The sequence below is a fragment of the Antechinus flavipes genome, chromosome 2 (assembly GCF_016432865.1).
Source record: "Antechinus flavipes isolate AdamAnt ecotype Samford, QLD, Australia chromosome 2, AdamAnt_v2, whole genome shotgun sequence".
NCBI lineage: Eukaryota > Metazoa > Chordata > Mammalia > Dasyuromorphia > Dasyuridae > Antechinus > Antechinus flavipes.
Window position 1 is genome coordinate 353,439,458 of NC_067399.1, and position 138,082 is coordinate 353,577,539.

Here is a 138,082-nt window from a genome sequence, read left to right on the forward strand (position 1 = left end):
AATTTAATTTATTCCTACACTATATTCTCTCTGTGTGTGATGAGGTGTGTGAATGAGTGCGATTCCTTTTGCTCAGAGATGCAGGTTCAGAGGAGAAAGAATTCGCTAACCCCAGAGGCTGTGACAAAAATAGGAGGTTTTATGATATACTAAGAGGCTTCCCCTTAGGGGGCCTGTTTTCTCAATGGAGAAAATCTGCAAAGAATCGTTAAGAAAAGACCTATTTTATGGGTAAGTCCAGGGGAAGTTTGATAATCAGACCAGGATTTCTCAATTGAATGTGAAGTTTTTCTGAGAATGTGACTTCCTAAAAAATCAATAGGAGTTTGATTTGCCCTTGAATGCTTTTCTTTCTCTTGAGAGGATGTGAAACCATTTGGAGTTGGGGATTTTGCACATTAAAGGGGACATGGTTTTTGTGATTTTACATGATTTTTTACAGAGTTCACTCATGTCACTTTCTTTGCTGGTTCAGATAGGCTGTTTGCCCATTAACCCCATTCCTTTTATGTTTGTATTCACTCATCTTATGCATCCTACTATATGAGATAGTAAGCTACTTACTCTTTCCTTCCCAGTAAAGTCCCCATTCTCTATCATTTTCTTCTTCTCTCAAGACTAAAACAGATCAGACTGAGCAGACTGATCAAAACAGAACAAAACTACCCCTAAATCCTCTTGACAGTCGTCTTTAACTTTTTCTATAAAGACAATGGATTCTAAGAGGACTATTTGATTCATCTCCCTTGCATATAAGTAATTCATTATCACTTAGTTTCTTCCAATTAATAAAATGTATTTACCTTTCCATATTTTTCTTGATTTCTGAATTTATATTGCACAATTATAGATGTCTATTCAGTTCTAATCTCTTTTCACTGGGAATGGTTGAAAATCCTCTATTTCATTAAAATCTATTTTTCCTCATCAGATTTTCCAATAGGTTTTTCTTGGTTGTTAAGCTTTTATCTTTTGCATTTTGAAATATCAAATGATTACTCCTTCAAAATATTAAGTTCTAAGTTTTGAATTTTCTTTTTGGCTGTTTGCTTGATTTTTACTTTAAGTTGGTGATATATTATGAAGGTCATACACCATAACTAGGCTGTAATTATATCATGAATGCAGAGCTGGTTCAACAGTAGGAAAATTACAAATATAATTGATCATGACAATTTCATGGATATAGAAAAAACCCATATCTGTTTTTTTTTTTTAAATTAGAAAGCAAAGGAATAAATGAAGCTTTCCTTAAATGATTAAATAATATTCATTTTAAAATCAACAGCAAGAATTATCAATAATAGAAATAAGGCAAAAGCCCTTCCAATAATAAATGAAGCAAAAATATTCACTATTATCTTTCCTATTCAATATTGGAGTAGAAAGGCTGGTTATAGCAATAAGAAAAGAAAAATAAAATGAAAAACATAAGCATAGGCAAAAAGAAAACAAAACTATCACCTTCTGCAAATAATATGATATTTTATTAGGAAACCCCAGTAAGCCAACTAAAAAAATTAATTAAAACAACATCAACATTGAACTAAAAAAATAAAAGCAAAAAAACAGGAATTCTAAAAAAAAAAAAAAAAAAAAACAGCAAACAATAAAATTGAAAGCAAAAAAAAAAAAAAAAAGAATTACTGTTAAACCTAAAACCTGCTTTATTTTTGTTTTTTGCTTTTTGTTTTTTTAAAGAAATTAATACCGGGTTCCAGGAGAGAAACCTAGATGAAAGAGTCAGGAAGCTACTTGAGCTCTCCCAATTTCCCACAAAAAACACATGAAATCAAGCCTCTGAATAGAGTCTGACAGAATGAAACCATTCTCCAACTCAAGATGGATTGGAAGATGGATGGATCTTTAAGAAAGGTCAGCCTCACTGGGGTGAAAGGAATGTTCAGCCTAGCTCAGATGGTGTCTGGGAAAGCCATGTGAGAGTCTTAATCACAGCAGATCAGCAACTAAGACTTAGTCCTGGCTCAGTAGCAGAGCAGACTAGTAGGGAAGTCTCCAGTCCCTGCTCAGAAGGCAAATTGCTAGCCTGAGAAACCAGGATGTTTCCTGGAAAGAGCAAATATGGCTACCCCTTGTAAGCAAGACAACAAACACAAAGAGCCCTTGTGCTCCAAGCCAAGGTTCAGAGCTTCACAGGAAACTTGGGATAGCATCCCTTTTACCCCAGAAGCAGAACTTGACCAAAAAAGGCACAAAAAAGGAAATAAAAAACAGAGAAGGAAAGAAAGTGAGGAAAAAAAAAAAAAAAAAACAGAAAAGAACATTAACCATAGAACGCTACTATGGTGATAGGAAAGACAAAACAAGGACAAAATGTCCACAAAGGAAATCTCAAAAAGTAATATGAATTGATCTCAAGCCCAAAAGGGCTTTTTGGAAATGCTCATAAAATATTTTAAAAGGCAAAGAAGAGAGGTAGAAGAAAAAATTAAAAAAAAAAAATAAGAAAACAAACAAGAGTTATGCAAGAGTCAACAGCTTGGAAAAAGAAGGGAAAAAAATGAAGAAAATAATCCCTTAAAAAATACAGTTGACCAAATATAAAAACAAAACAAAACAAAAACACTGAAGAAATCAATTCCTTAAAAACACAATAGGCCAAATGCAAAAAAAAAAAAAAAAAAAAAAAAAAAAAAATCCACTAAAGAAAACAATATTTTGAAAAATCAAATTAAAAAGCTAACAGAAGAAAATCACACATTAAAAACTATAATGGGACAAATGAAAGCTAATGTCTCTATAAGACATCAAAGATCAGTCAAATAAACTAAAAAGAATGAAAACTGAAAGAACTATAAAATACCTCATTGGAAAAATAGCCAATCTACAAATTAGATCACATGAAGAGGCACAAAAGACCTATTGCAATAGAGGGAAAGAAGGGAGGGGGGGTGAGCACTCTCTGAAGCTTAATTTCATCGGTTTTGGCTTAAAGAGGGAATAATATCATCACTCATTTGGGTATATAAATTTATCTTACCCTATAAAGAAGTAGAAGGAGATAAGGGTAAAGAAAAGAGAGGGGCTGGATAGAAGGGAGAGCAGAAACACCAGAGGAAAGGAGGGAAAACCTGAAGAGTTAAAAATGGAACCAGAAGAGAAGTATATGGGGCAAGAAGGGAACAATCATTTATTAAATACCTGCTATATGCCATACATTGCATTAAGGGCATTATAAATATAAATTCACTTGAACTTCACCATAGTCCTATGAGATAGCTTCTATTATATTTCCCAAGTTAACAGTTGAGTACTGTCCAAGGCCAAAGTCTTGCTGACTTCAGACCTTGTATGACCTAGCTGTCTAAACAATTCATCATGGCTGGCTGGGGATCCATCCTCAAATGAATGTTCTATGGAGGAACTCACCAATCTAGGGACTGGGAAATGTGTAGCTGCAGAGGCATCTCCAGTCAACTAATAAAGCTAAGATCATCAGCTAAGATAGAAAATTTTGGAGTCAGGAGCTGAGCCAGGAGAGAAATGAGTTTGGCTGGCTTAAGCACATTGATAAAAAAAAGTCACATAAACAAAATTTCTTGCAGCATAAATTTAAAAAAAAAAAAAAGAAACCAATAAAAACTGATTTTATTGATTTTACTAATCTGACTTTTTTATAAAGAGGAAAATAAAATAATTTATATCAAAAATAAATTGGGAAAATTAAAATATTTGAAAATAAAATTATTAGAAAATAAATCAGAAAAATAGTTTATATGCTAATGAAACTAATCATTTACAGAAAACTATATGAATAGTTACAGAAATGTGAAATATCTTGATTAACAAAAGAAGGAATAAATATGTAAATATCAAAAAAGGAAACTAAACTAGCTAGAAAGGAATCCCTCACCAAAAAAATCAGTCCAAGACCAGATAAATTTACAAATAAATTCTAAAGAACAATTTATTCTAATATTACAGAACCTGTCTGCAAAAACAGCTAAAGGAAACATTTTTCCAATATTTTTTCTTATTTATTCATATTTATAAAGAGAAAATCCATACCCCAATTGATAAAACATCAAAGGATTTGGACAAGCAGCTCCCAATTGAAGAAGTCTAAACTTAATCTATTTTCATGTGAAAATGCTTCAAGTCATTAGTAAAAAGAAAAAAAAAAAAAAAAAAGAAAAGAAAAGAAAATTAAACAACTTTGAGATTTCACATCATGCACTAATCAATTTGGAAAAGTTGATAGAAAAAGAAAATGACAAATGTTGGAGCAGCTGTTGTGAAAGTACATTAATGCAGAAATGGCGGAGCGCAAATTTACTCTAAATGGGTGTTGGATTTTATCAAATGCTTTTTCTGCATCTATTGAAATGATCATATGGTTTTTGTTAATTTAGTGATTGATATAGTTAATTATGCTGATATTTTTCCTAATATTGAACCAGCCCTGCATTTCTGGTATAAATCTACTTGCTCATGGTGTATTATCCGGGAGATAATTTTCTGTAATCTTTTTGCTAAGATTTTATTTAAGATTTTTGCATCAATGTTCATTAGGGAGATTGGTCTATAATTTTCTTTCTCTTTTTTTCCTACTTCAATACCATGTCTGTGTCATAAAAGGAATTTGGTTGGATTCCTTCATTCCCTATTTTTTCAAATAGTTTATATAGCATTGGAATTAATTGTTTTTTAAATGTTTTCTGGAATTCACATGTAAATCCATCTGGTTCTGGGGATTTTTTTTTTTTTTTAGGGAGTTGATTAATAGCTTGTTCTATTTCTTTTTCTAAAATGGGACTATTTAAGCAATTTACTTCTTCCTGTTAATCTGGAGAACCTATGTTTTTGAAGGTATTCATCCATTTCACTTAAGTTATCAAATTTATTGGCATAAAGTTGGGCAAAGTAACTCCTAATTATTGCTCTTATTTCCTCTTCATTAGTGGAAAGTTCCCCCTTTTCATTTTGAAGACTAACAATTTGATTTTTCTAGTTCCTTTTTTTAATCAAATTTACCAAGGGTTTATCTATTTTGTTGGTTTTTTCATAGAACCAATTCAATAGTTTTTTTTTTTTTTATTTTCAATTTTATTGACCTCTCCTTTTATTTTTTAGAATTTCAAGTTTAGTATTTGATTGGGGGGGTTTTAATTTGTTTTTTCTAGCTTTTTTAGTTGTAAGCCTAATTAATTGATTTTCTCTTTCTCTATTTTATGCAAATAAGCTTCTAGAGATATAAAATTTCCCCTTATTATTGCCTTGGCTGCATCCTACACATTTTGGTATGATATCTCATTATTGTCATTCTCTTGGGTGAAATTATTGTCTCTATGATTTGATGTTTCATTCAATCATTCTTTAGGATGAGATAATTTAGTTTCCAATTTCTTCTTGGTCTATTTTCCCCTGGCTTTTTATTGAATGTAATTTTTATTGCATCGTGATGGTGAGAAGGATGCATTTTCTATTTTTTGCCTTTCTGCATTTGAATTTGCGGTCTTTATGTCCTAATATATGGTCAATTTTTGTATAGGTTCCATGAATTGCCAAATAGAAAGTGTACTCCTTTCTGACTCCATCTAGTTTTCTCCAAAGATTTATCATATCTAACTTTTCTAGTGTTCTATTTATCTCTTTAACTTATTTTTTTTGTAGTTTGATTTATCTAGTTCTGAGAGGGCAAGGTTGAGATCTCCTACTATTATAGATTTGCTGTCTATTTCTTCTTGCAGCTCTCAACTTCTCCTTTAGGAATTTAGATGCTATACCACTTGGTGCACATGTTTAATATTGATATTGCTTCATTATCTATGCTATCCTTTAGCAAGATATAGTGCCCTTCCTTATCACTTTTAATTAGATCAGTTTTTGCTTTTGCTTAAACTGAGATCAAAATGTCTAGCCTTGCTTTTTTGACTTCACCTGAAGCATAGTAGATTCTGCTCCAACCTTTTACCTTTATTCTGTACCCTGCTTTAAGTGTGTTTCCTCTAAACAACATATTGTAGGATTCTGGCTTTTAATCCAGTCTACTCTCCACTTCTGCTTTATGGGGGAGTTTACCCCATTTATATTTATGGTTAAAACTATTAATTCTATATTTTTTGCCATCTTATTATCCCCAAATTATGCTTTTCTCTTTCCTTTCCCCTTTCCCCTCCTCCCCAGTATTAGATTTATGAACACCACTTGGCTCACACAACCCTCCCTCTTTAGAATCCCTCCCTCCCCCTTGAAGTCTCTCTCCTTTTCATAAACCTTTTCCTTACTATTTCTGTATTCCCTTCTACTTACCCTAATACTTCCCTTTTCACTTTTCCCCTCCCACTTTTCAAAGTTTCTGTGTAAATCAAATATGTCTAATATTTTCTTTGAGCCAAATCTGAGAGTTAAGATTCACACTACGTTCATCCCCCTCCCTTCATTTCCTCAGATATAGCAAGTTTCCTTTGCCTCTTTGTGAAATGTACTTTCCCTCTTTTTACCTCCACTTTTTTCTTTTTCTGCTTCAATTTCCTTTCCACCTCTAGTTCCTTTTTTATAACAGTAAAATCAAATTATACATGTACTCTTTATGTATACCCATAAGAGAAATACAATTCTCAAGAGTTTTTACCTTTTTATGCTTCTCTTGAGTTCTATATTTGGAGGTTAAACTTTTTGTTTAGCTCTGGTTTTTTCATCAGGAATAAATGGAATTCACCTATTTCATTGCATGTCCATCTTCTTCCCTGGGAAAAAAACGCTCAGTTTGGCTAGGTAAATTATTCTTGGCTGCATACCAAGTTCTTCTGCCTTTCAGAATATCAGATTCCAGGCCCTTTGATCCTTTAATGTGGATGCTGCTAGATCCTGTGTAATTCTTATTGTAGCTCCTTGGCATTTGAATTGGTTTTTTTTTTCTGGTTACTTGTAATTTTACCTTGGTCTGATAGTTCTGGAATTTAGCCACAATATTTCTTGGAATTTTGATTTTGGGATCTCTTTCAGTAGGTGATCGATGAATTCTTTCAATGTCTATTTTACCCTCTGTTTCTATAACATCTGGGCAGTTCACTTTGATTTTCTGAAAAATAATGTCTAGGCTTTTTTTTTTTTTAATCATGATTTTCAAAGTCCAATAATCCTTAGATTATTTCTCCTACATCTATTTTCCAGGTCTATTGTTTTCCCAAGTAGGCATTTAACATTTTTTTCCTATTTTTTCGGTTTTGCTTGATTGATTCTTGGTGTCTCCTTGAGTCATTCATTTCCATTTGTTCAAGTCTGATTTTTAATGAATTATTTTCTTCATTTATTTTTTTTTAATTTCTTTTTGTATTTGTCCAATTGAGTTTTTAAATGAGTTGTTTTGTTCCATGGAATTTTTTTCTATTTTGCCAAATTTTTTTTTTTTAAAGAATTATTTTCTTTTTCCAATTCACAAATTCTGCTTTCCTGGGAGTTGTTTATCTTTTCCAATTCACAAATTCTTTTTTTCAGGGAGTTTTCTTTATCTGCTCTTTTAATGACTTATCCTGATTCTCTTGTAAAGCTTTCCTTTCCTTTTCCCATTTTTCATCTAGCTCCCTTTTAAGATCCTTTTTAATTTCTTCAATGAAAACCTTGTGTGAGGGGGACCAGATCATAATCATCTTTGGATCTAGAGACAAACTGTTTTTAGTCTCCTCAGGGTTTGAAGTCTGCTCTCTTACCATACAGAAGCTATCAATAGAGCACACTTTGCTTTTTTGCTCATTTTGAAATAAAAAACAAAAACCGTCGGCTTATCAGGGACAGTGGGTTATTCCCAAGCTGCCTGTATAGACAACAGGAAGTGGCAGTGAAAGGGCAGTGGGACATCTCATGGCTGCACCGGGACCTGAAATCAGCAGCAGTGGAAAGGCAGCTACTAGGGCTGCCCTGGGACTAATTATTGCAGCTGTGCCTGATCACATTGAGTCACTTTGGGAGCTAGGTAGGTGTGGCCAGGTCCTGAGAGATTCTAGTTTTGGGGGTTATAGTCTTTACCCCTTGTGTTTATAGCTTCTCTGATGATTTACTGGCTTGTTGTCAGGGAAAAGTAGCTCACACTGTGGTAATGTTTTTCCCAGATTTTCCACCAGAGGAGACCACACCCTGTCCCGCCTTGGGTCTGCTCAGCGTTAACTGTTTCCCAAGCTCTCACTGCCTTCCTGAGGTCTGTGCCTGGCCTACCTCTATTCTGTCCCTGCTTGTGAGCAAAAACAAGACCTTTTCTGGAGAATTTTGAAATTATCTTCTGTTGGTAATGTGTTGTACTCCCAATATTCATGAGTTTTGACAATCAAGCACTAATTCTGAGGCTGAATATCGCTAAATTAAAGGAAAAGGAGAGTTTATGAAGATGCTTGTGTCCTCTCTGCCATCTTGGCTCCACCCCAAGTCCGTTTATTGTGTATGTATATGTACGTGTGTTTAACAGAAATGGCTAGTGTTTATTGCAAATGCTTTTGCACTTAATAACATGATCATGAGATTATCATTAAATTTATAGGCATTTCTAGTATAAATGTAGCCTGATCATAGGGTATAATCTTTGTAATATGTTACTATAGCCTCTTTCCTATTATTTCATTTAAAATATTTTCAGAAATTCTAATTAGCAATATTGCTTATAGATATCTTTATTTAAACTCTTATTGGTTTAGGTTTAAAGATCAAATTTGTATCATAGAAGGAATTTGATAGCATCCTTTCTTTTACTATTTTTTGCAGTGTTGGAGTAAATGGTTCTTAAAATGTTTGCTTAAAATTCACTTATCTGATCCTGAGGTTTTTTCTTTGGGAATTCATTTATGGTTTATTCATTTTTTCCCCCGAGATCAGGTTGTTTAAATCCTCTATTTTTTCTTCTGTTTTCATATAGATATGTTAAATTTTTGCAAATATTCATTCATTTCATTTCAAGTGCCAGTTTTATTGGCATGTGGTTGGGCAAAAGTTTCCACAAATATTCCCTTCTTTTTTTTGAATTTCCTTTTTCAATTTTGACATGGGCAATTTAGTTTTCTGTAATATTCTCTCTAAAATGTAATGTTTTCTCTTTCTTTTTCTTTGGGGGTCTCTGAGAGCAGCCTTCCTTTCAGTTCAGTAATCACCACACGAGTACAGCCAGAGGTTAAAGTTCAAATCCTTTAATGTCTCTTTCACTTGGGGCTTGGCTAGTTTTTCTGGAGGCCTTCCCATCTGGCCTTGGTTCCAAGAGCCTGCCTTCTCTGGCTTCTTAATCTCCCCGACTGAATCCTGGCTGAGGCTCCAAGAGCTTCTAGTGTGCTTGTCTTTCTGGTCCTGAGAGCTTCTTGCTTATATGCCACACATTGAGTATACACCTGTTGGAATCCTTACTAACTGCTAACTAATTAGAGTTGATCTAATCTTACAAGAAGATTTTGGCCAGAACCTGAAATAAGGTACTAAGTAGAACTAATTAATACAAGGCTTGTGTTCACACCTTTACTCATTGGAGTTCACAAGTATGCCAGCTTCACAAAGTAAACTTTCTAACTTCAAGGGAGTTCACACCTCCCTTAAAGCTCTTTGGGCCAGAGAGCACTATGGGAGAAAACCCATAATCCCATTCTCTCGGAAGATTCGCATATAAGGAGAGAGAGCTATTCGAGAATACATTTTTTCCACTTGGCTGGCTGGTCGCGGAGGAGAGTTCAGCTGGACTGGAGAGGAGCGACTCTGGGGGCAGAAGAAAGAGTTTTCAGAGGAAGAAGCTACGAGTGAGAGTTCAGTGGACAACCAGATTCATCTTCATCTCACACCACTGTGGTAGGTGGATGGGCTCCTGCACGCCCTCCCACTGAGACCAAGCTGGTCTGAAAGACTCACCAGAAAGCTAGCCGAGCTCCAAGAGAAGGAAACAAGAGATTCATTCCATCTCTGTGCTGGTTGGAGGCTGAAGAAAGCAGAGGCAGAGGCTAACGGACAGAACCTTTGGATTTGGAGATATTCGGAGGGCTCTAAGCTAAACCGGCTGTGTTTTGAGAAGAACAAGAACTCCAACATTTGAACTCATAACATACACCAATCATTATATGACTAGGAAACCATTATTTGTTGTAGGATTAAACCAATGCTAACCTAGATTTAACCATTGTCTCCTCAATTCCATTTAGTATCTTGTTTCAAGTTCTGGCCTATAACATCTCCTTGTAGGATTAAATCAATCATACTGAACCATGCTAAATTAGATAACTATTGTGTCTATCAATTCCATGGACTTAGTACCTTGTAGAATCCTTTGTTTCAAGTTCAGAGTTCTGGCCCATAACAGTTTTCTTTTTTTTCCTTTAAATAAAATGTTAACAGTTTTACACACACACCCCCCCCACACACACACACAAAACAAACAAATAAATAAATAATGTGTAGCTTCTACTTTTTATTCATTAATGGGAAAAAAAAATTAAATAAAAAATAATGAAAAATGGGAGTTTTTGTTTCATTTTATTATTTGATTTTGGTACTTCTATTTTATTTTGTAAAATCTTTTGTTATTTTTTTAGGTTTCTGCTAGTTGCATGCCCAATTTGTTCTTTTTTTGTTACTGTCAATGAATATATTTAGAGATACAAATTTCTAATGACTGCTTTGACTGCATCTCAAAAATTTGGACATCTGCTCATCATTCATTATCGTTCATGAAATTAACATTTCTCTGAGTCATCAGTATTTTCAAATTATGTCATCAGTTGATTTATTATCCTTTCTTCAAGAGCCCTTTATTAACTAATTTTTGTTGAATGTTTGATAAAGAACTGTGTTTTACAGTATTACTTTTTTGCTTTTGTAAGGTTTTTATGCCTTTAATACATGATAGATTTTTCTAAAGTTTATAAAGTCTCCAAGCACAATTGAAATTGTGTATATTTATGCATAAAATATGTATATATAGTATATATACTTTTCTACTCTCACATAAATCAAAGACTTATCATATTCAATTTGCAATTCAGAGCAATTAAGTCTATTTTTGCTGTTGCCTTATCTGAGCAATAATCTGTTTCAATTAAGGCTGAATTCAAAATACAAAAATTGAATTTTGCTCCAGACTTTTAACTGTGTACCTTTTTATGTTTGAACTGTTTCCTACAAATAATATACTGATATAGCCTGTTTTTGAATCCATTTTTATCCTTTTCTATTTTATAGTTGAATTCATATTTATTTATGATCATTGATTTCCTTCCATCCTATCCTCCTCTTTTTCCTCTTTGCTTTGTGCCCCTTGTATCACAAACTCTAACCCTCTTTTAAACCTTTCTTTCTAACCCTCTTTTGATCTCAGGGGTTGTTTTACTCATGACCACTCCCCTCCCTGAATTTGCTCTCTTATTTTCTCCTTTTTCTTCTTCCCGTTCACATTTCCCCTGTTGAGTTAAATGCATTTTCAACACCAAGCACTTCACAAGTGTATGAACTATTCTCTTCTGATCGATTCAGATGAAAATGATTTTCAAAAGAATCTTTCTACCAACGCCTTTCACATTTGAATAGACTTCTGCTTGCATACTCCTATTATGTGAGATAACAAGTTCCTTCTCCCTCTTTATTTCCATAGTGTATCTTCTGCCCTCTTTTTCCTTTTATTTGACTCATTCCAGGATCCCTGACATTAGGATTCTCAAAGGGTACTTCTCTCAACTATCTCCCCCCTTAGAATAAAGTTTATCTTCCTCTCTCCTTTGTCTTTTGGCAGATTATTTTGTGTAATCACCTCTAAATTCTGAGGTATAGGGAATGGTGCCTCTGGCCTTAGGTACTCTTTCAGGTCTTCCCTCTAACCTGGAACCCCAAACCAAGAATTCAAGAAGTTACCTCCCAACTAGCTAACCCCAGGCCTCCACCACTAGCAGTTTCAGCAGAACTAGCCTGGAGATGTTTACATTCAAAGGAGCCAAAATTCTACCTTACTATCTTTCTTCAGATCTTCTCCAATTGCCTCAGGAGGTCCAGTGTTCCACCCCAACTTTTGTTTTCAACCCTCTATGTTCATCCTGAAAAGCAATTTTTTTTGTTGCTGTTTGTGGGAGAAATCTAGAAAGCCTGGGATTTTCTGACTTACTCTACCTACTCCTCTAAACAGTTATTTGTTTCAGTATATCTTATTCTGTCATGGAATCATGTAATTTTCCAGGAGTCTATTACTTGGATAAAATTGCGTACCCTTTGTGCTAAGTTATTAATTCTCTTGTCAAGTCTCCTTCACATAGTTCTCACTTATTTTTCAATTCTTTTCTCTAGTACCCATTTCATTTATATCATTAATTTTTTTAATCTCTTGAATAATAATTTCTAGTAATTCTAATTCATATTGGGGTTATTTATTTTTTTTTTTGAAGCTTTGTGATTGGGAAATATTCTCCTTTTGGAGGCCCCCAAAGCATCATAATAGTTCTTTTGTTGTTATTTCTTACTCATTCTCCAAATCTTATTTCTTGAATTGGGACTTTTGTGTTAAGGCTAGGCTACTTTTGGGAGGTCTGCTTTGACTTTGTATGGTTCTAGCCTGTCTTTAACTATTATACCGCTGCTAGATTAGTAGCAGACCTCTTGATAATAGTAACCTAAGGTAAAACAAGGATACCCATTATTATCATTATTATTCAACATTGTACTAGAAATGTTGGCTTTAGCAATAAGAAAAGAAAAAGAAATTAAAAGAATTAGAATAGGCAATGAGGAAATAAAACTATCATTCTTTGCAGATGACCTAATGATATACTTGGAAAATCCTAGAAAATCCATCCAAAAATCAACTGGAAACAATTCACAGCTTTAGCAAAGTTACAGGATATAAAATAAACCCACACAAATCATGAGCATTTCTATCAATTACTGGCAAAGCCCATCAGCAAGAGATAAAAGGAGAAATTCCATTTAAAATTACTGTCGACCAAAAAATATACTTGGGGGTCTATCTGCCAAGAAAAATACAAGAATTATATGAACACAATTATAAAATGCTTCTCTTACAAATAAAATCATATCTAAACAATTGGAAAAATAGGAATTGTTCATGGCTAGGTTGAGCTAATACAATAAAAATGACAATTTTGCCTAAATTAATCTACTTGTTCAGTGCCAAACCAAACTGCCAAAACATCATTTTGTAGAATGAGAAAAAATAATAACAAAATTCGTCTGAAAAACAAAAGGTAAAGAATATTAAGGGAATTAATGAAAAAAAAAATACAAAGGATAATGGCTCTGCATTACCAAACCTAAAACTATATTATATAAAAGCAGTAGTCATCAAAACCATTTAGTACTGACTAAGAAAGAGTGGTGGATCACTGGAATAAATTAGATACATACAACGCAATAATCAAGGTACCTAGTATTTGATTAAGTCCCCAAACTCCAGCTTTTGCAAAGAACTCACTATTTGACATAAATTGTTGGGAAAATGGAAAAATAATGTCAGAAACTCAGTAACCTACATCTCATACCCCATACCAAAATAAGGTCAAAATGGATACATGATTTGGATATAAAGAATAAAACCATAAACAAATTAGGAGAACAAGGGATAATTTACCTATCAGATCTTTGAAGAAGGAAGGAATTTATAACCAAAGAAGAACTAGAGAACATTATGAAAGGCAAAATGGATAACTTTGATTATATTAAATTTAAAAAGTTTTACACAAACAAAACCAACAGAAACAAGATTAAAAGGGAAGTACAAAGATGAGAAAAAATGTTTACAGCCAATATTTCTGATAAAGGATTCACTTTTAAAATATATAAAGAACCGTGTCAAATTTATAAGAATACAAGTCATTCCTCAATTGATAAATGGTGAAAGGATATGAACAGACAATTTTCAGCTTATGAAATTAAAGACATTTATAGTTATATGAAAAAACATTCTATATCACTATTGATTAGAGAAATGCAAATTAAAACAACTCTGAGGTACCATCTCTCAGATTAGCTAAAATGACTGGAAAAGATGATAAATGTGGGAGGGAATGTGGGAAAACTGGGACACTAATGCATTGTTTGTTGATAGAGTTGTGAAATGATCCAACCATTTTGGAGAGCAATCTGGAACTATGCCCAAATGGCTATGAAACTGCATACTTTTTGACACAGCAGTGCCATTACTGGGTCTATATCCCAAGGAAATCATAAAGGAGAGAAAAGGACCCACATGTGCAAAAATGTTTGAAGCAGCTCTTTTTGTGGTAGGCAAAGAACTAGAAAAGGAGTGGATACCCATCAATTGGGGAATAAGTTGTACATGAATGTAATGGAATATTATTGCTGTATAAAAAATGATGAACAAGCTGATTATAGAAAGGCCTGGAAAGATTTACATGAATTGATACTGAGGGAAACAAGCAAAAACAGGAATATAACAGCAAGATCAATTACGAAAGGCTTGATTCTTCTCAGTAGTCCAGTGATCTAAAGCAATTCTAATAGATTTTGGAGAAAAAAATACCATCTACATCCAGAAAAAGAACTAAGAAGCCAGAAGGGTTTTTCTGTGTTTTTTTTTTTTTTAATCTCTCACAAGTTTTTTTTTTTTTCCTTTTGCTCTGATTTTTTTCGACCAACACAATTCATAAAACAATGTGTATTTAACATATTTAACATGTATATTGATCATCCTGCCATCTAGGGGAGGGAGTAAGGGGGTGAGGGGAAGGAGGGGGAAAATTGGAAAAAGGTTTTCCCAAATTTCAAAAGGTTTGGCAATTGTCAATGCTATAAAATTACCCATGAATATAACTTGTAAATAAAAAGCTATTAAAATTAAAAAAAAAAACCAATGTGTATTAAAAATACATAAACTTTAAAGAAAAAAAAAAAAAAAAGGTTGGCTGAAATTATTTACCAGAGAGAGGTACAAAGCCTCTGAACACAAGAACAGTCTTAGATTCTTCCCCCTAACTCATATAGGATAGTACTAAGACACTTTTTTTTCAAGTGATAAATCCAAGTAATTGCTGCCTCCACAAAACAAAATCCAATTCTTAGATCTTTTCTCCAAGAAGCTGAGAGCACTGTGTCTGTTCTTTATAGAAGGTTGAGTTTGAGATCTCTGCTGCCCAGTTTATGATCCCAGTGCTATAATTCCAGTATTCTAGGGCTTACTCAGAAATCGTAATCCTTCTTTTGGTTATCTAGTTCTGAAATACCAGCTTTCCTCTTTTCCATACTTTCTAAACTGGGCGCTTGCATGTGGATCTAACTTGTAATTACAATTGTGCTAGAAAGAGGATCCACTGTGGTTTCTTCCTGGGTTTTTGATCATTACTCAGTCTGGCATTCATCTGAGATCTTTGTTAGTGTATTCATTGGAGAAACTGGGCTGCTTTGCTTCCTCCTACACCATCTTGGTTAATTTCCTTCACATGCTTTTTATAAATACTAAACTTAACAGTGTTTTTAAAGTCAAGCTATTTACAAGGGTAAATATGCATTTTTCTCATTCTTATCCTTTAAATACAAAGGAAAAGCAGGACCCTTTCCAATAAATAATGGAGTAAGAAGTCAAGAGAAACTTCAGTCAGCCAAAGTTTAAATTGCACTAATCAATTCAAGGCACACTAAGGAAGGGATAAGATTAAGTTTGTGCCAATTCTGCTTCTAGCCTAGTTCTGGACAGCCATCATTCAGGAAAGCAATTCCTACAGAAAAGGGGATAGCCACACATAGGCCAAACGGCTATCTGACACCAGGTAAGCCAGCCGAGCTGATGTAGTGGGACACCTCAGGGGAGAAACAAAATAGTGTATGCCAGACAAATCAAGCAACCACTATCCTGACCCTCTTTTCTCTTCAAATAACAATGGAGATAGTGTAGGAGCCCAACCCCAAACCTTGAGAGTAGTACCCTACTCTCTTTAGATCACTGATTCTACTTCTAGATCCAAGGGAACTACTTTTTATAACACTTACCAAAGTCAAGTGCCAATCCAATAGGAAGTACAAGAACCCTAAGAATAGCAGTACTATCCAGAATACACATCAACTTCCAACCTAGCTCTAAAAGTCATCATCCTAGAAAGCAATTACCATGGAGATGATGCCACAGCTAGTGAAAACCAATAGAGGAAAGAATTTGTTGCTAAAAAAGTTTTGGGCAATACTAGATGATTCAACATCAGAAATGCATATGATTATCAGTGGAAATGAGATTTAAAATGATGCATTACCACTGCTTTGTCACTGTGCCCTAAGAACCATAAGGATCCTTGCAAAATGACATGTAGCTGAAAACTTATATGTGTTAGAATGTAAAATTTTTGAGGACAGGGATTGTCTTATTTTTCTATTTGTATCCCCAGCATAGCAGATTGTGAATTGACTCCCCAGCACTTTGCACAGGGCCTGATCCTTAGCAGGTGCTTAATAAACTAATAAAATGATTTGTGACTGACTTTAAGTGTTTAATACATGCTTTTTCATTCCTTCATTAAGGAAAAAAGTATTTAAAGTAGTCTACTGAAAGGTCTCAGACAAATTAAAGATACATAATTTCTAAGTAATAGTAGTCAACTGGATCAAATAACTAAGCATTAATTGCTTTAAAATGAAGATGAATGCCACAACACTGTTTCTTAATCTGAACTAGGCATCTTTTAGCTTTTACTTAATGTCAACCTAATTGATTCCCAGTAAGAGGAAATGAAGAAAGAGGAAGAGAGAGAAATTTCCTGATTTTCAAATTCAAAGGAGTTCAGTATCTTTAAAACAAATTGGAAGAGAGCAATTGTTTTATCAGGGTTTACAGAATATATAAATAGAAAAAAAAAAAACCTATCTTAATAACAATATAACCAGGTTCACGTAAGAGCAGCCCTCAAAATTGCCTTTCTAAACATATGACAATTCTTTTATTTGACACAGTAAATTCAAATTCATTGCAAAATTCATCTGGATTTAGCGATTCAAACTTATTTACTATAAGTAAAATTTAATTGGCAAGACAAATATTAACATATATATTGGGATAGACCCCAGCTTAGCTAGACATTATAATTAAGTAAAATGTCATATATTATTGTTTCAAAAAAAAAACCACAGCTTCAATCATTTTATCACATGAAGTGGAAACCAAGAATATGTGTAAACTTGCATAATACAATTAAAATAATAGAGACTATAATAAAAATGAAATTTTATATTTGAAAACCAGAAAACCATGGACTATATGGGATCAAAACTAAATTTGCTTAATCTAGCTATAACAAAGATTATATTTGCCTATGTCAGGTTTAAAAGTGGCTTATTTCTTAACCTCTTACTTTTTCAAATGTCTGTTTAGTGTTTTATCCCAAGAAAGAATGCTCTGCAGGAGTACTATGCACTGGGTAGCTACTGCAAAAGTTATTTTTTGCTAATAATTTTTGTCCTTACTTTAAAGAGCAAAAAAACAGTTATCAAAAAATTATACAACACACACAATATTAAATAATTCCCAAACAGGCTATTTTAAAAGTAGACCTATTGGTTTAGCAGAAAGTAAACTAGATACAAAATGATTATCACTGAAAATCTATGTTCAATGAATTGACAGAAAATTTCAAGATCTTATTTTTGTTCATCTTTTGCAATAATTTAAGAAACACAATACTTTTCATGAGGTCATCAATAACTCAGTTATACTTTGGATTTGTTTCCTATATATCATAGTTTGTAGCTCTATAATTTAAAGCAAAATTATATTTTCAACCTTAAAAAAAATCAAGTTACAAAGATTTTAGACCAGTTATAACACTGGCTAGCAAAGTAAAATTTGTTCTTATTGCTCTAATTAAACTCTAATGTAATATATAACGGTGAACTTTCTCCCCAGTAGCTGTCTCATAAATCATAATGATCCAATCTAAGGACCCAAAAATTTTCTGTTGGTTCAAAGAAATAAACTGAAAAGAGGAAGAAATTATGTTGAACTGTCACTTCACATTTTGCATCCTCAAATATGTTCAACAGCTTCAAGCAGCACTTGATACAGCCAATTTCTTTAGATGATCCATAAAAACTTGTAAACTAACATCATCTGTGAGAATAGGTGCTCCCGACTCCTACCAAAAAAGAAAAATGTAATCACTTATGGTTCCAGAAAAAAAGTCGTATTTAAAAAAGCCCAGCATAGAAAAGACCACTATATTCAGTGGAAATTTTTAAGCATGCTTTTTCTACACCCATTCCAGTCTTTAAAGAAGTGGAAAAATCTAATTCTTAATATACCAAAAAATCTTTCTCAAAGAATACCTAATTATTTAAAATAGAAAGTGGAACTCTCCCATCCAATACCATGTTCTTTTCTGTGGACTTATTTAAAATTCACATTTGCTTTAAAAATCAACTGTTGGAAATAATTGTGAATTCAATACACTAAGAAAATATTTGTCAGTTTTCTTTTTCTTTAATGTTGTTTTTCCATAAAAGCTATGCAATAAATACTTTTCAGATATTTTTGTTGAAATCCAGCATAACGTAAGTTACTTGGAGGCAAAGCTTACTTTTTTATATTTGTATCTTCTGCGACTACCAGGAGTGCCAATCACAAGTACTTTAAAAATGCCAGCTGACTTTAACCGAATTAGTTTCCTTCTTATAAACAACTTGAATATTATAATTGCTATTATCATCACAGTTAAGTATCAAGTTTTTGTTACTTATTGTTACAATAAAATTTTATTTAAATGATTTTTAAAAATAAAATTTACTGAAATGAAACTAATTTCTAATCAATTGTTTTTTTAATAAATAGTGCCTATGGAATCTATAGTATGGCTTGAAAGTTACTGAACATTGAAAACTAAAAATGAGAATCACCCAAAGGGATACTGTAAATCATACAGAGTATCTGAGCAGGCTACAACAAAATACAAACAAGTAATTTTGGAATAAAGCATGACATCAAAGAAATTTTTGAATGAGGGAAAAAAAATGGACTGGTCATATTTCAAAAGGAAGAAGTAAGCAATGGTGTTTACAATATCAGGAGAAAGTCATACTGGGTGAACACCCTGTGAAGGACTTATGGGAAGAGGCAGGCAAGAATTTCATATGAAGGGCAGGCAAGATTGATAATCTATTCACTTGGATCACTGAAGGACATCAAGAAGGCCACAAAAGTACTTAGCTTATGAGAATGAAAACATTTAATGATTTAGAAATTATTAAGGACCATTATTATGTTTGATTTCAAACATTTTTTTTCAAAAATATCCATTTCAACACTACTTAAATTCCCAATTTCTATTTTAAAGCCATTTTAATAGAAAAACATACAACACATTTCATAAAAAAAGTACTTTTAATATATGAAGGACAATCATTTTAAAATAATTTCATACCACCTAATTTATTTAAATTACCATTGTCTACATAAACTTTTTTGACATGAGTAATTTTATCTTGGAAACTAGCCTCCATTCTATATAAAGCAAGAAGTCACAAAATCACTTTCCCTATCTCCATCCTTGCTACTAGGCTGATAAATGTGGACAGTGCTATTGTAAGCTAAATGATAGTTATGCAGCAAGGCCAAAAAGAAGAAAAACCCAACTGCAAGGTATCAAAAATAGAAACTACCTTCTTCTTAAAATAGTATATAAAAATATCTCTTCATGGAAGAAAAATGGGGAGAAAATAAAAGGGGAGCAGAAAGAATTATTTTCTTTAAGCATTCCTCCAACATCTATATTGAATGGTGTGAGCTATGGTTTTTTTGTCATGACATTCTAAAGTAATAGAGAATTATAGATTTAGAACTGGAAAGGATCTTATTGGCCTATTATCATTCCCTCAAAGTAATAATTAAGGAGTAACAGCAAGTTCATGGCTAGAATCTAGAATTAAAATTTGTTCCTCTTATGGTTTCAGTCTAACACTAAGACATTGCTATGCTGCCATATAAATGAATGAAAGATCAATATTATGACTTTCATTGCATAGGACTTGAAACTATAATAAGAATTTGAATAATTTCATGTTGCTGAAGTTTTAAAAAATATATTTTATAATGGTAATATTAATCTTGTTTATTCTGTACAAATACACAGAAGTCACCTAATTCAATACAAAATAACACATCAAATAGTTAAAATAATATTCTCCAAAATGTAGTTTGAGAGTCATTAATGAATTGGAAATAAGAAACAGTAGTCCTTCTCTTTTTCTCTTGCTTTTACTATTATACATTTTATAAATACATATGATATATACATATATATGTATGCATATTATGCATTACATTACATAGTATACTATATCAATTATGTATTATACAGCATACATTATATCATACATTATACTATTATATAAATTTTTCTTCCTTTCTCCAAATATCTCACCATGCTCCCAGATTTAGTCATGCTTCAGGCTGAGCGAAATAAATGTAAACATGGGTTTTCCCAATTATTTTAAATATCCCATTCTAAGAATATCACGTCAATGTGAGACTTTTATTTCATAAATAAAAGAAAAACCTATTTTTCCCTTCTAGTTAAATAGGCTTATGAATAAAGGTCAATTTAAAAAAATAATTCAGCAAGATTATTTGTAAAGCCATGTAGTTTTTACAATAATGTGGTATCACCAAAATAACACATTACCATAGGAACCTGTCACATAGATACCCTCTAAAGGTCAAATGTAGATAATAATTGGAATTTTAAAATTACTGAGTAATAATTGTTCATATTTAAAATAATGCTTTAAGGTTTGTAAAACTCTTTACATAAATTACTTCATCTGATCTTCTCAAACAAATGTAGATGGCAATTGCCAAGTTAGTTATTCTTTATCTTGGATTTATGACATCTCATTTTCTCCCAATGAATGCTACCCCATCCTTGTCTGACTAAAGTTCCATCCCTTTATCCCACATACTTCTTGATTTTTTTATGGTTACTAAAATCCTTCTCATTTTACTTATAAGGATTTTATAGATAAGATTACAAATGTATGTATTTCCAAAGTTGACACAGAATTTTTACTTTATCCCTTTAGCAACAAATTAATGTTTTAACTATGTTATCTGATTCAATGATTTAACTTGGCACTATTATATCATCAAGTTGACTACCAAAATTGGATTACTCTATCATAAAAAGTGACACTTTCAATATGTAGAGTTTTTAAAAAGCTGTATGAAACATTCTCCTGCCTACAATAGTGCTGAGAGCATAATTATCACACTATCATAAGTCAGAGAGAACCTTAAAGACTATCTAAATGCCTTTTGCAGTTCCAGGAAATGGCATATAAATAGTCAAAGGCAATCAATTATTCTTATTTTAAAAGACCTTCAGGATAACATGCTCTATTAAGAACTCATTATCATGTTTAATAACTAAAAAGTGTTCTCCCCAGCAGCTAAACTTACTTTTGTACCTATTTAAACCCCTTTCTTTCTAATTTAGCACTTATGAAAAATGAATACCTACCTGCTAATCTTCTCCATGAAATAATGACAGAAGATTATTACTAAACGCATTCTTATTAGTGTACTGTCCTTTTTGATATAACATTATATTTTTCATAGGTAGACTTCAATACTCTGGATTCAACTTAGCTACTGAGATCTAGTCTCTACCATTTTCTCTCTCCCATTGGCCCCTGCTTCTCTTGAAGCTTGATGAGTGCATCAATAAAAAACATTTCTAAGAAATTCTTTTTTTTCTTTTTTTTTTCTTTTTTGCAAAAGGGAGATTTATTTACAGGAATAGGTTACACACATAATGAAGGAATACAATAGACACCAGAAAAAAAGTTGGGAGAGCATATGGAAGATAAGTTCCTCAATGGAACTCACAATTACCCAATACAAAGAGAGCACCCCATGAGATTGGGATATGTCCTTAGCTGGCAAGCTAAATCCTAAAAAGGACTTAGCACCCTAAAAGAGCAAGTTATCTTGAAGGAGGAAAATGGAGTTGGGAAATATAATGGAGTTAGAGGAGATACAACATGACATGAAAAAAGGGGAAGGGGAAAGACACTACAAGGCAGAGTGCCAAGATGGCAGACTCAAAGTAAAATAGTAAGAAACCATTGTTAAGTGCTTGGAATGCAAATGCAAAAAAATTTATGACTAAAGTTCCTACATGTCTTTATAGGGACTGACGTTCTCCTTAGAGAAACAAAATATACATATATATTAAAAATAATGTCAAGTGTTAGAAAATAAACTATGACAGTCAAGTAAGAAGAGTGATCACTGACATGATCAGAGTGACTTCAGCAGACTACTAGAAGTGATGGTATTCAATACGTGTAGCCTTTGTATACCTACATAGTGAGTATCTACTCCATCAAGCCAGATAACTATACACCTTTGACGCTTATTTTTGCTCAAGCCCTAGAAGCAAGTTAGCTATTTTTTATCTTGGATTTATGATATCTCATTTTCTCCCAATGAATGTTACCCCATACTTGTCTGACTGAAGTTCCATCTATTTATCCCACATACTTCTTGAATTTTTATAGATACTAAAAACAAATCCTATTTTCTATTTTTTTCATATTTCTTCTAATGTATTTCTTCCATTCAAATTCACATATTTCAAAAGAAGAGACATGAGGAAAGAAGGGGAGAAGAAAGAATACACTCAACATAAAAAAGAAATTGTAAAAATATCCAAAAAATCATTTTCAAGATATGCTATTTAGTATTTAGTATATATAGTATAACAAATTATGGGTATAGTTGTGAACTGCTTTAATCAATCTAGAAAACAACTTGGAATTATAACCAAAGGGCTATAAAACTGTGCATAATTATTTAATCCAACAATACTGTGCCTAAATCTGTATCCAAAACAAATTTTTTAAAAGAAGGAGGCAATAGACTTGTCTATTTATTTATAGCAACTCTTTTTGGTGGCAAAGAATTAGAAATTGAGGGGATAACTGTCAGTAGGGAAACAGCTAAACAAGTTATGGTATATGACTGTGATGGGACACTACTATGCTCTAAGAAATAATGATTAAGATACTTTCAGAAAAATCTGGGAAGATCTATATGAACTGAACTGACACACAGTGAAATGAACAGAATGAGGAGAAGCTTGTACTCATTAACAGCAATAATGTAAGGATGATCAAATGTGAAAGATTAGCTACTTTGATAAATACAATGATCCAAGAAAATTCCAAAGGATCTATGATGAAAAGTGTTCTGCACCTCTAGAGAAAAAACTGATGAGCTCTGAATGTAGACTGAAGCATACTTTTTCCCCCTTTATGTTTCTTGTTTTTATTTTCTTTCTTTGCAACATGGCTACTATGGCAATATGTTTTGCATGACTTCACATATATAACCAATAACACATTTCTTGAGGGAGATATGAGAGGCAGAGAGAATATAGGCTCAAAATTTTTTAAAACTAAAAATGATTTAAAAATAAAAAATAATGTACATACAAGATTTTTTAAACTTTTTTTTTTTTTTGAGGCAATTGGGGTTAAGTGACTTGCCCAGGGTCACACAGCTAGGAAGTGTTAAGTATCTGTGACCAGATTTGAACTCCAGTCCTCCTGACTTCAGGGCTGGTGCTCTAGATCCACTGCCCCATCATACAAGATTTTTTTTTTTTAAATATGCTATTTATTCTTACCTGTCCCCAGGCATACATATTGTTATGCGTCTGTGAAGGATTGACTTTTGAAAGCAGGAACCGTGCCTTTCAAACAAAGATGGAAAAAAAAGTCATCAAACAAAAAATTATTAGGTTTACAGTGCCTAAGATATTTTTTCTTACAAGTTTTTGAGATATTATTTTTAGTTGATTTAATGATGACCAAAAATAAGATAATATCTAGATCACTTTAATATTTATAATCATTTTCCATTCCCCAAATATTTCCTTCCCCAAAATTCAAATATAGTAGAGTGACAAAGAATATTTCTTATATCAAAAAATATATTGTCCAATTAATTATTACTAGTCTAAAATATTATTAAAAACTTAAAATTGTTAAGAGCATGATGTCATCCTTGATAATGTCATTTTAAAATTATCACCTAATACCTGATTATCTCTTACCTGTTTGGAAGGGAGCTCTCACCAGAAAAGAAATCTCAAAAAGGGATCAATAATGGTCATGTGATTGGATTAAAATAACCAATATAGTTAACAAGACTGAACTGTCTTGAATTTGCCTTTCCTTTAAAAGAACTAACATGCTACAATGATCACAAAATTTGACATTCAACTTGAAAAATGAAACTTGATTTTGTACTTTAATAGACAAACAGCAGCTAGGAGGTGCAGTAAATAGAGAATTTGGTTTGGACTCAGGAAGATCCATACTTATGAGTTCAAATCCTGCCTTAGATACTTACTAGCTGTAACCCTGGGTGAGTCATCTAAGTTCTATCTGCCTCAATTCTCACCTGTAAAATGAGCTGCAGAAAGAAATGGTAAACAACTCCACTATTGGAGCATACCAAGAAACTCCAATAGTATTTGGAAACTACTATTTCCAAAAAGTGACTGGATGAGTGAACACAATTAAATGGACAAATAAGGACATGCACTCATGTGCATTTATATGCACATACACACACAGAGTCTTATAATTTTATATAGTTATTTAAGGTTTGTAAAGCACTTTATATAAATTATCTAATTTGATTCACATAACACTCTTATCAAAACAGATTAAAAAATTTAGATTGAGAAAAATTAAGATTTGACCGTAGTCACACAGCTATTAGATATCCAAATTAGGATATGAACTCAGGTCTTTCTATTACCAAATTCAACATTATCAAATGTACCAACTAGCTGCCTGATATTTACAGATTTTTTTTTTTTTGTACAAGCAAAGAATGGGAAATAAAGTGGCTGCCTATGAACTGGAAAATGACTGAACAACTAAGTTAAAAGAACATAAGGGAGTATTGCTACTATATAAGAAATTTTTCAAAGAAACCTGAGAAAGCAAGTATGAATTGAAGAAAGAAGTGACAAGAATATCACCACCACTGTAAAGAAAACATTGGAAGATTTCAGAACTTTGTTAAATGCCATAAAGAATCTTTTATTTTTTTTACAGGATGAATGATGAACCCCTTCAAAAAAGACAATCATTGTATTCCAGATGCAGTTTGTATTCAAACATTTTTGAACATCTGGTATTTTGAACATTTGCTTGACTATTCTTTTGTTAGAAGGGTTTTCTTTTTCCTTTCCACTCCCAATGAAAATAGGAAGATGAAAAGAAAATAAATTTTTAATTGACATGTACTTAAATCACATGTCACAGGAAACAGAGCCAAGATAGCAAAGAACACACATTTCTTTCTGATCTTCAGGATCCTCAACTTATTAGCAAATTCAGCCTCCGAATTACTTTTGGACTGGCTGAATCGATGAATATTGGGAGTGCAGAAAATTACCAGCAGAAGATAAATTTAAAGATTGCCAGAAAAGGTCTGCTTCAGTCAGGCACGGAAGGAGGTGACCAGACACACAGGCAGGCAGAGCACAAGGACACCAGCACAAGCTGTGCAGACCCAAGGTCAGTGCGTTCTCCACAAGCCGATCCACTCTCTGCAGGGCAGTGAAGATTCTGTGCTGCAGAGACTCTACGAGTGGGAATCTACACTATTGTTGGCTTCTCTGCTCTGGCTGCAAGCCAATAGATCAGCAGAGAAGTTAGAAAACATCTTAACACAAACACGGTAAATAGTGAATCCCAAAATGCCACAGTCTCATGGGACCTGGTCATGCCCACCAAGCACCTGGAGAGAATCAGCACTATCTCAGCACAGCTGGGCCACTTGTAGAGGAAGCTTGGAAAAATCTCCCCTACCCTAAAAGCCCTAAAATGAGTAAAAAGGCAAAGAAAACTCTGACCATAGATAGTTTTTATGGTGAAAGAAAAGAACACATTTTAAACTTTGAGGAAACTAAAAGCAGATTGTCTCCAGATGAAGCCCCAAAAGGTGGTATAATCTGGTTCTTATCACATAAGGCTCTCCTAGAAGAAATGAAAAAGGATTAAATTAAATTAAAAGAGAGCTAAAAGAAAAATGGGAAAATGAAAACTTTGCAAGAGGGTTTGGAAAGATTCTCCAATTGATAAATGGTCAAAGGATATGAACAGACAATTCTCAGATGAAGAAATTGAAACTATATATGAAAATATGTTCCAAATCATTATTAATCAGAGAAATGCAAATTAAGACAATTCTGAGATACCACTACACACCTGTCAGATTGGCTAGAATGACAGGGAAAGATAATGTGGAATGTTGGAGGGGATGTGGAAAAACAGGGACACTGATACATTGTTGGTGGAATTGTGAACACATCCAGCCATTCTGGAGAGCAATTTGGAACTATGCTCAAAAAGTTACCAAACTGTGCATACCCTTTGATCCAGCAGTGTTTCTACTGGGCTTATACCCCAAAGAGATACTAAAGAAGGGAAAGGGACCTGTATGTGCCAAAATGTTTGTGGCAGCCCTGTTTGTAGTGGCTAGAAGCTGGAAAATGAAAAGATGCCCATCAATTGGAGAATGGTTTTGTAAATTGTGGTATATGAATGTTATGGAATATTATTGTTCTGTAAAGAATGACCAGCAGGATGAATACAGAGAGGACTGGCGAGACTTACATTAACTGATGCTAAGTGAAATGAGCAGAACCAGGAGATCATTACATACCTCAACAATGATACTGTTTGAGGATGTATTCTGATGGAAGTAGTTCTCTTCGATAAAGAGAGCTTTAATTGATCAAAGATGGACAGAAGCAGCTACACCCAAAGAAAGAACACTGGGAAATGAATATAAACTGCTTGCATTTTTGTTTTTCTTCCAGGGTTATTTATACCTTCTGAATCCAATTCTCCCTGTGCAACAAGAAAACTGTTCAGTTCTGCACACATATATTATATCTAGGATATACTGTAACCTATTCAACATGTAAAGGACTGCTTGCCGTCTGGGGGAGGAGATGGAGGGAGGAAGGGGAAAAATCGGAACAGAAGTGAATGCAAGGGATAATGCTGTAAAAAATTACCCTGGCATGGGTTCTATCAATAAAAAGTTATTAAAAAAAAAAAAAGAGGATTTGGAAAGGGCATAAAACTCATTAAAAAGAGATATAACAAAATAGAAAAAGAAAACAACTCCCTGAAAAACAGAATTTGTGATATGGAAAAGGAAAAATAACTCCTTAAAAAACAGGATTTGTGAAATGGAAAAAAACCCCATAAACAAAACAATTCATTTAAAAACTCAATTAGACAAATGCAAATAGTTTAAAAAAAAAGTAAATGAAGAAAATAATTCACTAAAAATCAGAACTGAACAAATGGAAATGAATGACTCAATGAGACATCAAGAATCAGTTAAGCAGAACCAAAAAAATGAAAAAAAAGAAAAAAAATGTAAAATATCTACTTGGGAAAAGATTTAGGAGACAATCTAAGGATTACTGGCCTCCCTGAAAACCATGATGAAAAAAGGAGCCCAGGCACTATTTTGTATACAATTTTACAGTTATAATATAAAAAAGAAACCAGAGGTGGAAAGGGGATTGTACCAGAAAAAGGGAAAAGTGGAAATAAAATGAGGGAAATTACATCTCACAAAGAGGCAAAGGAAACCTATTGTATCTGAGGGAAAGAAGGGAGGAGGATGAATGTTATATGAATCCTACTCTCATCAGATTTGGCCCAAAGCAAAAATATTAGACATATCTGGTTTACAGAGAAACTTCTCTCAACTTATTGAAAAGGGGGAGGGGAAAGACAAAAAAGGAAAGGATAGGCTAAACAGACGTGAAAACAGAAATTGGAGGGGAAAGGTATAAGAAAGAGGGAGGGACTCTAAAGGGGGAGGGCTGCTTCAGGCAAGTGTTGTTCATCACTTAAATATTGGAGAGGAGGGAAAGGGAAGAGAAAAGTATAATTTGGAGATAATAAGATGGCAGGAAATACAGAATTAGTAGTTCTAACTATTAAATGTGAATGGGATGAACTTTCCCATAGAGCGAAAGCAGATAGGAAAATGGATTAAAAGCCAAAATCTTACAATATGTTGTTTATAAAAAATACATTTAAAGCAGAATGATACATACAGAGTAAAAGTAAAAGGCTGGAGCAGAATTTATTATGCTTTAGGTGAAGTAAAAAAAGCAGGGGTAGCCCATCCTGATCTCAGATCAAGTAAAAGCAAAAATTGATCTAATTAAAAGAGATAAGGAAACAATATCTTGCTAAAGGGTACCATAGATAATGAAGCAATATCAATACTAAATACATATGCACCAAGAGGTATAGCATGGAAATTCCTAAAGGAGAAGTTAAGAGAACTGTAAGAAGAAATAGAAAGCTAAATTATAATAATGGGAGATCTCAACCTTGCTCTATCAGAACTGTAGTGTTCTGGTTGGTTTTCTGGAGGTCTTGGAAGCAGCCGTTGTTTCATCAGAGTAATCACGAGAATAACCAGGTGTTAAAATCCAAAGCCTTTATTGTCTCCTTAGCTTTTCAGATCGGTCTTGCTCTCAGTGGGGGAAGTACAGGAGGCCAGCCACCATGGTGGTGTGAGATGAAGTGAAATCTCTGAGTCTGAGGGCTTATGCTTCAGCCTCCAGCCACCACAAAGGTGGGATGATGGAATGAATATGTCTCTCAGTCCCATTTTATATGCTCTATTTTAATTACATCATCATAGGTGTGAATCTTGTAGAACTATATTAAATATTAAGTACATGTACTGAACTAAAGCTAAATTAGATAAACCACTGCCTTGTCAATTCCACTTAGCACCTTGTAAGAATCCTTGTTTCAAATTCAGAGTTCTGGCCCATAACACAAAACTAGATAAATCAAACTACAAAAATTAATAATTAAGAAGTTAAAGAGATAAATAGCATACTAAAAAGTTAGGTATGATAGATTTTTGGACAAAATTGAATGGGGACAGAAAAGAGTACACTTTCTTCTTGGCAGTTCATGAAATCTATACAAAAACTGACCACATATTAGGGACATAAAGACCTCAAAATCAAATGCAGAAAGGAAGAAATAGTAAATGCATTTTTTTTTCACATCACAATGCAATAAAAATTACATTCAACAAAAAGCCAGGGGGAAATAGATCAAAAAGTAATTAGAAACTGCATAATCTCATCCTATGAAACAGCAAATCATAGACACAATAATTTCATCCAAGAGAATGACAATAATGAAACATAATATAAATATAATATAATAATATAATATAATATAATAATATAAAATAATATAATAATATATAAATAATATAATAATATAAAATAATATAATATAATAATATAAAATAATGAATGCAGACAAAGCGGTAATAAAGGGAAACTTTATATCTCTAGATGCTTACTTGCATAAAATAAAGAGAAGATCAATGCAACTAAAAAAGCTAGAAAAAGCAAGTTGGGCTTGCAACTAAAAAGCTAGAAAAGGAACAAATCGAAAACCCCAATCAAATACCAAACTTGAAATTCTAAAACTTAAAGGAGAGATTAATAAAATTGAAACTAAAAAAACTATTGAATTAATAAATAAAACTAAGAGCTGGATTTATGAAAAAACCAACAAAATTGATAAACTTTTAGTGAATTTGATTAGAAAAAGCGGAAAATCAAATTAGTAGTCTTAAAAATGAAAAGAGAGAATTTTTCATCAATGAAGAGGAAATCAGAGCAATAATTAGGAGTTACTTTGCCCAACTTTATTCTAATCTGATAACCTAAGTGAAATGGAAGAATCTCCTCAAAAATATATATTATCCAGATTAACAGAGGAGGAAGCAAATTGCTTAAATATTCCCATTTTAGAAAAAAGAAATATAGCAAGATATTAAGCAATTCTCTAAGAAAAAATCCCCAGGACCAGATGCATTTACATGTGAATTGTACCAAACACTTAAGGAACAATTAACTCCAATATTATATAAACTATTTGAAAAAATAGGGAATGAAGGACTCCTATCAAATTCCTTTTTTGACACAGACGTGGTACTGGCACCTAAACCAAGTAGGATGAAAACAAAAAGAAAATTATAGACCAATCTCCCTAATGAATATTGATGCAAAAATCTTAAAATAAAATATTAGCAAAGAGATTACCGAAAATCATCCCCCAAATAATACACCATGACCAAGTAGGATTTATACCAGAAATGCAGGGCTGGTTCATTATTAGGAAAACTAGTAGCATAATTGACTATATCAATAACCAAATTAACAAAAATCATATAATTATCTAAAAGATGCAGAAAAAACATTTGATAAAAACCTAATACTCATTACTATTAAAAACACTAGAGTGTATAGGAATAAACAGATCTTTCCTTAAAAATTGAAGCATCTATTTAAAACCATCAGTAAGCATCATATGTAATGGTGATAAACTAGAACCATTTCCAGTAAGATCAGGGGTGAAACAAGGTTGCCCACTATCATCAATACTATTCAATATTGTATTAGAAATGCTAGCTTTGGCAACAGAGATGAAAAAGAGATTAAAGGAATTAGAGTAGGTAATGAGGAAACCAAATGGGGAGGGGGGGAAGGAGAGGAAAATTTGAAACAGAAGGTTTTGCAAGAGTCAATGTTGAAAAAATTACCCATGCATATGTTTTGTAAATAAAAAGCTATTAAAAAATAAAATAAATCACATATCACAACGGTATACTTTCAAAAAATCATGTTAATCATTCTATAATAATTATATAATTTGGAATTTGGAATGTTCAAAAAGTGTTTATCCTATCATGATGTGGTTAAAAAGGTTCAATGAAACAAATGCATATATATATATATATGTATGTATGTATGTATATACATACATCTATAAATAAAAAAGAATCTATCCTACAAAGAGGTATGTTTATAAATGAAAACTATTTACCTGGCTGCCTCCATGTTCTGTATCGATGTACCGTGGCATTGGAAATCTGGAATGCAGAATTTCTTGAGCATCATCTACTGGGGCTTGCAAGAGATGGCGAAAATTTTCATATTCTGGCATGTCCTGGTAGCCTGATTTACGCCACTGTGCTATGGTCTAAATTTAAAAAAAAAACCCAAAAAACAAGAATTTCAATTTTCCTTTCTGGTGTATCAAGTATTCTAAAGATGATAATATTCATGGGAAACAACCTTAGAAAAGATAACAGGAAAAATTTAACTACTGTTTATGAAACCATTTAACTAGTATAAAAATTTTTAAGGTCCAGTTCCAACAGGGGTTCTTAACCTGGGTCTGTAAACTTGTATTTTTATTTTTGTTTTTTTCAGTATTCTGACAATTCCATTTCAATATAATTGATTTCCTTTATATTTCTATGCATTTTATTTTATACATTCAAAAATATTCTAAGAAATGGTCCCTAGGCCTCACCAGACTATCAGAAATGTCCATGACATTAAATAAAGGTGCATGGAATAAATGAAAATAGAAAGTTCTTAAGTTTCTTCTCTTAAAAAAATATACAAAATAAGCAATTAATCAGAATAGACTTTTCAAAAATACTCCTTTGATTAAAATGATATGTGATACAAATCCAATGATTTTTGCAGAATCTTTTATGACAGATTTCCCAGGTACTTCAAGTTAATGTATTATTAAAAAACTTTCTCATAATTATCATTTTATAGACTATGTAAATTTAAGAAAAACAATAAAAGAAATGCTCAAGTGGCTTATACTCCTCTTGAAGGCTGTCATTTTCACTATCACTTTGGCAAGGAGCTAACTCTTCAAATCCCTGACTATAACCAGGATTTTAAATGGTGTTCAAAAGGCCAAATCAGGTTGGGATCATCTATAGCACTGATAGCAAATTCAAATGGAAATTAAGACCACTAAATCATACATAAAGATCTCTACAGGCACATGATGACTTAGAAAAAGCTGTCTAGGGCAGAATCTGTTGAAGCAAAAATTATTTAACACAAAAAGACAGAAATGGAACTGTCTTAATTAGCTGTATTACTTCAAGAAATCATTGTAATATTGCTTCCTTACAAGCATTCAAAATACCCTGCAAACCTAATAAATGAACCAGAGTTAAATACAGCTTGATAGTTTAAAGATAAAGATAGTTTAAAGAATTATTATCAGATATTTTATTTTTGTAGATAAATCTCCCTCAATCCAAGTTTACTCAATACATTTAGACATTTTTTTAAAAAGTACAAAATAATATCAACAACATATTTAATGACTTCTTTAAGCCTACTGCCAAGCTGCCTTAAGAAGAAAAAGCTGAAACTAAAATGGCAAAAGCCCTTCTTGGCTCAATCAGTATTACAAAAATTTTTACTTATCAGAGTACAATTAGAAGCTATTATTAAGTAACAATGAAAAGTTAACAAATCCTGATTGGTATACTATGCTCTAAATGTATGTCTTAAGCAAGACCTTTAGTATCAAGTAGAATTAGGGAGTGCTATACTACTGGAAATATCTGAAAAAGCAATGTTCTATAGGAATATTCACCTTTCATAATTAGAATTCCCAGAGCAGTAAAAATTAGCCATATGTCTGCTTTCTTGCAATGGTAAAAGCACTATAGTTTGAAAATTAAATGTGAATACTATCCTTTTAAAAAGGCAAACTGATTCCCTCACAAACAGCAAGTACAACTGGTGATTTACTTCTTGCACATATATACTATACATGTGGTCACAGGTATGGTTAAAGTAAAGTATGAGTTAGAGTAATGTGTCACTTTGTAAACTGAATCGAAAAAAACTGGTAGGGATTCGTTATACATATTTTAAATTATTATTATTATTATAATAAGAAAGTCAAAGTTTAATCTAAAGAAGGTAAAAACTTTTTTTTTTAAGTAAATAAAATATTCTGCTCTAAGGAGATTTAAAATTAATGAAATCTGTTTGCCATCTGGGGAGGGAGTGAAGAGAAGGAGGGGAAAAGTCAGAACAGAAGTGAGTGCAAGGGATAATGTTGTAAAAAAATTACCCAGGCATGGGTTCTGTCAATAAAAAGTTATAATAAATAAATAAATAAATAAATGATATTAAAACAACAACAACAACAACAACAACAACAACAACAACAACAACAACAACAATAAAAATTAATGAAATCTTACCTCCCCATGATAAATCAAAATCTGAAAAAAGGTGTCCATCAGAAGAATACGATCTGCAAGAATACTGCTGCTATCAAGAAGAACAGGCTGAAATAAAGTAAAAAAGGAAAGGAAGAGGAAAGAGAAGAAATGAAAAAAACAAATTATGTAGAGAGATCTTTCCAAGACTGTGTACAAATTTCTTATTTTCTAATTTGGTTTGAATCAAATTTCTGAACTCATGAAAAAACTATTACAAACTACACAGTCAATGCAACATTGTCAAAATCATACAACATCAACTTAAGTGCTCAAATATACTCAGCTATGGCATTATGTAAGAAGTAATATGTTAGGGGCAGCTAGGTGGCACAGTGGATAGAGTACCAGCTCTGAAGTCAGAAGGACCTGAGTTCAAATCTGGTCTCAGACTCTGGGCAAGTCACTTAACTCCAATTGCCTCAGCAAAAAAAAAAAAAAAAAAAAAAAAATAACATGTTATCTAAACATAAGGCAACCACAGAATTAGACTATGAGTTAGGGTCTAATTTAAAATCCTCATTTTACAACTGTAGAAACTAAGACCCAGTATAGAGAATTTCTGTAACATAAATAGAACTTTTTCCACAAGGTAAATCTTGATCAGTGGTTCCCAATGTTTTTCCCAAGGGTTTCACAGGAATCACCATCTTATCTGGAAATTCTTAAGGAGGAAACCAAATTTCTAAGAGAGAAAATCAAACTTTGCAAGATAAACCGTTGCCCTGTTAACTTGCCTGAAGGAACAGGATTCAATCACATTTTCTCTCAAACTCTCTTGCAATTAAATTATTTTATGATTTCATGATGTTAACTATATACGCTTCTGATTACTTCTATTTTAAAAAAAATGTTTTATATAGAAAAGACAGTATTATTTTTAATAGATTGATTCAATTATTCTTTTTTTTTTGCTTTTCAAAAGACAACTACTAAAATAACAAACAAAAATGATGCAAGAAAATTTTCTAGAATTCTTTCTAATTCCAAATCTTATTATCATAGTATGAGCATGAACATCATCATTGCTATTTTTTACCTCTGGAGGTCCACTAAAAGAGTAGGCATAGAGAATAGGCTGAATCATGATTAATGACTGGGTCAGATCTTGACGCATAAAATGATGCCGGTAATATGAACTCTCATCAGGACTGTTGTTAAAAACTTGCAAGAAAGGAGATCTTCGTAAATGGAACATAAACTGCAAAATAAAACATCTGGATAATTTGGAATAATGTTGCTTATTTTTTCTCAAAATAATACAAGTACGTTAAACTATGATTCTTAACAAAATTATTAAATTCACTATAAACTAATATGAATTAACAAAAAATACTTATCAACTTTCCTCCCTCAAATATAAAATATTCTAAGGCTAATTATCAGGCAGTGGATCATCCATATCCTTTGTTTTTCCTTTCTTCTTCTCTTGGGTTTTCTGTCTTTTGGCCTATTTACTACTCATTAATACTTCTACCAAATTTTTTTTTTTTAAATTCAATGATTTCCAATCAATTTTTCTACTCAGAAGTATAGTTTCTCCTAAAGTGTGAACCTATTAAATATAATGAGCCAAGCTAATGTTTCAGGCTAGAGGGTAAAATGCAATATGGCATGTGGGTGGACCACAAAATGCAATCATAGCAACCTTACTAAAGAGTAATGATAAATAAAGATATAATTTCTATGATTTAAAAAAAATCATTCATATAAAATAGTCAATTCATTATCTCACTAAAGATGATCTTTCCTTTAAGAGAGACTAATTAAGAGAAAATACTTTCTATTTAAGTAATATGATTACTAAATCATAGAGAGAATTTCTGTAATATAAATAGAATTCTTTCCACAAAAAAAAACATTTAGATCAGTGGTTCCCAATGTTTTTCCCAATTCAAACATATTTCATCAAACAAAAAAAAAAAGAAAAAAGCCTTAGGAACCCCTAGTGGAAAGATTTTATACATACAAAATATATCTATAACAATTAAACAATTATTTACTACTTAAAGTGTCATTAAAGAACTTAAAGCACAAACCCCATGAGTCATAATCTCAAATCCCCTGGGAGTTCTTCAACCCCTAAATGGGAACCACAGATCCAGATTAATTGAACAAACATATGAGAATAATGGAATTAAAATTCTGTAATAACTATAGTATGTATGTCTATTATATTCTCACCTGTGGGTAAAGGGAGAAGGTTTCCGAAAATCTAAATGAATTTGGATCATCTTTGTGATACTCTCCAAATTTCTGACACTAAATAAAATAAAATCTACATTAGTAAAGTACTTCCTGGCATTGCTAAAAAATGTTATTGCTGAACTCCTTTACAAAGGACTGTGACTCTTTAACCTAGAATAAATATCAAGTTTAAAAACTGAAATATCACTTAATTTAGGATTTTTAACTTTCTCCCAAAATATTCTTTTACTATGGAGCAAAATCAACCCAAATACTCACTATGGTTCTAAGTACTACCCATCTGACAAAGTTGGAAAGCAATTTGTCAGAAACTAAGTTTACATTAATTTCTTACAGAATACATGATAGACAATAAGCTCCAAATTGACAAATGTCCTAAGAAGTAAAAACTACGTCATAAAAAATGGGAAAACAGAATAAAGAATTCTATACAACTACAATTACGAAGAAAAATTTTTAACTAAGCAAGTGGTAGAAATGATCATAAAAGATGAAGTACTTAATCCTGGTTACAGGATATAGTATATATAGTATATACAGTATATGTAACTAAAATAAAATCTAGAACATTGGATCATACTGAATTTAAAGTCACACAAGATTTTTGAATTCATATAAATTCAATTCCATTTTTATAGAGGTGGAAAATGAAGCCTAGGAAGTTCAAAGACCCTGCTAATGATTACAAAAGTATCAGAGACTGGATTTGAACCAGTCATCTGATTCCAAATTCAACTATCTCACTCTCCACACCCTTAAACCTATGCACCCTCTACTTTAGCTATTATTCTCCCCAACTCCCAACCAGAACCTTGAACTCTATGTATATAACCATCTAAGTTCTTATCTTAAACTAAAATCCTCTTCAAAAACTCTTCCATCTCTAAATTTCTTTATCACTTCTGAGAGTACCATAATCTTCCCAGTCACTAACACTTTACAACCTAGATGATATCTTTGATCTTTCATCCAATCAGTTAACAAGTCCTGTCTGTTCTACCTTCACTAAATATGAATATATGTGTATGTACACAGATGTTAATACATATATACTTACACTACATAGACATATACCTATATACCGTATAGATATAACATGTAAACATAAATTATATATGCCTCTTTATTTCCTGACACAGCCATGATACTCATCATTTTTCATCCTGTCTCCCTGCCTGCTCATGCAGATCCTCCACTTAATCATCAACATAATCTTCCTGAAATGCAGGTCAGATTATGTCATTATTCTATTCAATAAAATCCAATGACTATCTATAAACTTAAAAATCAAATATAAAATCCTCTGCTTGGTTTTTAAAGTCCTTCACAATGTTACCCTTCCAAACTTTTCAATCTTTTTTATACAGTACTCTAACTTTAACAAAATGTATAATTCCATTACATTAGTTATCTTGATTTTCCCTACACTGAACCTTCTTTGTCTGTCCCCATAGCTGGAATGCTCTCTCTGATCATCTCCATCTTCTGGCATTTATGGCTTCCTTCAAGTCCAAACTCAAATCCAACCTTCTTTCAAAGTCCCCAATCCCCCATCTCTATTCTCCAAATCTACTCCACTTGTTTTCTCACCACCTATTCTCATGCCCTCCCTATGAGATTATCCCCAATTTTTTTGTAAATATTTGTGCATAATTGTTTTTCATGTTGTAAAACCCAATAGCATGTGACCTTCCTGAAAGCAGTAAATGTTTTACCCAATTTTTTTTTTTTTTTTTTTTTTTTGCATCTCCAGCATTTAGTATGATGCCAGGCACATAACACTTAATAAGTCTATACTGTCTTCACTTCGCCTTGCCTGTAAATGGGATTTGTAAATATGCTTTTAATTTCCTTGAGGGGAGACAATGTCTTGCTGACTTATATTTTATATTCTTAGTACTTGGTGCCCAGCACAAGTAGAAATGTTTTTTTTCTATTTCTCTCTATCTCACTCTCTTCTCTTTCTCTCTCCTTTCTCTCTCTCTCCATTCTCTCTCTCTCACTCTCCTTTCTCTTGCTCTCTCTCTCCTTTCTACTTCTTTCTGTCTCTTTTTCTCTATCTCTCTCTCTCTATTTCTCTGAATCTCTTTGTCTCTGTCTTTCTAACTCTATTTCTCTCATTTTCTCTCTCTCACTCTCTGGGCCTCTCTTTCTCTGTCTTTGTCTCCTCTTTCTTTTCTGTCTCTCTCTTTCTCTCTCTCTCTATCTCTTTTTCTATTTCTTTTTCTTTCCCTTTTCTCTCTGTTTCTCTTTCTTTCCCACTCTCTTTCTTTTTCTTTCTTTCTCTATTTCTCTTTTGTTTCTCCCTCTTCTCTCTCTCCATTTTCTCTTTCTTTCTGACTCTCTTTTTCTGTTTCTCTGTGTCTCTCTTTCATTTCTGTCACTATCTTTCTCTGTCTCTCTTGCTCGCTCCCTTTCTTTCTCTCTCCTTTCTCTCACTCTAGTTCTCTCTTTCCATTTCTATTTCTCTCTCTTTCTCTCTTTCTCTTTCTTTTTCTTTCTCTCTCATTTCTTTTTCTCTCTCCATTTTCTCTCTGTCTCTCTCTTTATGTGTCTTTCTTTCATTCTCTGTCGCTATCTTTCTCTTTCTGTCTCTCTTGCTCTTTCTTTTCTGTCTCTCTCGCTCTCTCCCTTTCTTTCTCTATTTGTTTCTCCTCTCTCTCGCTCTTTTCTTGCAATCTACTTCTCTCTTTCTCTCTCTCTTACTTTCTATTTCTCTCTCTTACTCCCTATTTCTTTCTCTCTTTCTCTTTGTCTATCTCTCTCTGTCTCTTTCTTTCTCAGTCTCTCTCGTTCTGTCTCTTTTTTCTTTCTCTGTCTCTATGTAACTCTCTCTCTTTCTTTTTCTCTTTCCTCTTTCTTTCTCTTCTCTTGCTTTTTCTCTCTGTGTGTGGGTGTGTCTCTGTCTCTTTTTATCTTTCTGTCTCTCTCTTTCTTTGGCTCCTCTTTCATTCCCTATTTCTTTCTCTTTCTGTCTCTTTCTTTTTCTATCTTTTTTCTCTCTTTCTCTGTCTCTCTCTCTCTCTGTGTCTCTGTCTCGTTATCTTTCTGTCTCTCTCTTTTTTTTCTCTATCTTTTTTTCTAGCTCTTCTTTCTTTCTCTATCCTTCTTTCTCTCTCTCTTTCTTTCTTTGTCTCTCTCTTTCTCTCTGTGTCTCTGTCTTTCTCACTCACTCTATCTCTATTTCTTTCTTTGCTTTCTCCATTTTCTCTTTCGTTCCCTATTTCTTTCTCTTTCTTTCTTTTTCTATCTTTTTTTTATCTCTCTCCCTCTTTCTATCTGTCTCTCTATCTCTCTCTTTCTCTCTATCCATCTCTCTTTCTTTCACTTTCTTTCTTTTTTTCTGTTTTTCTCTCTATATATATATCTCTCTCCCTCTCTCTATCTTTCTTTCTATCTCTCTCTTTCTTTTTCTCTCTCTCCATCTTTCTATCTTTTCTGTTTCTTTATCTCTCTTTTTGCCTCTGTCTCTCTCTTTCTTTCTTTCTATCTGTTTCTTTGTCTCTCTATCTATATCTTTCTATCTCTCTTTCTCTATCTCTCAATTCTCTCTTTCTTTTTCTCTTCTATCTTTTTCTCTCCCTATCACTATCGCTCTTTCTTTTTCCTCTCTCCATCTCTCTCTCTCTCTCACTTTCTCTTTCTCATTCTCCCTCAATCTCTTTTTCTCTCTTCCTCTCTCTCTCAAACTCTCTTTCCTTCTCTCTTTGCAATGACAAACTATCTTTCTTTCTCTATCTCTTTCTTTTTCTCTCTATCTCTGTCTCTAAATATTTGCAATGACAAACTTAAAACTGACTCTAAATGATCAAAAGTTTACTGTGTTGTTAATTGCTCTACTAATTATAGTTAGTGAAGAAGTAAAATTTAAGAGTTATTAATAATATTTTTTCCTGAATTTTTCTATTTTCTTTTTCAATGCTACTGGGGTTAAATGATTTCCCCAGGTCACACAGCTCTTAAGTGTTAAATGCCTGACACTACATTTGAACTCAGGTCCTCCTTACTCCAGGACTGATGCTGTATCCTCTGCACTATATAGTTGCCCCTCCTGAATCTGAAGTGCTTCAGTGTCTATGAAGCCATTTCAAGATGATTTTTAACAATAAGTATCACTAGAAATGTAAATTAATTGGTCAGTTCTTTAAAAACACAAAATAGTTCATAATATTTAAGAATACACTTGATTTTTGTTCTTACCAAGCGAATGAGCTGTCTGTCTAGCCATCTGAGCACATCTGGACCTTCCTCTGTCTCTGCCCTATACACTGCCAATCTGGCCATAAGAATGGCAGCTGCCTCCTGATCAAAAGAAGCAGCAATGTTTTGTATTTGGGTTTGAGCATCTGCCCAGCTAAAAACAAAAAGAAACATAGTAATGTTGCTCTATTTTATATTAATAATTTAGTCAATAGTTATTAGTTCAGAGAAATTTTTAAAATGTCATTTCAGTAACATCATGAACAGCTTTATCTTACAATTTTAAGATTAACAAATAATTAACTTATTAAAAACAATATATGTGATTTCACTACAATATTGTTATATTTCTAAAATAATGGGAAAAAAAAATTAAGTTTTCAGGTAAAATATCTCCAGTAACATATGGTACATTTGGCCATGTATTCTCAGTATAGTGGGATAGTATAGAGGGCTGAAACTTTTGAGTCAATACACTGAGGTCAGGACTGCCGAGCACTTGAGGCTAACTTACAATTGGACAATACTCTATGGCTATATGCTTGGAAAATGGCCCTTCCCACTATGATATGCTGGCTCAATGATTGGTGTATACAGAGGATTGTAGGAGGGAGTGGGGGTGGAGTAAGACTAGCCAGAGTTACTTTAGTGGTAAAGGAGGAAAAAGATGGTTGCAGAGATTCTGCTTCCATCCTGTTCACTTCTATCCCTAAAGACCAAGAATAAAGACTAAGGACTTTTGCTTATCCTGACTCCGGCTGATTCTGGGGTATCCTGGGTGCTAGCGCGGTCATCACATTTGGTGCCCAAGCATGGGGCCTGAGAACCCTAACTTCACTGAAGAAGTCCCTGGTAACCAGGAAATTGGGTGAGTATTTAAATAGACAAACAGGGAACTTACTTTGTTAAGGGCTAAACTAGTAACCTTTTCTAGTTGAAATGGGGCAGATATTGGGAAAAGATTCTCCCCCAGCCACAGCCACAGCCATAGCCCCATACCTACCCCTGCCCCAAGGGGGCGCTATAGAAAGCATACTTAAGTTGATCAACGGACAAGGCTTAATTGTAACTTGGTTGCAGATTGCTAGATTCTTGGGTACATTAGAACGCACATCCCCTTGGTTCTTAAAAGAAGAAGAGATAGGGCTAGATAATTGGAAGCTAGTAGGACAACAATTATGCAAATACGACAATGATAAAGGTGCTTGTTCAATTTCCAAGGAAACATTCTATACATACAACATAATACAATTAGCCTTAAAGAATCCTGCAAGTTATAGAAAAAAGAAAAATTCTAAGAATGGCAAGATGAGGAAGGGTGAGGAAAATGAAAAGGACAAAGGAGGGATTAAAAGTGATATCACCGGAGGCCATGAAGAGTTGTGAGAATGAAGGGCAAGGTGAAGGGTGTGGTGATTCTCACTCTCACAAGGCAGCTTCAACCCCGCCTAACCCAGAACTAGTTCTTGACTCGCCCCCATCAACTTCACCTTCCAGGATAGAGGGGGAAGTAGGAGGGGCAGTGACACCACCAGCACCTCCTCACCATAAATCACCCCCTCCTATGACTAGATTGCAAAAGGCAATTAAAGCCAAGGAAGAAGGGCAGAATTTAGGTGATTTGCAACTGGAAAAGTATCCAGTGATTCAACAATTTGACTCTTCAGGTCAAGAAAGTAGAAGATGTGCTCCTTTTGATCTAGAAATCCTCAAAGACCTGAAAAAGGCTTGCACTCTTTATGGGGCTACATCAGCTGATGTTAGGATGTTATTACAGAATTTGGCTTATGAAGTCTTAACCCCTAAGGACTGGAAATCTATAGCAAGGACATGCTTAGAACCTGGACAAAACTTGTTGTGGCTTTCTGAATATAGTGAGCTCTGTAGGATACAAGCCCAACAAAATAATCATAGTGGAGTTAATCCTCCAATCACTGTGACCAACTAACAGGTGTAAGTTCTTATGCAGAAATTTCAGTACAGATTAATTATCTCTTAGCAGCTTATGGGCAAATTGCTGCTGCTGCTATCAAAGCATGGATTTCTCTTCCCAATAAAAATGATAAGGGTGAGGCCTTCACAAAAACTAACACAAGGGGCCAAATGAACCCTTTGCTAATTTTGTGGGATATCTGCAGACAGCTGTTGTACAAACTAATGGTGAAAATGGAATAACAGACATTATGATAAGGGAACTTGCTAAAGAAAATGCTAATGAGATTTGTAGAAGAATTATATTAGGACTACGCAAGGATGCTCCTTTAGAGGAAATCATAAGATGCTATGCCACATTGGGCACAAATGCCTTTTATAGCCAGGCTATGATGCAGGTTTTCCAAGATCCAAACATGTGAAGACAGGTCCCTTTTAACAAGAGATTTCCAGAGAGATTTGTCAATGCTTTCAATGTGATAAAGTAGACCACATCTGAAAGTTCAATGTTGGCACAGAGATAGAGCAGAAAAGAGGGTGGGAGAATAAAACCGAATACCCCATGTCCAAAATGCAACAGAGGCTTCCATTGGGCATCAAAATGTAGACTGATTCAGGGAAATGGGATGAGGAGCCCAGCCCTAGAGCCCAAGACAAAAAATACGTGGGGCATGATGACAGCAGATGCTACACCCAGGGATTGCCTAGAAGTTCAGTACTCAGACATGACCAATCAGCCAGGAAGCAATGTGATGGGAGAAAGGGATTACAATTGAGGAGAATGGAATTGTATGCAGCTGGGACAACCGAGATACCACCTGGAGAGGTGAAATCTGTTCCTCTCCAGGCTATGGATCCCTTGCCTCCAGGCACAGTAGGCTTGACCATTCACCTCCTGAAGAGCACTTACAAAACAGTGTCCATCCATACACTGATGTGGAAAACTGGAGAATGTGTAGATAATATCCCAGTCACTAATACAGGTAGGCAATGTGTTACTTATCAACCAGGAGAAGTATTAGCATCAGGTTTACTGATACAGACTCCTAATAAGCAATCTGGTGATATTCACCCAGATTCTAACTCCAAGCAACAAAATCCAGGAATATACTGGACAGCATATGTGACAGCTGACCAACCTATGCTCACCATCTGTATAAATGGCATACCATTAGAAGGAATGGTAGACACTGGTGCAGATCATTACAGGTGCTAACTGGCCTAGTCACTGCCCAAAGATTAAGGCAAACACCTATATGTCTGGTGTAGGGGAAGCAATAGTAGCTGAAGTTAATGTTTTTGAAGGTAAAACAGGATTTTTTACTCCTTTTATAGTTGTAAAATGTCTCTTCCCCACAGATTGATGGGGATTTTTTCAACAATTAGGATTAAAAACGAGTACTTTGGTTTTTTAGGCAGGGCTGCTGTTGAAGGCCTGGCAACTCTTTCATCTGTTCCTATCCAATGGAAAACTGATACTGTGTTTTTCTTCTTTAAAATATAATAATAATGGTTCTCTCTGGGAGCAGGTTTCTTGGAGAAGTTTTCTGGAGGCAGCCTTAGTTTCAGTTAAAAGTAATAATCACCCAAATGCAGCCAGGTGTTAAAAGTTCAGATCTTTTATTGTCTACAATACAGCCCGGTTAGTTTTCTTAGAGGCCTCTCTCCCTCCTTGGTTCTAAGAGCTCCCTCTGTCCTTCAGCCTTTAGCCAGCACCAAGGTGGAAGATGCAATGAATCTCTCGCCTTGGAGAGAGAGAGCTTCTGTGTCTGTCCCAGAGTGCTCCTCTTCGACTCTTGTTGATGTTTCGAAGTAACTCTCTCTAACCCGAAGTAACTAACTAACCTGAAGCTAAGAGCCTCTTTATATATGATCTCCCAAAGGGTGACTCCTCCTTCTAGAGGCACACCTAAGGGAGGTGTGAATTCACAAAGTTACAAAGTTTACTTTGTGAATCTCCCATACTTGTGAACTTCAATGAGTACTTAAATACTTCGTGCTTATATGAGCTCTCTAAAGGTATGAACACAAGCATTGTATCAATTAGTTCTACTTAGTACCTTGTTTCAGGTTCTGGCCCAAAACATCTCCTTGTAATATCAGATCAATGATGCTGAACCATGCTAAATTAGATAATTATTGGATCTATCAACTCTAATGACTTAACAGTTTGTAAAGATTCTAACAGATACACCAGTGTGGATAGACAGTGGCCTTTAGGTAGCAATAAAATTCAGGCCTTATTAGATATAGTACAGGAACAACTTCACCAAAGATACTTACAATCTTCTCTAAGTCCTTGGAATTCCCCACTATTTGTTGTAGAAAGAAATCTGGAAAATGGAAGATGTTGACTGATTTAAGAAAGATAAATGAACAGATGGAAACTATGGGAACTCTTCAGCTTGGGCTTCCATCTCCTACTCAATTGCCTAGAGAATGGTCTCTTTGGGTTATAGACATTAAGGACTATTTCTATTCTATCCCTCTAAATAAGAAGTTTATGAAAAGATTTGCCTTTTCAGTGACCAGCATTAACTTAGCTGAGCCTTATAAAAGATATGAATGGACAGTTTTGCCACAGGGAATGAAAAACAGCCCTACTATGTGTCAAATGTATGTTGACGCTGCTCTTATTCCAGGAAGAAAAGCATTTCCAAAAGCTATGTTATTACATTACATGGATGATATAGTGGGATATGCACCTGAGAAACAAATGTTAAAAGCATGTTTACAAAAGACCATAGAAACATTAAGGAACTACAAATTGCACATAGCTCCAGAAAAAAAAATCAAAGACATGCTTCTTTTCAATATTTAGGATATGAGGTATACCCTGAGGTGCTTACAGTACAAAAACTTTCATTAAGAACAGAGAAACAAAACGCCTTAAATGACTTTCAGAAATTGATATCCAATGGATGCGTCCAGTGTTAGGCTTGACTATCAATTAAAACCATTATACGACATTTTAAGAGGAGACAGTGCTTTAAACTCACCACGCCAGCTTACAAAAGAAGCTCAAGAGGCTTTGAGAGAAGATGAACTGGCTTTATCCAATGTGGTTGAAAGAGTCACTCAAAAACCCTTGGAAATATCAGTTTTTGCTACACAAGAGGCACCTACAGCAGTCCTTCATCAAGGAGACAGTATGATAGAGTGGGTCGACCTCCCAGAACAACCAGAACAAAGCCTTACTCCTTACTCAGTGCTTGTGGGTAGAATTTTATTAAAGGCAATTAAGTGAGCAGTACAATTATCTGGGATAAGACCTGACAAGATATACACCTTTTATACTAATGCAGAAATTAATGTGTGCTGTGAGACCATCCCAGAATGGCAAATTTTATTAGCCATGGCTCCAAATTTTACACACAGGTCTCCATTAAAGATAACCTGACTATTACATAATTGGCAATGGATTCTTGAAGAAAAAGTTTCTAAAGTTCCTCTTAGAGGACCAACTATCTTTACAGATGCATCCAAACATAATATTTGTGCTGTATACTCTCGTGACTTAATTATAAAGAGAGTAGTCAGAACTTCTTTTCAGTCCACTCAGTAGAATGAGTTGTATGCAATCATTCTTAGCTCTTACTTATTGTCCAGGAGATAGGTGTGGTAGAAAGAATTGCCACAGCCCAAATAAAATTTGTAGCCTCTAATATATATATATCAGCTTTTTAAGAAACTTCAAGAGCAAGTGAGAAAGCATACAAGTAAGATTTATATCTTGCATGTCCACTCTCATAGTGGACTTCCAGGTCCTATTTTTTTAATGGCAATTCAAAGGCAGATAGCCTTCTAACTATGTTGGCCAATACTCTTTTATTTCAAGAAGCCCAAGAATCTCATTTTAAATATCATCAGGCTGCTAGAGCTTTACATTTACAATTTGGAATAACAAGAGAGGAAGCTAGGAGTATAGTAAAAGCTTGTACAGCTTGCCTTCCTTTCCATGCTCCTACACTGCCTCCAGGGAAGAACCCTTGTGGTTTGAGACCCAGTAAAATTTGGCAAATGGGTGTGACCCATTATAAATCTTTTGGCCATCTGTCTTTTATCCATGTTGTGGTAGACACCTTTTCATCATTTACTTTTGCAATACCAGCAGCAAAAGAGACAACCTGAGTGGTTACTTAATTTCTTATACAAGCATTTGCAATTATGGGTGTGCCACAAGCAATAAAAACAGATAATAGACGTGCATATACTTCTAAACATTTTGAACACTTCTGTGCACAATATAAGATTTTACACACCACTGGCATACCCTTTAATCCTCAAGGACAGGCAATAGTAGATAGGAGAAAGACATTAAGATGCTCCTCCAAAAACAAAAGAACGGGGGAGCCACAGGTAACCATAAAGAACTTCTAAATCTAGCTCTTTATACTATTAACTTCTTGATTTTTGACAAAGATGCACTGGCTCTGGCAGACAGGTTTTATAACCCACCAGAAGGGCAGTGTCCAGTGCGAGCAGCTCCACTATCTTTAGATAATCACCAAGTGATGTGGAGAAACCCAGAAAGTGTTGAATGAAAGGGACCAGATAGGTTAACTGCTTGGGGGAGAGAGTTTGCTTGTATCTCTACAGGTGGAGAAGGAATCAGATGGGTGCCAACGAGCTATATTCACCCTGTACATCGGAGAGAGACAGAGCAGACCCTTGAAATGAAGAAGACCCAAGAAACATTGGGTGATTCCGTTGCCGACTGTGCCCACCACTGAATGAGCATGGTGATTATGGCGATTGACTCATGGACATCAAAAATTGTTGGACTTCAAAATCATCAGGAATCTTTGGATTCTCTGAGACATGATAAGATTGTTGTAGGACTTCAAAACCCTCAGGAATCAGTGGATTCTCTGAGATATGAAAAGACTGTTGTAGGACCTGAAAACCCTCAGGAATCATTGGATTCCCCAAGACATAAAAAGACTGTTGCAGAACTTCAAAAACTTGCGGGGATCATTGGATTCCCTAACACATAAAAAGACTGTTGTAGGACTTCAAAAACTTGTGGGGATCATTGGATTCCCTGACACATGAAGCAATGGACAATAGATTGGTTTTGGACTATTTCTTGGCTGCTGAAGAAGGCGTATGCTTGACTATTGTTTACATACCCTCCTTCTAGGATTTCTGGAAATCTTTTACAACATCATGTTGATTTATATTGTTTGTTATATCACTACTTGCATGTACAATTCATGTTTGTTGCACCACATTGAGCCTGCACTGGTTATAGGGAGTCATCACTAATACCCTGTGCGTTATTGTTATGTGCTTGTGTAATACCTCCCATGCTGATGAGTTTGTGCATATCTGTTTCTAATAAGACCCTTCAGCCCAGAAACCCACTAGCAATCCCCACTTCCCTTCGGTGCTTTTCATCTCCCTTCCTGAGAAGGGAGGGCATGATCACCTCCTTTTGGGGGCTCTCATCTCCCTGAGAAGTCAGGGATGGTGTGTGTATTCCAAAATAAAAGAAAGTGGGAGATGTAGAGGGCTGAAACTCTTGAGTTGATGCACTGAAGTCAGGACAGCCGAGCACTTGAGGCTAACTAACGATTGGACAATACTCTATGGGCAAATGCTTGGAAAATGGCCCTTCCCACTATCCTGTTCTGGCTCAATGATTGGTGTATACAGAGGATTGTAGGAGGAACTAGGGGGTGGAGTAAGACTAGTCAAAGTCACTTTAGTGGTAGAGGAGGAAGAAAATGGTTGCAGAGATTCTGCTTCCATCCTGTTCACTTCTATCCCTAAAGACCAAGAATAAAGACTAAGGACTTTTGCTTATCCTGACTCCGACTGATTCTGGGGTATCCTGGGTGCTAGCACGGTCATCACAGGATAGCCCTAGAAAAGAAATAAGCAAAGCTAGAAAGAAGAGAAAATGGTACTGACAAACTGGCAATGGAGAAATATTTTACAGGTTAACATTTTGGGAAAATATTTTCAGTGATCTCCTATTGTCTACCAGATAAAGAAGAAACTCTGGCCTGTTATTCAATCTGGCCAATCTTTCTACCTCCATATATGTCCTCCATATACAATTTCATATACACTCCAGTAAAAATGAACATGTCCCAACTGATCAAGCTTTTCTACATCAGCACCTCTGACCATCATTTGCACCATAATGTTTTTCCTTTAAATCACTACCAGTTATTATCCTATTAATCCTTTAAGACAAACCTTTGTTTCACTTATAAAGTCCATATACTTTGCAATCCAGTGATACTCGCTTCCTTGCTGCAGCTAAAACCAAACACTGTATCGCTTGACTGAGCTACTTTCACTAGTTACTCCTCAGGACAGCCCTCAAATTCTCTTTCTTCTCATCTCTTTCTTAGCTTTTCTGGCTTCTTTCAACCTAATTAAATTCTCATTTTTTGCACAAAGCTTTCTAGTCATCTTTTAATCTTCATGCCTTCCCTCTGACACTACGCACAATTTGAAGTCAAAGTGACCAAGAAGAAAAAGGGGCTAGAAGAGATGAAAGTGTCAGGAGATTGGAGGACAATAGAATGTTGTTATGTCCGGGCTATTTTTCTGGAGGTCTTCCAGACAGGCCTTGGTCTCAGCAGCATAGTCACTACCAGGATAATCAACAATATAGTCTAAAGTCTTTATTGTTTCCTTCACACTCTGTTCAACACTGACTCCCTGCTTCTTGACTTCCTGTGTTCCCAGTTCTCTCAGCCCTTAAATACCCTATTGCAATTACATCATTACAGCACACTATGTGTGAATCAGAGAACCATTACATCACTATACTAAGTACCAAGTACATATAAACTAGAGAACCACACCGAGTTAACACCTTGTTGTAAAAGTATTCTTGTTTCAAGTATACTTCTCCAGAGTTCCAGCCCTCTACATCTCCCACTTTCTTTTGTTTTAGAACGCAGGTGGTCATGCCTTCCCTGACTTCTCGGCGAGGTGAAAACACCAAACCAGATATTGTTAGCAGGTTTCCTATGGAATGAAGGATCTTGCTTGAAACAGGTATTTATAAATCCATCACCATGGGAGGTATTACACAAGCACATAGTACTATAACACAGGCTAGAAGTGACATAACAAACAACATGAATCAACATGAGGAATTATACATGTTCATGAGTCCTAGAAGGAGGATATATAAATAACAATCACATATATACCTCCTTCAGCAGCCAAGAGATAGTCCAAAACCACTCTGTTGTCCATTATTTCATGTGTCAGGGAATTCAATGATTCCTGCAGGATGAAGTCCTGCAGTATGCTCATCAATAATTTTTGATGTCCGCTGTCATGCTTTTTCAGTGGCACACATAGTCAGAGATGGAATCATCTGATGTTCCTTGGGGTTTCGAGGGGCTTCTGTCTTTCTGTCTCTCTCTGACGGACAAGGCAAATATGGCTCGTTGGCACCCATCTGATTCCTTCTCCATCTGTGGATATATAACCAAACCCTCTCTCCCAAGTAGTTAACCAATCTGGTCCCTTCCATTCACCACTTTCTGGATCTTTCCACATCACTTGGTGATTATCTAAAGATAGTGGAGCTGCTCGCACTGGACACTGCCCTTCTGGTGGGTTATAAAACCTGTCTTCCAGAGCCAGTGCATCTTTATCAAAAATCAAAAAATTAATAAAGAGCTAAATTTAAAAGTTCTCTAAAGTTATCTGTGGCTCCCCCCGTTCTTTTGTTTTTAGAGAAGCATATTGATGTCTCTGTTATCTCTTTTCTAGTATTGCCTGTCCTCGAGGATTAAAAGGTATTCTAGAAATCTGTAAAATCTGAGACTGTGCACAAAAGTGTTCAAAATGTTTAGAAGTATATGCAGGTCCATTACTTGTTCTTATTGCTTGTGGCACACCCATAATTGCAAAAGCTTGTATAAGGAATTCAGTGACTACTCGGGCCATCTCTTTTGCTGCTGGTATTACAAAAGTAAATCCTGGAAAAATGTCTACTACAACATGGATAAAAGATAGGCGACCAAAAGATTTATAATGGGTCACATCCATTTGCCAAATTTCATTGGGTCTCAAAACCATGAACGTTTTTCTCTGGAGGGAGCATAGGAGTATGGAAAAAAAGGCAAGCTGTACAGGCTTTTACTATGCTCTTAGTCTCCTCTTTTGTTATCCCAAATTGCAAATGTAAAGCTCGAGCAGCCTGATGATATTTAGAATGAGATTCTTGGGCTGCCTGAAATAAAAAGAGTATTGGCTAACATGGTTAGAAGGCAATCTGCCTTTGAATTTCCATTAAAAATAGGACCTGGAAGTCCACTATGAGAGTGGACATGCAAGATATAAATCTTACCGGGATGCTTTCTTATTTGCTCTTTAAGTTCCTTTAAAGAGCTGATATATATTAGAAGCTACAAATTTTATTTGGGCTGTGGCAATTCTTTGTACCACACCTACTAAATAGACTGAATCAGATATTATATTTAAATTTCCTGGATAATAAGTAAGAGATAAGTAAGATTGCATACAATTCATTCTACTGAGTGGACTAAAAAGGAGTTCTGATTACTTTCTTTATAGTTAAGTCATGAGAGTATACAGCACAAATGTTATGTTTGGATACATCTGTAAAGATAGTTGGTCCTTTAAGAGTAACCTTAGAAACCTCATCCTCAAGAATCCATTACCAATTATGTAATAGCCAGCTTATCTTCAATGGAGCCATGTGTAAAATTTGGAGCTATGGCCAATAAAATTTGCCACTCCCAGGATGGAAATGTTTCACATCATACATTAATTTGTACACTGGGATAAAAGGTGTATATCTTGTCAGGTCTTATCCCAGATAATTGTACAATTTGATTAATGGCCTTTAATAAAATTCTAGCCACTAGTACTGGGTAAGGAGTAAGGCTTTGTTCTGGTTGTGCTGGAAGTTCACCCACTCTATCACACTGTCTCCTTGATGAAGGACTGCTGTGCATGACCCTTTTGTAGCAAAAACTGATATTTCCAAAGGTTTTTGAATAACTCTTTCAACCCCATTGGATAGAGCCAGTTCAACTTCCCTCAAAGCCTCTTGAGCTACTTTTGTAAGGTAGCATGATGAGTTTAAAGTAATGTCTCCTCTTAAAATGTTGTAGATGATATGTAGTTAAGCCTAACACTGGACGCATACATTGGATATCTCCTATCAATTTCTGAAAGTCATTTAAGGTGTTCAACTTCTCTAAAAGAAAGTTTTTGTACTGTAAGCAGCTTAGGATATACTTCATATCTTAAATATTGAAAAGGAGCGTGCCATCTTCCAGCAAAGATGGTGGAGAGGACACACACATCAATCTAAACTCTTTCTTGCCCTCAGAATACATTTTTTCATGATATGGCCTTGGAGTCAATGCTTGACTGAAAAAACCCACAAATACATTACCAACAGAAGATATCCTTGAAATTGACCAGAAAAACTTTCTTTTTGCTCATGGGCTGTTGGAATCTTTACAAACTGTTAAGTCATTAAAGTTGATAGAGACAATAATTACCTATTTAGCATGATTCAGTATCCCTGATCTAATCTTACAAGGAGATGTTTTGGGCCAGACCTGAAACAAGGTACTAAGTAGAACTAACTGATACAATGCTTGTGTTCACACATTTACTTATTGGAGTTCACACGTTTGGGAGATTTCAGAGTTTAGTATGAGATATCCGAACTCATATCTCCCTTGATTTATCACTTTGTTTCAAGTTGAGTTAATACTAGGATTCCAACATCTCCCCCTTTCTTTTGATTTCCGAACTCACATCTCGCTTGAGTTATCACCTTGTTTCAAATTGAGTTAACACTAGGATTCCAACAATGGGCAGGCTGGTTAGACCAGCTGCAGAATGCAGGCAGGCAGCGAGAGCATGGAAGGCAGCTCACACTGAACAGACTGGAGGGAGAGGGGCGTAGTCACAGCTTTCAGAAAACTTACAAGAACAATTTTACTCAGTGTGAACTTCTTTGCCCTGGCAGCAGGCCAGTAGATCAGCAGAGAAGCTATAAACACAGGGATTAAAGTCATCAATCCCGAAAAACTGGGGTCTTGCAGGACCTGACCACACCAACCCCACACCCAGAGTGACTCAGCACATTCTTAAAGTCTCAAAGAGTGGCCGCTGTACAGGCAGTGCAACTATTACTGTTCCACTGCTGTCTCGCTGTTACTTCCTGTAGTCTGCAGAGGAAGCTTGGTAACACCACACTGCCCAAAAAGTAGACCGTATTTGCTATTTTTTCTTTGTTTTCTTTGATTCCTTTTTGTCAAAATGAGAAAAAAAATTAAAGGGCACTCTAACAACAGATAGTTTCTATATGGATAAAGAGCAGACTTCAAACTGTGAGGAGACTAAAACCAGAATGTCTCCAGATGCATCCTGAAAGGGGGATATCTGTTCCCCACCACACAAGGCTCTCATAGAAGAAATTTAAAACACTCTTACAAGACAGCTAGAAGAAAAATGGGGAAAGGAAAGGAAAGGTTGGCAAGAGGGTCTGGATAAGTCATCCCACTCATTTAAAGATAGAATGGTTAAAGAAATCAAATCTCTGAAAAAGAGAATTAGTGAATTGGAAAAGGTAAACAATTACAAGGAAAACAGAATTAGTGAATTGGAAAAAGAAAATAAATTTCTAAAAAATAAAATTGGCAAAATGGAAAAAAATTCCATAGAATAAAACAACTCACTTAAAAATTCAATTGGACAATTACAAAAAGAAATTTTAAAAAACTAAGTGAAGAAAATAAATCACTGAAAATCAGAATTGAACAAATGGAAATGAATGACTCGAGGAGACACCAAGAATCAGTCAAGCAAAAGCAAAAAAATGAAACAATGGAGAAAAATATTAAATACCTATTTGGGAAAACAACAAACCTGGAAAATAGAGATAAAATAAAAAAAGAGAGATAATCTGAGAATTATTGGACTTCCTGAAAATTTTGATGAAAAAAAGAGCCCACACATTATTTTTCAGGAAACCATCCAAGAGAACTGCCCAGATATTATAGAAAAAGAGGGTAAAATAGACAATGAAAGAATTCATCGATCACCTACTGAAAGAGACCCCAAAATCAAAACTCCAAGAAATATTGTGGCTAAATTCGAGAACTATCAGACCAAGGAAAAAAATACTACAGGCAGCTAGAAAAAAACAATTCAAATAAAGAGGAGCCACAATAAAGATTACTCAGGATCTAGCAGCATCCACGTTAAAGAATCGAAGGGCCTGGAATTTGACATTCCGAAAGGCTAAGGAACTTGGTATGCAGCCAAGAATAATTTACTCAACCAATATGAACATTTTTTTCCAGGGAAGAAAATGGATATTCAATGAAATAGGTGAATTTCATCTATTCCTGATAAAAAAACTAAACAAAAAGTTTGATCTCCAAATATAGGACTCAAGAGAAACATAAAAAGGTAAACTATATTTCTGTTATGAATATACATAAAGAACACATGTATAATTTGATTTTACAATTATAATATAAAACAGAAACTAGAGGTGGAAAGGAAATTGTACCAGAAAAAGGATAAAGTGGGGGTACTACACCTCATAAGGAGGCAAAGGAAACCTATTATATCTAAGGGAAAAAAGGGAGGGAGATGAATACAGTGTGTATCTGACTCTCATCAGAATTGGCTTAAAGAGTAAAATATTACAGAAAAACTTCTCCCACCTCATTGAAAAGTGGGAGAGGAAAAGTGAAAAGGGAAAGAATAAGCTAAGCAGAAGGGAACACAGAAATTGTGAGGAAAAGGGGAGGAACTCTAAGGTGGGTGGAGGCATCCTAAAAAGGGAGGGCTATGAAAGGCAAGTGGTGCTCACAAGTTTAATACTGGGAAGGAAGGTAAGGAGAAAAGCATAAGCAGGGATTAACAAGATGGCAAGAAATAAAGAATTAGTAATTTTAACCATAAATGTGAATGGGATAAACTCCCCCATAAAGAGGAAGTGGTTAGCAGACTGGATTAAAAGCCAGAATCCTACAATATGTTGTTTACAGGAAACACACCTGAAGCAGGGAGATACACACAGAGTAAAGGTAAAAGGCTGGAGCAGAATCTACTATGCTTTAGGTGAAGTCAAAAAAACAGGGGTAGCCATCCTGATCTCAGATCAAGCAAAAGTAAAAATTGATCTAATTAAAAGAGATAAGGAAGGGCACTATATCTTGCTAAGGGTAGCATAGATAATGAAGCAATGTCAATATTAAACATATATGCATCAAGTGGTGTAGCATCTAAATTCTTAAAAGAGGAATTAAGAGAGCTGCAAGAAGAAATAGACAGCAAAACTGTAATAGTGGGAGATCTCAACCTTGCACTCTCAGAATTAGATATATCAAATCATAAAATAAATAAGACAGAAGTCAAAAAGGTAAATAGAATACTAAAAAAGTTAGATAGGATAGATCTTTGGAGACCTATCATATCTATGGAGATCTAAATAGAGATAGAAAGGAGTACACTTTCTTCTCAGTAATTCATGGAACCTATATAAAAACTGACTATATATTAGTATATAAAAACCTCAAATTCAAATGCAAAAAGGCAGAAATAGTAAATGCATCCTTTTCAGATCACGTTGCAATGAAAATTACATTCAATAAAAAGCCAGGGGAAAACAGATCAAAAAATAATTGGAAACTAAATAATCTCATCCTAAAGAATGACTGGGTGAAGCAGCAAATCATAGACATAATTAATAATTTCATCCAAGAAAATGACAGTAATGAGACATCACACCAAAATGTGTGGGATGCAGCAAAGCGGTAATAAGGGGAAATTTTATATCTCTAGAGGCCTATTTGCATAAAATAGAGAAAGAGAAGGGCAATGAATTGGGTTTGTAACTAAAAAAACTAGAAAAGGAACAAATTAAAAATCCCCAGTCAAACACTAAACTTGAAATCCTAAAAATAAAAGGAGAGATTAATAAAATTCAAAGCAAAAAAAAAAAAACTATTGAATTAATAAATAAAACTGAGAGTTGGTTTTATGAAAAAAACAACAAAATAGATAAACCTTTAGTAAATTTGATTAAAAAAAGGAAGGTGGGAAATCAAATTATTAGTCTTAAAAATGAAAAAGGAGAACTCACGCTTAATGAAGAAGAAATGAGAGCAATAATTAGAAGTTAGTTTGCCCAACTTTATGCCAATAAATTTGATAACTTAAATGAAATGTAAGAATACCTCCAAAAACACAGCTTGCCCAGATTAGCAGAGGAAGAAGTAAATTGGTTAAACAGTCTCATTTTAGAAAAAGAAATAGAATAAGCTATTAATCAACTCCCTAAGAAAAAATTCCTAGGATTAGATGGATTTACATGTGAATTCTACCAAACATTTAAAGAACAATTAACTCCAATGCTATATAAACTATTTGAAAAAAATAGGGATTGAAGGAGTCCTAACAAATTCTACTTATGACCCCATCATGGTACTGATACCTAAACCACATAGGTTGAAAACAGAGAAAGAAAATTATAGACCAATCTCCCTAATGAATATTGATGCAAAAATCTTAAATAAAATATTAGCAAAAAGATTACAGAAAATCATCCCCAGGATAATATGCCATGACCAATTAGGATTTATATACCATGAATGCAGGGCTGTTTCAATATTAGGAAACTATTAGCATAACTGACTATATCAATAAGCAAATTAACAAAAATCATAGGATCATCTCAATAGATGCAGAAAAAGCATTTGATAAAATCCCACATTCATTCTTACTAAAAACATTTGAGAGTACAGGAATAAATGGACTTTTCCTTAAAATAGTCAAGAGCATCTATTTAAAACTGTCAGTAAGCATCATATATAATGGGGATAAAATGGAACCATTCCCAATAAGATCAGGAGTGAAATAAGGCTGCCCACTATCACCATTACTATTCAATATTGTATTATAAACACTGGCTTCAACAAAAAGAGTTGGAGAAGAGATTAAAGGAATTAGAATAGTAATGAGGAAACCAAATTATCACTCTTTGCAGATAATATGATGGTATACTTAGAGAACCTCAGAGATTCTACTAAAAAGCTATTAGAAATAATTTATAACTTTATCAAAGTTGCAGGATACAAAATAAATCCACATAAATCCTCAGCATTTTTATACATCACCAACAAAATCCAACATCAAGAGATACAAAAGAAATTCCATTGAAAATAACTGTCAATAGCATAAAATATTTGGGAATCTATCTGCCAAAGGAAAGTCAGGAATTATATGAGCAAAACTACAAAACATTTTCCACACAAATAAAGTTAGATGTAAACTCTGAGATACCAGTACACAACTGTCAGATTGGCTAAGATGACAGGAAAAGATAATGACAAATGTTGAAAGGGATGCAGGAAAACTGGGACACTGATACATTGTTGGTGGAGTTGTGAACGAATCCAACCATTCTGGAGAGCAATCTGGAATTATGCCCAAAAAATTATCAAATTGTGCATACCCTTTGATCCAGCAGTGTTTCTATTGGGCTTATATCCCAAAGAAATACTAAAGAAGGGAAAGGGACCTGTATGTGCCAAAATGTTTGTAGCAGCCCTGTTTGTAGTGGCTAGAAACTGGAAAATGAATGGATGCCCATCAATTGGAGAATGGCTGGGTAAATTGTGGTATATGAATGTTATGGAATATTATTGTTCTGTAAGAAATGACCAGCAGGATGAATACAGAGAGGACTGGAGAGACTTACATGAACTGATGCTAAGTGAAATGAGCAGAACCAGGAGATCATTATACACTTCGACAACGATATTGTATGAGGACATATTTTGATGGAAGTGGATTTCTTTGACAAAGAGACCTGAGTTTCAATTGATAAATGACGGACAAAAGCAGCTACACCCAAAGAAAGAACACTGGGAAACGAATGTGAACTATTTGCATTTTTGTTTTTCTTCCCGAGTTATTTATACCTTCTGAATCCAATTCTCCCTATGCAACAAGAGAACTGTTCGGTTCTGCAAACATATATTGTATCTAGGATATACTGCAACATATCCAACATATAAAGGACTGCTTGCCATCTAGGGGAGGGGGTGGAGGGAGGGAGGGAAAAAAAAATCGGAACAGAAACGAGTGTCAATATAAAGTAATTATTAAATAAAAATTAAATTAAAAAAAAAAAGAAAGGGATGCAGGAAAACTGGGACACTGATGCATTGTTGGTGGAGTTGTGAATGAATGTAACCATTCTGGAGAGCAATCTGGAATTATGCCCAAAAAGTTATCAAACTTTTGATCCAGCAGTGTTATTACTAGGCTTATATCCCAAAGAGATATTAAATAAGGGAAAGGGACATGTTTGTGCCAATGTTTTTGGCAGCCCTTTTTGTAGTGGCTAGAAACTGGAAATTGAATGGATGCCCATGAATTGGAGAATGGTTGGGTAAATTGTGGTATATGAACGTTATGGAATATTATTTTTCTGTAAGAAATGACCAGCAAGATGAATACAAAGAGGCTTGGAGAAACTTACATGAACTGATGCTAAGTGAAATGAGTAGATCCAGGAGATTATTATACACTTCAACAACAATACTGTATGAGGATGTATTCTGATGGAAGTGGATATCTTCGACAAAGAGAAGATCCAATTCAATTCCAACTGATCAATGATGCACAGAATCAGCTACACCCAGAGAAGGAGTACTGGGAAATGAATGTGGACTACTTGCATTTTTGTTTTTCTTCCCAGGTTATTTTTACCTTCTGAATCCAATTTTTTTTTTTGTGCAACAAGAGAATTGGATGGATCTGCACACATATATTATATCTAAGATATACTTTAACATGTATGAGACTGTCTGCCACCTAGGGGAGGGATAAAGGGAGGAAAGGGAAAAATTGGAACAGAAATGAGTGCAAGGGACAATGTTGTAAAAATTAGCCATGCATATGTTCGGTCAATAAAAAGCTATAATTAAAAAAAGAAAGAAAGAAAAGGAAAAAAAAGAAAAAAAAAAGAAAGAAAAGAAGCCTTTGAATTTTTTCTGGAGCTATATGCAATCTGTAGTTCCTTAGTATTTCTATGGTCTTTTGTAGAAGTGCTTCTAACGTTAACTCCTCAGGTGCACACCCCAAGATATCATCTATGTAATGTAACAACATAACTTTTGGAAATGCTTTTCTTACAGGAATAAGAGCAGCAGCCGCGTATATTTGACACATAACAGGGTTATTTTTCATTCCCTGTGGCAAAAATGTCCATTCATATCTTTTATAAGGCTCAGCTGAATACTAAAAAGAAAAATCTTTTCATATCTTCCTTATCCAGAGGAACAGAATAGAAACAGTCCTTAATGTCTATAATTCAAAGAGGCCATTCTCTAGGCAACTGAGTAGGAGATGAAAGTCTAGGCTGAAGAGTTCCCATAGTTCCCATCTGTTCATTTATTTTTCTTAAATCAATCAACATTCTTCCATTTTCCAGATTTCTTTTTTACAACAAATACAGAGGAATTCCAAGGACTTGGAGTAGGTTGTAAGTGTCCTTGGTCAAATTGCTCCTGTACTATATCTAAGAAAGCCTGGATTTTTTCACTTTTTAAGGGATACTGTTCTACCCACACTGATGTATCAGTTTTCCATTGAATGGGAACAGGTAAGAGTGTAGGCAGGCTTTCAATAGCAGCCATGCCTAAAAAGCTGAAGTACTCAATTGTAATCCTAACTGTTGTAATATATCTCTTCCCCATAGATTGATGGAGATCTTATTTACTACAAAAGGAGAAAAATCCCCTTTTATGTTCAATTTTCTTTTCAATTTCACCTTCAAATATCCATCTCAAAGGAATAATCCTAACTTCAGCTGCTATTGATCCTCCTATGCCAGACATATAGGTATCTGCCTTAATCTTTGGCCAGTGACTGGCCAGGCACCTCTAATGGCAGTATGTATGATTTGCACCAGCATCTACCAATCCTTTCAATGGTATGCCATTTACATAGATAGTGAGCACAGGATAGTCAGTTGTAATGGCTGCAGTCCAGAATATTCCTGGATTCTATTATTGAGAGTCAAAATCTGGGTAAATATCACCAAATTGCTTAGTAGGTAAACCTGATGGAGGATCAGCCTCCTCACACATTGTCTACCTGTATTAGTGACTGGGATATTAGCTACACATTTCCTAGTTTCCTACATCAGTAAATGGATAGACATTGTTTTGTAAGCACTCTCAGGAGGTGAAATGGTCAAGCCTACTGTGCCTGGAGGCAAAGGATCCATAGGCCGGACAGGGACAGATTTCACCTCTCCAGGGAATATCTCAGTAGTCTAGCTGCATACAACTCTATTCTCCCAATTGTAATCTCTTTCCCCCATCAGGTTGCTTCTTGGCTTCTTGGTCATGTTGGGATACTGAACTTCTAAAGTCTCTCTGGGTATAACATCAGCTTACATCATGCCCCAAAAGTTTTTTTCCCTGAGTCAACCTACATTCTGATGCCCAATGAAAACCTAGGTTGCATTTTGGACATAGGGTTTTGGTCTTGTTCTTCCACCCTGTCTTCTATGCTAACATTGAGCTTTCAGATGTCCTACTTTACCACATTGAAAGCATTGACGAGTTTCTCTGGAAATCCCTTGCCAAAAGGGGCACTATCTTTCCATGTTCATCATAGCTTAGGTATAAAAGGTATTTGTGCTCACTGTGGCACAGCATCTTATGGGAGATGTTGGAATCTTTACAAATTCTCAAGTCATTAGAGTTGATAGAGACAACAATTATCAAATTTAGCATGGTTCAGTATGATTGATCTAATCCTATAAGGAGATGTCATGGGCCACAAGAAACAAGGTACTAAGTAGAACTGATAGACAATAATGCTTGTGTTCACACCTTTAGAGAGCTCATATAAGCAAGAAGTATTTAAGTCCTCATTGGAATTCACAAGTATGGAAGATTCACAAAGTTAACTGTATAACTTTGTGAATTCACACCTTCCTTGAAGGTCTTATTTATTATAAAAGGAGTAAAATCCCCTTTCACCTTCAATTTTCCTTTCAATTTCACCTTCAATGCTAAAGGATCATCTCTTGAGTAATCCTAGTATAATTCTTCTAGAAACCTCATTAGCATTTTCTCTAGCAAGTTGTCTTATCATAATTTCTGTTGCTGCATTTTCACCAATAGTTTGTATGATTGTTATCTGCAGATGTCCTAGAAAATCAGCAAAGGGTTCATTTGGACCTTGTGCTATTTTTGTGAAGGCTTCCCTTCTATCTTGTCTTTCTGGGAGGGCGCCCCATGCTTTGATACCAGCAGAAACAATTTGCTTATATGATACTACAGGAAATTAATCTGCGCTAAAGTGTCTGCATAAGGACTTAAACCTGCTAGTTGATCAAAGGTAATTGGCATATTAATTCCAGGTTGCCTATTTTGTTGGGCTTGTATTCTATATTGTATTTTTGTTACTACACTCAGAAAGCTACAAGTTTTGTCCAGGTTCTAAAACTGTCCTTGCTATAGATTTCCAATCACTAGGGGTTAAGATTTCATAAGCCAAATTCTCTAATAACATCTTAATGTTAAGACAATGTAGACCTATAAAGAGTACAAGCGTTTTTCAGATCTTTGATAATTTCCAAATTAAAAGGAATGTATCTTCTTCCTTCTTGACCTGAAGAGTCAAACTCTGTTCAATCACAGGGTATGCTTTCTATTCTAAATCAGATGTATCCTGTCCTTCATCTTTAGCTTTAATTAATGCCTTTTGTAATCATGTTATAGGAGGTGGACAAAGCTGCTGCATGGGTGGTGTTGATTGTGTCACTGTCCCTCAAACTTCTCCTCCTCTCTCTACCTATAAAGGTGAAATTGAGGGGGGAGGGTCATGAGATGGGGAATGGCCCAAAGGCTTCTGCTGAGAAGCACCACACTCCTTAATTTCATCAGCACTGTACTTAAGTACTTTCTTATCCAAATCTTCATGCTTTTTAGCTTCTTCATCAGTACCAACCTCCTCCTGCTCTTTCTCCTTTTTCCTTATTTTAAAACTTGTGGGATTCCTTAAAGCCAATTGTATTATGTTGTATATGTAGAATGTTTCCTCAGGAATTGAATCAGGACCATTATCTTCATAACATTCAAATAGATGCTTTCCCACTAGTTTCCACTAATCTGGTTCTAATTTTTCTTCCTCAGAGAACCAAGGAGACGTGCATTCTAATATTTCTAAGAGTCCAATGATCCACTGCCAAGTTACCAACAAACCTTACTTCTTTATTAACCTAACTATGCTTGCTACACATTTCTCTTGGGGTGGGGAAGGCTCTTTTCTTAGTCGTTGCCCCATTTCAGCTGAAAAACGAAAGTGACTAGTTTACTCACCCCATTTCCGGGCTATAGGGACTTCTCCACTAAACTTACAATTAAGTCAGTCAAACTGCTGAGTGTAGGTCTTACAACCAGAGCCTCAAAATGTAGTGTGCTTCTTTCAGTGCCCCACGTTGGGCGCCAAAATGTAATGTCCGGGCTGTTTCTGGAGGTTCTCCAGACAGGCCTTGGTCTCAGCAGGATAGTCACCACCAGGATAATCAGGTATAGAGTCTAAAGTCTTTATTGTCTCCTTCACAGTCTGTTCACTCTGAGTCACTGACTCTGACTGACTATGTCCCCAGTTCTCTCAGCCCTTACCCTATTGCAATTACATCATTACAGCATACTGAGGATGTGTGAACTAGAGAACCATTTCATCACCACACTAAGTACTAAGTATATAAACTAAAGAACCACCATCTCATCAATCACACTGAGTTAACACCTTGTTGTAAGTATCCTTGTTTCAAGTATACATCTCCAGAGTTCCGACCCTCTACAGAATGTCACAGAGAAAGGAGGAAAAAATGACTCCTGAACACAAACTATTATATATTGAATTACTTTATATTTGTTTATATTTAATTTCTTTACATTTTATATGTCTTTATATACATCCTTGCTGTTTCCCCCATTAGTATGTAAACTCTTTATGAGTAGGGATTTTTTCATTCATCATATTTATATTTCTTGGTCCTAGAATACAGTATCTGGCATAGAGTAGATGTATTAACATTTATTAACTGATAGATTTAATACATCAGCAATCAGACACACTAACTATTTTGTTAATTGAATTAATTATCAAATCAAACTCAGAGGGAGATGCTTAAAAAAACTAGATTTGATAAATAGATGAAAAAAATTAACAGAAAAAAATAGGAAATACATATATTTTTTTCAAATTCAAATGAAGAATGCAGAAATAGTTATGTTGTCCCAGGAGACAAAGAAGTTCTCATCAATGCAACACAACAAAAATGTTAAACACACTTATGGATCATAATGCATCAAAAAGTCATGAAGAAAGCAAATACAATTAAAAATGTGGCCTTACATGCAGACAAAAAATGCTAGGTTGATAAATGAATGCTTGGGTTAAAGATCATGTTATAATAAAGAACAGTGTGACAGTGTAAAAGAGGGCTGGTTTAGCCAGGTCTTGCCTTTGACATACATATCTGTGACCTTGTGCCAAATAAAAACTTCAGTTACTCCAACTTCCTTACCCCAAGGAAGAAACAACTAAGACCTAAGAGAAGTCACAAGTCGAAATCTTCCCAGATAGTAACAATTATCATTATTATTGTTAGCATGTATAATAGAGCTTTATGATTTATAAAGTACTTATTATATAATCTCATTTTATTTTCATGACAATCCTAGAAAATGGGTGATACTCTTAGCTCCATTTTACAGATGAGAAAACTGAAACAAAGAGCAGTTAAATGACTTGCCTAAGATCATGTGCTGTTTATCAAAAAAAAAAAAAAAAAACCACCCTGTTTTATTCTGGGATAGGTCATCAAAGCATGGAAAGTCAATTTGGAGACATGCATGATCAACATATTAATTTAGACTATTAAATTAAAGTTATTTTAACTATAAAACTATTAAGTTAAATCAATAAAAAATTCCAACTTACTTTCTAGCCACTGTGGTTACTCTGATACGTCTCTGTCCACTTGAATGCTGGTACTGAGTCACAAATTGAATAGCACCACGTCCACCTTGAGGAATTGGAGCATTATGCTAAATTTAAAAAGAATATATAGACTGAGCAAAAATTGAACTATCATCTATCTACAAAAATCCTGCCAAACCACAAAATGCTGCCAAAATTTATTCTAAATTGAATCTATAGAATATCATTTTGCAGAGCCAACAAAATGGAATTGGGAATTTAAGCAGATACAAAAATGAACAGATGAGGAAAAGGGAAGAAAAAATGATAAAGGGCAAGAGAAAATCTATCAAAGTGAATTCAATAGTATGCACAATAAAAATCAGATGAGTGAAAACTGAAAAAAGGAAAGGGTAGAAAAGACAATGATGAAGAAGTTAAGATGAAGAAAAAGAGTGGGAAGATAAATTCAGTCAGGATAGACTGGTATTCAGGAATAAAGTTCTAATGCAGAAGAAAGAATTGGGAGGATGGTTCAAGCATGAAAATTTTGCCAATGCTCAGCTAATAAACAAGGAGAAAAAAGCTTTGTAAATAAAGACATGTCCTATATGAAAAATAACAAGATAAAAAAATACCACATGTATATAAATTGAGCAAAAATTGAACTATAATCTATCTACAAAATATTGTACCCACAGACACATATATTGCTTTGATTATGTACTTAATCAACAAAGCAATGTCAGTACATATGTATGCCAGTATGTATATAGCTATACATCCCTATCACATATCACATGCTATATATACTAATATTGTTTTATTGATTATATACATTTAAGTAAATCATTATGAACTTAAAAAAAAAACCCCTCTACTTATTTGATATAAATATTAATAGCAGATATTCACATATCATTTTAAGGTACTTTATACATATTACCATATCTAAACTCCACAACGATCCTAGAGAAGATAAATACTACAGAAGGTATAGCAAAAAAATTTTGAGTATTATATAAATAAAGAAGCCTTATTTAAAATCTTCTCAGAATTTACTGGAATAACCATTCAGACTTCCTCATGCTATCATGAGGCATCAGAGTAGAGCATCAATACGGACTGATTACAAATAATAAAATCAAAATATAAAAGATATATATGCATTTTAAACAAAAATGAAAATGGAAACATTCATCTTAACTTGATTCTACCAATTCAAAATGGGAAAAATAAGCAAAAATCAAGTAGCCCATTCAAAAAAAGAAGCTAAAAATTCTAATCAAAATGTTTAAGACAAAAAAAAAATTCTGACGATGGTACATACATAGCATACTTTAAGTAAAAACTAATTACAGTCATCTCCCAAAATGATATTGCATAATTCAACCATTTGATCTGCAGATCACATGCTGTATTATCTTAAGTTCAAGGACATCAGCACTAAATAAGTCTTTAAAGAAGAAATAACATGTCTTTCAAGAGGTTTCTTCAAAGAAAAAGGAAATACCATGGAAAGAGCATTGACTTAAGATTTAGAAGATCTAAATCCTAAGGCTGGCCCCACTCCTCACTTCATGACCTTGGATAAAATCATTTCATTGCTCTCAGTGCTAATTTCCTGCCTATAAAATGAAGGCAATCACACCCACCCTGATAAACTTACAGGATAGTTATAAGAGGATCAAATAATATAATTTATGTTTAAATGCTCTGAAAAGGATGTGAACAGCATTTGGTTATGTTATAGGTAAATTGAGATCAATTCGTAAGAGGAAGAAAGAAGGCTGAATTGCATTTGAGAAATTTTGGAGCACTTTGAACAATCTTAATTTGTTTCCTCACACAAAAACTCTTTTTTAATACTCCTGATGATGCTACAAAGGCCACAAATCACCTAACACCATAATTTCCAAAGAGTAACAATTTTAGGAGACCCAGAGGGCAATACAGATATGAATGATGCAACCAAATAGGATGTAGGATATTACCATCAATAGTATGTGAGCAAAAAGTACTGCACTGGTTATCTAGATCCTCTATGGAAGATTTAGGAGGAGAAATGGACAAAAATTACATAGGCAAAAAAAAGAATTGCAATCTGCCCCAGTGAAGTAACTACACTGATATTCATGAATACACTGTATTCATATCAGAAATTTAGAAAGATCCAAGAATCAAAAAAATCATAAAATAGCCTTTTAGAATGGGAAAGATCTTCAAAAGATCAAAAGATTTCAATTCCCTTGAGGAACTCCTTTTAGCATGTAAATGAAATCCTTTGTAAAGATTAATGAGTTCTACAAATTAAATTATTAATATATTATGTTACTAAACTACATGAAGAAACTAAGATTTATAAAAGAGAGATAACTTGTCATATAATTCCATTATTCACCATAGGGAAGAAAATATAAAGTATTAAGAATCTTCTCAGGTCAACAGGATATTTTTTAAAAATTTTCCATTATTAAAAAACAGAAAATCATACCTGGTTGACAACTTCAAAATACAGAGCTAAAGTTGTATTAGGATTGAGTCCACATATTTTCCATTGGCAGGTGCCACCTGTTCCTATTTCCTATAAGTATAACACATAATAAGCTTAAAAACAAGAATAAATATTATGTAATAATAAAGTGCATACTAAGTTATATCATAACCATAAACATCCAAAGATGGACATATAATTCATTCTAAAAAAATCACGATGTAAAAAAATGTTTAAAATTCAGTGGACTATAGGAGTACATTAAACTCTACTGCACTCAGTTGATTATATTATAAAACAAGCAAAATACTTTTCACATGATAAACCTGAAAAATGTTTCAGAATTTTACATAAGAAGTTTATCAGAATGGACATGGCTCTTTTCAACAATGGGATGATTCAGACCTGTTTCAATGATCTTGTGATGATGACAACCATCTACATCCAGGACTGTGGGAATTGAGGGTGGATTACAAGATAGCATTTTACTTTTTTTGTTGTGGTTTGCTCGAATTTTATTTTCTTTCTCATTTTTTTAATCTGATTTTTCTTGTGCAGAAAGATAATTGAATAAATATGTAATGCCTATTTTATTTAACATATATTTTACCAACAATATTTTAACATATTGGATTATATGCCATCTAGGGGAGAGGGTGGAGGGAAGAAAGGGGAAAATTGGAACACAAGGTTTTTTAAGGATCAATGTTGAAAAAATTATCTGTGCATATGTTTTGAAAATAAAAAACTTCAATTAAAAAACAAAAACAAAAATGTTTGTCAGAAGATTTACACATAACCTTCAAATACTTTATTTCAAAAACACAAGCAAAAACACTGCCAACTTCAGATAGCAGAAACTAGGTACAATGTATTCAGATAATATAAAAAGAATATGCAGTAAGGCATATTTTATAAGTAATAACTTTTATAAGTTAAAAACATTTTATAAGTAATTATGGCAACTTCTACAGGAATTATTGGCATAATATGCATTCCAATGTGTTCTTTACAAGCAATATTTCAAGGAGCAATTATAATCATTCATTTATAAAAACAAAATGTTTAACCCTAAACAATCTAGTGTTCAAGGAGTATGTGGACATTCAGACAAACTGGAATAGGAATATATAATAGAGTAAATCTCACTTTCATGGGAAACTGTTGGCACGCTACTCAAAAAAGGTTTCAAGTTCTTGACATATAGTTTAACTTGGACTTCATGGAGATCACTCAGTAACAGGCCTTCCTTCCCTAATTCCCCAAATTGTTAATGTTCTCTCTCTTCTCTAATTATACCCTATGGAAATGTTGTATCCTCCAATACAATGTAAGCTACTTGAAAGCATTGATGATCTTTGCATCTCCAATGTCTATCATGGAGACGTCCATAGAGCAGACTAAATGTAAAACAGCTTAATGCCTAATTTCAATTACTTAGAAATCAATTATGTACTCTGAAGTTACTTCTCTTCTTCTGCCTGATTTGAGCCATTTTATCATTCATTATCATCCCTACTAGAAAATGGGAAATAAAATTCAAATTCATCAAATTTGGCTAAATTGATAAAAAATCAAAACTTGTTTAAAATCAATTTCATACCATTCATAAATCTAAATTATTTCAGTTAAGAGTTAGCAATCTTTGAAAAGTAGGATACCAAGCTGACAATTCCGATTCTTCTGGCATGCTGAGGTGACTTTCAAAAGAAATGTGACTGAAAACGCATTCTTATAAAGGAAGAGGAGAATACAGCAGTAAGCATTCATAAATGCCATAAGAACATAAGTAGAAAGGGGTTAAGTTACTCAAGAAGTCATTTGGCTTTTAGAGAGAAGTAAACTGAGTCCCAGAAAGGTTAAGTGATTTATCCAAGGACAGGCAAGTAAGAAACAGAGCTGAAACTTAAACCCAGGTCCCCTGGCTTTAAAATTCACCTCTCTCTCTCTGTCCATGTAATTAATAAGAAAATCCTTGCACTCCTATTTCTAGAATCTAATGCATTACCACCTAAGCAGGAGGACAAAAGGAATGCTATATAAGTACATTCTATTGCAGTTGATACAAAATGTACAATAGTAGTCTTGTCACTTCACACAGATTTAAGAGACAACCTTTGATCTTTGCCAAATTACTTAAGACTCAAGAGTTAGTTATGTTTTCTATTTCAAAGCTAACTTACATTTTCTGACACACAGGGTCCCTTAGAATTGAGAGACACACAGGGTCCAATTGCTCCTGAAATCTTTATTTCCCTCGAGGTCTGCAAAAAAGCAAATGATATGCTGAAATGTGGGTAACATTAAACAATATTTAATTTTTTTATTTTACTCTGAGAAAAAATTATCAACTGGCACTTCTATGTAGAGGATTTCTAAAGCATTATCACTGGCCCAAGTTCTACAGTCCTGTATTTTTAACTGTCTACTGGACATCTCCACCAGAATGTACAGCTGACATGATTCATGTATGTCCCAAATCAAACATAAAAGCATGTTGTCTCAAACTTCTCCGTCTTCCTACTTTTCCTCTTTCTATTGATGATGCCACTGTTCTCCTAAGAATATAAGCCTGAAACCTAAGAAATACTTCTAAGTGTTTTTTCACCCCGTATCAAAGTAACTAATGAATCTTATCAATTCTATCTCTATCTCTTTCACCTGGCTACTCCCCTTTACCTATCACAAGTCTTAGGTCTTATTATCTTCTATCAAGATTGTAATAGCTTCCGAATGATATTCTCTCCTCCAATTTAGCCTTCAGAAAGTTGCCAAAGCTAATATTCCTATGCCAATTCTCTTCCTACCTGTCAAACTTGTCCTTTCCAGTTTTCTTTTCAGAACCATTAATCCCTATAAGATGGGGGAATGCCTCTAATTTACAGCTTAGAGTTTTATCCATGACACATTTTTCTTTTCTCTCTACACTCTCATTAGTAGTCCATGAATCTCATGGACTCAACTATTACTTCTCTCTAAATTGTTCCCATATACAGCCTTAGTCTCTCAATGGACTCCATTCCCACATCACCAACCACATACTTGAACAAATCCAATTGGATGCTCCATAAGCACCTTAAATCTAAAACATAATCCATTATGTTTTCTCCAAAATCCTACCCTCTTCCTAATTTCTCTATCATCCCTGCGTGATTCCATGCTCACTCCTATCCCTCATTATTCAATCAGTTGTCTAACTTTACACCCACAAGGAAAAATCTCATTTATCCCCCAATTTTTGTATAATGCTGTTATTTTTGGATTAAGACGCAATCAAATCACATTAGCAATTCATTCACTTGAGAAGTCCAATGGAGTTCAGGGAAGAAGCTAGACCCTTACCACTCTGGTTCAGACTCTTATCACCCTGACTATTGCAACATTCTCCGGAGTCCTCTTCTCCAATCCTCCTGGTACACAGATAATTGCCAAATTTAGATTTCTAAAGCACATCATTTGATCATGTCACCCTTCCACATGACAAATTTTAGTGGCACACTGTTTTCTAAGATCAAATACAAATTCTTCTACTGGATTTAAAAAACTTGTCACAATCTGGCTCCAGTCTACATTTCCAATACATTACTCTGTTAAAAAAATTCTCCATTCTGTCAAAATGGACTGTTTGCTGTTCCTTTTACATTCTGTCTCTAGTGTCTATGATTTGTATAGGCCATAACTCATATTTGGAATACACTACCTCTTTTCCTTCCATCTCAAATAATTCATAGCTTCTTTCAAAATTTACCTTAAGGGCCATCTCCCCCCAAAAGCTTCTCCTAGAAATAGCTGCTCTGGCCCTCCCCTCTGGAAATTATTCACACACACACACACACACACACACACACACACACACACACACACACAAATATACTGTATTTAATTCCTCTAATAAAACATACATAAACACATACATACACACACACACACAAATATACTATATTTAATTCCTCCAATAAAATATATACATACACACATACATACACACACACACACACACACAAATATACTATATTTAATCCCTCCAATAAAATATATACATACACACATACACATACATACACACACATACAAATATACTGCATTTGTGTATCCAATAAAACATATACATACACACACACACACACACACACACACACATAGTATTTAATTCCTCCAATAAAAGTCCTTTAAGAAAAGGGACTGTTTTAGTTTTGTGTATGAATCCAAAGCACCTAGCACAGTATCTGCTGCATTGAATAATAATGTATATGTCTAATTACTTTATTCTCCTGATCAAAAACCACCAGAGGCAGCTCCTCATTGCTTATTAAATACAATGCAAATTCTTCAACCTACTATTCAGGGCCATCCATCAACTGGCTTTAATGTTTCTTCTATTTCATACTATTTGCTTTCAAATTATCTTCAGCCCAGAAAAACCAAATTTTTCATTGTCCTATTCTTATCCTGACCTTTTCTAAATATTATATCTGTGTATACTATTCTCCCATTACTGAATAAAAGCAATCCAGAGTTCTTCCTATTGAAAAATTCCTTCCTTTAAAGACCATACTCAGGAATTGCCTCTCCAGTGAAAGCTTCTTTGACCTCTCCCAACCAAAAACAATTTCTCATTTAAGTTTCTCATTTTATTACTTTGGTTCTCTTTTCTCTACTTACCAAGTTCTAACTTATACCATAGATTTTTGTATATATAACTTATTATTATTAGATTTTAGTCTATTTGCCATCAGGGGCTGTGTCATTTACATCTTTATTCTGTAGTGTCGAGCATGATGTCAGATTGCCATAAAGACATAGTATAAAACTACAGAAATATCGTTATCTTGAGTCTTGCATTCAGTTCAGGGCACTACAATTTAGAAAGTACATTAATAAATTAAAAAGCATATCCAGTTAGGATAATCACTCCCTCTGAGATTAATCTGTCATATGTATCTGAAGGACTGTAATGTGGAAAAGAAGTTAGACTTGTTCATCTTAGCTTTATAAGGTAGAATTATAACAATGAATGAGTTCGAGAAAAGTAGATTTGGGGTCAAAGCAAAGAAAAATTCCCTTAATATGTAATTATGTTTTTAATGAGAGATTTTTTTAAACAATTTCTAAAATCCCTCTAGAGTAATAAATTTGGAATTTTTTTCAAATTATATACTTTTTTAAAAAATGATATTTCAAAATAGTATGTTATCCTTTCCACAATGCAAGGGTTAAGTAGGCAAACTAGAAAATCTATGTGAAATTTTTGGGCCTTCCTTTCCTATCAGAGAATCACTGTGATATACATAATAAATAAAATACATTGACATTATAAAATAATTTTGATATTTATCATATACTATACATACATTTTATGCATTTCTGAGCTTCTGAATGTTTTTTGTGTAGTCTGCTGGACTTTGTGTATCATCTATAACTTCTGCAAAAACTTCCCAAAAATTCCCATTTAATTTCTTATATCAACCCATCATATGTCAAACTACAGCCCGCAGGCCAGATGCAGCAGCTAAGGACATTTATCTCCCTCACCCAGGGCAATGAAGTTTCTTTATTTAAAGGCCCACAAAACAAAGTTTTTGTTTTTACTATAGTCCGGGCCCCCTATTTAAAAAGTTTGAGGACCCCTGGAAACCATGATGGAGAAAAGTCATAATGTGGAAGAGGTAACTTTATCAATCAGATTCCTTTCTTGGAAACATATGTATATTTCTTCAGTTTTCATTCTTACCTTTATTTCTAGTACAATATTGAATAATGGGCATCCTTATTGTACCCCTGTTCTTACTGTAAATGCTTCTAGCTTATCCCCATTATATATAATGTTTGCTGGTGGTTTTAGCTTACCTTTATTTCTAATGTGCCTCCAAAGCCCATTTTAAATTGTCCTTGCATATCTTTGGTAAAGACTCTTTGAAAGGTCTGCTTGAATAAGGAAGTATTGAAAGAATCTCCCATTACCATGTAACCTCTGAGTGAAAAGACCAAAAAAGCACTATAAGAAGCATATTTACTGAAACAACATATGCCATAATTGAATGAAATTATAAAAGTTCAGGATTCACCTTAAAAACAAAAGATTAAATTACTATTCACTAACTTATACACTATAAAACAAAAAGGACTTTAGATATTATTTAGCCTAAAGCTTCCATTTTACAGATGAGCAAGCTGAGAACCAGAATCTCTTATACTTTTTCTAAAATATGTATTTTTAAAGAATATAGTCACCAAACAAATAAGGCAGTCAATCAATAAACATTCCTTAAATACCCTCTATATGTCAGGCACTATACTAAGTGTAAACAAGTATTATACAATGTATTAAAGTAGGTCTTTGGAGAGTTCATCAAAACAAAGGTGATAAATACAAAAAAAAAATCTTTTTTAAGCTTCAGTTTTGGAAATACCATCTGTCTTTAGAAGTATCATCATTAATTATCCTAACAAAAATGATTGCAGTTTAAATTTATATACATTATTTTGAGCTTTACAAAGTTCTTTCTTCAAACAACATAATGAAGCAAACAGTAAAAATATATCCCAATTTTAAAGATAAAACTGAGTGGAGCAGCTAGGTGGCACAGTGGATAGAGCACCAACCCTGACATCAGGAAGAGCTGAGTTCAAATCTGATCTCAGCCACTTAACACTTCCTGTGTGACCTTGGGCAAATCATTTAACCCCAATTGCCTCAGCAAAAAAAAAAAAAAAAAAAAAAAAGACATCATCCAAGATAAGGAAACTGAAGCTCATAGAATTGTCCAAAGTCCCAGAGCTATTAAGAGTTAGAGAAAAGGATATGAACACAGATTATCTGATATCATGTCCAGCACTCTTTGTACTTACTGTATGATAGTGCTCAGATAATAGTAAAGAGTAACTACTATTAAGACCAACTAACTGATTTAAGAGAAGATGCTAGCCTTGTTTACTAACATTAATAAATGAGACTTATATTTCATATAACTGACCAAAAAAAAATCAGGTGGGCCATATGATGAGTTCAAGGATAACAGAATAGATAAGCAGAAGTTGGAATGTAACAAGTCTTAAATTTCACATGAATAAATAACTGATCAAATATAGCTAAATATCAATAAGTAAAAATCAATGCAGAATAAACAATTATTCTTGACAACAGAAGGCTGAATTGGCAATTCGTGAACTTACTGACTGCTCGCTCCTTTGCACATTAGCTAGCATTTGGTATTTAGTTAAAACAAAAATTTCCTAACTATAATATTGTCTTAAAGGCAATTTCTCTTCTTATGTAGTTATAATCCCTAAAAGATTTCTGGTGCTTAAAAAAGTTACCAAATTACCTATCAGTTTCTTTATTTATAAAAGGAGGCAGTTTCACTAGATGATCACTAAAGTATTTTCCAGTTCTAAATTCTATGACTCTACTACAAATGACTTCTATTTTATAACAATTTTTAAAACTGCATACATTAATGCGTACATTAAATGTGTAGACATTGATGAAAATAAAGAAGACTGTTAAAATTTAAAACTATGTGAACTTCTAAATCTTGTAATTTTTTTTTAAATTATAGCCATCCATAGACAAGTCCAAACATCTTCGGAGGATCAGAGGATCATCAACATTCCCACCAGCAAAACTGGGATAACAACACTTGTAATAATTTATATCAAAGAATTAAAATTGAATGATTTAAGCATGTTAAGTGCTTTATACCCTTTCAAGTACCACAAAAAAAATCAGCATAAATGGGTATAACAAAGGTAGGGAAAGAGTAGAGAAGATCATAATGATGATAGTTAACATTTAATGCTTGTAAAGTACTTTATATGTTATCTCCCTTACTCCTCACAACAATCCAGTAAGGAAAATGCCTTTACAATCACATTTTCACAAATAAAGAAACTGAGACTGAGAGAAATTAAATGACTTGCCCAGTGGCACACAGCTACTAAGTATTTGAGACAGGATTTTAACTGGCTCTCCTGAAGCTCAGTGAAACAGTCTATTCACTATACTACTTGGCTACCTCTAGATAAAGTGCTGGTCTTAGAGCTGGAAGCCATGAAGACCTGGGTTCAAACCCATTATCTCTGACATAGGCTGTGAACCTAGGCAAAGCATTTAACCGTAAGTGTTCAGACAACTCTCTTAGAAAATGACAACCTGCTTTGGAGTCTCTTGTATTAATAAAATTACAGGTCAAAATCATTATCTCTATTCCTATGACAAAAACTATTCAGTCTACTGTTGTAGATAACACAATGTTGCTTCTATCAAGTCCCAGAATTTTGTTATGCCTCCTAGACAAAATATGCAATCTCTCTAAAGAGTTTTAGCCTTTTATCCACACAGGAAAAATCAAATGGATGGACACTATCTGCTCATTATATGAAAAGAGTTACTCAGTTAGATGAAAAGAACATGTCCATCATGTAACTTAGGTAGACAAGTTAGGCACAGGATTAACCAAGAAAAGGAGAGTAAGATGGATTAGCTTTAATCACAAAATGTTTTGTAATTTCTATGTATGAATATGTATGTATGAGTCATAGAACCATACAATACCCAAAGAACTAACAGTAAGTATCATACAAGAACAATGGAGAGATACTTCAATGAAAATGAGCACATGGTAAAACATAACAAATAAAGAAATACTCCCCCAAAGGAAAAAAAAAGACAAGAGGAAAGAATGCCATCAAAAAATGTATAATAATTTTTTAAATGAGCTTGTCACATGGCAAAAACAAGCAATAACTAATGGATTATCTATGTGCTCTAATGTTATCCTTGAGAAATGTTAAGTAGACTCATGCAAGTCTCAAGTAATGCAAAAAGGGCAGGTTAAAATTAGTTTCAATCCACACCACTGAAAAGAACATCTATATCAATGAAATTACAAATTCATGTAAACACATAAACAGCTAACAATGAACACCTATCGAAACAGTATAAGAACTTTTTTAAAACTAGAAAAGATCTGAGAAATAAACATTTTAATTATAAGAAAATTTTAGCCCAGGGAGGTTTAATGTGAACAATCAAACTGCAGCTAGTTGTAACAAATATTCTGACAGCCTACATAGGACCATTTGGGGTTGGAGTCACAGATTATATAAGCCAAATTTTGAAAGAGTGTCTCCTAAGATTAGTAAGAAAATAATTATACAACATAAAATGACAAGTAAATAGCGCAGTAGACATACTTTTACCATTTTATTGTTCTATGGAGATTAATTGTTTAGTTTTCTTATTTTTAATTGAACTATTTATATTTTTATTACAAAATATAAGTACATACAGTCCTGATCTAATATTATGAAATATTTTAAATCAAATTCTATTATACCCAATTATTTCTATGTCTAGGATACATCTCCAAAGCTACCTAGTTATCACTACCAAAAAAATTGAAACTGACTTGCAATAACTGATAACAGAAAAACCTTAGAACTTAGATTAAAACTCTTAGCTGAAATTCAAGTTAAGAATTATATGAAAATTCAAATAAAATAAATGGAGAAAGGTCATAATTAGTTTTCTTCCAAAAGACTTCTATAACTTGTTTTTTTGGCTCACTTCCATTATTTCAAGACTCTACAGTGGGTTTCAGATTCTAGATACATACCCAGTGAGATTAGGACAGCACTTCATTTCCAAAAGACCAGTCTGATCCAGTGCACATGCATAAATATCAATAACATGACCAGTTGTAGCAGCTCGATTAGCCAAAGCTTCAAAATGCTAAAGACAAAATTTTAAAAAATTTAATCAAAACAGTATATATAGTCATATATATATCTGTGTATATTATATTCAAAGCCTGGGCAAAATGTGGATAGTGTGACATGGAACAAAAGCATTGGATTGGGAATCAGAGGATCTAGGTTCAAAAAAATTCATCTGTCACTTAGGACCCATGGGACCTTGAATAAATCAAAAAACTTCTCTGGGATCTAGTTTTCTAGTATGTAAAATGAGAAGGCTGGACTATATGGCTTCTAGGGTCCTTCGTAACTTTAAACTTATGATTCTATGAAAATTCAGGCAGTGTATCAGAGATATGTTTTTTGCATTTGATATAATTTTTACTTCCATAAATATATTATAAAATATTATGATCATTTCTGTAACTCCAATTTACTTTTCACATAGAGCCTTCTATGATAAAATCTAAATGGTGGAGTAAAAAAAGCATTGAAATATATTACTTGAGTTCTGGTCCCAATTCTGTTTCATCAACCATAAAATGAGGCTGAATTAATCTGTGAGATCCCTTTTGGTTTAAAGATTCTAAATCTTAACTGGAAAGAATCCAGGGGTTGAGACAGGTTTAATGGGAGGCAGCTAGATGGCACAGAAGATGCAGTGTAAGGCCTGGAGTCAGGAATTCTCATCTTCCTGGTTCAAATCCAGCCTCAGATATTTACTAGCCATGTGATCCTGGGCAAGTCACTTAAATCCTATTTGCCTCTCTTTCATCATCTGTAAAATGACTTGGAAAAGCAAATGGATCATCTGAAGGTGAACACAAGTGAAAAATAACTGACCACCAAAGAGAAGCAAAATAACTGGTATTTTAAGGCATAGCAGAAAGCAAATAATACGTCCACTTTAGTCTATTTTACCTGCAGCAAAGAATAACTGGATCCAATGAGAGGCAAAAGAGTTATCAAAATTTGTCAAAAACAAGGGAGAAATTCTGAGACAGAAAATGTGGAGCAGGTCAGGTTCTAGAGAAGGGCGAGCAGGCAAGCAGGTAAAACAGGCTCAGAAGCAAAAGCACAGTCAGAAAGAAATGAAACTGTTCAAGTTTCTGCAAGTATAGATACAGGAGCAATTTAAAAAGAGCTTCTTTCCCAATCAGTATCTGATATCAATGTCAAAGTAAAATGTAAAGTAAATGGAAGATGAATTAAATGCAGCTTTTTCTAATTTAAAAATAAAGTATTTCCCACTCTACTTTTAAGTGTTTCCATTAGAGGAAACTGCTAAAGAATCTTATTAGTAACTAAAGAACATAAACTTCTATGAGCTAACATTTTTCTGCTCCGCCTTCAGATTGTTATTAACACAAAGAAAAAAGTCTTTATTACAAGTTCTAGAAATGCAACAGCTAAGCACTCTAAAGGATTTGATAAATTCAAAATCTTATATTAATAATATTAACATGCACTAGTGTCAAATACAAGTTATAAAGATTTTGAATTTCTGATTTCCACTTAAATATTTATATAACAACCATAGAAATATATGTGTATATATATACATATACACATTATTGTGGGCATTATTTTAAAATATTAACTTAAATATGAAGCTTTCTTTCCACATTCTGGGATAACACTAGAAAAACTATTCCTTCTCCTTCCAGTTAAAATAATCATCAAATTTAGAAGAAATCTAATACCAATGTTTTCCTAAATTCCTAGATTGCAGTGATCAGCCCTGAGAATTTTGAATGTTATTAAATTTGGGTATGAGGTCTTCTGGTTTAAATGGCTAATATGAAAAGTCAAACAAAAGCCCTATTTTCCAGAAAAGAGGTAGAAACAACAACAAATTAAATAATTCTCAAGAAATCCAGAGTAAACACTTCTATTCAGTCAAATACTGAACAAAAAGACAGTCAGAACCTACAGTCTCTCCATCAGAGAAGCCAACATGAGCTCATGTAAATAAGCCAAAAGCCTGGAGACACTAAATTATAGACCCTCCAGGGACAGTTCAAACCTTCAGTGTTCTGTGCTCAAGGTTCTGATAGTAGTGAGTATCCAAGGTAAAAGCAAGCACTTAGACATTCAGACCCAGAAGGGCTGGAGATCTTCCACTTTTCTCTAATAAGTTTATTTTTTCTAAATTAGAAACCTTTTGTTGTTTTTCTACCACTTTAGTCAGCACCTTGTACCCACAATTAACAACTTCACTTTAATTCCCAATTTCTTTAATTTAATTAATTTACTTTAATTCCAGATTCCCAGTCTTTCTTCCCTTCTATAATCAACCTACCTTTCTTACCTCCTCACCATCCCTACATGTATCAAGCCTTCTTATTTATGCCTCTTTGTGTTCCTTATGACATTAAAGGTTCTAAAACATCAAGTATAAGTTCCCTTTTCCAAACAATTTATTTTCTTTGTATAACTTACCCTTTGTCCTTTTTTTTTTTTTTAATTATGTTCTCCCTTAAAAATATCAATTCATGTGGAAAGTAATGAAGATAGAAACATTGCCTCGTAGTGGACATTGCAATTTTACCCTCTGCCCTCACCATGATCATTTCTCCATCTGTTATGCACTCACCTGCTGGAATCCATGCCCTCCTTCTTTTCTCTCCTCTCCTCAACCATTTCTAGATGCTTGATTTCCCCTGCATCAAATCCTGGCAAATAAGACCCATTCTGAGATCCCCATTTTCCTTTACATAATATCTTCCTCCCATAGGAATGTTCAGTGGCACCCCCTCCTAAGCCACTGTCCCAATTCTTAGGTAGACCTTTTGCTGAAAGATCACAAAAGTTAGCTTTTCTTTGTTGTATTACTGTAAACTTGTTTAGCTTACATTACACATTCAAAATCCTTCATAATCTGACTTGCTCCTACCTGCCAATCTTGTTTTTTATCTTGTTATCTTGTATTCTTATTTCCTACCATGACAATTACCAAACATAACCACGAATGTGAGTAGGATGAACTCAATTTTAAGACAGAAGAAGAAAACAGAATGAACTAGAAAGTAGATCCAACAAGATGTTTTACAAGACGTCTATCTGAAACACCAAAATTCAGATAGATTAAGGAGTTACAATAAAATTTATTATTAAATGCAACTAACAATGCAATTAAAATTTATTATTCGGGAGAATTCCAAGAAGCAAAGATAGCAATCATGATGTCACACAGGCAACAATAAAAATAAAACATGATTAAAAGAGAAGCAGAGAAATATTGTACTTAATAAACAAATAATGAAATCAATTAGATGAGATTACATCAGTACTTACTATATATGCAACCAATGACCTAGCCTATAAGTACTTAAAGAAGTTTAAAAAATTATAGGGAAATGTGCCCTTTTGGAACTTTTTAAAGAAAAAATAATAATAAAATACCAAAGAACCAAAGTAAAATTATGGATAAGTTATAAAAAAAAAAAAAAAAAAAAACTAGCTATGATAACTCTCTGGCAATTACTGCACTTGAACAGAAAGAAAAGTAGATATTTCTCAGCTGTAGATGACACCTTTATAAAAATTGACCATGTGCTATGGAATAAAAACCTAACACTCAGAAATATCAAGCACTGTCTTTACTGAACATTACATAATAAAAATTAAAACCAACAAAGAGCTTTTGCAAAAAGGCTTCTAACTACAATGGAAACTATTTAATCCTAAATAGTGAGACAAATAACCAATCAAAGAAAAAATAAATAATTTTATCAACAAAATGATTACAAAATGACTACATGCCAAAACTTTGGGATCCAAATGCATAGGGGTAACCCAATGGATAGAGAACACAAGGCCTGGAGACAGGAAGATCTAAATTCAAATTCAGGTATTTATTAGCTCCGTGATGTCCTGAGTAAATTACTTAATCACTACCTGCCTCAGTTTCCCAATCTGTGAAATAGGGATTAATAACAGCACCAACTTCCCAGGATTAATGATGAAAATCAAATGAGTAAATGTGTGTTACGTGCTTAGCATACTACCTGGCAAATAGGCACTTCATAAATCCTTATTTGTTGTTTGTGGCAGCCTTTTTTGTAGTGGCTAGAAGCTGGAAAATGAATGGATGCCCATCAATTGGAGAATGGTTGAGTAAATTGTGGTATATGAACATTATGGAATATTATTGTTCTGTAAGGAATGACCAGCAGGATGAACACAGAGAGGACTGGCAAGACTTACATGAACTAATGCTAAGTGAAATGAGCAGAACCAGGAGATCATTATATACCTCAACAATGATACTGTTTGAGGATGTATTCTGATGGAAGTGGATCTCTTCAATAAAGAGAGCTAATTCCGTTTCAATTGATCAAAGATTGGCAGAAGCAGCTACACCAAAAGAAAGAACACTGGGAGATGAATATAAACTGCTTGCATTTTTGTTTTTCTTCCCGGATTATTTGTACCTTCTGAATTCAATTCTTCCTGTGCAACAAGAAAACTGTTAGGTTCTGCACACGTATATTGTATCCAGGATATACTGTAACCTATTCAACATGTAAAGGATTGCTTGCCATCTGGGGGAGGGGGTGGAGGGAGGGAGGGGAAAAATCGGAACAGAAGTGAATGCAAGGGATAATGTTGTAAAAAATTACCGTGGCATGAGTTCTATCAATAAAAAGTTATTTAAAATAAAGAAAGAAAGAAAGAAAGAAAAGAAAAAAAGAAAGAAAGAAAATTCCATTCAAAAATAAATAAATAAATAAATCCTTATTTGTTTCCTTATTATGTAGCATTTCTAAATTTCTATGCCAGCAAAACCCCGCAGGAAAGGACAGGAAAATAAATTTCATTCAAAATAGATATAGAACACAGGAGTCCAAATAAAGACAACCCTCAATAATTGAAAAGATATTTACTGTTCATGATTGATGTATCAATATAATAAAATAGTATTATGTAAATTGATTTATTTATTCAGTGTTATAACAATGAAACTTCAAAAGGATCATTTTATAGAGTTGGTAAAATGGGGGGGGGGGAAGTATTCTTGGCATTCTCAAAGAAAATCATGAAAAAAAGAGAGAAGAGTATGCTGTTGGAGATCTGTAACTATTCTACAAGACAATAATTATCAAAACTATTAGAATAATAATAATATACAACATACAAAAAAACAATGAAAATAGCAATATATGGGTCAAATAAACCCTAAGGCTCCTAGGCACTGGTATAAGGATTCAATATTCAATAAAAACTACAAGGAAAACTTGAAAGTAACATGGCAGGATTTAGGGTAAGACCAACATCTCACACCAGAATATCACAGTAAGCTCTAAATTATAGGACCTAAATATAAAAAGTCACATCACAAACAATCAAAGAAGAAGAGATGAGATTGGCTAAGATGACAGAAAAAGATGTGACAAATATTGGAGGATATGTGGGAAAAGTGGGACACAATACATTTTTAGTGGCTGTTGTGAAGTGACCCAACCATTCTGAAGAGCAATTTGGAACTATGCCCAAAGGACTTCAAATTGTGCATACCCTTTGATCCAGCAGTGTTTCTACTGGACTTATATCCCAAAGTGAGCTTAAAGGCGGGAAATGGACCCATATGTGCAAAAACATTTGTGGCAGCTCTTTTTGTAGTGGCAAGAAACTGGAAAACTGAATGGATGCCCATCAATTGCAGAATGGCTGAATAGATTGTGGTTTATGAATGTTATGGAATATTATTGTTCTCTAAGAAACAATCAGCAGGATAATTTCAGAGAGACCTGGAGAGACTTACATGAACTGATGCTAAGTGAAATGAGCAGAATCAGGAGATCATTGTACATGTTGCAAAAAGATGATTATACAATGATCAATTATGATGGATGTGGCTCTTCTCAACAATGAGATGATTTAGGCTAGTTACAATGATTGTGTGATGAAGAGAGCCATCTACACTCAGAGAGAGGACTGTGGGAACTAAGTGTGGATCACAACATAGCAGTTTCACTCTTTTTATTGTTATTTGCTTTCATTTTATTATCTTTCTCATTTTGTTCCTTTTTGATTCGATTTTTTTGTGCAGCATGATAATTATATAAATATGTATGCATATATTAGATTTAACACATACTTTTACCATGTTTAACATATATTGGATTACTTGCTATTTAGGGGAGGGGATGGGAAGAAGGTGGAGTAAATTGGAACACAAGGTTTTGCAAGGATAAAATTATGCATGTATATCTTTTGAAAATTGAAAAGCTTTAATAAAAAAAAAAAAAGAATGGATGGAGACAGCTTTCTCAGTTATTAAGAGGGAAAGATTTTTTTTATCCAGACAACAGATGGGGTCATAGAAATTGGAAAACTGGAAAAAAAGTGTTTATATAAATGAAAATCATGCAATTAAAATTATAAAAGAAATAGTAAAATGGGGGAAATATTTGTAGCAAGTTTCTCTGACGCAGTAGAAAATAGAGACAGATGAATGAATGACTGAAAGTCAAAGGATTTGTACAGTTGTTTCTCAAGGGAAAAATCAAAGCTATAACCATCACATTAAATGGTCCAAATCACTAAGAAGAAAAATTCAAATTAAAACAATTACGAGATTCCATCTCAATCCCAGAAGACTAGCAAAAAATGATGAAAAAGGAAAATGATGTTGTTGGAGTAGAACAGGAAAGTAGATTCAATGATGTCTTGCTGGTGAAGCTGGTGAAGTAATTTCTCCAATCTGGAAAACAATTTGATACTATATCCAAAAAGTAACTGAACTATACTTCCCCTTTGACTCAAGTGTACCATTATTAGACATGCCACAAAAATATAAAAAAAGGATACACATATACAAAAATAATACTAGTAAAATTTTTTGTTGTAGCAAAGAATTTAAAGCAAAGAAGATGCCCCTCAGAGAATGGATAAAGAGATCATGTGGTCAAAAGAAGTGACACATGATACATGGTACATAAAATAAAATATTGTATGTCATAAGCAATGACTAAAGGGATAAATTCAAAGAAATTAGGGACTTTCTATGAACTAATACAGAGCAAATCTAGGAAAACAAGAAGAACAATTTACATAATTTACAATACTGTAAAGAAAAATAAGTTTCAAAGATTTAAAAATTCTGATCAACACACCTTTTGACAAAGAGGTAAATGGACAAAAGGTGAAGAACAAGACAGTTTTTTGTCAATCATTTCTGGTTTGGATCTATTTTGTTTGAATGTGCTTATTTGTTATAAGGGAGGGTTTTGTTTGTTAGTTTTTAAATTGGGGAGAGAAAGGAATAGTTAGTGATAGCGATACCAAAAAAAGAAGAAAGAAGAGTGTCATCCAAGTATTTTTTAAATGTACATAAGAGAACAGAAGTTCAGATAGAGACAGACAGCTTTGAATCTAACATGCTGAATTTATTACATTTTTAAAACTACAAGTTTAGTTTGATATGTAAATCCTCTTCTGTTTTCTGTGTGTGAAAAACTTCAAGTTTGTTGGTGGTTATCAAGGTAACAAAAAATACACTTTTTTTCAATGAGGATACCACAACAATCCAAGGGATTTGTTAAATTTTCTAATCTCAAAAATCCAAAACAAAAAATTATATCTAACTTACAAAAATACAGAATCACAAAATCTAACTTGTAAGAGAATCTAGAATCAAATAGTCCAATCGATATTTCAAAAAGAATAGCCAGTACAACATGACCAACGAGTAATTCTGCCTTCTCACACCAAATATTAAAATTAAATTAAGCTAAAGGCAAATCCAATACCCTTAGAGAATCTAGATTAGCCAAGTGTGATTTTTTTTAAAAAGCAATTTTTGTTGTTTGCTTGCATTTTGTTTTCTTTCTCATTTTTCCCTTTTTGATCTGATTTTTCTTGTGCCACACAATAATTGCAGAAAGATATATAGAAGAACTGCTTATGTTTAACATATATTGGGGAAGGGGTGGAGGAAAAGGAGGGAAAAAATTTGGAACACAAGGTTTTCCAAGAGTGAATGCTGAAAATTATCCATGTGTATGTTTTGGAAATAAAAAGCTTTAATTAAAAAAAAAAAAAAAAAAAAAAAAAAGAACGTGAAAGGAAAAAAAAGAATAGAAAGCAGAACTTCTGACCTGATTAAAAATCTTCTAGACTTTATTCTTTGTAAGCTACAATGGCATAGTGTATAAGGTTCTGCTATCAGGAAGACCAGAGTTCAAAATTGGTTGAGACACTTATTGATTGTATGATTCTGTCATAAAATGTTTGTATTCTATCTCATGCATTAAGTAAAATTAATAAAAACTGAAACTTACTTTAGTTCCTTTTTTAACATATTTAGCATTGTCTTTTTCAATATCATGCCAAGATCTTATAGGTGTCCTTAGCTCATCTCCAACCACCATTCCAGGACCCTGAGTAGCTGGACCACCAATGAACATCATAATACGAGCACCAGTGTTTGGAAAAGTGCACTGTTAGAAGAAAGCAAAACATCAAAAATAGTTCAACAAAAATTATCTTCTTTAATTCTTCAAGGATTACAATAGTTTTTTTTTTTTTTAAACCAACAACACTAAAAGACTTCAGAACTCTAACCAATGTAATGACCAGCAATAACTTCAAAAAACTGATTGTAAAGCATGCCTAATGCCTCTCAGGAAACAAGGGACAGACCAACAATAGAAAATGAAGCATATATTTTCAGTCACAGACAGTATGTTAATTGGTTTATTTGACTATACCTATTTGTTACAAGATGGCTCTTTGGGAGAATGAAGTTATCCAGATAAACTCAATGGGCAGGGACAATAATAGATTACAACAGTCAAAATAATTCAAGGGTCAGAGTGTATTCTCTCTACTGTCAAAGCTCAAAATATTTCTATAATTTAGAAACTTGTATTTCTGAGCTTTTTATAGTCAAAAACTTTCATTACTGCTAATGATAATCGTCTTTGATCTTAATGCAATTGATTTTTAGACAACAGATCTGAAAGCCATTAACATGTCAATAAGTATTCAAAGACTTTCCAGGCGGATAGACCTTGTCAAGAATCTTAAACTAATCTAACAAGTCCCTCAAGAATATAGTTTCACTTTCATCCCACAATAAGGTATTTAAGGCAAATAAGATTTCACTGGAAGAAAGAAAACATAAATAAACACATTTATACAAATAAAAAACATTTTTGAGGTCCAAAGAAATAATTTCTTTTTTTTATATCTAAAATGCTGCAAATCAAGCTTCCAAAAATGCAGTTTAAAAAAGGAAACAAGCCCAAGTATTCCCTTTTCTAAAAAAAAATTCTATTATAAAAGAAAAAAGGTTAACTTTTAAAATATGCAAATATAAATGCAATCCTTATAAATAAGCCTTCTTCCCTATCAACTAACCCTTATGTTGATAGAAGAGGGGGAGAAATAACAAGAAGGTTACTTTATATATTAAAAAGTTGTAAGACACGAACTTATAGAGTAAAATAAGCAAAATCAGGAGAACAACATGGCAACTATAATACTATAAAGGAAAACAAAAATGAAAGACTTCAGAAATAGTATATATGCTTTGGTTTGGGGCTTTTTTTTTGCTTAATAATATGTATTTGTTTAAAATGATACTACTATTAGGAATAAGAGGAAGGAGAATAATGTGAAAAAGAAAAAGTATCAATACAAAAAAAAAAAGACATAATCATTACCTCCAGCAGTCCTACAGCTATGGAAAGAGCCACCCCTGAGGAACGCAAAGGTCTCTTGCCCTGGGGAACAGGCCAAGGGTCTCGCTGGAGTTCTCCCAAAAGGTCTGTAAGATTCATATCTATTTTCTGTACTGGCTGTAAAAATCTGCAAAAGAAAATTAAAGGACTCCATTTAATTTTTTCCAGTACTCACCCTAAAAAATAGACTCCTTTGTAAAACAGTAGAATAGAAACAAGGTTGATTATACTTAATATATACTATACTTAATATATACTTCACTTTCCTATTAAGATATGGCACTGTTAATTTCCATATGAAAATAAACAGTAATTAGATACATATGTGTCAAACTCAATACCCTCTTTCTCTCTCTCATCAAAAGAATAGCAAAAAAGAAAAAGAAAAAAATGCATTAATGCCCTGTAAAATATACAACATGCATATATGTCAAAAAAATTTCTATAATAAAATGTAATAAATGCTACGAATACATACAAAATCAGTCATCAAAACACTAGGCAATTTCAAACACACAAACATTTACTGAGCATTTACTAGCAATGAGTGGGATAAAAATTTGAACAAGAGGGGTAAATTCTACATTCAATGAACTTAACAATCTATTTGAGAGGTTATACACCCACATACAAATACAATAAAAAGCAGAAGTGTAAAAATGCATAAAACATAGGAGAATTCAAAAGAAGAAAATATCACTTCTGAGGAGACAGAGAAAGGGAAAGTAGATTAGAGAACTCTTTACAAAGAAATATATTGCAGAGACAGAATTAATAAAACTTCATAACTAAATGATCTGGGGGGAAAGAAAATATAAAAAATATAAAAATTTCAAGTACTAGTTACCAGAAGAATGGCAGAACTACTTATAAAAATCTAAAAGTCAGAAGAAATGAGAGACTGGGGAAGAAAGAAGACAGGGAGGAGGTAGATGTGGTTGTTCAGCTTTGGAACCATGTCTGAAGAGCTAGTTCAGACTTTCTATTACAACTGGTCAACAATAATATAAAATCTGGATTTGAAACCCAGTAGAGTTCTGGGCTGAAAATAAAGATTTGGGAGTTATCAAATAAAGAAGTATAATACCTTTTCCTTTGAACCACTATTTCTACAAACACAAATACTTTAAATTCAAGGGAAAAGTGAAGGATTATTTTAAATTATTACCTGTTTGATGGAGGCGGTTGCTGTACCTGAGGGCTACGAGCTGCTTGAGTAATGGATACTTTAGAGAGTCCCAACATTTCCTGTTGTAAAGGTAAAACCATTTATATAGACGAAATTCATGTAATGAATCATAAGACACTTGTATTTCATAACTAGTTAACACAAATTATTGTGACTTTTGCCAACATCTTACTTTCTTACAAAAACACTGAAAAATCCATTCTCCAATATGTAATTCTCAGTTTTGCTTTTCATTTCCAGGTAAAATGTTCTTTTTATTAAAGTTTTCATGGATTTCTAAATTCTTACTATTGAAGAAAAAGAAAAACATTGTGAAGTATATGGAAAGTGTGAAATAAACAATGGATCCATGACTTTATGAGGCTGGGGGATTCAAGCATGGGAATCCCTCTACTATGGAAAAGTTCTAGGAAATTGCACAAAAAAGGGGTAAAAAGATCACTTCTCCAGTGTGACAGCAATAACGTGTCAGAGATGTGAATACAAGCACTCCTGACATTAAATCCAGCAGTCAGTCTACTATTCTATGCTGCTTCTGCCTCTGTGTGTGTGTGTGTGTGTGTGTGTGTGTGTGTGTGTGTATGTGTATGTAAAAGGAAACAAGTTTACTAACAAGAATTTCAAAGAGATGAAAAGAGGAATAAGATGAAAAAATTTAATGGAAAACATTAATGTTGTGTTTATAAATTCTAGCATTCAATTTGGCCAATTGCCAAATTTCCCAATTGGGAAATTGTCAACCCACCCATCTCTAGATAACATCTACATCAAAAACCAATGAATAGCTCAGATTCAGGAAGACCTACAAATCAGGGTAGACCTACAACCAGATTTACAGGGACTATCTTAAGACAAAACTAGAAGCTCATCTCACTGACAGAAAACCAATCCAATACTGAAGAAAACAGACCCAATACAATAAAATACAGAAAAATGATTATAATAATGTAAAGGAATATACCAAAAGACATGAAAATTCAGATAAATGTAATGATTTTCATTCCAAAGGACTGAGGATGAAATATGGTTCCTCTACAGAAAAGCAGAAGTACAGAATGTTATAGATGCAGACCAAGGTAGGGTTGAAATCATTCCATCATATTCTAGCTCTCATGCCTTAACTAGGTAAGAATATATCTTACACTAAGTCTTTGAAAACCACTAGATTAAGTCAAAGATACTAGATTGAAACTCTGTTCCAAAAGACTTTAGAAAATATGGTCATGCTTGCATGAACTGATGCTGAGTAAAATGAGCAGGACCAGGAGATCATTATTATTATTACTTCAACAATAATACAATATGATGATCAATTCTGATAGATGTGGCCATCTTCAACAATGAGATGAACCAAATCAGTTCCAATAGAGCAGTAATGAATTGAACCAGCTACACCCAGCTAAAGAACTCTGGGAGATGACTATGAACCACTACATAGAATTCCCAATCCCTCTATTTTTGTCTGCCTGCATTTTTGATTTCCTTCACAGGCTAATTGTACACTATTTCAAAGTCCGATTCTTTTTGTACAACAAAATCACTGTTTGGACATGTATACATATATTGTATTTAATTTATACTTTAACATATTTAAAATGTATTGGTCAACCTGCCATCTGGGAAATGGGGTGGGGGGAAAGAGGGGAAAAGTTGGAACAAAAGGTTTTGCAATTGTCAATGCTGTAAAATTACCCATGCATATATCTTGTAAATAAAAAGCTATAATAAAGAAAAAAAGAAAGAAAACATAGTTATGTCTTCAGCGAGTCTCTATAATTTATCAAGCTAGTAGAAAAAGGAAAGAAATCCAGAAATGAGAGCATGTGACTTTCCAGCACATTTCAAAAAAGTGACTTAATGGGAGGGAGAATGCATTATACCAACTACTCTTTTTTTTTTTTTTTAACAGCTTTTTATTTACAAGATATATGCATGGGTAATTTTCCAGCATTGACAATTGCAAAACCTTTTGTTCCAATTTTTCCCCTCCTTCCCCCCACCCCCTCCCCCAGATGGCAGGTTGACCAATACATGTTTAATATGTCAAAGTATAAATTAAATACAATATATGTATACATGTCCATACAGTAATTTTGCTGTACAAAAAGAATCGGACTTTGAAATAGTGTACAATAAACTGTGAAGGAAATCAAAAATGCAGGCAGACAAAAATAGAGGGATTGGGAATTCTATGTAGTGGTTCATAGTCATCTCCCAGAGTTCTTTAGCTGGGTGTAGCTGGTTCAATTCATTACTGCTCTATTAGAACTGATTTGGTTCACCCATTATTGAAGAGGGCCACGTCCACCAGAATTGATCATCATATAGTATTGTTGTTGAAGTAAAAATAATAATGATCTCCTGGTCCTGCTCATTTCACTCAGCATCAGTTCATGTAAGTCTCTCCAAGCCTTTCTGAAATCATCTTGCTGGTCATTTCTTACAGAACAATAATATTCCATAATATTCATATACCACATATTCAACCATTCTCCAATTGATGGGCATCTACTCAGTTTCCAGTTTCTGTCCACTACAAAGAGGGCTGCCACAAACATTCTTGAACATACAGGTCCCTTTCCCTCCTTTAAGATCTCTTTGGGGTATAAGCCCAGTAGTAACACTCCTGGATCAAAGGATATGCACAGTTTGATAACTTTTTGAGCATAGTTCTCCAGAACGGCTGATGTATTCACAATTCCACCAACAATTTATCAATTCTGTATTATCTTTCCTTGTCAATATCAACTACTCTTATTGTACCACATTTTAATAAATATCTATTTCTAAATTTCTAAAATTACTTAAAATTGACTGATTAAATGATTCTTCAAGGAAAATGTCAGAGTGAAGCACACAAATAGAAACTGTAATGCTAATGGCTCTGAGCCCTGAGGGTTACTCCTAGAGAATCCTCAGAGGGAAAAGCAGCCATTAATTTTCACATTACTTTTCAAACTATCCTCTTTGTCTGTGCTTTCTTTTGAATTTCCTTCTATACTGAAATTTTTAATAAGTTCTAATAGCCCTCTTCCTTATAGAAAACATGCTTCTCTATCTGTATTGCTTTTATTCTCCTTTTTCTTTTCCTTTGAAAAACCTTCAGGTCAAAATCAATCTACTCCTAGGTCTACAATTTTTCTTATTTTACTTGATACCCTTTAAAGACATTAATTTTTAAAAAGGACACTCTGTTCTTCTCCCATTACAATGTTAAAACTATATCACTAAATGGTCCTTGCAAATAAATTTGTCTAAGTTTCTTAGATTTGCATTTTTAAATTCCTATTTGGCTTTGGCCTTTTCATCAGAAATATCTTAAAGTCTTCTATTCCTTTAAAGATTAGCTTTTTCCCTTTAGGATTAAACTCAGTTTTTCAGAATACGGTATTTCAAGATCTCTCATCCATGATTAGAAGCTACCAATCTTACATGATTCTAACTGGAGTTCTTTGGTACTTTAAATGCTTCTTTCTGGGTGTTTGTAATATATATTTTTTTCTTTAATAGGGGAGTTCTGGATTTGGGGTATATTTCTGGGTTCTTTTCCTTTTGGAATCCCTTGTGGCAGGTAATTGGTGGATTCTTCCTGTCTTTACTGTGCCCTCTGATTCCAAAAAATCTAGGTAGTTTCATCATTTATTGAAATATTTTGTGTAGGGGACAGCTAGGTGGCGCAGTGAATAAAGCACCAGCCCAGAAGTCAAAAGGACCTGAATTCAAATCTGGTCTCAGAAATTTAACACTTCCTAACTGTGTGACTCTGGGCAAGTCACTTAACCCCAATTGCCTCAGCAAAAAAAAAAGAAAAAAGAAAGAAAGAAAAGAAAAGAAAAGAAATATTGGGTGTAGGCTTTTTAAAATTATGGTTTTCAGGAAGTCCAATGATTCTTAAATTCTCCTTGGATACTTTTCCAGATTAGTTATTTTATATAATATATAGTTTCTTCTCTTTTTTTCAATATTTTCATTTTGTTTTAATAATTCATGCTGTCTCATGGACTACCTGATTTGTTTGATCTATTCTAATTTTTAGTAAATTGGCCATTAAGGTAAGATTTTCCAGTTATCTTTTAAGCAATCTATTCTTCTAATTCTTTTCTACAGAGTTCTTATTTCCCTTTTTAATTTCTTCTGTGAACTCATTATTTGTAGTCTATCCATTTTTCTACTTAAAATCTCTGCCTTTTAGTTGTTATAAAGTTATTTTCTTCTTTTTGGGGGGAATCACCAAATCTATGCTAAACTTAATACTGGTTGGTGTTTCCTTTGATTCATTCATTTAGTTCCTGAAATAGGGCTTCGTGCTGAGTGGGATCCACCCATTGTACTTTGGAGTGGGAATGTTCTGTTCACTTTGGTTTCACTGTGGGCCTTTAAAATTCAGAGTGTTGTATGTTCAGGAACCTTTATAAAATCTCAGGATGTGATGTCAAGGATTTCACAACCCCCACTGAGCTCTTCCTAATCTGAAAGCTGCCATGATGCTCCCTGTGGTTTTTAAGATTCCCTCCCTGGAATTTTTCTGAACTCCCTGGGGCTTTCTAGGCAATCCCTTCACTCTTATTGCCTCCAGACAGAGTTTTGTAAACTCTTTGCTTCTAGGAGACTGCTGGTTTATTTACCTATGCTGGTTTTGCTGATAGGGGCCCTTTCCTAATGTCTTTGGGGTTCTACTGACTTTTTGTGCAGTTCTGAGTTGCAAAAAAATCACTTTTATAGTTTATCAATGGACTTCTTAATTGTTGATTAGTCTGGCACAAATTTCAAGATTCTGCTGGAGTAGATATGTGGGAGTTGGTGAGATGGAAGAGGGGAAGGTGACATATGCCAGATGTCCTCAAATCTATTCCTGCAATATTTCATCCTAAAATGACCCTTCCTGTTACTATGTCCCTTTATGTGTTGTTTTCACATTAGCACTTAAGTTCATTGATTATAGGGACTACCTTTTGTATTTATATCTTCAAGGTTTAGCAGATGTCCTTAATAAATGACTTTTCCCACCCATTCCTGGTCCCCAGATATGCTCTCTATGTATCCATTATGCTTCTAAGTTCATATTCAATCTCCTGCAACTTCATGCAGTCAGCTCCCTTAGAATCAGAAACTACATGGAACCAAAATTCTAGTTAACTTATACTTTTTATTCTACCTTATATTTTATCAGTGAATAATAATGGTTACATAATTTATATATTTCACAATTCTGGAATTTATAACTGGGAAAGGAATAGAAGACATTATAAAAAAACAAAACAAACAAGCTCACTTAAGTAAAACTTAAAAGTTTTTGGACAAGTAAAATCAATGCAGCTAGAATCAGAATCAAATATTGGGGAAAATATTTGTATTAAAATATCTGATAAAATCCTAGTAGAAATGCTAAATTTTGGGGCAATTTAATATTGCAATGATTATATGACAATATGTTGCTGTTTAGTCATTTCAGACATTTTTTTTTATTTTCCATGATACCATTTGGAGTTCTCTTAGCAGGAATGGCTTGTCATTTCCTTCCTCAGTTCATTTTACAGATAAAGAACTAAGGCAAACATGGTTAAGTGACTTTCTAAGAGTTAGTAAATGTCTGAAGCCATTAGTTGAAATCATACTAGTAAGAGGTTTTTATCATTTCTACTAGCTTGATGCATAAGAAATAACTTGAGGTTACTTTAATCTCCATTTCTCTGATTATTATTGGTTTTGAACAATTGTTTGCTTGGAATTTTTTTTTTAAACTGCTCATATCCTTGACCACTTCTTTTGTATTTAATTGAATTCTTTATAGGTTTTAAATGTCGTCACTTTTTTTATTGTACGTCAGTATTTTATCAGATATTTTAATGTAAATATCTTTTTTAATCAATATTTGATTCTGATTCTAACTGCATTGATTTTACTTGTCCAAAAGCTTTTAAAATTTGTATAATTGAGCTTGTTTGTTTTGTTTTTTATACTCTCTTCTATTCTTTTCCAAATTATAATTTTTTTCAAGGAAAGTACTGTTAAGGGGCCTGTTTGGGGTTGTCTTGGAAAGGGTCTGTTATGTTAAAATAGATGCATTAATATTTAACCTTGCTATTGGTTTAAAAAAAATGTCACTTGGTAGAGTTCCTTTCCATTGCTGGACAGAATATATATTGTCACACATGTTACAACTTATATACTTATTACAGGATCAGAATGCCCTTGAGTAAAACATAGACTCAAAAAAGGGGACTGAATCTGCAACTTTTTTGATAATAAGATTAGGGAAACTTTCTCTACCAATACAGGACTGCAACTTAGATCATTATCAGGTTGTCTAGAGAACACTGACAAGTCAAGTACTTTCTGAAAGGTTAGACAGCCAAAATGTAGCAGAGGCAGAATTTGAGGCCCACGTCTTCCTAATTCCAAAGCAAAACTCTCTGTGCAGTACCGACTCTCATTAATAAAACATACCAACAGCAAATTAGTACATATTTAATAATTACTATCGCCTACTCAAAATTTGGAAGTTTGTAATATAAGATTCTATCATTTAATTTTCATTCTAAACTTAAAGTTTTTAAATTTTAAAATACTGGGCAACTTAAGTTACTGCACGTCAACATTTTGAAACTATTAAAGTAAAAAAAATGGAAAGAAAAGACTAGAATGGGAATAGGCACATTATATCATAACAATTACAACAGCCTCCTCCACTAAAGGATTATTAATGGAGTTATGAACTGATCTAACCATTCTGGAGAACAATTTGAAACTTTGCCCAAAGGGCTATAAAACTATGTATACTTTTTGATCCAACAGCGTCACTATTGTAGGGTTTATATCCAAAAGAGATCATAAAAGAGGGAAAAAGACCTACATGTACAAAAAAAATTTGCAGCAGTCCTTTTGGTAGTAGCAAGGAATTAGAAATTGAGTGGATGCCCCTCAGTTGGGAATGGCTAAATACATTATAATATATGAATGCGAATAGGTTATGATACATGAATGTAATGGAATATTATTATTCTACAGAAATGATGAGCAGGCTTTCAGAAAAGCCTGGAAAGATTTACATGAACTGATAAGTGAAGCAAGCAGAATTAGGAAAACACTATATGCCATAACAGCAAGATTGTGTAATGACCGATTGTGATGGAATTGGCTCTTCTCAATAATGTGGTGATTCAAGACAATTCCAATAGACTTGGAATGGAAAATGCTAACCAAATGCAGTTAAAGAACTTCAGAGACTGAATATGGATTGAAAGATAGTATTTTCACTTTTTGTTTGTTTGTTTGTTTATTTGTTTTCTTTCTTGTGTTTTTTTCCCTCTTTTGGTCTGATTTTTCTTGCACAACATGACAAATGTGGAAATATGTTTAAAAGAATTGTACGTTTTTAACTTATATCAGATTGTTTGCTATCTTGGGGAGGATGTTGGTAAGGGAGGGAGGAAGAAAACTTTGGAACACAAAGTCTTGAAAAAGCAATATTGAAAACTATCTTTACATGTAAATTGGAAATATAAAATACTATATTAGCTACCCTCTACAAAATATTTTTCTGAAAAGTAATTTGAAGAAAGCATTTACATTTTCCATTTTAAGTGAGGATCTTTGCTCACATACACACTTTGAATTACTACTCTTGCATACTCACCTGCAATTGCTTTGCAGTTAAATCTTTTGTTCCTCTGAAGACATAGCTTTTTGAAATGCCCTCACAACCAAGTTCATGGACCTGTACCATTCTCCCAAAAGTAATAAGTCCCACCAAAGCTGTAGATGGTAAAAGACTAAGTGACATCTGCATGGATTCTTTCAAAGCTTGCAAATCTTCATCTTCCATACAAGTATCCACCACATATAGAAATATCAAAGGCATTTGAGGGCCACGCTTTAAAAAGACAAATAATCAGAATAAGGAGCAGGGAAATAAGCATGTTATTGCTTTTTGTTTTTCCTTACAACTATACTTTTTTCCTTTTGCACAAATTTACACATTCTTCATTTTCACAGCATTAAAACTGTGCCAGGATAAAACATACTCAACTCAACCACTCAAGCTACTCAGGACAATTATTATTTCCATGCCTTACATACTTGGAATATACACATAGAGATGACAAAATTTCTGAATTTTACAAGGGACTAACATCAATAGTTTAATAAAGTCATATTTAACTAATTAACTAAAATTAAAAATGCCAACCAATATGAGTGAACTGACATCTTAGTAACATATCAAGATTATTACTGCTTTGTTGATCACATCCAGAAATCCAAAATAACAAATTTTGTCTTGTTATACTAGCCTTAAAAGGCTAAAATGCCAACAAATTCCATTTGTAAAGGGGAAAAGATTATGTCTTAGTCAAGTGAAACATTAATTCACTCTCACATTCTAATCAATATAGTTATTGTAAAAGGGAATTCATGTTTAGTTAGGGTTTAGAATAGATAAAACCTCAAGTCCCTTCCAACAGATTTCATATTTCTACAAAATCACTCTTGGCAAACATGAGGCAAACATTCATCTCTAAATCTTGTGATCCCATAAAGGTCTTTAAAGATGTCCTGATAGTCTTACCAGTACTACATATTCAATGCTTGAAAACTGAGGTAAAAGTTCAGCAGGTTGATTGAGTTCAGATATACCAGCATATGTAGGTGGAAACTACAGGAAGGAAAAGAGTAAAATTTTGAATACTATTTTCCAAGAAAAAAATTAAGAAACAGAAAAGATAAATACATGTTTTCCTGATTGTTTAAAAATCAAGAAAACTTTCATGGATTTAAATAAGCCATTTCTCATCCCTAGAACAGACTCTCTCAATCTGTCTTTATTTAAATCTTCCCTTTCTTAAAAATTCCAGTTCACATCCTATGCACCTCTAAGAAGCTTCCCCTCAGCTAAAGATGATCCTCTACAAACCAAATCTTTCATTCTCTGCTCAACTTCTATGCCCTTGGCGCATGTTTCTTTTTTCCACTGGAAGTCCCTTTGGGGGCAGATTTTACTTCATTTCATCAGTACCAGGGCATAACACAATGTTATTCCACTAGGATGCAGAAGCCTAGATAGCAAGAGACCCTTGGCAAGCTATCTGCTTATGTCTTGTCAAGAGAAATAACCTCCAAACTAGAGAGGGAACCCAATCAGCTCTAAGGCCAAGCCCTAAACATTTTCCTCCTCTTCAGGTCTTTATGGGGATGGCCAGCCTCTCATCTGGGAGGTTAAAAAAAGCCCAATAATCCTCATGGATCCTTTTCACTCCCCAGTTTGACACAAGAAGGGATATCCCTGGGATCCAGAGAACCTTAAATCAGAACAAATCTAAACATTCATTCCCATGACATCCTTTCAAACACTTGAAGGCAGCTAACATACTGATTGAAAGTCAAAAGAAAACCTCTCATGAGCTGGCCTTCAAATAATCACTCTCCAGGGCTGAGGACCTCTGCTCCTGCCCATAATAGATACTTCACAAAAGTACCAAAAAGGAGAAAAACTCTTGGCTGTCTTAGACTTTGCTTCACTATAGAGACCTAAGACCCAAGAATCCTGCCTCCCAGTCCAGGATCCTCATATTCCAAGTTCCCTGTAGGGAACACAGACCTCTTTGCTCCATGAGTCAGCTATACCTGAGGGATTCCCTTTTCCCAGTACAACTTCCCTCTTGCCCCACCCCTACAGTTCTGCTCTCCTTATCCAGACCTGCTACCTCTCTGGTACCATTTCTTTCAAAGCTCTCAATTTCCCAGGCAAGGTTTCTTCCTCAAACCTTTCCTCATTTCATAATCCTAAGATCTTCTTAGCAACTATCTCTGCCCCAAACCTAGTAATCTGAAGTACCTTCCCACTCAGCAGAGATTGTGGTCTCCCAGCCCTAGCTTATTGGACAGTCTTAAGTTTCCTCATCTTAGGGCCTTTCCCACCCCTAACTTTCTGTCTTTATATTTGCAACCCCAAAGCTTAGCACAATATCTTAATTATAGAAATATTAATAAATATATTTTAATTAAGCTAATATATTTTTATTCATTTAATTACTTTTAAACATAAATATTCATGTACTAAATTCATGTACTAATTCTGCCATAAACTACTGTTAAATAGCTAAATAGTAATGAATTCAACTTGCAAAATATGGATTTTCTTACCTGATTCCTTTGATAACAAAAATTGCAAGCCCACAGTTTTGCTCGGTAATCCACTTGACTTTTTTTTTAAAAAAGATAAGAAATGGTATAAAATTATTTATTTAGTAGTACTTCACTTATGTGAATATTTTACATTAGCAAAATTATTTTTATAATTTTCAAAAGCATTTTTCAAATCATCAGAATAAAAATATTTCTATATTCAAAAAATAAAAACAATAGAATCTGCTAACAAGGTGATTTTTAAAGAAAAAACAAGTATTTAATTTCATATTCCACTAGGCACCTAATCTCATTCTATATAGTAGCTCAACTCATATAAACAACTTGTATAAAAATAAGACATATAGACATTTTTAATTATCATATTTCCTCAAATTTAATATTGGCTATTACATATTGAGCTGAATCTAAAGGAACCATACCTAAGTAAGATAACACATAAAATCAACAATTTCTCTAATATGATAAACAGTTTGTTTAAATGGAAAAAATAATGTAGCAACTTTTCTGCCCTATATCGAATGCCAAATTGTAAACAAATCATAGATTGAGAGCTAAAAGGGCCCTCAGAAGGTTCTAGTCCACCTCCTCATTTCACAAATTAGATTCAGAAAAGTGAAGTTACATCATGCAGAAAATAAAGAAAATAAATTAGTCACTACTAATAAAGCCCAGGAGCTATGAGCTCAGAAGATAGAGCTTTGAGCTCAGAAGATAGAACTATGAGCTCCGAAGATAGAGCACTGAGCCTGGAGTCAAGAAGAACCAAGTTCAAATCTGGTCTCAGATGTTTGCCTTAATCCACTGGAGAAGGAAATGACAAAACACCCTAGTATCTTTGCCAAGAAAATCCCATGACCAGTATTGGCATGTTATGGTACACAGGGTCAAAAACTCAGACACAATTGGGCAACAATTTCCTGACAACTAAAGCAGTTTTACAAAATCAAGTTTTTAAGCTTTTTGAAATTTCTGTTGACAAGATGATACATTCTTTCTCTCAGTAAGGATATGAATTATATGGCTATGGAATGCAATATATATTATGAAACAAGTCTGCTAAGTCAGCTTGATTAGTTTGAAAGTTCTTCTTGCTCACAAGAATTAAACAATCAACAAGCATTTATTAAATAGTTACTTGGTGCCAGATACTGTGGATACAAAGACAAATGTAAAACAGTCCCTGCCCTTAAGGAACTTACATTCTAGTATAAAGAGACATATAAGTACACATGCACACATAACTATATACAAAGCAGACAGAAGCTGATTTTGGAGGTAAGGCACTAGCAGCAGGCAGAGGAATCAGGAAAAGTGGCATGTAGAAGCTTGAGCTTGAACTGTATCTTAAAGGAAATTAGGAATTATAAGATATCAAGGTGAGAAGGGATAGCACTTCACGCGTGGAGGGGACAGTTAATACAAAGATACTACTAACATTGATAATGGACAAAGAACAGTGAGTAGATCAGCAGTCACAGTGTGCGAGGGCAGTAACAAATAAGCCTGGAAAGGCAGTATGAGGTTGAGCCTTTTCATTTAAAAGGTCTTTACATGTTCAACTCAAAAAGGGGCTAATAAAGAGTTATGGATATGGATATGGACTATGAAATAACAATAAAAAGTAACAAAAAAATAATTAATCAAAAATATTTTTAAGTGCTTACTGTGTGCCGGGCACTGTGGTAAGCACTGAGGATCAAAAATAGGCAAAAAACAATTTTTGTTCTCCCTTAGTTCACAAGCTAATCTTATTTATAAGACTTATCTCCAAAGAGTCTAATATATTGAAAACAGTAAATGCTTAAAAACAAAGTAAAGAAGTAAAAAAGGAAGGAGAGGGAAAGAGAGACCCTGACTGGAGAAAAAGTTAAGAAAAAGGTAGCTGAATGTTATAATATCTAGTAACTATTATTCCTTCTGTGAAGGTGGTACACAGGGCCAAAAAATCTAGTGAAAAGCAATCACAGTAATTAAGTCTGGACAGATATTTCAATCCCTAGAGAGTTTAAAAACCTAATTACAATTGAAAAATGAATTATATAATAACATTATAATCAAGGTCTGAATGTGAAGTATGACTATTAAGTAATGATATTTTTTCTATTATAAATTTAAAAATTCATCCAAATCAATGTTGTTTTCTAAATATTTAATCTCAAGATCCAAGGAAAAGCTTCTGATTTTACCACAGGAGCTGAAGACTCCAAAAAAAGGAACTCTTCGAACAGTGAAGACAGACTTATTATTACTAGCTTATTTAAGCACCTTATTCACTACATATATATCTGCAGAATTCAAGTTACTTTGAAATCTGCCTTCAAAAAGACAAAGCTCAGTCAGAACCAATAAAGTGATTCTAAATACTGGGTTGAAGACTGAATGCAAAATTTTAAATGTTTGCACAATGTGGAGTTTGTGGAAAAAATGCATGCAAATTCTTCCCAGGTGACCACTATGAAAAACACAATACTCATTTAGGAATATAAGTTTTTATGTGTCTATTTTTAAAATGTTTATATATCCTATATGATGTGGTTAGATTAAATTGATTGATATATGGTATGGTTAAATAACATAGGCAAGTTATCATTTAGTTCTTTGAAAGTTGCTAAAAACATAATCCGGAATACTGGTTTTTAACTATTTTTAGTGACAAAAAACATTTTTACTATAGGAAGGGATCAGAAATTTTAGATTTAAATCTAGAGAACTTGAGCTTCTATAAGAATCTCCAAGATCCTACAGCAACAATAGTGCCATCTAACATAGGCATACCAACATAACAAATGCAGTATTTGAAAAGTTTAATCAATTGTGTTTAATGGCTGAACCTGAAAAACTTAATTATTAAATTGACAACAAATATTATATTTATTGCAATAAATTCTCATATAAGGGCCTATGGTATTTCAATACTACTCTTCAAATTAGAATGATGCTTTAGAAAACTTTAAAACATAACAGATTTTTTGACTAATTTAATTCAAGATTAATTTCATACTATAAGAGAAAAATGACTAACTGCTTTTTGCTTAAGGAAAAAAAAGAACCTACCATAAAGGATTTAAAACTGCTCGACATGTGGATCTGCTGCAGAGGACAGGTTCATACTGAATAGGAGGTAAATCAGGTCTCTCTTTTAGTGGCGTAAATAGGGATGCCACAGGAACAACCATTCTTGTAGCTTCAAGACGACTTGAAGGCCAAACATTCCAACTAAATCGAACTCCATCTCGATCTTCATTTTGCTGGATGAATTCCAGGAAGGTCGTCATTGTCAATGTTATTTATTTCTGTAACAAAATGGAAATATATTAATGTAAAATTCAGGCACTATTTTAAAAGGCAGATTATTCAACATGTATGGTTTTCAAAAAAATTTATTAATTAAAAATCATGAACTAAAAATGAAGAGGGGAAAAAACAATTCCTAACTTACAAAACTAACAACTACTGCCTCCAAATTATATGTTTTTTTTAAAGTAAGCAGTATAGGTTAGATATTGACAATTTTATGTGCAATGTTTTTCTATTCTGCTTTGTATATGGAAATGCTTATTTTTTTTAGCATTCATTAATTCAGAATTTTTAAATTTTAGAAGCAGTTAAATATAAAAAAAATCATTAAAATAAACTTGTAATTTTAAATCAGTGGAATACATGGGTAAAGTACCTTCTTCTAAAAGTAAAATCTTTTCTTTAAAAAACTATTGTGGTCAAAGGATATAGTCAGTTTCCAAAGGAAGTAAGTCAATCTATAAACAGCCACATGAAGAAAAAGTTATTTAAATTAGTAATAATCAGAGAAATAAAAATTAAAGGTATTCTAAGATTCTACCTCAAACCCATGAGATTGGTAAAGTTGTCAAAAATAGAAAGCAACAAATGCTAGAAGAAGAAAATAGATATATTGATGCAGGTGTCAGACTCACTGTCCAAACCAGATTAAATGCAACTGGGAAATGTTTAACAAAAATAATAATAATAAAATAAATTATAATTTAATTTGTAGTTTTCTATGTCAACATTTGGCCCTATTTTATTTATCATGCTATTTCTATTTTGAGTGTGATACCAATGTATCAATGTTATGAAATTATGAATTGGTCTAACCACTCTAGAAAGAAATTTGGAACTATGTGGGAAAAAAAAGTCACTAAATTGTGTATTCCCTTTGAGTTAGAAATGGTACTAGTAATTCTATAACCAAATGATATCAAATAATAAGAAAGGGACTCATCTGCATATAAACATTTATAATAGTTCTTTTTGTAGTAGCAAAGAACTGGAAACCTAACCAAGCCTATCAACTGGACTAAACAAATTATAGTATATGAATATAATGGAATGCTGGAAGAAACAACAGAAATTATTAACAGAGAAATCTAGGAAAATTTTTATGAACTGATACAGAGCAAAATGAGCAGGAAGAGAACAACTTAAAAAGTAGCAGCCTATAAGAACTCTGATCAATACAATCAATGATTATCCCCGATTGCAGAGGACTCATGATAAATCATGCTATGCAACTCCTAACAGAGAGGTTACAAGAATTCTTCAAGGTACAGAATGCTGCATTTACTTTGGAAAATGGTCAATTTGAGGGACTGTTTTGCTTGAATGTACACATTTGTCACAAAGGTTTTCCTTTTCTTCTTTTTTTTCCATTGGAAAGAAAGGTGAAAAGGGGAGTAAATAAATTTTTGCTTATTAAAAAACTCAAATATAGTATTTCAATATATATTTTAGCAGTTTATTACCAAATAATATGGAAGTAAAATCATAGAGAGCATGAAATACTAGCTGGATTTGCAATCAAGAGGTTTCAAATTCCACTTCTGAGACTTTACTAGCAGTATAAATCATTTAATTTCTCAGTTTCTTCTTTTGTAAAATGAGAGTTGTAGATTCCAAAGATTACTGCTAAGGTTCCTTTTGGCTACAAAGGTCCTATAATCATATCATATTTTTCACTAAAGTTCTACTAACATATCATGGAATGGAGATGGCCCTGATCTCTCAAACTTAATATCCAAAAAGCTATGAGAGATGCTACCAAGCTGAAAAGATGAATAACTATAAGTCTGCTTATCAAAGATCTTCCAAGCAAAGTACTGAGAGACTCACCAACAGACTGACAAAAGGATAAATCATTTGGGAGCTATGGAAACAGTCAAATACAAACAGTCTGTTATTAGTAGAGAGATTTCACATTAATGAAACTGCAGGTCCTCAAAGAACTAAGCCAAATATGTCATGGATTATTCTTCCCATAGTATAAGTTTTAATAACATTTACACACTTATGAAATGACTAATAAAACAGTTCCTTCTACACAGGTATGGCTTTTCACTAGAAAAGTCCCTGCCCTAAAGGAGTTTACATCCATTAGGGAAAATAATGCATGCATTAGTATATAGAAAATATATGCAAAACAAATATAAGTTAAATTTGCAGGAGGAGGAACCAACAATTGGAAACATAATGAAAAATTTAATGTAGAAAATTTTGCTTGTGAAGGAAAACAAGATATTCTAAAGATCAAGTGGGAGAGTATATATTCCAGGTATAGTAAGCTGCTAGTATAAAGGTTAAGAAATAGATCAAAGATCAAAATTCAATTATAACTTTCCTTCTAATTGGTCTTCCTGATTCAAATCTCTCTCATGTCAATAAACAATCTTGCTCAATAAATTCCAAATGGCTCCCTAATCTGGAATCCAAGAACTTAAAAAAAAGTTATGAAAACAATATTTTAAAATTGATTTTCTTTGACATTTTATGTACTTTGTTTTATATATTTAAAACATTGTTGTTATGAGGTCAATGGGCTTCACTAGACTTGTCAAATTGGTCCATATCAGAAAGTTAAGAAACTCTATTCTAAAGTCAAATTTAATACCTCTTGCATTTAAGGAGTTTTCACAGCCTGGCTTAAACATACTTTTCTAGTCTATTTATACATTATTCCTCTTTACATACTCTATGATCCAATTGGGGCAGCTAGGTGGCCCAGTGGAGAGTATAAGGCCTAGAGTCAAGAAGACCAGAATTGAAATTTGCCTCAGACACTTACTGGCTGTGTGACCCTAGGCAAGTCATTTAACCTTGTTTGCCTCAGTCTCCTCATCTATAAAACAATCTAGAGAAGTAAACAGAAAACTACTCCAATATCTTTACCAAGAAAAATCCCAAATGGGATCATGAAAAGTCTGACACAACTGAAAAATGATTCAACAACAAAATAATCCAATTAAATTGGCCTTTTTGATACTTCTCATCCATGACATTTTATCACCCCTTTCTGTCCTTTGAACTCACTGTCTTCATACCTCTCCATTCCCTCCTCACTTCTGCCTCTTAGAATGTCTAGATTCACTCAAACTTAAGTTCAAACACTATCTCCGTCTCCATAGAAATTATCTCATATATAATTTTATAAAACATAAGCTCCATGAGCACAGAAACTTTCATTTTTGTCTATATATCTCCAGCACATAACACAATGCCTAGCATACAATAGCATTTAATAAATTGTCAATGGCTGATAGATTAACTGTATGACATTAAGGATGTTAAGTTACCATCTCTAGGACTGTTTTCTCATCAGCAAAATGAGGGGAAAAGAAGGAAAGGGCAAGAATTTGAACTAAATATATCTAATATGCATAATGTAAAAAGAACTGTTTCTCTCTCCAATCCATCCTTTCCATATACTGGTCAAAATGATCTTCCTAACATATAGGTCATATCATTCAATAAGCTGCAATGACTCCTTATTATCTATAGAAACACCTCAACCTAGCACTGGAGGTACTCCATAATATAATTTTAATCTACAATTGTATGTAAAATAACTGGGACTAATGGGAATAAGTTAAATAATTAATTTTATTGCCTTATAAAATTATTATGCTTGGGGCAACTAGGTGGCGCAGTGGGTAAAGCACCAGCCCCTGAAGTCAGGAGGACATGAGTTCAAAGCTGGTCTCAGAAATTTAACACTTCCTACCTGTGTGACCCTGAGCAAGTCACTTAACCCCCAATTGCCTCAGCCAAATAAAAAAAATTTATGCTTACAACTTTTTACATCTTCAAAAAAAATTTTTAATATACAATATGTATATTCTTTTGTTCTATTTTTACATCATTTAGACTGAGTTCACAAGACTGACATATTTTTAATTTTTTCCACATATACCGAATATTAAGCAAAGAGGTGACAAATAATCCATTTTTTTCCAAGTCTAGCTTTGATTACAGTCAATTGGTTTTCAATCAGTTTAATTTAGTTTAAATCAGGTAAAACCAGATCACTAAAATAATTTTCTCTCCACCTCTTAAATAAATTTCTTAATATTTCATGGCACATGGCATAGTAAAAGGCCATGTTGATGGCATTCCACTTTCACTGGGGAATTTCTGTAACTCTAGAACAATTTTGCTTCTTCATATTCCAACATAATTTATTAGAGTCAATGAGGCTAAGATTTCTTGGTCCTTGGAAAGTAAAAATTCTTCAAAATATCTTGAAGAATTACAGTATTTATGAAGATGGACAGATCTTATGGAATCATCTGGACTCCTAAAAAAACAATTTTGGTACAGCCTTGAATGAAAAAGTGAGTTTCTTCAGTAAAAATTAACTTTTCCCAATCTTTGGTATTCCAGCATTTGAACTATCTTATAATTTTATAAAAAGCATTTTTTATTCATAGCAGCAGTTCACACCTGTTTTATTTTACTAATCTTCTTGTTTTTCTAATTTAAAGAAGCCTGTATCCCTTTAAGAGATTCAGCTTTTCTTTCTGAGAATTACTTAAGGTGCCTCACAGTAGTTCTAGTTTTGCTTTTTTTTTTTTTTTTTTAAATTTTCAACCACACTTGCCTTTCTACTGTAAAACCCATTCTATTGCACTATGAATTAAACTGATCCTTGAAATGACTGATTTACCCACACCAACATTCAATGTAATATCATTGAAAAACCACAACTTTTGTACATTTCCTTTGAATAATAACTATTTTTGAAAACAATAGAATTTAGTGCACAACAACAATCAAAGCAACAAAAACATCTATATACCAGAGATTCTAAACTCTATGGTAAGTGATGAAATCTATCAACTGACAGAACAAACTAAAAATGGGGAAAACCAGGGAAACCAGCTCAATCTGTTTTCATCTGGTCGAGATTAGACATAAAAGTCAGCCTAGTGTAACCAGCCTGGAATAGGACAGAACCCTTGCTCTCACATTTGAATTTCTATCAAAATTGCCTATCCCGGGTAATTAGAACTCTACTTACTGTATCTTTCCAGACTTATCTTAAATTATTTTTTCATATATATATATATATATATTTTTTTTTTCATCATGGAAAATTTGACATTTCATTTCTATCTCCCATGTCTATGCACTACACAACTTAATACTCTTCATCTCTGATGATCATCATCAGAATCATAGCTAACAATTATTTAGTACTTACTATGTGTTAGGCATTATCCTACTAAGCACTTTACAATAATTATCTCATCTGATTCTCATAATATCCTTGGAAGGTAGGTGCTACTATTATGTCCATTTTAGAGATGAAAAAAACTGAGGCAAACCAGGATGACTTGTCTAGACCACTCTAGTGATCATCTAGTAAGTATCTGAAGCTGGATTTGAATGGAGGTCTTTCTGAATCTTTCTTCAAAGCTCAACTCAAATGCCACCTTACCAGTTACAACCTCTCTGATTCCTTCTTCACCATGATTTCTCTATCCTTAAGACACCCCAAATTATGAATACATGTTGTTATAGATAAGGTCCTCCAAGACAGGAATTGTTTTGTTTTTGTCTCTGTATCCTTAGAGCAGGCACTTAATAAATGTCTTTTGTCAAATCCAATGAACTTTGGGTTAGAATCTTGGCTTTGCTTTACTATATGTCACCTTGGGCAAGTCTCTGAAACTTCTTAGTCGTGTTTCCTTAACTGTGAAATGAAAAGGTTGATCTCTCAACCAGATGATCTCTCAAACAACTTCCACCTCTCTTCTCTCTATATACCAGAGATTCCAAACTCTATGGTAAATGATTTTATTTTTGTTAATGTTTTGATAATTGTACCTCAATATTATTGGTTTCTTTTGTAAATCTTATGTATTTTATTTTGAGCATTCAAAAACATTATTCTGAGAAAGAGGCCCGTGTGTTTCAGCCGAATGTCAAGGTTCCAATGACACACACAAAATTTCAAAATACCTACTTTGTTCTATCTTGCTTCCCACAGGTCCAATTATTTTCTCAATGCAAATGACTCTCAGATTTTTTTGTCCAGCCCTAATCTCTCTGGAGGGAGATCCAATCCCTCACCCAGTCTTGAACATCTCAAACTGAATGTCCCATTCCACCTCATACTAAACAAGTCCAAAACAAAACTACTCTTTCCCACCAACCTTTATCTCTCTCAAACTTTCCTAATACTACCCAGAGTAACTTCCCAAGCAAATATATTCAACTTCTCACTCAGAAACCCGCTGCAAATTTCTCCTAAACATCTCCTCTCCCCTCTTGCAGCCCCAACCCTGGAGAAAGTTTTCAACACTTCTAACCTGCATTAATTGTCTAATTGCTGGTCTTTCAGCTTCAAGTCTCTGCTTATTCCAGCCTCTCCTCTACTGAGCTAACAAAAGGAACTTCCAAAAGAAATCTGACTACATCACCATTCAATAAAGTCCAGTTTCGGTCTCCTCCAAGATTAAATACAATATTTGTTTAGCTTTTAAAATGCTTCAAGATAGGCCCCTTCCCACCTTTTCAGTCAATTCCCCTGACACAGGCCAGTAGCCCTCTAGCTTTCTTGCTGTTCCTTTACCACAAAAAATTCTTTTTTCCTTATTCTGCCTTTTCATAACTGTCCTCTGGGTTCTCATCCTTAGCTTCTCATTCCCTTAAGTCTAAGCTCAAATACTACATTCCATAGGCCCTTCCCGGTTCCAAATCTTGCATAGTTACTTAAGTTTCTTCTTTAATTGAAGTGTAAACTCCTTTAGAACAAGGACTATTTTTACTCTTTTTTGTATCTCTAGAGTTTAGTACAGGGCCAAACAAGTTATTTATTAAGCCTAGGAAATGCTGGGGATACAAAAAGAAAGAAAAATTTAAGTCTTAACCAGATGGAATTCACAGCCTAATTGAGACAATACAGCAACAACTAAGTGACATACTGTAAGTGCTTAATAAATATTAGCTGACTAATCATGGCTCTAAAATTCAATTATGAAATTGAATCCCTCTGTTGAAAAACAAAGACTCAGATTAGAAGTGTGATATTTAAATCAGTATCTTCTCGTAGAATTAGTTCAAACAAATTCGGGGAGGGAGGGGGTTCCCATCCTGTGAAAAAGATCAAGAGATCAAATTTGTTCTTCATTAACAAATTAGATAGTGATAGATTTTTCCAAAAAGCAGCATTTTTCACACCAATGCTGGGAGTCATTTCCCACCTTCCACAAAACAAGATAAATTTAGGACCATTTGGAAACCAATATACCCTTCATTGTCCAGACGTGGATGGACTTCCCTACTTCTCTGCTCCCTCCCTCCGCCCCTCAGCCCCCGCGGTCCCTCCGGGCTCCAGGTGACAGATCGCCAGGATACAAAGTCAAGTGACCCGGGAAAGGCGGGGCGGGGAGTTGGACGCCGTGCTCGGCCCAGGCTTGGGCTGGGGCCACCCGACTCTGCCTCGCCCCAGGCACCCTTCCAAAAACACTGGTCCCAAGGCCCGGGCGAAGCTTCCTCGAGAGGGTGGGCTAGCGAGAGCAAAGACGAGTTTCCAGCGGCCGCCAGGCCCTCTTCGGTTGCCGGAGGGCCCGCAGCGCTCCTCCACCGATCCTGGCTCAGAGACGCACCTGAGGCCCACCAGCACAGCCTTAGCATCTAGACACACGCCCCTCCGTAAATAAGAGGGAGCGGGGTCCCAGGAATACAGGTTCCTACCTTGCCAGCTGGGTCAACTCCGCGTTCACTGCAGCCTTCTCCTCAACCTTAATCCAACTGTCCCACCCCCAAGACGGCGCGGGCGCCCCGCCCCCCTCGTCAGGGCAGAGTCTCAGGACTCAAGCAACATGGCTGGTGCAGCCTCTGCCACGTAGAAAGAAGGGGCGAGGCGATGAAGGGAAGAACACGGGAGAGCCCAACCCACTTGCTTGTCCCAAGATAGTCCCAATCCAAGCTCCAAGCATTTTTTATGGCGAATATGTTGCAAGATGGGTGCTAGGGTACAAAAACAAACATGAGACAATCATTCGGGAATCGGAAGAGAGATTCTATGAAGTAGAAGTGAAGTGAGTTAGGTGGTATTAGAGGATAGTGCTGGAGTCAAGAAGACTCTTCCTCCACATCCTTAGATGGTTTATTAGTTTGTGATCCTAGGCAAGTCATTTGACCTATCTAAATCTTATTTCCTCATCTGTAAAATGGAAATAATGGCACCTATCTCACAGGGTTATTATGAGGATCAAATGAGTTAATATGTACAACCTTAAAATTCTCTATATTGTTCCAGACATGGCCAGACTGTGTGAAGACATGGAGACTGGTGAAAGGACTTATTACTACCCCCGTTCACTTGTGAACACTTTGGGCTCCAAGGAGGCAGAGAAAGAACATTAAGGAAAACTGATAAAAGTCTATGTGTAAACAAACAGTTTGAGTTAAAATATGAGAACCGACAGAATTTAGAGTTTACTGGTAGTTAATGACAGTTTTTAAAACTCAAGAAATCCATTTTAAGTCAGGCACGAAGCCAAAAATCCTTCTATAGTCCCCAGTCACCTGATTTATATATAATCTCATCAGTTGTAAACTTCAAAACTTAAAAAAAGTCAAGTACAAATGAGCTCAAGATGGACCAAATGCCCCAAAGCTACCATATCTCAAGTCATCACTCTGCCTTTAAACATGTCCTCTTTCACAGAACTTGAAGGACAGTTCTTTATCCTAGGTCCAGAACAGTCTATTATCAGGAATTTATACAGGAGAAATTGTTTCTTCACAAGTGGATTTCTGTCAAACTATTTACATATGAAAGGGATACACAATACCTTACACAGGAAATGGAGTATTCTGTGTGAGAAAGAGCAAGAGGACCAGTATAGTTAACTGATAAAGTGCAGGAAGGAGAATGATGTAATAGTTGAAACTAGGACCATAAATCTCAAAGAAGCTTGCACTTGATACAATTCTGTATTTTACAAATTTACAAATCTATATGAAATTTGTATAATATTTACAAATCTGTATGAAATTTGTGTAATATACAATGTGAATAAATTACAAATTGTTTTTCTAATAAGAAATCACTGAGTTTATTCAGCAGTATAATGACAGTCAAATCTATACTTTAGGAAGCTCATTTTGACAGCTGAGTGAGAGTGAGGAAAGATTTTTAAGCTACAAAAGGGAAGAAAATTTATATAGTACCTATTGCATGTTTTATGTCTCATTTTATTCTGAAGGCTTTTGCAATAATTCAGAAAAGAAGTGATGAAGACTTGGAATAATGTGATAGATATGTGATAGAAAAAAAGAGTCTGGAAGTGAGAGATTTTGCCAACATAGAAGATTTGGCAGCTGTTTAGATATATAAGAAAAGGGAGAATGAGAAGTCAGAGGTGACTGGAAGAATGATGGTATCCTTGACAGAAATAAGGAAATTGGAAGAAGATAGTTTTGGGGAAAAGATAAGTTCTGCTCTGAAAATGTTAAGTTTGAGAGACCTACAGCATATATGTTTTAAAATGCCAAATAAGCAACTGGTAATGGGAGAAAATATAACTCAGAAGAGAGAATAGGTCTAGATATATAAATGTGGGAAACATAATTAGAGGATGGTTAAATGTAAGGCAACTAATTGGGTCATCACGAGAGAGAAAATTTAGGAAATAAAAAGACAGAGCGTTGGGATATATCCACAGTTACAAGACTAGAAATATATGATCCACCAAAAAAGGCTGGAAATGAAAAGTCAAAGAGGTAGGAATAGAATCAAACAATAGCAGTGTCAGTAAAATCAAAAGAGGAAAAGGAATGCAGCAGGAAAACATACTCAACAGTGTTAAGAATAAGGACTGAAAAAAACCCAATGGATTTGGTAATTAAGAGAGCATTAGTAACATTAGAGCATCAGACCAAATTCCATTAAATGATGAGATTAGAAGGCAGATTACCAAGGGTTGAGAAGTAAGAAAAAAGAGAGGAAGTGAAGCAACAAAAATAAACAACTTTTTAAAGAGGTTGCTGTGAAAGTAATGGGGAAATATCAAATAAGAATTTTTTTTAGGATGAGAGAGGCCTGACCACATTTTTAGGCAGCAAGGAAGGAATAAATGAATGAAAAAAACCATTTCTTAAATGCCTAATATGTTCCAGGAACAGTGTTGGTCATTGGTGATACAGATACAATACTAAGATTGTCGTTCTGTTGTTCAGTCATGTCAGAAGAACCTTCTATCCTCCACTATCCTTAAAGTCTGTCCAAGTTCATGTTTCCCTGGTAGTCTCTTTCTCTCATCTTATGCTGTTCCCTTTTTCCTTTTGTCTTCAATCTTTCTTAGTATTAAAATCTTTTCCAGTGAATCCCATCAGTCCCTGCCTTCAGGGAATTTACATTCCAATGGGGAAATCTATTACATGGAGTACAGTAGTAGCCAAGGGAAAAAATTTTGGTTTAGGAAGTTGTGTCCTGGTTTCTAGAGCCCCCAAGTTGGGTGGTTAAAACATAGTGAAGAAGTGATGAGGCGAGACTCCCAAGGATGGTGGAAATAAGGAGTCTTTTTATTCCAAGGTCTTTTACCCTTATATATCTTAATATCTTATGTAACGAAAATAACACTGGGCATGTGCTAAGTATATACTGCTTGTGAGACCACATAAACAACTTGTTATTGTATGTAGATTGCTACCTGGTGTCACTCTGCTTCAATTGCAACACAGGTTGTCACAGCCCCGACTTCTCAGGAAGGGCCGAGAGCCCTTAGGGGAAATGGGGAGTCTAACTAGACATTGTTAGCAGGTTCCCTCTGGGCTGAAGGGTCTTATACCTCAACCTGAGTTCCCTCACTATCTGTGGCCCTCTACAAGGAATCACAGAGCAATTTATTGTCATATTCTTTCTAGAAGCAATCATAGAATTAATTTGATTATTATACCCAAAGAAAGAGTTAGGAAAAAAAGGGGGAGAGAAGGGGATGAAGGAATTTAAAGAAGGGGATGGAAAGTATAAATGTAATGACAGGGCTGATAGTAAGATGCACAAGTAAACCTATATTTCCTAGGAGACAGTTGGATGAGATGTGAAGAATGATCTCTAGATGGCTAGCTCATCTGACCATCAGTATAGTTTAGTCTCAGAGCAGACTTCCAAAACTGTGTTGGTTAATTCCCTAGAGAAAAAGAAGAAAGCACCATGGCCTCTAATCATATCCTTGAAGTAGCTGGCCCAAGTAAAGACAGCAGCCACAAAACAAACTATAAGGTACAAAGCAGGTCTAGGTTTTCTAGAGGACATCTTGACAAACAGCATTTTTTTCAAAAGTTGTTTTCGCTAATATGTCTCCCTGCCTTATTGGATTGTAAAGATTATGCATTGCCCATAATTATGCAATCTCCACAGTAAATTTTGTTTCACTTTCTTCCTAAGTCAGTCAATCAGTTGACAAGCATTTATTAAGCACTTCCTATTTATTAGGCACAGAGCTAAGTGCTGGAAATACAAAGAAAGACAAAAATAATTCCTGTACTCATGGAGGACATTGTAATGGAGGGAAGTAGATAGATATAAGCTATATATCAGCTAAAATTTAAATGTATACATATGTGTATATTCACATATATGATTATTTACATTATATAGACAAATACATATAGCATTTTAAAGTTTGCAAAGCACTATCCATATTTTTTCATTTAATCAAATGAAATACATAAAAAGTAAATTTTTACCACTAAAGAAAGCAAAATTAGAGGAGAAGGCATTAGCTAAGGGAAGTAAGAAAAGCTGTGGAGGCTTTCAGAGAATTGACCTGCCCCTTCACCCAGGCAGGATCCTTAACAGAAAATAAATCTAGAAAAGATAACTTAAGAATTACTCAATTACCTGAAAGTTATATTTTAAAAAGAAAAAAAGAAGAAGAACCTAGACATAGCATCTTTCAAGAAATTATCAAGGAAAGCTGCCCTTATATTCTATAACCAGAAGGTAAAATAGTCATTGAAAGAATTCACAGAATACTTCTGAAAGAGATCCCAAAATGAAAATTCCAAAGAATATAGTAGCCCGATTTCAGAATTATCAGGTCAAGAAGAAAAAGTGTCCAGGGGGGAAAAAATTACACAGATTTAGCATCTTTCAAATCAGATTAGAATATTATATTCCAGAACCTAAAAAAAACAAAGGAGGTTGGATTACAATTATTATTACAATAATCAATTAGTAAGAAAATCTGAGCATAGTTTTTCAGGAGGGGAAATAAATAATTTTAAAAATTAGGAAACTTTAAACTTTCCTAATGAAAAGACCAGAGCTGAACAGAAAATTCCAACTTCAAATATATAAGTAAACAAAAAGGGAAAAAAGGTTATTTAGGAAAATTAAATAAATTGTTTACAATACTACATGGAAGGATGATAACTCAAGAAATATATCTCTATCAGGGCAATTAGAAGGAGGATATGTAGAAAAAAGGTGTAGGCATTTCCTGTGTAAGTGATGATAAAAAGAAAAATTAAGAGGAGATAAAGGGATTTTACTGGGAGAAGAGGAAAGGGAAAGGCAGAATCTGGTAAATCATATCACATGAAGAAACAAAAACTTATTAAGTCGACAGAAAAAATAAGGGAGGAATAAACATTGTTTTTGAACTTTACTGTCCTCTAATTTGGTTCAAAAAAAGAATAACACACACTAAGTTCAGCATATAAATTTATCTTCCCTATAGGGAAGTAAGTAGGAGGCAAAAAGGGAAAGAAAAAAGGTGGGGAGCTGAAAGAAGGGAAAAGTAAAACATGTGAGGAAGGACAGGATGAAAGAAGACAAAAAAAGCATAAATGGAATGAGGAGGGAAAATAGGATGGAGGGAAATACACGGTAATGATAACTGTGAATGTGAATAGAATGAAGTCTCCAATAAAACAGAAGCAGATAGCAGAATGGATTAAAAACCAGTATGCTAGAATATATTGTCTATAAGAAACAAATTTGAAGCAGAGAAACACAGAGTAAAGGTAAAAGACTGGAGTAGAATATATCAAGTTTCAGTTGAAATAAAAAAAAAAAAGCAAGGATAGCAATTTTGATCTAAGACAAAGCAAATGCAAAATAGATTACAGATTGAGATAAGAAAACTATATCTTGCTAAAAGGTACCATAGAAAATGAAGTAATAGCAACACTAAAACCATACCTGTTCCAAGTGGAATAGCATCCAAACTCTTAGAAAAGAAGTGAGTTGCAGGGAAAAAAAAAAAAAGACAATAAAACTATATAGTAAGGGATCTCAACCTTCCCCTCTCAGAACTAAATAAATCTAACCACAAAATAAACAAGAAAGAAGTTAAAGAAATGAAATAGAATTTTAGAAACAGTAGATATGATAAACCTCTGAAGAAAATTGAATAGGGACAGAAAGGAATATACCTTTTTCTTCAAGGTACACTGCACTACACAAAAATAGACCATATATTAGGGTAAATAAAAACCTCACAATCAAATATAGAAAGTCAGAAATGTTAAATGCATCCTTTTTAGTTCATAATATAAAATCATAATAAAAATTATGTGCAATAAGAGGCCATGAAAAGGTAGCCTGAAAATTAATTGGAAACTAAATAACCTAAAGAATGAGTGGGTCAAACAACAAATCATAGAAATAATCAGAAATTGCATCAAAGAGAACTACAATAATAAGACTTCAAAACAAAGCCTATGGGATGTGGCCAAAGCAGTTCTTAGGGCAATTTTATATCTCTAAATGTTTACATGAATCAAATAGAGAAAGAAAAGATCAGTGATTTGGGTATGTAACTAAAATTGCTAGAAAAAGAACAAAGTAAGGATCCCCAATTAAATACCAAATTAGAAATTCTGAAAACCAAAATGAGAAATTAGTAAAACTAAAAGTGAGAAAACTATTGAATTAATAAAAACGAAGAGCAGATTTTGTGGGAGGGGCAATACAATAAAATAGATAAATTTGTAGTTAATTTGGTTTAAAAAAAAAGAATAAAAGCAAATTACCAGTATCAAAAATGAAAAAGGCGAATTCGCCATCAGTGAAGAAGAAATTAAAGCAGCAATCAGAGTCATTTTGCCCAACTGTATGCTAATCAGTCTGACAAATGGATAAATCATTACAAAAATATAAATTGCCCCGATTAACAAATAAGGAAATAAAGTAACTAAATAATGCCAGTTTAAAAAAAGAAATTAAATAACCCATCAATGAACTTCCTAAGAAAAATTCTCCAGAACCAGATGGATTCACAAGTGAATTTTACCAAATATTTAAAGAATAATGTATTTCAATAACATATAAACTATTTGGAAAAATAGGCAAAGGAATCCTACCAAATTCCTTTTATGGTTTAATATAGTGCTGATACTTAAGCTAGGAAGAACCAAAACAGAGAAAGAAAATTATAGAACAATTTCCCTAATAAACATTGATGCAAGAAATTTAAATAAAATATTAGCAAAGAGATTACATCTATTTATCACCAGGATAATACAATATGACTTGGTGAATTTAAATGAGGAATGCAGGATTGATTCAATAATAAGAAAACTGTTAGCATAACTGACCATATCAATAACAAAGCTATCAAATCTCAATAGATGCAAAAAAAGCTTTTGACAAAATACAGTATCTATTCTTATTAAAAATGCTAGAAATCATAAAATGAAGTTTTCTTAAATTATAAACAGTATTTATCTAAAATCATTAGCAAACACTGTATGTAATAGGAATAAACTCAAAACATTCCCAATAAGATCAGGGTGAAACAAGGATAGCCATTATCACCACTATTATTCAATATTGTACTAGAAATGTTAGCTTTAGCAATAAAAAAAAAAAAAAGGAAAATTGAAGAATTAGAGTAGATAGTGAATAAACAAAGCTATTACTCTTTGTAAATGATATAATATACTAGACAACTAAAAAACTACTTGAAATAATTAACTTTAGCAAAGGGACAAAATATGAAATAAACCCATATGAAATAAACCCAAATAAAACATCAAGATTTCTATATATGTCCAAAAAGTCTAGCAGCAAGAGATAGAAAAGGAAATTTAATTTAAAATAACCATAGACAATATAAAATATCTGGGATTCTACCTACCAAGGCAAACCTAGGAACAATATGACCACAATTACAAAACATTTTTGGTTAAGGACCATGCCTAAGTGTGAAAGGGCAGGTGGGTTCTCCAAAAGCCCCCACAGCTGTGAATCATAACAACCCTGAAGGAATTGCAAATCAGCCTTTACTGACACAGATGTTGCTTGTGGATTGGGAATGAAATAAATTGGAGGCAAGAGGGAAGAGGAGAGAGGTCAGAGAATGCAACTGCCTAAACAACTGGAAACTATCAGTTGCTCATGGGAAGGAAGAACAAATATAATAAAAATATATTCTACCTAAATTAATTTAACTATTCATTGCCATACTAATCAAATTGCCAAAAAAAAAATTATTTTATAGAGTTAGAAAAAATAATAACATTCATCTAGAAAAATAAAAGGTCAAGAATACCAAGGAAATTAATGGGAAAAATTGCAAAGGAAGGTTGCCTAGCCCTTACCATATCTAAAATTATTTTATAGAGCAAAAATCATAAAAACTATTTGGTTCTGGCTAAGAAATAGAATGGTGTATAGCTTGGCACAAGACATAATTATCAATGACTATAGTGACCTATTATTTGATAAACCCAAAGACTCCAGTTTCTGAGATAAGAATTTACTATTTGACAAAAATGCTGGGAAAACTGTAATATGGTATTGCAGAAATTAGGCATACACTAACATCTCACACCTTATACCAAGATAAGGTCAAAATGGGTTCATGATTTAGACACAGAAGATGATACCACAAACAAATTAGAAGAGTAAGGAATAGTTTACCTGTCAGATCTATGGAGAAGGAAAGAATTTATTATCAAATTAGAAATAGAGAACATTACAAAATGCAAAATGGGTACTTTTGATTACATTAAATTAAAAAGGCTTTGCACAAACAAAATCAATTCAACCAAGATTGAAAGGAAAACAAAAAGTTTGGAAATCATTTTTACAGTTAGTGTTTCTGATAAAGGCCTCATTTCTCAAATATATAGAAAACTTAATCAAATTTATAAGAATACAGTCATTTCCTAATTGATAAATGGTCCAAAAATATGAACAGGAAGTTTTCAGATGAAGAAATGAAAGCTACATATAGTAAAATAAAATAAAAAAAATGTTCCAAATCACGATTAGAAAAAACAAATTAAAATAACTCTGAGATACTATCCCATGTTCCTAATATGACAGAAAAGAAAAACAATAAATGTTGAAGAAGATATTGGAAAATTGGAGCACTAATGCATTGTTGGTGGAGCTGTGAACTGATCTAACTATTCTAGAGAGCAATTTGGAACTATGCCCAAAGGGCAACCAAACTCTGCATACCTTTTGATTGAGCAATACTACTAAGTCTGTATCCCAAAGATGATTTTTAAAAAGTGAAAAGGGTCCACAGGTACAAAAATATTTATAGTGGATCTTTTTATGGTGAAAAAGAATTGGAAATTGAACAGATGTGCATCAATTGAGGAATGGTTGAACAAGTTGTAATATATGGATGTAACGGAATATAATTATTATATAAGAAATGATTAGAATACAGATTTCAGAAAACCCTGGAAAAACTTGCATGAACTAATGCTTTAAGTGTGCATACCCAGGAGAACACTCTACACAATAAAGGCAATATTTTGGCATTATCAACTATGATATTTCTTCTCAGAAATACAATGATCCAAGACAATTCCAAAAGACTTGTGATGAAAAATACTATCTACATCCAGGGGAATAACTATGGAGTCTGAATATCAATTGAAGCTTACTATTCTCACTGTTTTTATGTTTTCATGTTTTCTTCCCCTTTTGTTCAGTCTTTTTTCTCAATATGACTAATATGGAAATATGCTTAATATGATTGTACCCATACAATCCACATGAGATTGCTTCCTCTCTTGGGCAGGGAGAGAAGGGAAGGAAAGAGTTGAAAACTTGGAACTCACAATCTTACAAAAATTAATATTGAAAAGCATGTAACTGGAAAAAATAAAATGCCATTGAATAAAATTTAAAAGAAGAAAAGAAAAATCACTTTGGTAGCTGAATAGATCAGATGGGACTGGAAAGAGGCTAGAAGACAGGAGTCTAGTTAGAGAGTTATTACAACTATCTCAGGCAAGAGATGATGAAAGTCTAAACTAAAGTTACAACTACACAAAAAAGCTCATCCCTTGTATCCATCAATTATCAAATCTTACCTTTTCTCCCTTTATAATGCTTTTCATTATTTCAGCTTTTTTGTGTAATTGTATATGTTTTGTTTGTATATACTTGATTTCTTTAAAGACAGGTACTTTCTTTTGCCTCACTTATAACTAGATAGGTATTTAATAAATGTTTATTGATTGACTGTTTAATATTTGATTGATAGATAAACCAAGAAATCAAAAACAGAAAGCAAATTATAGACCAATATCACAAATGAATATCAATGCTCAAAGTGTAAATATATTAGCAAAAGGGCTATAGCAAAGAAACTATATAAAAAAATCAAATGTTATAATCAAGTCAGATTTATACTAGAAATGGAGAGTTTGTTCAACATTAGAAAAACCATACACAATAAACCATATTAATTATAAGAACAAAAAATATTAATTCAATAAATACAAATAAAGTTTTTAACAAAATACAATACCAATTTCTGTTATTAAAAAAATACTAAAAAACATAAAATAATATGTATCTAAAATCAAGAGTTAGCATTACATGTAATAGGAAAAAACTGGAGGTTTTCCACTAAAATCATAAGTGAAGCAAGGCAGCCCAATGTCACCATTCCTATTTAACACAGTACTAGAAATGCTAGCTTTTGAAATAAGATAAGAAAAAGAAACTGAGGGAACAAGCATGGGCACAGAGAAAATAAAATTACCATTTTTTTGCAAAAGGAATGTTGGTTTACTTAGAGGACCTTAGAGAATTAACTAAAAGTTAGTTGAAACAAGAACAACAGCAAAGTTACAGAATACATAATAAATCACCACAAAACATCAGCATTTTTATATATTACCAATAAAACCTAAAAGGAAGAAATCTGTATAAAATATTTAAAAGTCTACCTCTTAAGACACACAGGAATTATACTTCAACTTGTCAGCAAGGAGAATTAGGAATGATACCATACTTGGACTATACTTATATAAATAATATCAGTTCTTTGAAGGTGGGACTATTTTATTTTTGTCTTTATATCTTTAGCACTTAGTAGGATGCCTAAAATGCTTTTTGATAGATTCATTGGAAGGACAAATAGGGTTTTCTAAGTGCCCCCTAAATAGTACTTAAATGATGGGTAACTACTCAATCTATTAGTAAAATAGTCTTGTGCTACTTATGATATAGTAGTTAGTGTTTCTACACTGCTGTGTCTGTTCTATAGTGATGGAATTCTGCATTATCAATGTGATTTATAATAAAGTAATGACTCCAATTCCATTGCCCACAGAAAGATGGAAGAAATCTTAAAAAATAATCTAGTATAAAAAATAGTTGTAGTAGTTTTTTTCATAGCAGGAAAGAATTAGAAACTGAGTGATTAGTGAATGCCCATTAACTGGGAAATGAGCAAGTTTACAAGAGAGAGAGAAAGAGGGAGAGAGACAGAGAGAGAGAGAGAGACAGACAGACAGACAGACAGAGAAACAGAGAGAAAGGTGAATCTATGTATGTATACACAGAGACAGCATATAAAATATTATTGTGCTTTAAGAAAGGATGAGGGGGGGACTTCCGGTTAAGATGGCGGAGAGGAGGCTCACAGTTGCATAAGCTCCGCGCTTTCTCTCACTATCCACTTCATTACAAGCCTCTGAATCAATGCTTGACTGAAAAAAACCCGCAAATAGTTACCAAGAGAAGCCATCCTTGAGATCCGCCAAGAAAGGTCTGTCTTTACTGGAGGGCTGGGGCGGTTTTAGATCGGGCGCAGGCTGAGGCAGCGGCAGTGAGAGCACGGGAGCAGAGCTGAGAGGGGGTGGGGAGTGATCGTAGCCGTCTCTGCGGGGAGAGCTTCGCTACAGGTTTGGAACCTGCAGCAAGTCAACAGCCCAGCAGAGAAGCTAAAAACACCGGGCTGAAGAACACAACCGCAAACAGCTGGAGTCTCTCAGGACCTGGCCGCCCCCCCCTTCCCCCCCCTCAGTGACTCAGCACGCTTTGGGATCTCAGAGCGCAGGCGCAGCACAGTCCTGCTAGTGCCTCACTGCTGCCCCCTGCAGTCTGTAGAGGAAGCTCGATAACACACCCAGCCCCCCCCCAAAGAAAGACTCCAGTTTTTTCTGTTTTTCTTTGGTAGTTTGTCTCTGATTAATAGACAGAATGAGCAAGAAGCTGAAGAGAACTTTAACCCTTGACAGCTTCTACACAGATAGAGAGCAGACTCTAAATCCTGAGGAGACTAAAAACAAGCAGTCCCCAGGTGATTCCCCAAAGAAGGAGATCGTCTGTTCCTCAGCACAGATGAACCTCATAGAAGTGATTAAAAAGGCTCTCACAAGGGAGCTAGAAGAAAAATGGGGAAAGCAGAGTGAGGCTTGGCAAAAGGAGAAGGAAGCTTGGAAAAGGAGAGGGAGGCTTGGCAAAAGAGCCTGGAGAAGTCAGTTAAAGAGAGAGTGGATAAAGAAGTAAAATCCTTGAAAAATAGGATTAGTGAACTGGAAACAGAAAACAGCTCTCTAAAAAACAAAATTGGTGAAATGGAAAAAAATTCCACAGAACAAAAGAACTCAATTGGACAATTAGAGAAAGATTTTAAAAAAGTGAGTGAAGAGAATACTTCACTGAAAATCAGAATTGAACAAGTGGAATTGAATGACTCGAGGAGACAAGAAGAATCAGTCAAGCAAATCCAAAAAAATCAAACAATGGAGAAAAATGTGAAATACCTTCTGGGGAAGACAACAGACCTGGAAAACAGATCCAGGAGAGACAATCTGAGAATCATTGGACTCCCAGAAAAACATGATGAAAAAAAGAGCCTGGACACTGTCTTCCAGGAAATTATCAAAGAGAACTGCCCAGAAGTCATAGGAACAGAGGAAAAAATAAACATGGAAAGGATTCATCGATCACCCACTGAAAGGGATCCTAAAATCAAAACACCAAGGAATATAGTGGCCAAATGCCAGAACCCTCAGATGAAGGAAAAAATATTGCAAGCGGCTAGAAAAACCCAATTCAAGTATCAAGGAGCCACAATAAGGATCACCCAGGATCTGGCAGCATCCACATTAAAAGATCGAAGGGCCTGGAATATGATATTCCGAAAGGCTAAGGAACTTGGTATGCAACCAAAAATAACTTACCCAGCGAGAATGAGCATCTTTTTCCAGGGAAGAAGATGGACATTCAACGAAGTAAGCGAATTTCATCTATTTCTGATGAAAAAACCAGAACTTAACAAAAAGTTTGATCTACAAATATAGAACTCAAGAGAAATCTAAAAAGGTAAAGATTAATCTTGGGAACTATATTTTGACTATATAGATGTATAAAGAATACATGTATACCTTGTTCTAGAAATTGATGTGGAAAGGACATTGTACCAGAAAAAGGGTAAAGTGGGGGTAGTACATCTCATGAAGAGGCATAGGAAACCTATTATATCTGAGAGAAAGAATGGAGGGCGATGAATATAGTGGGTATCTTACTGCCTTCAGAATTGGCTTTAAGTGAAAAATCTTAAGACATATTCAATCTATGGTGAAACTTCTCCCATCTCATTGAAAAGTGAGAAGGGAAAAGTGGAAAGGGAAGGAATAAGCTAAGCGGAAGGGAATACGGGAACTGGGAGGGAAAGGGGTAAGATAGGGGGAGGAACTCTAAGGCGGGGGGAGGGACACTAAAAAGGGAAGGCTGTGAGAAGCAAGGGGTGCTCACAAGCTTAATACTTGGAAGGGGGGGAAAGGGGAAAGAAGGGAGGAAAGCATAAACCGGGGTTAACAAGATGGCAAGTAATACAGAATTGGTCATTCTAACCATAAATGTGAACGGGGTAAACTCCCCCATAAAGAGGAAGCGGTTAGCAGAATGGATTAAAAGCCAGAATCCTACAATATGTTGTTTACAGGAAACACACCTGAAGCGGGGAGATACATGCAGGTTAAAGGTAAAAGGTTGGAGCAAAATCTACTATGCTTCAGGTGAAGTCAAAAAAGCAGGGGTAGCCATCCTGATCTCAGATCAAGCTAAAGCAAAAATTGACCTAATTAAAAGAGATAAGGAAGGACACTATATCTTGCTAAAGGGTAGCATGGATAATGAAGCACTATCTATATTAAACATATATGCACCAAGTGGGGTAGCATCTAAATTCTTAAAAGAGAAACTAAGAGAGCTGCAAGAAGAAATAGACAGTAAAACTATAATAGTGGGAGATCTTAACCTTGCACTCTCAGAATTAGATAAATCAAACCAGAAAATAAATAAGAAAGAAGTCAAAGAGGTAAACAGAATACTAGAAAAGCTAGATATGATAGATCTCTGGAGAAAATGTAATGGAGACAGAAAGGAATACACTTTCTTTTCAGCAGTTCATGGAACCTATACAAAAATTGACCATATATTAGGACATAAAAACCTCAAACTCAAATGTAGTAAGGCAGAAATAGTAAATGCATCCTTTTCAGACCACGATGCAATGAAAATTACATTCAACAAAAAAGCAGGGGGAAGTAGACCAAAAAATAATTGGAAACTAAATAATCTCATACTAAAGAATGATTGGGTAAAACAGCAAATCATAGACATAATTAATAACTTCACCCAAGAAAACGATAATAATGAGACATCATACCAAAATGTATGGGATGCAGCCAAAGCGGTAATAAGGGGAAATTTCATATCTCTAGAGGCCTATTTGTATAAAATAGAGAAAGAGAAGGTCAATGAATTGGGTTTGCAATTAAAAATGCTAGAAAAGGAACAAATTAAAAACCCCCAGTCAAACACTAAACTTGAAATTCTAAAAGTAAAAGGTGAGATCAATAAAATTGAAAGTAAAAAAACTATTGAATTGATTAATAAAACTAAGAGTTGGTTCTATGAAAAAACCAACAAAATAGACAAACCCTTAGTAAATCTGATTAAAAAAAGGAAAGAGGAAAATCAAATTGTTAGTCTTAAAAATGAAAAGGGAGAACTCACCACTAACGAAGAGGAAATTAGAGCAATAATTAGGAGTTACTTTGCCCAACTTTATGCCAATAAATTCGACAACTTAAATGAAATAGAAAAATACCTCCAAAAATACAGCTTGCCCAAACTAACAGAGGAAGAAGTAAATATCCTAAACAGTCCCATCTCAGAAAAAGAAATAGAACAAACTATCAATCAACTCCCTAAGAAAAAATCCCCAGGACCAGATGGATTTACATGTGAATTCTACCAAACATTTAAAGAACAATTAACTCCAATGTTATATAAACTATTTGAAAAAATAGGGATTGAAGGAGTCCTACCAAACTCCTTTTATGACACAGATATGGTACTGATACCTAAACCAGGTAGGCTGAAAACAGAGAAAGAAAATTATAGACCAATCTCCCTAATGAATATTGATGCTAAAATCTTAAATAAAATATTAGCAAAAAGATTACAGAAAATTGTCACCAGGATAATACACTATGACCAAGTAGGATTTATACCAGGAATGCAGGGCTGGTTCAATATTAGGAAAACTATTAGCATAATTGACTATATCAATAACCAAACAAACAAAAACCACATGATCATCTCAATAGATGCAGAAAAAGCATTTGATAAAATCCAACATCCATTCCTAATAAAAACACTTGAGAGCATAGGAATAAATGGACTTTTCCTTAAAATAGTCAGGAGCATATATTTAAAACCATCAGTAAGCATCATATGCAATGGGGAAAAACTGGAACCTTTCCCAGTAAGATCTGGAGTGAAGCAAGGTTGCCCACTATCACCATTATTATTTAATATCGTATTAGAAACACTAGCCTCGGCAATAAGAGTCGAGAAAGATATAAAAGGAATTAGAGTAGGCAATGAGGAAACCAAACTATCACTCTTTGCAGATGATATGATGGTATACCTAGAGAACCCCAGAGATTCTACCAAAAAGCTATTGGAAATAATTCATAATTTTAGCAAAGTAGCTGGCTACAAAATAAATCCCCATAAATCCTCAGCATTTTTATACATCACCAACAAAACCCAACAGCAAGAGATACAAAGAGAAATTCCATTCAGAATAACTGTTGATACCATAAAATATTTGGGAATCTATCTACCAAAGGAAAGTCAGGAATTATATGAGCAAAATTATAAAAAAGTCTCCACACAAATAAAGTCAGACTTAAATAATTGGAAAAATATTAAGTGCTCTTGGATCGGCCGAGCGAACATAATAAAGATGACAATACTCCCTAAACTAATCTATTTATTTAGTGCTATACCAATCAGACTTCCAAGAAAATATTTTATTGATCTAGAAAAAATAACAACAAAATTCATATGGAACAATAAAAAGTCGAGAATCTCAAGGGAATTAATGAAAAAAAAATCAAATGAAGGTGGCCTAGCTGTACCTGATCTAAAATTATATTATAAAGCAGCAGTCACCAAAACCATTTGGTATTGGCTAAGAAATAGATTAGTGGATCAGTGGAAAAGGCTAGGCTCACAAGACAGAATAGTCAATTATAGCAATCTAGTGTTTGACAAACCCAAAGCCCCTAACTTCTGGGAAAAGAATTCATTATTTGATAAAAACTGCTGGGATAATTGGAAATTAGTATGGCAGAAATTAGGCATGGACCCACACTTAACACCATATACCAAGATAAGATCAAAATGGGTCTATGACCTAGGCATAAAGAACGAGATTATAAATAAATTAGAGGAACATAGAATAGTTTATCTCTCAGACTTGTGGAGGAGAAAGAAATTTGTGACCAAAGATGAACTAGAGACCATTACTGATCACAGAATAGAAAATTTCGATTACATCAAATTAAAAAGCCTTTGTACAAATAAAACTAATGCAAACAAGATTAGAAGGGAAGCAACAAACTGGGAAAACATTTTCACAGTTAAAGGTTCTGATAAAGGCCTCATTTCCAAAATATATAGAGAACTGACTCAAATTTATAAGAAATCAAGCCATTCTCCAATTGATAAATGGTCAAAGGATATGAACAGACAATTTTCAGAGGATGAGATTGAAACTATTACCACTCATATGAAAGAGTGTTCCAAATCATTATTGATCAGAGAAATGCAAATTAAGACAACTCTGAGATACCACTACACACCTGTCAGATTGGCTAAGATGACAGGAAAAAATAATGATGAATGTTGGAGGGGATGCGGGAAAACTGGGACACTAATGCATTGTTGGTGGAGTTGTGAACGAATCCAACCATTCTGGAGAGCAATCTGGAATTATGCCCAAAAAATTATCAAAATGTGCATATCCTTTGATCCAGCAGTGTTTCTATTGGGCTTATATCCCAAAGAAATACTAAAGAAGGGAAAGGGACCTGTATGTGCCAAAATGTTTATAGCAGCCCTGTTTGTAGTGGCTAGAAACTGGAAAATGAATGGATGCCCATCAATTGGAGAATGGCTGGGTAAATTGTGGTATATGAATGTTATGGAATATTATTGTTCTGTAAGAAATGACCAGCAGGATGAATACAGAGAGGCTTGGAGAGACCTACATGAACTGATGCTAAGTGAAATGAGCAGAACCAGGAGATCATTATACACTTCGACAACGATATTGTATGAGGACATATTTTGATGGAAGTGGATTTCTTTGACAAAGAGACCTGAGTTTCAATTGATAAATGACGGACAAAAGCAGCTACACCCAAAGAAAGAACACTGGGAAACGAATGTGAACTATCTGCATTTTTGTTTTTCTTCCCGGATTATTTATACCTTCTGAATCCAATTCTCCCTACGCAACAAGAGAACTGTTCGGTTCTGCAAACATATATTGTATCTAGGATATACTGCAACATATCCAACATATAAAGGACTGCTTGCCATCTAGGGGAGGGGGTGGAGGGAGGAGGGGAAAAAAAAATCGGAACAGAAATGAGTGTCAATATAATGTAATTATTAAATAAAAAATTAAAAAAAAAAAGAAAAAAAAAAAAAAAAAAAAAAAAAAAAAAAGAAAGGATGAGGGAGATAGGAAGGAAAATCTGGGAGGACTTATAGGAATTGATACAAAGCAAAGTGAGCAGAACTAGGAGAATAGTTTATACAGTAACAATGCTCTAAAGGACAACAACTTTAAATGACTTAGTATCACAATGGAACCAACCAGAGCTCCAGAGGACTCATGATGAAACAATATCTATTTCTAGATAAAGATGTGAAGGTCTCAATGCAAACTGAAGCATATTTTTTGAGACATGGCTAATGTAGGAATTTGCAAGTTTGCTTGGCTTAACTATGCATATTTGTAACAAGTTTTATTTTTGCTTTCTTACTAGATGGAAGAGGGATGGTGGAAGATATTTGGAAATAACAAAATAAAAATTGGATTTTTAAAAACATAAAACAAAATACTCTAGCATAGTCTTTTCAATTTACAAGTAAGGAAACTGAGGCACTGAAATAGTAAGTGACTTGTCCATAATCCAACCATCTTGTGATTCAAAGTCCACTTCTATACCAAGTGGTATATTCCAAAACCATTTTAGAATTTTTCTTCATGTTAGTCTTTCAAAGATAATTACATTAGGCTATTAGACCTATATAATAATACTGATGAGACTGTAAAGGACATGAAACTTTTGAGAGGCTCACAGGAATGACCTATTCACAGACTGTATGTGGGTGTATCCTTTTTGGACTTTGGCCAATGTAAAGTTTTTAGGAAGTTATTTAAGCAACCTGAGTTTTGACCCTTGAATAAATCCAAAGGACACATGAAAGTGTTATTAGTTGAGAGAATCAGACACAGTTCTTAAATCATTATAAAAAAGAAAGCTAGACAGCTCTGCAGAAAATCAAAAGCTCAGAAGATTGAGCAATAGAGATAAGAAACAGCTCTGAGGAAAGAACTCAATTATTAAGATATAAGATATGTACCTCTTCTACAGTACAGAGAGGGAAAGAATTTCTTCCTCCTCCTCCATCATTGGCTATAGCATCTTGCAGCTGAGCAATTTGTCCAGTAGAAATTTCCATGCCCAGCAGAAGACAAGCTCAGAGAGTCCAGCTATAAAGTCAAGTTTGGATGTGGGAAAGAACATCCAGGGAGTCCAGCAGAGTAGTCTGTCCAGCAGATATTCCATTCAGGAGAACAGTATAAAATGAGAAAAGACTTCAAAGAATTTTAGGATCTTGAAGTGCTTGGAGTGGGAGTTGTCTTGATTATATGTTTTTCTTTATGCATATTTCTCTCTTCTAATGAACTCTGTCCATTTTTCCTACTAATGCTGCCTGTATCAATGGGAGAGTATGACCCAGGTCTATGAAATGAATATTTTTTACTATTGTTCATGCTGTGCCATTTCAGTAAGTGCCTTTTCCTTGAACTAAATTTTGCCAACTATTAATGCCACAAATAGGGGGGACCATGAAGAATAGTTTTAAGATCTACAAGGTGCTATCTGTCACTCTGGCATAGTTACCCACAGAAGTTATAATCTTGATGAGGTTTAGATTTTCGGGTTCCCTTTCAGGGAACCAAATGATGAGGTCTAGATTTAGGGAACCAAAATGAGATTCGGGTTTCTTTTGGTCAGGGAGTTAAATGACAAGGTCTAGTGGCAGGTTCAGAACCAAATGGAGAGGTTTAGCTCCCCTATACCCCTTTGGGATTCAGTGCAAGGGTAGGGAGTTTTGGGAACCCCCCTTCTGGTGGCACAGAGATTCTCTATAAAGGAATTTACAAACCCAAAAAGGCTAGACTGATAAAAGAGATTTATTATTGATATTGGGAAGGCAGCCTTTAGTATGCAAAAATAGAAAGGCTGAATTCCTCAATGAAGGAGTTCTGGCAGAGAAGTAAAGTTTAGAGAAATCCCGAAAGGCAAAAAGTCTTGTTAAGGAAATCGGTGAGAGAGAAAGAGGGAGAGAAGGTAACACTGGAAGAGAATATTACTCCAGTGGGCAGAGGTTTCTTTGGCATAGCATGGCATAGCATAGCCTAGCATAGCATGGCATGGGATAGTATGGCATGTCAGGACCTCTTTGCAAGGAATTGTTTCAAGTTGATTCTTTTTATCTACAAGCTGGGTTTCAGTTTGGGCTGGAATTTGAATAGAATTGAATGAGTCTCTTCAATTCAATAGGATTGTATAAAGGACAGGAATACTGTCCTTTTGGGATTGGGCAATCAAGCCAACCTGTAGAAATGAAAAGTCCACAAGGTAAACCAAGGGGAGTTCCAACTCTACAGAAACTATCCTTGCAGTTCTCTACTCTCTCTAACTGCAAGGTCTTACCTTCATAAGGTTGCTTAGAAACTAACTGAGCTGTATTTTTAAAGACTTTCTGAACAATATAGCCATTGCTGTCCTTAGGCTGCCATGAGTCTCTTTTGCCTTGGGCAATAAAGCCTATTCCCACCTTTTGAAATGAAGACATAGGGAGTTGGAATTGATTAATGGGCAGTGCTGATGATAGCATCACCCCTCTTATTCCTCCTCTCCTGGCCCAAGAAGGTGGAGTTGAGGGAAGAGGGTCAGGAATTGGAAAATTCCCCAAAGGCACATTTTTTAACCTATTTATATGAGCAGCATGCACAGTTGTGTCCTTGAGCTGTGCCTCAAGGGGTATCTACACTCATATTGCCTCTCTACCTTCCCTCCTAGGTGAGGTTCTATTGGTCCTTCCTGAATATTAATTCCAAACATTAATATTAATTTTCAAGACTCTGACAATCTACTGTGTACCCACGTTGACACCACATGTAAAGGATAGGAATATTTAAGCCTGGGCAGTCACTTCATTTATGAATGCCCTAGCGTTACTCTGTGGTCCTTTACATTGCCAGTCTCTCCTAATTCCCAGGGCTTCAGAGAATCCTCTGGTCACTGACCTTTGTAGTGTCAACCAAATTTAACCCAGCTCATCTTTTCTGAGGTCTTCAGAGGTCTCTGGTTAAGATTTCTTGAACCGTAGTTTAATAACCAATAGTGTGCTCAAGAACAGCCATGTGCAAACTTAAAATCTTTATTATACTTGCTCACATAATGCTCTGACTTGTTAACTCCCAAGTGAACACCAGGTCTGCGAGAGATCCACATGTTCACTAGCAAGCTCCTTACCTTTCTTGGTTATCTGTCCACTTGGTTCAGCTACTCCAGGATAAAGAGAGCAACCTCCTGCTACAGGGGGCTCAAGAAGGGTCTGTGAGGTCAGACGCGCAATCAATAAGAGAGGAATCCGTCTCCCGTTACGAAGTTATCTCAATATGACCAGGGTCCTACAATGAGGCAGTCTCTGGCTACAGAAATTACTTCTGGGCTGCTCAACAGCCTCCTGTTTGCAGTGGGCTGACTCATTGTAAAAAAACACTAAGAGGGCTGGAATTCTTTTAGTTCAGGACTGAACCAATCCCACCTAGATAACAGAATGAAGCTGTTTATCTTCTTTTCCTCGGGCAGGGTCTCTCACTGAGGCAGGATTGAAGATTTTCTCCTTCAAGGAGCTTTAGAGTTTCGGGGTCCCTTCAATCTGAGAGTAATTTTTTGGTAAGGAAAAGAGGTAATACAGAGGATACAGTAATAACACTATTTCTCTTGGCAAAGGATCTATGATGCCATCAACCAGAGAACTTTTCCAATATGCAAACTGCACTCCTCCACACTTTAATGGATAATTTCAGAAGTTGTTAAAGCCAGGAAAGTGACCATCTTTTGGTGTTGAGCCTTTTTAATACTTAGCTAAGCTATTCCTCAGACCCAGGAAACATTATACTTAGGGTGAGACTGTCTTTCTTGCCTTCATTATTCTCCATTCTCCCCATGCTATCTACATATCAGCCCAACGATTACAATGCCTCCTGCAGTTCCAGCTAGCATAGTTCTGGTTAGTTAGGTTTTCATTTCACTGGCCATAGGAAAAAAGTCATCAATAGAAGGCAGTATTAGAACCCAGTGAGAGACAAACAGCAATAATTTCCAATACATTTTCAACCAATCAGCAATTGCCTTACAAGACTTATTTCACCAAAAGTTTAAGTTCTCACCCAAGCATACATGGAAATCCTTTAAATTAGCCTTTAGGTCATTTACACTAGCCCATAAAAGCAAACCATCATCAGCTGTCTTTCTGAATTTTGTAAACTGAACTTAACTTATCAGCCTTCTGTATTACATTTCTTCTCACAGTACTTGAATCAAAATCATGTCAGAACTGCTAATGCATTTAAATAGTTACTTCTTCTTTTGAAAATAATTCAATATTATTGCTTGGGAAAGTAAGTACTCCATTCTGACCAATTATTTTCTCTTTCCTGTAAACCATATGTTTTTCCCACATAGTGCAAAGATTCCATTTTAATTCAATAATCATTGTATATTGTCATTAGTCTTGTAAACAGATATTCCTCTTTCCTTTTTCCTAGTTTCCAGGTGTATGGAAGGGAATATGCTAATATATTATTCAGTGCTAAAAAAAAAATGCATTTATAAAATGTTAAGAAAAAACATGGCTGAATCTTGTAGTAGTTGATTGTCAAAAAATTTAAGGCTTTTCCCCTCCTTATTTCTTCTCTCTCAAATCTCAAAAGATCCATGGAAATTCTTTTCATTGGCTATCTAGGTTTATTGTAGTTAAGCAAGGTCTCTCTACAGAGCTTAATTGTTTAGTTACAGCTCCTAAGTATTATTTCTTCATCTCTCAATGTTAGGGCTAATAATTATATCCTGGTTCTGGAGATGCATTTTTACTGGGTACAAACAAAAGCCTTACAAAACAAAGGCCAATATTTGGTCAGAAAGACTCAAGGAAAGTACCCTTTCTGTGCTAATTCTTCCAATTCACACTAGATTAGCAGATTAAGTTTCTCAGAAGGCAATAAATTTGCCCCCTCTCAGGATTCTAGGAGTAACCTTGAACAGTTAAAATTTCTAATAATATTAAATCTGAGCCCCAACTCAGTGTGTTTCCTAATACCTATCAATCAACTGATATCAATTAGTATTTTGAGAATACATTTATTGGGAAGAAATAGCAAAAATAGAAGTTACAAAGCATCCCCAAATCCTTAGCAAACTCTCACTTTAAGAAGAGTATATTCAAGTTTAGAGAAGAAAGATATAAAGTACATAAGTAGAGAACAAGTGGGGTTGAGAAGTATCTTACAATTATAGTTCTCCCTTCCATCTCATGGAGTTTTGCAGTGTGGTGCCTCTAAGATCTGGAAAATCTGCATTAAAATTTTGGCTCTCACTTTGTATCAGAGAAGTCTAAATTATTATGATATTAAAAGATAAAATACATTGATATAGAATACTATTTATATATATTATACATTTTTGAGATTTTAAACATTTTGTGTATCATCTGTTGACCTTCACATGTCTATAGCTTCCACAAAAATCTCAAAAATTTCCCATGTAATTTCTTATGCCAACCCATTATATATCTAAACTGAGATGAGGAAAGTTACAATCTGGAAGGGATACTGTACTGACCTAAGGAATCCTTTTCTCTTACTTGAGTCCCTACCAGCTTTGCTTCTGAGCATTGCATCTGTGAGTCTCTTGCTCAGCTGGGCTGATTTTTTGCCAGCATGGTATCCTGGCTGAAAATCAATCTGTTGCTGAGCAGGTTGTTCAGATTCCATGCTTGATTCTTTCCAGACTTGGCTGCCATTACTGATGAGGTGATTTGATTCTACTTGCTGATAAGACCTCCCTGATGGTTCTCTGAATTCATTGGTTGCCTGGATACTCACTTCTAAGATCACTAGTTCACCTAAAATAGAATAAGAATAAACACAAACCTGGAAAAAAAGAGACTCATAGTCAAGCTGGATAAAAAGACAGGGCAGCATTGACTGCCACTGCTTTTTCTCCCATCAGTAGGTTCATAACAGTTCTTGAATCAGCCTCCTAGTCACTAGCCTCCACATGTTGAATGGAAACAGGCAGAGAATATCATGTATATTCCAGAGAACAAGAAGGAAGAATAAATCTAAGCATGATTTAAGGACTGGGACCTCCTTGGCCAGTCTTCCCATTAATATTCCCATTGAATTAGAACATATTCAAGAATTTAGTCTCTTATGCTATTACAGATTTTTAAAAGTCTTTAGATCTGTAATAAATATTTAATTATGGAGATTCTAATTGTTAAGAAGTGTGTTACAGTCAGACTCCATTGATACACAGGGTTATTTGAAAAAAATGTGAAGCTTTATGAAAAGGCCAGAAAAAACTGAGCAGCACTTGTCCCAGGGAACAGATCAGCAGGAGATACAGATCTTGTTTTGCCTAAATTTGCATTGCAAATTCAACCTTACTTAAAGAATTCTGTAAGAAATCCATATCCCCCCAAAATTAGAAAATTTCTTATGCAAAGTAGACACTGTATGTGTGATGCAATTGGCATACATGGTGGTGAGAAGTTGAGAAGCATCATTAAGTTAATCTCCCTGTGTCTACATACAATGGTACTATGCCTCTCCTTGTGTCAATAGTGATTCTTATATTTTTACCATGACTGCAGCAAACATGTTCTTGAGGGGGAAAGTGAATCATCTCATAAGTTAAGTCAATAGACTTGGAAATGAAACTGAAAATAATTAGAAAACTATGAAGGCCAAAACTGTCATCGATATTATATGAACTTAATCTTGTGGTGTCAATTATAAACACCATAATGAAAGATGATGCCTAGATAAAGCTTGCATGAAGTTGACTTATCTTCTAAACAAAGAGAAGGTGCTTTTCCAGAGAAGGAGAAACTATTTATTAACTATATGGACAAAAGACCAGAATCAGAATATTCCTTTAAATCTGATGACAATTCACCCCAAGGCTCAAAACCATTTTGAAAGTTTAAAGGTAAAGTACTCTGAAGGAATAGAGGTATTTATAGCAAGCAGTGGATGGTTTACATGATTTAAAAATCTTGCAGAATTTCACAGTGTGCAAGAGTTAGGAGAGGCTACTAGTATACACACTGAAGCAACAAAGAAGTCCCCAGAGTTCCAGCAGAAAATAAAAGATGAAGGTCCCTACTTGCTGGAGCAAATCTTCAATACAGAAAAAAAAAAGGCCTATTTTTGCTAATTTTATTATTATTATTATTAATTTTATTAACAGTCCCAAACCTACATATTAGTAAAGGAAAACAACTATGCTGGAGCAGAAAGCTTCAAAACATAGACTTGCCCTTTTGTTTGAAGGATATGTATCTGGGATTTGCAAATTGAAATCTGCTCTTGTGCAACACTTAGAAAATCCCAGAACACTGAAAGGATCAGCAATGCAATCAATGTTGCCTTGCTAACACTACCTATGCATCACTTTAATAAACCTAGGGCATGGATAACTTTTATCATCTTTGAACAAGGGTTTATACATTGCTTCATTCTTGAAGTGGAGAAGTTTTGTAATAATAATAACATTCTTTTTAAGATTCTAATTATTTTGGATCATAATCACCCTCCCTATTTGGATGATCTTAACGAAAATGTAAAAGTGGTCTACCTTCCCTTTAACGCTTTCTCACTATTACAACCTATGGATCAGGGAGTGATTGTAATAATACATATTATTTATATATTACATTTGCCCAGGCAATGTAGCTTTGGATACAGAAGAGAACTGAAAAGTTTCTGGAAGTCTTATAACATTTATCATTCAATCTAGAATATTGCTAAGGCATGAGAAGACATAACAGAAACATGTAAGAGTTTAGAAAAAAGTATGGCCAGAGTTTATTCCTGATTTTCATGAATTTAACAAAGATGAAACATTGGAATAAGTGAGTAGCAAAATTGTAAAATAAGCACAAGAATTGTAACTAGAAGTGGATGAGAAAAATGTGGAAAAGTTGATAGAGTCTCATAAAGAAGAAATGTTGAATGTGGACCTGATTGAGCTGCTAGCTGCAAATATTACAGAAGAAAGAAGCTTTGGAACCTAAAGTTGAACCCAAAAAGTTCATAATGAAACAGCTAGCTGAAACATTCATCACTTGAGTATATTTTTTTTCTTGAATTGAAAAGATGGATCCAAATACTTGGAGATTTTTAAAAATTCAGAGACTAGCTGAAAATATTTCTTACGATCATCAAATAAATGAGAAAAAGAAGAGAGCTGCTGTCCAAATTCTCTATCAATAATTATTTTTTTAAAAGTTACACCGACAACTACCAGTAATTACAGGCTGAGTACAGTAGATGGGCAAGGGGCAACACATTGCACATTTATGTTAAAATACACTGCATAGTATTGTACAAATTTTATCATTAACTTTTCTTTTCATTATCATGGCCATAATACTTAAAATATCTGAATTTTAGTACATTTTAGACTTCAATAAAAGTATCATTTTGTGTGAGGCAATGAGGTGGCTCAGTGGGTAAAGTTTTAGATCTGGAGTTAGGAAAACCTGAATTCAAAGCCCCAAGTACTCAATAATCAAATAACCCTAGGTGAATCACTTAATCTTTGTTTGACTTGATCTACTGGAGAAGGAAGTGGTTAACAATTCCAATATTTTTCCTAAGAAAACTCGGTGAAAAATCAGATATGACTAAACGACAACAAATTATTTTGTGTATGCCTTTATGTAGGCTAAATGGGGGCAGGGGAATTGCATTACATAAAAATCACTTTACAGAGAGATCTTCAGAATGATCCACTTATGTATTGAGAACTGTCTGTACTTAGAGATGAAGATTTAAGAAATATAGTGAATAGTCAAATTAAATTAGTATAAGGTTCTCATTTTATATAGAGAGTTCTCAATTATATATAAGGATACACACACACACACATGTGTGTGTGTGTGTGTGTGTGTGTGTGTGTGTGTATGGAAGAGATAAACTTCAAATGCATTAATTTGCCAAGAATACCCTGCTTTCTCCCCTCCTGCTTGGGTGATAGCAGATCTGAGGTAAGGTCCCAGGGAAGAACAGGAAAACCTTTGTCAGTTCTATGGGAAAAAAAGTTCTGTGTCCTTTCTGAAAGACCAAAAGAGTACTTAAGCAAGGATTAGAGCCAAGTCTGAAGGTAGAGAAAGGGATTCTAAGAAAAGACTTGTGAAAATGGGAAGGTGAGATTTTACCCAGAACTTGAAGAAAGGTAGGGAAACCAAAAGGCAAAAATGAGGAGGGAGAGAATCCCAGGCATGGGAGACAGCCTGTAAAAATGCATGAAGTTAGGCAATGTAGTATTTCTTGAAAGCAACACCAAAGAGGTGTTGTCATGGTATCATAGAATATGTGAAGGGGAGTGAGGTAGTTAGGGGACAAGTTCTAAAAAGCTTTAAAAATCAAACATATTAAAAAAAAAAAAAGTCAGACATATTTCTTTATATTTGATATTGAAATAACAGGAAGCCACTCTAGTTTATTGAATAGGGAGATGTCATGGTTAGACTTACACTTTGTTGTGCCACAGTTTCGTAGTTTCCTTTTATTGTTCTGCCTCAATTTCCCTAAATTGTTCTGCCTCAGTTCTTTGAATTGTTCTGCCTCAATCCCCCTGGTTGCAACCCCCCTTCCTGACTATCAGGACTGATATAACTTAGCGCTGGCTACTCTAGGGTCATAAATTGTAAATGTTTTATCTCAGATAAGGGGGAGATCTTCTATTTCAGACATGCTGGCTCCTAAATCCTCCTAAGTTATAAAAAAAATTTATGATCCTTACCCCTAACCTGTCAGAACCGGATTGATGGTTCATTCCTGGAAATTCCTGGAACGTTCCTGGAAAAGACATGTAAGGACCTCTCTTCAGACCATGACAGAAGAAAGATTGGCAAGAAGGTGCATATACAACTTTGCTCATGTCCTCATTTCCAGCTTGCTACACTATAGACTTTGGGAAATAAATCCTTTGTGTGAGTTCTGGCTCTTTTCATTCAGCTGAATTATCTTGTTCCCAATGGTCGAGAGCACATTCAATCTGTATTATCTAATATATATTCTCATACATATACCTTCTCTCTGGTTTGTGTTTCTATTAAATTAAGTAATGGGTGTTTTTTGCAGGGGTTCTATGTTTGTTGGGTGTATTCCTTATGGATCTGGTTATTTGGTGGGAAAAGAGTCAAGTTTTAGATATAAAACTTTTAGACATAAAAACGGGTCCTTCTTTCCCCGTTAATGAATGTAATTAGGTTCAAGCAATTTAACCTGAACCTAAAAATTTCATTTCATTTCCTAGACTAATAATATCTAAAGGAGTCGATGAGTATAATTCTCATCCGGTATTTCATCTTTATGAAGACAGCATAGCAGTCAGACTGCTCCTCTAACCTCCTGCTTCCTTTCCTAGCAAGAAGTGAAATCTCCCTTGGAGAAGAAGAGGGCTATAAGAGTCTTTGGAGATACATCTATTCTATCCTCCCTGTGAGCCAAATCAAATCAGCCTCATTACATAAATATTTCTGCAATAATTATTTTGAATAAAAATAGTTTTTTGAGGGAGCACACAGAATTTCTAACAAGTCTTTTCACTATCAAAGACAGTTAGGACCATCATAGTTTAACCTTAACAGCATTATTCTGAATGTGTTTATAGTTGAATAAGAAATGGCATCAAAGAAAACAAAAATGGGGGAAAAAAATCCATACAACATGAAGGAAAGTAAAGCAGATACTTTATTTTATTTTTTAACCAATTTTTACTTAATTAAAGCTTTTTATTAAAATATATGGATAATTTTCAACATTCACCCTTACAAAACCTTGTGTTCTAATTTTTTTCCTTCCTTCCCCCATCCTGTCCCTAAACGTCAAGTGATTCAATATGTTAAACATGTGCAGTTCTTCTATACATATTTCCACAAATATCATGAGCAGATACTTTATTAAAGCAGGTTTTGCCTTTCAACAAGTGAGTTACCATAAAATAATCACCTATGAAATTGTCAAGTAACTCAGGAAACTAGCAATTAATTTTTCTCTAAAAAAAAACCAAACAAACCACAGTACTGTTATCACTTCAATATGCCATTTCAATACTCACTGGTGTAGGTACTCTTCACTAATGGAACCCTTCCACAAGTTAATAGCTCATCTTCAAAAACTGGTATGGTCCCAAAATTCATAAGTCTTAGGGTTTTGATGTAACTTGGATTTCAGACCTCCCCAGAGGATGGAACCATGGAGTATAAACTGATTTCTATCAGTGCTTTCTCCCTGCTTGCCTCAGGGATCAACTCTATAATTTTTCTCTGTCCAAAACACAATACAAGACTTCATCATTCCCTATTCTTTTTAATTTGTTAAAGAAATCTTTTGAAAAAAATGGGTTGAGAGAGCCAAGATGGCGGAGAAGGCACACACGACTCTCTAAGCTGCTATCATTACCCTCATAACCAACTATTTAATCAGCCTCAAAAATAACTCTTCACTGCTTAAATTCATGAAGATTAGAAGCACTACAATTTACCAGCTGAAGTCAATTTGGAAGCTCACCAGAAAAGGTTTGTCCTGAGGGGCACAGGCAGCGAGAGGCTAGCGTCCTGAGCAGACCAGGGGTGGAGGTGATCTCTGTGGCTAGAGAAGTTAAAGAGACGATTCAGCTATAGGCTAACTGCTCTGCCTTGACTACAAAGCAGTAAACTGGCAGAGAAATTCAAGCCTAAAACAGAGGGTCCTCTAAAAAATGCCAGAACCTAACGAGATCTGGCTGTAACCCCTCAAACCCGGAAGTGACTAAGGCAGACTTTACCGCAGCCCTGCGGCCACATCCTGCAGTTCAGGGCTTTTGCGGAGGCAGTTACTAATCTGCACGGCAGCGGGGCACAGCCTGGGCAGCCTCTAATCAGCACAGTGGGGGAATCGGCCTGGGGCAATAGAACCTCCCCAGCTGACTGTGCTTCCTGGGCAGACACTTCCGGTTCCTGCAAATCCATTCACTACTCAGCTGCTAATACCCACAGCCCCAGGGCAGGCTTTGGCTTGGGGTAGTGAAACTCTCACTGATAAGCATCTAGCCACAAGGCAGTAGTTATCTCACACAGCTGGGAATTCTTGGAAGGGCACTTTCCCAGCTCGGCCCTGCAGGCCTGAGTTACTCCCGGGTGGGGAACTCTTTTCCAGAGCACTCCAGTACCTCGCTGCTCTTTGTAGCTGGCTGGCAGGACAGCTACCCATCCATATACCTTTCACTGCTCTGCAGAGGAAGCTGGTAACCTCCTGGCTCTGAAGGCAGACTTTACAGGCTTTAACAAAATGAGTAAAAAAAATCAGAAAGAGAACAGTTTTTCAACCCTGAAGAGACTAATAGCAGACAGTCTCCAGACAATTGTTGGTCTCCAATACAAAAGGCTCTCCTAGAAGAAACTATTAAAAACCTTAAAAGAGAACTAGAAGAAAAATGGGGAAAGGAAAGAGAAGCTATGCAAGAGAGCAACAACTTCCTAAAATGTGAATTGGAAAAGATTAAAAAACTCCCAAGAGTTGCAAATTGGAAAAAAAAAAAAAAAAACTCACACAAAAAAAAAAAAAAATTAGTGAAATGGAAAAAAAATTCCATAGAGCAAAACAACTCAATGGGACATATACAAAAAGAAATAAAAAAAGCTAATGCAGAAAATAACTCACTAAAAGTTAGAACGGAACAAATAGAAATGACTGATTCATTGAGACATTAAGAATCAGTCAAGCAAAATCAAAAAAATGAAAGATTGGAAAAAACTGTCAAATATTTACTTGGAAAAACAACAGACCTGGAAAATAGATCTAGGAGAGATAACTTGAGGATCATTGGACAACCCGAAAATTATGATGAAAAAAAGAGCCTAGATATAATTTTACAGGAATTCATCAAAGAGAACTGCCCAGAAGTAATAGAACCGGAAGGGAAAATAGACATTGAAAGAATTCATCGAACACCTTCTGAAAAAGACCTAAAATAAAGACTCCGAGGAATATTGTGGCCAAACTTCAGAATTTTCAGACTAAAGAAAAAATTTTACAAGCAGACAGGAAAAAACAGTTCAAATATCGAGATGCCACAATAAGGGTCACGCAAGATCTGGCTGCCTCAACATTAAAGGATCGAAAGGCCTGGAATCAGAAATTCCGAAAGGCAAAAGAACTTGGAATGCAGCCAAGAATAAACTACCCAGCTGAGTATTTTTTCCCATGGAAGAAGATGGACATTTAATGAAATAGAGGAATTCCATCTGTTTCTAAGGAAAAAACAAGACTTAAACAAAAAATTTGATCTCCAACAACAGGAATCAAAAGAAGTAGAAAAAGGTAAAAGGAACTCTTGAGAACTGTATTTCTGTTGTGGATATACATAAAAACCATATGTATAATTTGATTTTACCGATATAACATAAAAAAGGGAAGTAGAAATGGAAAGGGAAGTGTCAGAAAAAGGGAAGAGGGGAGATCAAAAGAGGGAAACTACATGCGACAATGAGGCAAAGGAAACCTATCATATATGAGGGAACTTAGAGAGGGGGAGGAACATTGTGTGAATCCTACTCTCATCAGAGTTGGCTCAAAGATGAAACAATTGACATATTTGTTTTATAGAGATTCTTCTCTCACTTCATTAAAAAGTGGGAGAGGAAAAGGGAGAAGGAAAAAGAGTAATAAGGGAAAGGTACAAGAAAGGGGAAGGAATTCAAAGGGAGGAGGAAGGGATACTAAACACAGAAAGCTGTGTGATGTTAGTGGGACCAATAAGTTTAATACTAAGGAAGAAGGGAAGGAGGGCAAGAAAAAGAAAAGGATAATCTGGGGATATTAGGATGGTAGGAAATACAGAATTGGTTATTTTAACCATAAATGTGAATGGGATGAACTCTCCCATAAAGATGAGGCAGATAGCAGACTGGATCAAAAATCAGAACCCCTACA

General features: G+C 34.3%; 1 protein-coding gene across 1 annotated transcript; it reads right to left on the reverse strand.

The window, feature by feature from the left end:
• Positions 1–17,881: 17,881 nt before the first annotated feature.
• Positions 17,882–106,769, reverse strand: SEC23A (SEC23 homolog A, COPII coat complex component). Its single transcript, XM_051978066.1, has 20 exons — positions 106,668–106,769; positions 98,733–98,971; positions 95,673–95,730; positions 94,099–94,185; positions 93,169–93,405; positions 85,512–85,591; positions 84,326–84,470; positions 82,940–83,098; positions 74,573–74,688; positions 70,803–70,926; positions 67,139–67,219; positions 64,956–65,045; positions 62,483–62,589; positions 39,533–39,686; positions 35,309–35,386; positions 34,164–34,325; positions 33,107–33,193; positions 30,895–31,050; positions 23,601–23,666; positions 17,882–18,053 (listed from the first exon to the last, which is right to left on the reverse strand). The coding sequence occupies exons 2-20, from the start codon at positions 98,951–98,953 to the stop codon at positions 17,964–17,966; spliced, it is 2,298 nt and encodes a 765-aa protein (XP_051834026.1). The 5' UTR covers positions 98,954–98,971; positions 106,668–106,769; the 3' UTR covers positions 17,882–17,963.
• Between the last annotated feature and the right edge of the window lie 31,313 nt (positions 106,770–138,082).

Excerpts from the sequence above, each read along its gene's own strand:
- SEC23A (XM_051978066.1), bottom strand. The coding sequence starts at position 98,953 with ATGACGACCTTCCTGGAATTCATCCAGCAAAATGAAGATCGAGATGGA. Across the intron at positions 70,927-74,572 it reads TGCTGTCCTAATCTCACTGG|AGGTTACATGGTAATGGGAG; the intron begins GTATGTATCTAG and ends CTTTTCACTCAG. Across the intron at positions 67,220-70,802 it reads GAGGCACATTAGAAATAAAG|ACCTCGAGGGAAATAAAGAT; the intron begins GTAAGCTAAAAC and ends GCTTTTTTGCAG.